General features: G+C 38.0%; 4 protein-coding genes across 14 annotated transcripts in view; 2 read left to right on the top strand and 2 right to left on the bottom strand.

Moving 5' to 3' along the window:
• The window catches only part of LOC121878317, an 11,341-nt gene extending 4,095 nt beyond the window's left edge, over positions 1 to 7,246 (bottom strand). The window contains exons 1-2 of one of the 2 annotated variants that reach the window (XM_042384431.1): positions 7,148 to 7,246; positions 1,420 to 1,753 (exon numbers count right to left, since the gene is read on the bottom strand). The gene's annotated coding sequence lies outside the window, so the exon portion shown is untranslated. The remainder of the gene's footprint in view (positions 1 to 1,419; positions 1,754 to 7,147) is intronic. The other variant, XM_042384432.1, reaches the window with a different exon arrangement.
• A 5,162-nt stretch (positions 7,247 to 12,408) lies between these two features.
• Positions 12,409 to 22,957, top strand: LOC121878316 (DNA damage-regulated autophagy modulator protein 2-like). Its single transcript, XM_042384430.1, has 7 exons — positions 12,409 to 12,495; positions 16,650 to 16,762; positions 17,195 to 17,316; positions 19,518 to 19,744; positions 20,126 to 20,264; positions 21,117 to 21,268; positions 22,414 to 22,957. Exons 2-7 carry the CDS (start codon positions 16,692 to 16,694, stop codon positions 22,525 to 22,527), a joined length of 825 nt encoding a protein of 274 aa, XP_042240364.1. The 5' UTR covers positions 12,409 to 12,495; positions 16,650 to 16,691; the 3' UTR covers positions 22,528 to 22,957.
• Positions 22,958 to 46,034: 23,077 nt separating this feature from the next.
• On the bottom strand, positions 46,035 to 86,861 carry LOC121878398. Its single transcript, XM_042384610.1, has 12 exons — positions 86,765 to 86,861; positions 69,904 to 70,128; positions 68,922 to 69,353; positions 68,010 to 68,468; positions 67,227 to 67,406; positions 66,114 to 66,291; positions 60,051 to 60,196; positions 59,235 to 59,500; positions 56,998 to 57,122; positions 50,572 to 50,759; positions 50,124 to 50,291; positions 46,035 to 49,425 (listed from the first exon to the last, which is right to left on the bottom strand). The coding sequence occupies exons 2-12, from the start codon at positions 70,126 to 70,128 to the stop codon at positions 49,255 to 49,257; spliced, it is 2,538 nt and encodes an 845-aa protein (XP_042240544.1). The 5' UTR covers positions 86,765 to 86,861; the 3' UTR covers positions 46,035 to 49,254.
• A 3,061-nt stretch (positions 86,862 to 89,922) lies between these two features.
• On the top strand, positions 89,923 to 141,525 carry LOC121878482 (mastermind-like domain-containing protein 1). Of its 10 annotated transcripts, none has more exons than XM_042384735.1 (7): positions 89,933 to 89,984; positions 94,883 to 94,977; positions 95,677 to 95,792; positions 100,253 to 100,589; positions 109,077 to 110,101; positions 126,895 to 127,841; positions 135,847 to 141,525. In XM_042384735.1, exons 4-7 carry the CDS (start codon positions 100,282 to 100,284, stop codon positions 136,102 to 136,104), a joined length of 2,538 nt encoding a protein of 845 aa, XP_042240669.1. In that variant the 5' UTR covers positions 89,933 to 89,984; positions 94,883 to 94,977; positions 95,677 to 95,792; positions 100,253 to 100,281; the 3' UTR covers positions 136,105 to 141,525. The 10 variants fall into 10 exon arrangements, with proteins under 10 accessions (XP_042240667.1, XP_042240668.1, XP_042240670.1 ...); XM_042384738.1 differs by having other exon boundaries at positions 94,883 to 95,792; positions 126,895 to 127,503; positions 127,750 to 127,841; XM_042384737.1 differs by having other exon boundaries at positions 89,940 to 89,984; positions 94,883 to 95,792; positions 126,895 to 127,503; positions 127,675 to 127,841.
• Positions 141,526 to 144,179: the final 2,654 nt, after the last annotated feature.

Below are 144,179 nucleotides of genomic sequence, written 5' to 3'. Positions count from 1 at the left end.
ACCTCAACATGTTTTCGCTTGCACTGACCGGGCAACCAGCTTTAGTATCAGTCCGCCAATACATTAATCGGTTCTAGGGCTTAAATTCCTTACTATTTTAGTAAATATCAAGAAGTTTATACTATTCAATAATTTTAAAGTTTAATATTAAATTTTTTAGTCATTTTAACAATTATTGAACATAATTGAAGGTAAAGTGACTAGTTTAATGTGCGGCATCCAGCCTCTTAACACAGCAAACAGGCATTAGTCTCTCTCTGTTTTCACTGGAGGTAACATCTTGCTTGAGACTTTCTTCAACTAAACGCTATTTTTCTGTGTTTCCAAGCAAATTATTGGTCATTTTGAAATATATTTTACATATTGACAATATATAATGCAGTGCAGTGTTGATTTAAAGAAAATAATCTTGAAATACACCAAGAGAACTAAAATTTTATGGGTGAAATGGTGCCATGGGGTGACTTCTCTTCCACCCCAATGCCTTCTCTTCTTCCTTCTCCTCCACCCCCATTCTAATTCCCATCATCATCACCATCATCCAGGAGCCTTCTACATACACACCTCAAAGTAAGTGAACTTTTCTACTATTTTTGTTGAATTTAGGAAATTTTCGGAGAGCTGGAACCAATTACCCAAAAACCCATTGAAACAATGGTTTCGGTTAACGAACGACCTTCTGGAACGGATTGAGTTCGTTAACCGAGGGGTCACTGTGTGTGTGTGTGTGTGTATATATATATATATATATATATATATATATATATATATATATATATATATATATATATACACACACTGAATGTGCAAGTAAATCACTGTAGGTGCGCTTGATCCAGGTATATGCTGATAACCACAAAGAAACAAGAAAACACGAAGTTCCCAAGCACTTTCGTGTAATTCACATCTTTGGGGGTGAGTACAGACTAAGGAGTAATACTTGACAAGGCTAATATATACAGTAGAGGAGAGTGAGATCAAGTCCCTAGGGGACAGCAGGTGTCCACAATGTTCCGGCCATAAGGCAGTGACCCTTACTAATCTTCTTAATCCGGAACATTTATTTATTTATTTTTCTTAAACTACAGTAAGGAGTTCAGCAACAATGTCAAAATTGACAACCCAAAACAGTCAGGTAGAAACAACATAAAAATAGGCTGCCCTGGTTGGGATTTGAAAGTTCAAGAATATCAGTATGTAATGCAAAGAGATGAATAATTGTAATGACAAAGTTGTTCAGCAAGAATACTGTATAGTATATTACATACAGTATACATAACAATTTATCAGGTCACACAGATCTGGTTATATAGAACAAAATATATCTACTCAAGACAATGAATCATATTATAATAACCCCTATGTCATATATATGATATACTGTATTAGGAAAACTTCATTCCTAAATGACAAACATACCAAGCTTATTCAGTTGTTGCACCGTTAAGCAGACACCAGCACATCATTGGTGAGTAAGCTATTGTCTGAAGACTGACACATGAGGCTGTTTGGTGAGGGCTGGTGGTGGATGGGTAAGGTACGACCAAGTTAAGAAGTGAATTTCCTGTACACCCTGCACTTTTCTCCAACTGATCAACCATAGATGTAATGTTTCAGTTCATGATGTTAAGTGCTAGACATACAGTATTCCAGTCATTATCATTTCCTTGCATATTCACTCCTCTTCAGGGACTATACATCCTGTAACTTCTGGATAAAAAGGCATTGTTGTAAGCTCTTCAAAAACAAGTTCCTGTAAAAGAGAAATGTAACAAAAATTAAGTACAATACTGTGCGGTATTTAAAATTTAACCCTCCCCACCCACCCACCCCCCTAAAGGGGGGGGGGAAGAATGAATTAATGTTTCTCAGAAATTAATTTGCCTTTTAATCTACAAGTAGAGTACTGTAGAGTATGGACTAAAACCTTAGAATTATGAAATTTTTCATTAAACATGATGTTCATTTACAAACCATGTAAAACTTGTCAATTTATATAAGAAGATAAATTGAGACTATTACAGGTTTAATTTCCATTTAGAAACTTGATACTTCTTACATCTGTAATCCAGGCTAAAGAACCACTAAAGGCTTGAAGTAAGATATTTTATAACCTAGACTATCCTTGAGAAAGACACAAGTGACCTGTAAGATCCATACCAATAAAACTTCCTCCAGCTGAGCCTGCCTTTGTCAGACAGCTTGAAATATTTAGTAACATGATACTTTCTGTGTGAATAAAGCCTTTCCCTCAAAGCAGCCTCCTTATCCAACTGAATCAGGGTGAAAGAAATTATTTCATTTGATCTAGTGGCTATCTCAAGTATCAGTATGACTTTATAAAGTATTACTGTACTGTATTGGGTTGAAAATACAGTACTAAACATATGCATTTTAAACTATAGTATAGTAAGTTTACCCTACAGTACAACCTTTTCAGTTCTACCTGATTTACAATCCCCATAAATACATGCTCAGTGAAGATAGCTTTGTTTATTTACCTCTGCAGTCAGCTAAGTATGCGCGTATACCATTGCTCAGTGGCTCAGTGAAGTATAACACGAGCACAGTAAATTTAAAATATTTAAAAATGCCACCTCTCATTTTTTCTTAGGATTTTCGAAGATTTCTGATAACTGATCTTTGAATTTATGAAGTGTAACCTGTAATTTAAAATAATAAACTTCAACCCAAGGTTGTGTTGGTTTGTATTACCAAATCCTACTCTCATCTATTTTTTGGATATTATCAGTACAAGGTACGTATTATAATTATAATAATACAGTGACCCCTCGTTTAACGAACACCTCGGTTAACGTAATTTCGATTAACGAACTGCCTTCCATAAGGATCTTCAATTCGGTTAACGAAAAAAAAATAAGTTAACGAAGTTCTTACGAACCGACCTCAACATGTTTTCGCTTGCACTGACCGGGCAACCAGCTTTAGTATCAGTCCGCCAATACATTAATCGGTTCTAGGGCTTAAATTCCTTACTATTTTAGTAAATATCAAGAAGTTTATACTATTCAATAATTTTAAAAGTTTAATATTCAATTTTTGTCATTTTAACAATTATTGAACATAATTGAAGGTAAAGTGACTAGTTTAATGCGTGACATCCAGCCTTTTAACACAGCAAACAGGAGTTAGTCTCTCTCTGTTTTCACTGGAGGTAACATCTTGCTTGAGACTCTCTTCAACTAAATGCTTTTTTTCTGTGTTTCCAAGCAAATTATTGGTCATTTTGAAATATATTTTACATATTGACAATATATAATGCAGTGCAGTGTTGATTTAAAGAAAATAATCTTGAATTACACCAAGAGAGCTAAAATTTTATGGGTGAAATGGCACCATGGGGTGACTTCTCTTCCACCCCAATGCCTTCTCTTCTTCCTTCTCCTCCACCCCATTCTAAATCCCATCATCATCATCATCATCATCAGGAGCCTTCTACATACACACCTCAAAGTAAGTGAACTTTTCTACCATTTTTGTTGAATTTAGGAAATTTTCGGTGAGCTGGAACCAATTACCCAAAAACCCATTGAAACAATGGTTTCGGTTAACGAACTTTTCGGTTAACGAACGACCTTCTGGAACGGATTGAGTTCGTTAACGGAGGGGTCACTGTAATAAATACTATTATTATTAATGTAAGAATAATTTATCATGATCATCTGTATAATTTTTTTTGTAAAGTTGCCATTGCTACTGTTGTTTCTTGAGAGTGAGCATGAAATGAAATACCTGTAGCGTTATTATTAATTTCTCTGAAATGTTGGCAGCCTTCTCTGCTGGCAGCAGCAGCATTATTTATGAGAAAAACTAGGGACAAAATCTGAATAATGGAAGTGCTATTCCTAGATCTAATTTGCATTTTCTTGATGTAAGAAATAAGTTTTTCTATAGATATCAGGGTTGGCCAATTTAAACCAATGGCTTAAAAAAATATATATACTGTATATAATAATCTACAGTAATCTACAGTATATCTTTTTTCTTTGTATTAATAATTTTTTGGTGGGGTTTTATTACTTACAGATGGTCTTAAAGATTTATAGTAGATTTGGAAAAGCGTATGATAGGGTGAACAGAAGAGCACTGTGGGAGGTAATACAACTGTATGGGGTCACAGGGTGGGAGGAAGGCTATCATTTGCAATAAAAACATTCTATGAGAACAGCAGGGCAACAGTATAAGTAAATGGAAAATAAAGTGAAATACAGTATTTGAAATAAATGTGGGTGTTAGACAGGGATTTGTTATGTCCCAATGGTTGTTCAATACATACACTCATGTTAACTATTACTGAATACACTGGTGAAAGTGGCTATCTCAAGGGTAATAAGCTTTCTTACAAGGCTGCAAACTTCTCATATCCTAATTATAAGGAGCCTAGTTGCCACTGTTCAGTACAGTAAAACTGGTGACTGCATTTTTTTTTATGGTTGGGCTCTTGAGCCTCAAATTCTAAGATGTTCAAATCATGTATTATATGGGTCCAGGAGAGCCAAGTCGCCACTCTATCTTTCCAACTGTACAGTACTCAAATTAATTCTTTAAAACTATCAACTGTAAAAGTAGAATAGTTTTTTCATGCATTAAGATGAATTTAAACTTGAGTGTTGGTGATTGATCAAAGCTTGTGTTTTGTTCAAATTTGGCCTTTTCACTGATTTTTTTAAGGTGGAAAAAGAATATACAGTAAATGATTGCTAGATCATCGTAAATGTAATGTTTATGATTTATAGCATAATAAAAAGTAATATAAAGAGTTACAAATACTTAAAACTTATTAAAACTAACATAATAGCATTAAAACTATTTTTTTTAAACATTGGTTTTTGTAAAAAAAAAAAGAAAAAAAAATTGGACAAACCCTGATAGATATTAATTGTTAGGTGTCTGGTTAACCTGATCATTGTCCTTAAATATATCTTAGCAAAACACACTTGAAAATTTCAGCAAAAGCTAACCATGATTAAGGTTGAAAGTAAAAGGTCCTCGTTACTAAATAATAATTCATTAATGAAGTGATCATAATACTGTACTGCACTCTCTTTAACAGTTCTGATATGTTCTTTATAAAATACAGGTTAATATTAGTTTTCCCCCATAATGTCATTTCTTTTTCTAACCCATATACTGTAGATATGTTCTATTTTTAAAAATGAATCAATTTTTAAGAATACTGTATTGATTTTTGTGAGTGCTTCATTTTCAGTAGATTTGCCCTGAAACACAGATCTACTTTCACTGTGTAAATGGTGGTTCAGCGGTCTGTTTACCGTGACGTCATGGTACCAGCCGTTATCTGCACTTGCGCAACACTGTGACTTAAGGTCGGGGCATGCGCATTGCGCAATAAAGACACATTATAAAATTTGGTATCAATCCAAGTCTCCTTCACACCCACCACTTTTTCAAAAGTAGCCATGCAACCTGAAACATTTTAAAGTGCTGTGCAAATAGTGGACACTTACTACAACCAAGAAGCTGCACTTGAAATATTCCAGAAGCACGGAGTGTTACCAAGAGCCAAACAGTGCCAAAAGTGTGGTATGCAGAGTTTTTACAGAAAAAAAAACACGCGCATTCGTGTGTACAAGAAATTCGGGGCACCACTGAGGGTCTGGCTTCCCCCTCACCCCCCCCCCCGGCAAGCCAATGGCCTAACCAGGTGGTTAGGTTAGGTTAGTTTTGGTCAGGTTAGGTTATTTTTGCTTAGGTTAGTTTTGGTTAGGTTAGTTTAGATTAGGCTAGGTTTGGTTAGGTTTTTTCCTTTGATATGAGAATTTTTTTTCCGATGTATTTTGTCGTGATTCAGTAAAATTTGACCTCCGTTTCTTGTGAAAATAGCCGGTTTTGGCGTTTTTAAATTTTCTAGAAAATTCTAAATAAAAAAAAACGGTTAATTCTTGCAAGAAACAAAGGTCACGTCTGGCTGAAACACACCAAAATGCACCAGAAAACAATTTCTCATATCAAAATGGGGGTATGGGGGTTAAGACTTACAATTACCCCCCCCCCACCAAAAAAAAAATTATAATAACTAAACTACAACGACTATACGGTATTCAATGAGCCAAGAGTAATCGCAGGTTTGGTTGATTTTATAAAGAATTCACAGCAAAATCGGGTCAATTTATAGTATCACACCGGTCTTTATTTCGATATTAAAAATATGTTTTTCCTATGTATTTTGAGGAGTTTTGAACGAATTTGATTTTCATTTAAACCAGAAATCACTTTTTTTTTTACTTGAGGATTAAACCACCCAAACAACCAAGAAAACCTAACCTAACCCGTTGTTCATGCTCTAGTCACTTAAAGAGCGAAGTCGGAGGCCTGGAGCGATGCGTGAGCAGGGAGTCAGACCACCTCTGCCATAAGTAAACAAATCCTGGCGACACTTATGCCTGAGCAAAAGTAATAAGAACATAAGAATGGAGGAAACTGCAGCAGGCCAATTGGCCCATACTGGGTAGTCCCATTTACACCCAACCCCTATTGCCCATATATCCATCCAACCTATGTTTGAAGCTATCCAGCGTATTCGAGTTAATAATGATGTTTGGTAACTTGGTCCATTCATCCAATACTCTATTTCCAAACCAGTGTTTACCTATTTCACGCCTAAATCAAAATTTGTCTAATTTAAAATCATTGTTACGAGTTCACTCCTGGTTGGATAGTTTGAGTACCTTTGTAATGTCCCCTTTGTTTAGCCCTGACTTCCATTTGTTTAGCTCGGTTATCCTTAATTTCCAGTGGAAATATCATAGAAGAAAAATGTCTTAGAATTGTGTAAACATTACGATACATATTTTTAATACGGAAATAAAGATTGGTGTGATACTATAAATTCACCCAAAATCGCATGTCAATATTTGATGGCCTTGTAGTGGACCGTATGGTACAGCCTATTCATGGCATAATAGTCACTGCCTAACATTGTATTAATATTTACATTAAGGTGGGTTAGGCTCTTGCAAATACAAGCGGCATTATTCTCACCCTCAGGGTGAAAAGCTTCTTTAAAGCCATATAATCTTTCAGGAACATCAAACATATTTACCAATACTGCCAGCATGTAGCACACCCCAACACATACTAATATAACATGTGACATTTGACCTACCTTTAAATTAAGTGTGAAGTGTCAAAACCAGTGTAGTAGTGTAAACACACAGCACCTAGCCTTGCTGTTTGTTACATGCCAAGACTAATCTAATGTTATTGCAGTTCGTTGGGGAAATGAATAACTGAAGGAAATTCTTCTCTGTACTTAAAATATTTGTTTTCAAATAAAAAGTTAAGATATATCCTAATTTGATAAGTTTATAAACAATTAGCAGAAGAAAGGCTGAAATAAAATATTTTGGCCAAATTAATCGCAATTCGGGGACCGACCACTTTTGCCATATTACGTCTTTGGCGGGCTGTTCAAAACATGTATGGGTTTCATTAATGCCTGTCTGAATTCCAGTGTATCTTATCACTTCGATTTAAAATTACTGTTCGCTCTGAATGCCGTTTTATGTGTGAATTTAGTACAGTCAAGTAAGTGACAGCGTTAAAATATATAGCTATAACTCAGTGTCCTGATAGGGCGCATCCCAAAGTGTCAGGAGCTGTGCAACAAGTTTGAGGAGCCCCTTAAAATTCCAGGAAAATGTCCCCAGCGACTGTAAAAAGGGCATATGTGAGTCTTATATGCAAATAGGGAGATTACCACTACACGAATACGTGTAGGTCGGTGTATTTTAGTGCATAAAGTACTAGAGACCATTATAAGAGATGATGATGGAGCATCTACTACAAAACAACATTGAAAGCAGTGCCAATATGATTTTATGCCTGGACGCTCCAGCTTGACGTAATTTCTTAAGGTGCTGGATATGTGGATACAGGTCCTGGAGCATGGTGGCAATATCGACAAAATATATTTAGGCTTTGCTAAGACTTTTGACAGCGTCCAGACATAAAACCATGTTGGCACTTCCACGGTTGTACCGTAGGTTATAAGGTACGAAAAGTTTGGTATTTGTTTCAAATATATTGACGTGATTTTGCCGTGGTACCATGATTTTATGTTTAACTATATTTTTATATATTTTTTTTCATAGCTCTCATTTTACTTTTAATATATTTACTTTTATCCTCTTCGCCTCTGATCGGATCGCTAGCCGCCCGGGCGATCGGCCACGTCTCTGTCACGCACTATTGGCAAATACTGGGCATGCACCAACAAATACAAAGTTAAGAAGAAAACCCGGAAATTCAAGGCGGGCGTGGTTTAGGTCAAACGATGAGCAGGACAGAAGGATGTATGCAAGAGCCAGGAACTAGGAAAAATCAGGGTGCAGAAGGACTGAAAAGGAGTTCCAGAGGCTGGTTGCAAGCGAGGTCGAGTCAAACCCAAAGGCGTTTTACCGCTATGCAAAGTCGAAATTTAAAACGCGAGTAGGAGTATCGGACCTGAGGCTTCAAGATGGTAATTATGCAGATTCTGACCAGGACAAAGCTGAGGCATTAAACAGCTTCTTTCTTCGGTGTTCACAAGAGAGGATGCGATTAATCTTCCTGTGTTTGAGGACAGACGGTTCGACACAGCACTGGCTCACATTGTGTTCACAGAAGATGTTATAAGAAATAAACTGTTAAAGCTAAAAGTTCACAAGAGTGCTGAGGGAGTTGTGCAACGAGCTTGCCGAGCCCCTGAAGATCCTGTTTTGTAAATGCCTGGATGAACAAAAGATCCCCAGTGATTGGAAAGAGGCTTATGTGAGTCCTATCTTCAAGAAGGGCGATCGTCACTCTACGGACAACTGTAGACCGGTGAGCCTGACCAGCATAATATGTAAAGTACTTGAGAGTATTATCAAAGATGCCGCGATGGAACATCTACTACGAAACAGCCTTGTAACGGATTGCCAACACGTTTTTTTGCCGAGGCGCTCCTGCTTAACACAATTGCTCTAGGTATTGGATGCTTAGACCCATATTCTGGGACGGGGTGGTAATATCGACAATATTTAGATAGATTTTTCCAAGGCTTTCGACAGTGTACCCCACGAAAGGCTGAAAATCAAACTGGATGGGTACGGAATTCGGGGAAATGTCCCAGCGTGGATAGAAGACTTTTTACATGACCGCAAGCAGTGTGTGATGATTAAGGGCACGAAATCATCATCCGTGACCGTACCTGTCACAAGCGGGGTACCACAGGGCAGTATTGGGCTCTCTGTTGTTTGTTTGTTACATAAATGACATGCCTGGCATTGTACACTCCTCCATACAAATGTTTGCCGATGACGCCAAGTTATTTCGGGAAATCAAGAACCGAGCGGACTGTGAAGGGCTGCAGAAGGACCTCTGTGGGCTCCAAGAATGGTCGAAGAAATGGCTGCTGAGATTCGATGTCACGAAGTGTAAGAGGATGCGCCTGGGGCGTACCAACGGTAAGGAGGCGTATGATATGTCCCAACGGGATGAAGACATTGCCCTATTTGAGAATGAATGTGAGAAGGACCTAGGTGTGTATTTTGACAATGAGTTGAAGTTCTCGGGCCATTGCGAGAAGAAGGTAAATCAGGCAAATAAATTATTGGGTATTATAAGAAGGTCGTTCAGATATCTAGACGGTCCGTCCCTCGTAACGATCTTCAAGAGTGAAGTGCTTCCCCATCTGGAGTACTGTCACCCCGTCTGGTCCCTGAGATATGCTAGGAACTGTCAATTGATTGAAAATGTTCAAAGGAGGGCCACCAGACTGGTGCCTGCACTGCGGCACCTCAGCTACCCCGAGAGATTGGAGCGCCTGAACTTGCCTCGCTTATACTACAGACGGGCAAGGGGTGATCTTTGAGGTGTATAAGCATCTCAAGGGGCACTACTCAGTCGAGTATCCATACTTGGACCTGGCGGGCGCTCGCCCCACAAGGGGTCACAGCTCAAGATTGAAGAAGCCGCAAGTTCAGAAAACTGTGAGGGCAAACTTTTTCGGAGTGAGAGTTGTGAACTCTTGGAACAATCTACCAGAAAGTGTTGTGACGGCGCCGAGTGTGAGCTCTTTCAAGACAAGATTTGACCAACACTGGAGCAGGTTCAGGTACATTCAGGAGCCGGTGCATGCCCAGTACTTGCCAACAGTGCGTAACAGAGACGTGGCCGATCGCCCAAGCGGCTAATGAGACGATCATTTGGTGAAAAGGATAAAAGAAAAGGAAAAGTAACAGAGACGTGACCGATCGCCCAAGCGGCTAAAGAGGCAATCAGTGGTGAAGAGGATAAAAATAAAAGTAAGTGAAACACAGTGTACTCATGGGAAGATATTGGAAGCATAATGTGTTATCTAATGGTAGACCCTGCTGCCATATGGCATCACAAAAATTGTGACCAAGTCTCAGGTTGCTGATCTGACTTTCTGCCTCATTTACGCACAATTGCAGGGTCTCAATTGTTTCACTAACTATTGACAACACAACATACATAGTATATTGTTTCTCACTTTTGATTTTTTTTCATTTTTGTATTTCTTTATGGTTCTTTATTATTTTTATTATTATTATTATTATTATTATTATTATTATTATTATTATTATTATTATTATTATTATTATTATTATTATTATTATTAAATTTTCGCCCCTCCAGGCCCTGATGTAGGTCAGTGACCTGTGCCCGGGTGGGCTAATGCCCATAAAGAAAAAAGATATGCAATGCTGCCAAGGTCATGGTATCTAATATACTGTAGGAATAGCCGTGTGTCTGTCTGTCTGTCTGTCTGTCTGTTCTGGGCAGCCGAAACGACACAATCGTTTTTCAACTAACTTGGTGAAAAAATCGCAAAAAATTCGTAGAGTCGAACAAACCTGGTCCCATGTCGATGGTTTCTTTAGGAAGGCATTAATTAATCATTTTATTTACGATGGAAAACGATACAAGTCTTCGGACTTGCGCACCCTAATTAACCATGCTAGTCTACGGACTTGGCGCACCCTCATTCGTTGTAGCTAGCCAAGCACGAGCATTCAAACTTTCACCGGGCACAAAGGGCCCACAATCGCTTGTCGTGATTATATAGATCGTCACACTTTGCATCAGAGCTGGACATTGAGCTAACACTTCCCAGATAGTGTGGTTGGCAGAAACACTTCAAATGCCACTGACTCATCTATAGAAGAATATTTGGTCAATTTATAGTTCAGGACATAATTCGATATTTTTGTTGTTGCCAATGATAAGTCAAAAAAACAAAACAAGATTTTCATCTATGACACTTTTGGCGCATTTTACCCATAACCGAGACATCGGAAGTTGATTATCATCAGAAAACTACAGTACTGTATTCTAGAAACATGCAAAGCTTTTATTTTATTTGTTGCCGCCAACCGGATCTCGTGAATTTTATTTGCAAACAATAGTTTTGACAATTCTAAAGCACTTTCTTCCATGACGTTTCCCTCGCAAACGACCTAGAACCGAGGTATAAAAATGCTGGGGGTCGGGGGAGGGAGCTGACGGTGAGGGAGGTTTGGTTTTTATCAACCCCTTATCTCAGTTATGGGTAAAATTAGAGAAAAAGTTATAGAGTATAAGCGTCTTGTTTTTATATGAACCTACCAATAAGTAATAATAATAATAATAATAATAATAATAATAATAATAATAATAATAATAATAATAATAATAATAATAATAAATGGCATCTATCGCCACCGACTAGATTTTTTTTTTAGTTTTCTGATTTTCAACTCCCAATATCTCGGTTATGGGTAAAATGCGCCAAAAGTGTCATAGATGAAAATCGTCTTGTTTTTGTCTGAACTAATCATTAGCAACAACAACAACTCCAGCCGACCCTCGGTAATTTGTTGTTTTCTTATAGCGAACTAAAGTTAGGTTAGTTTAGTAATTGTGCACATTTTTGTTAGTTAGTGGATGGTGTTAATGTGTATGACACACTCATAACACTTTCTGACAGGTTATCCTGTAGAGTTCACATCTCTCATTCTTTTTTTTCTTTTATCCTCTTTACCACTGATCCAAAAAGGTTTCCCCTTCAATTTGAGGCTGTGACCTCTAATTGGGCTTGCTCCAGGTATGAACACTCGACTCACTAAATGTCCTCTAAGGTGTGTAATAATTATTTTCCCTTGCTTTATTATCTAACATTGAAACGTAAAAAGTCAGGCATTCGCCTCATGCAGTATTCGTATTCATTGTATGTAAGGATAGAATGAGAAGAAACCAGGTTTATGTATTCTTATTACTGTACACACAACCCATCACATGAACAGAATAATGATCTGAAGTACAATATTTAGTGAGGAGGAGTTAACAATGAAAATAGTTTTCCCTCAAAACAAAATTCCCATTTTTTGTAAATATCTAAACAAGAGTCAGAAACAGCTGATCTAAAAGCAGTGCGGCTAAATTCTCCTTCATCAAAGAACATACGACGATGAAAGCTTATTATAACAGGTATGTGTTATGAAAATGCTCACATGTAAGAACCTGTGTTGACAGTGAAATGGTGGAACAGAGCATATTAAACAGATAAATATAGTAATAAAGGTAGGCAGACAATGCTTGCCTGATCACGCTGCGGCGAGTGACATTATCTGCAGCACATGTAGTCATTATATTTACTGACAACGGTTTACCTTACAAGCATGTTGTTAGTATTTGGCAGTTTCGTTGATGAGTGATTTTCTTTTGAACACAGCATATCAATAATGGTATAGAAAGACCACAGGTAAAGCATGGGACTGGAGGATGTGGATGCTCGAGTCTGGAATATAAAAGCAGAAATCCCCCAACAATTGAGTTTTGATTCCTTATAGATACTGTATTAATACACAGTAATATTATATTATTATTGTTCCGACCATCAAACAAAATTGGCAAACCTAACTTGACATTATTACTTTTGTCAAGTGTATTGAACATGACGAACATTAGCTTTTACTGTAATAGCTTTCTTGGGCAATATTCTTGCATGAATATTGACTGTCTCTTTACCTTATTTTGTAGATGTACTCCGTACATGGTCTATGTCTTGTACATACTGTTTCAGTGCGAGTTTGGTCATTTTATATTGGTGCACCGTTCTATCTAACCTAACCTAATCAGGGGTCCGACTAATTACCCAAATGTAGCCAAATATAGCCGGAATGAAGTCAAATAATGGTTCTAGATGAATAAATCGGACTGCCAATCACTTCTCGACTAGTATTTGGTGTCAGAAAGTCACAAAAAATTGGTAAACTTAATTTAATCTGAGTTAATAGATCAAGTGCATGTACCTAACCTAACCTAACCTAACCTAACCTAACACAACTCAGATTAAATTAAGTTTACCAATTTTTTTTTACTTTATGACACCAAATAATAATCGAGAAGTGATTCACAGCCTGAATTACGCTTGTACGACCATCATTTGACTTCATTGCGGCTACATTTAGGTAATTCCTCGCTCCGTCGGTACATGCACGCGATCTATTAACTCAGATTAAAGTAAGTTTTCCAATTTTTTGTGACTTCGTGACACCAAATACTAGTCGAGAAGTGATTGGCAGTCCGATTTGCATCTAGAACCATTATTTGACTTCATTCCGGCTATATTTGGCTACATTTGGGTACATTTGGGTAATTAGTCGGACCGCTAATCTGGGGGGCTCCGCCCTCCTAGACCCCCTGATTATTTTTTTTTATTTTTTTTTACGGGAATTAGCCCACCCGGGCACAGGTCAAACGACCCACAATGGGCCCTGGGGGGGGGAGGGCGAAAAAAAGAACAGAAACAAATTGAAAATAGAGAAGAAAAGGGTTATACTGTGTTAATCCACACAGTTTAGGTTTGGTTGGTTTTTGGTGATTTTCTCTGGTTTTTTTTAGACATATTTCTAATACCCAAAGAAAGAACGGTGCACTACTATAAATTGACCGTGAGTTTGTATGATGGTTGTCCTGAATAAAATTTAGTGGTAAAAATCATGTTCAGTAGTGCATACAGTCATGACAATTGGACTCATTCCAAAGGGCTCTAATCACTTGATTAGAATCCATTCCAAGAAGGGATTTCCTCTTCCCATTTCCATGAATTTACTTTTGTGAAGTGGCAAATTGACCTTTGGCTATGAGCCTTTGGTGTTTCAGTGAATGAAAACACATCAAACCTGAACTTTGTCTGATTTTACGTGGAACAGACTTCTGAGTACTGTCAAACTTGAGTACAATACAGTACTGTTTATGACATTCTTTGATTCATTGCTATAGGCATTAGATTAAGCCCTTTTTGTAGGGATAATGAGAAAGATAATGTACGTACGTACGTACGTACTGTATATCGTTCCTTTCTAAACTAAAGCTTCTAACAAAACAAATGAAATATACGTATATCAAGGACATTTTACTGTGTGATAAAGTGTTGCTTAAATATACATTAAAACATTTTTAAATTAAATGTGATATTTTGGGGATTTGTATTCTTTATTGTTGCTGAAGTTTTTTGGGTTACTGGTACTGTACTGTACTATTTTTTTTTTTTTTTTTTTTTTTTTACAGGGATTAGCCCACCCAGGCACAGGTCACTGACCCACATCTGGGCCCGGGGGTCGAAAATGTAATAATAATAATAAGAATTCATAGTAAATAAAATTTATAATAAAAAGTAAAATAAAATATTAATGGTAATAATAATAACAACAACACTGATGATAATAATAATAACAAATACAAAAAAATACAAGAATGAAAAAAATCAAGAAACGCTATATGTATGTTGTGTTGTCATGTAAGAGAAACAATTGAGACCCTGCAATTGTGTGTAAATGAGGCAGAAAGACAGATCAGCGACCTAGGACTTGGTTACAATTTTCGTGATGCCATATGGCAGCAGGGTCTACCATTAGACAACACTATACAGTAAACCCTTGTCATTCGTGGGGGTTAGGTTCCAAGGAATGGCTTGAATAGGCAAAACCGTGAATAGTAACTTATACTACCTTAGTGCTATGGTGTCTGCATTTCTTAAGGCTATTTATGTAGGAGAGATTGAGGCACAGTCTTCTAAATCCCATGTTTATTTCTTTTATACAATTATTTGTACAATAATATATAACAAGTGCACTACTGTATACCTATACCAAACAACTGACCAGCCATGGCAGCACTCATCCCCTCTTTTAACTTGTCTAATAATAAAACTTTGTCAGGGTCATCACTGACTTCTGCCTTTTACATTTCACTTCACTAGCATCACTAGCACTAGGCAGTTTTTTAGGGTCAATTTTCACACAGAAATACTAAAGTTTTGAGAGTACAAGACAAGATTTTGCGAGAAAAGGCTCGCAAGCTATCCACCATAGTCACTATTTGCTTATCGCGAATTGTCAAAATTGCAAATCACAAACCCGTGAATGATAAGAGTCTACTGTTTGTTTGGGCATTGTGATGCTTGGAGATAGTGGCAGTTAGGGAGGGACTTTTGGCAGGAATGAAACATTATATTGTTTACAGTATATAGACCCATTTGGCCAGTGTGCTGAACTGTGTACAGGTGTACAGTATACCGTGCATTAAAAAAGTGGCCGCAAGTAACTGAACATGTATAAGTGAAAGTGTGCAAAAAAATATGACATAAATTGAGGGTTTATGAACTGTATTTTATTATACTTGTATTTTTTTATCCCCCACATGACCTTTCCAGCTTTGGGTGAAAATATCCACAGTTTGGTACAGTTTTTGTTGGGCCTCAGCACTTATTTTCTGAAAACCACAGGGAGATCTGGTAGGTTTCTCACCTTGTAAAGGGTGGTTGGAAAACTGAGGATTGTACCTCAAATCCAAGATGGCTATTGCCTAAATAGCTGAATGATGTACATACCCGTATTTGCTTGTGTGGCATGGTTTGTTAAATTTTTTGCTTTTAATGGTGGCTCTTTCTTCTAATCTCACTTTTTGATGTTGATACATAAAAGTGGAAAGTATTGAGGGAGATGCAAATTGGTCAGGTTAGTTTTCTAGCCACCAACTGACAAATTTGTAAAGGCTAGACTGTTGATCTAGAAAAAAAAAAATAGTTGCTCACACCACGTGATGAGCATGATCTACATTAATAATGTACAAATTGTAGATTGTGCTTGTATTGTTTAACTATCCATTATGGCATGTTTACTTGTACAGTATTGTATTTGTTCATCAAGTTTGCAAATCTTGACTGTAGAGATTGCAGAAATGCAAGGTTTTACTGCACTGTATTAACATTTCAGAAAAACTGTTTGTACTTGATTTTGATTACCCCAGAAAACTTTATATCTACTGAATGACATCTTATCATTACTGATAACACTGCATCAATTTATAGGTTATACTCTTCTGTACTAGGAGAGGTATGTGGTTCCATCTGTAGCATATCAAGAGATGGATTGAAAAGGCAGCAGCATGTAATGTATGTCTTGAGGACTGTTTAAATATCCCCTAACCTCTCTGTGCTGAGTGAAATTGTCTGGTGTTTGCCAAATAAAATATTAAAAGTGGCATTCCTGTAGTGAAGAGGTTAAATGTAATTAATTTGTTCGAGTCCCGATTAATGTGTTTTTATTGTTTCTTATCTTCTCTTTTCCCTTTAACAGTATTCATTGTTGAGACCTGATACCAGTGATTGCCTCTTCAAAATGGGATCTTCATACCTGTACCTCCTGCCTCTCACCATCTTCGTACTCTTCCCTGCTACCATCATCATCACGTATGTTTAAAAACTCTTGATAATGTACCACCTTATTTTAAAGCAGTGTAAAATATCAGACCAGACAGATATTAACAGTATGTCATTTTTATTTTCTTTGTTGCTAATACTGTACAGTATATTAGTTGCACATTTTTTTATTCTTATCATTACACTCATAAACAGTACAGTACTGTATTGCATTAGTAAATTACAGTATCCAATCTAAAGGTCATGTATTTCTGGATCTTTTTTGTATTAAAACAATGTAATGTCACAGCCTTTATATATGTATGTATTCCTTCTTTTTTAATTATATGCAGGTTTGACTCATACTGTTTCTTCAAAATGGTACTATCTTCCAAAATAACATAAGTAGCTTGAAGATTGTTAGTGATATAGCGAGTTTAATGATATTATTACAGTTAACCTAAATTTAACCATTTACAACAGGTACACCATATCAATTTTGCTGAAACATACTGAACCTGTGTTTCCATACATCAGTGACACAGGGACATATTCCCCTGAGAGCTGTATCTTCGGCCAAGCTCTTAACATAGGAGCTCTTGCTAGTAAGATATATGTTATATTATATGATTTTTAGATATAAGTTTGGGGAACATATTTTGTCACTAAAAGTACTGCTGTTCTGTGAAGTGAGTGAACCATTCATGATGACTTGGCAGAAATCAGCTTGAACAATACTGTACTGTAAGATCATTTTCACTTCTCAAATTAGATTTGGTTTGTTTGTCAGTCATACATAAATGGTTTATGTCCGTCTACATTACTGGATTATGGCACTTTAAGTATGCTTCTTTAATTTTGTACATTTTCACTATTTCTTTAATGTTCTGGCAAGGTTGATTATTTTCCTCAAAGCAGAGTACTGTAATAACTTTAAATCTCTCTGTGATTATTTTGAGGAAATTCGCAATAATTTCAACTCCAAACTAAATCTGAAATTTCCTAGGCAACTCAACTTAGAAATGCTTTATATTTCAACTAAGGGAAAGGTGTAGTGGGAGCGGCCTTGTTGAGAAAACTGAAAAATTCACAAATCCGGCAGGCTCTTGATCTCAACTGTGTTAGATTTCTTTTGTTTATACAGTACTGTAGGACCCTGACTATTGCAATAAAAAGCCATGAATTTTAACCCCATGGGCTTCTGGACCTTCCTCACCAAACCCTCAGTTGATCTCTGGTATGAGAGTTGAGTGTTGAACTAATGCAAATTTGGTTCTGAAATGAAAATACAGTAGTTAGATAAAGAGTCATTAATTGACAGACCTCTGCAAACTATATGACTCAATTATATTTCAAAGACAAAACCTGATAAGTTGCTATGATAAACAATTTCTAGTGTAAATGAAATAATTAATTTTCAATTACAGTGGTCCCTCAGTTAACGAGCACAATCCGTTCTAGAAGGTTGCTCGGTAACCGAAACCATTGTTTCAATGGCGTTTTGGGTAATTGGTTCCAGCTCACCGAAAATTGTCTAAATTCAACTAAAAAGGTAGAAAAGTACACTTACTTTGAGGTGTGTATGTAGAAGGCTCCTGGATGATGATGATGATGATGATGGGAATTAGAATGGGGGTGGAGGAGAAGGGAGAAGAGAAGGCATTGGGGTGGATGAGAAGTCACCCCATGGTGCCATTTCACCCATAAAATTTTAGTTCTCTTGGTGTAATTCAAGATTATTTTCTTTAAATTAACACTGCACTGCATTATATTTTGTCAATATGTAAAATATATTTAAAAATGACCAATAATTTGCTTGCAAACACAGAAAAAAAGCGTTTAGTTGAAGAGAGTCTCAAGCAAGATGTTACTTCCACTGAAAAGACAGAGAGACTGGCGCCTGTTTGGTGTGCTGCCAGGCTGGATGGCGCGCATGAAACTAGTTTCCTTACCTTCAGTTATGTTCAATAATTGTTAAAATTATTAAAAAATTGAATATTAAACTTTTAAGATTATTGAATAGTATAAACTTCTTGATATTTACTAAAATAGTAAGGAATTTAAGCCCTAAAACCGATTACTGTATTGGCGGACTAATACTACAGCTGGTGGACCGCCAAATGCAAGCGAAAACATGTTGAGGTCGGCCCGTAAAAAACTCGTTAATCGAGGGATTGCTCATTAACTGAAGTTAAAATCTTATGGAAGGTAACTCATTAACCGAAATCTCATTAACCGAGGCACTCGTTAACCGAGGGATCACTGTACCCTGGTATATTTCAGCAATTGTACTCCTTGTTAGTTACTGTATAGAGTAGACACAAGATAACAGATTGATTAATAAAAACAGTACAGTACATCATTATTTAAAGTTTGCATTATCTTATAGATTGGTTGAGTGTATCTCAGATAAGAACATTACCTTAGGTGCAGTAAGGAGATTGTTGGAAGGAAAATGGTTTCTTACTGGTCTTTTCCTCACATTATTGATTCTTAGGGTATATTTTTACACTAGTCCCACTGAGTGATTTATCATATATTCTCATGTTTCCCAGTTTCCTTCACATGTTTTTATTTCCCACCTCTCAATATTTTAATGGTTTCACCACTCATTAATCCTCCAGTGCAGTGTTTATGTCTGTTGTTGATTTAACCCTTACCTGATTTATATGCACATTTCTTATTTATTTTCAAGCTTGAGCATGTAATGGTTGCTTTACTCTTTGACAGAAGTTTTGAATATTACTGGATAGCCATTGGTATCATAGTGGCAATTTATTAATAACTCTTTAATTTTCTTTTCCAGTTCTTGTCACCATCTATGTTCGTTACCGACAAATAGCCGAACTCTACCATAACCATTCTTCATCTTCCAACATTGTGAGACTGAATCGAGTTGGTCTGTTTGTCGGTTCCTTTGCAGCTCTTGGTATTTCAATCGCTGCCAATTTTCAAGAAACTAATGTGCTCTTTGTTCATTTAACTGGAGCCCTAATGACTTTTGGCCTTGGAACTGCCTATCTGTGGGTGCAGGTAAGAATCATTGACCAAATTTTACAAGGCAGCACTAATGTAAATATGCTAGAATTTTATTGAATATTTGAAGTTTGAATTTGAGATAAAGCTGTATGTATGAGGTAAGAAAATTAAGTTATACTTAAAAAAAATATGTATATTACTTTGTTATCAGTAAATAAAGAATGATAACAAATACATTATGAATAATCATGCAATTAAGGCTAAAATGAATACCTTTCATGATGTTGTTTATCATGTGTATATTATTGTAAAGTTTAATAGTATTGTATGAAGTTTTCCAGTTAGGCTCTAAAACATTATTTTACAAATATTGTACAGTATATACAGTATGTGATATTAAGTTTTATAATTTGTTATCTCCTCCTTTCCCCTTAGGCTGTGTGTTCGTATCAGACTCACCCTCTTGTCAACAGCCTGGCAATGGCCCATATACGCATGGCCTTGGCAGTGGTTGCGGTAGTGTTCTTTGTGATAGGTTGTGTGTGTGCCAGCATTGCCCTTGCACAATTTCAAGGTAAGTATTTGAAGGTTCATAACACCAGCTTCAGGTTTTAAGTCCCAAAGATAAGACTTATAAAATAATTTAGTTTTGTAGACCAGCTATGAAGTGCAAGTTGTTACTTGTAAATACCTGTACTGTACTATGATAGCAATTTATGTCAAGAAAATATTTGTATTTAGGATGAAAAATATAGTCGTACTCTTCCAGTCTATCTGTTTATTTTATGATATCAGTCAACTCATGTATTTAACAGATTTAGAAATTGAAGGATTAAGAAACAAAATCTTGCTCCATGGCTGAGAAGCGATCTGCAAAGGTCCAGTGGCAGAAAGACATTATTTAGACAGCCTATTCAATAAGTAAATCTGTATGAATGTAGAGCAAATCTCCATGAATCTGATAGCTATCATAGACCATTGTAGAATTCAGGTACAAGTTTCCATAATTACAAAACATATTATCTGATATTCATTGCTTTATTATGATGACTATGAGGCTTTGCAAGTGACTTCGTCAAAATAGGGATGAGATGGTAATACAGTATGTAAAGCAAGTGACTTGGAAGCACCGTCAAAGCAAGAAGTACACCCTTCATTGAATAGAAAGGTAGAGCATTGAACTGCTTTGATATGCTTCTTTGTAAAATATAACTCCTTTGCTCCTGTTGACAGTCATTGCACACCTGGGTACTGATAAGTTCTGATTGGAGTTGGTTAATGGTTGAATGACTCACTTTGTTAGGCACAAAAGATTTTGTATTTATTGTATAAATCTGTTATAATTCCTCTAGTTTTGTCACCTCTAGAACCCCCAAAATGGCATGTAGATGGATGATCAATATACTGTATATTCTGCATTTTACAGGTAAAGAGCCTACAAAATGGTACCCAGAAGATGGAGGCTGGGGCTTCCATGTGGCCAGCACTGTATCTGAGTGGGTTTGTGCTGCATCCTTTAACCTCTTCATGCTTACTCTAGTAGATGAATTCAAATGTATCTCTATGGACCCTCCTCAGGTGAGTAGGTTATACATTGTCAAAAACTGCTTCGTCCTGGTGCTATCACTTGTCTCAGTTTGCTGTACCAACTGAGCAGATCCCATTCTTCTTTCTGCCAGACACATCCACTTCTCATTATTTTTTATTTCTTGTTCTTTTTACTCCCTTTTCCCAACATATTACTCTCAAAATAAAATTTGTGTTGCTTTTAATTTACTCATTTCTCTTTAATCTTACCTCTTTTGATATGGTTTTCTCTCTCATTACATTTACCTTCTGTCTTTCCACTACCTTCTTGTTCATTTCATCTTATAGGGTTCTATTTGCTGCCATATCCACTCCCATATCTTAACCCTTTAGTGGGCACTCATAGAAATAATGGAGACAAAAAAACCCTCTTGGTACCTTATACTAGACCTTTTTCGAAGGTAATTTTGCTTGTATGTATTTTTTGAAATATTGCGTCTAAGTGTGTCAAAGTTAGTCGAATGAAATAGCCCTCCAAAGCCGTTTGCCTGGATTATGGGTGACCTTGTAAGTCACTATGGGTATACTTGGCCCATTATAGGTAGTAATTTATAAATTGTGGTACATTTTCTCAAAATATATCCTTTTCACCTTAAAATGTGTGATACTGTCTTTTTATAACTCAAACAAAAATTTCAGGATGATTGAGCCAGTAGTTTGAGATTTATGATGCTAAATATACGGAAAATTAAAAGAAAAATCCTGTACATAAGTTTACTAATACAGTCTCTCCTTGACTTACGACAGGGTTCCGTCCCGACGACCAGGTCGTAAGTCGAATTGGTTGTACAGTAAGTCGAAAAGGCGAAAATAATAAATACAAATTCTAAAATGGGTGTAATTGAGAACATGAAGATAATTTAACACAGGTTGCAGTTCTTTCAGATGCCTAGAGAACATGAAGATAATTTAAAACAGGTTGCAGTTCTTTCAGATGCTAAGAGAACATGAAGGTAATTTATCACATGTTGCTGCAGTTCTTTCAGATGCTTGCTCAGTGGGCAAGTGGAGACACAATTTATATGTGCCCAATGCAATGTTAGCTATTCATGATTGTCTCAGGCAAGCAGTATTTTGGTTCTGGATGTATATATTACTGTATACTGGGTATATATTTACAGTGTAAACTTTTGCAGGTACATGTATCTGTGGAGACACTAGCGCCGAATCAGTACAGTGGAATTGGGGAGGCAGATCAAACAAATGATGATGTACAAGTCATTCTCTCATCACAGTCATATATTACCTGAGGAAGACCCTCCCAGTCAGCTAGCTGTGTGCCTGCTGGCTGCTTTTCTGGGGGGTTAGGAAGTGAAGATACTTCTACAAGTCGTGAGTCTGATTTTGGGGAAGGTGGAAGTCGGCAGGAGATAAACGTCATCAAGTGGCCATGGAGTGGCTGCTTTAATTTTTCTTGTGAAGGAAGTGCATTATTAGATGATGAAAATGTTCCATGTTTAGAAGAATGTCCTGATACAGAAATAGGAGAGGATAAGACGTATGAAAATAGAAGAGTGTCAGATATTACCCTTTCGGGATCTGTTTATAATGATGATCTTGGTGGTAGTGGAATACTCTCTTGTATCAGACCTGTAAGTGCTGTTGGAACTTCAAATGATGTTTCTGGTGATTTTGATAAAGATAATTTGTTTAAAGCGATTAAAAAGCAGTCAAATAAGAGTTATAGTTCCTTTGAACCTTCTCCTCCTCTTGAGGAAATTATGGATGCAAATCAACCTGCTGTAGCATCTGCACAGTCCACAGACTCACCTGAGGAGCTGAAACCTTTGATCAGTAATCCTTATTCATCATGTGACGAAAGTAATGAAAATGAAAGAGTAAAGAACGAACTTGACTATGTTGTGCAAAAAGAAATATCATATAATAAAGTTTTGCCATTTCCGATCATTACCAAGACCTTAAGTTCTCATGATTACTCAGGTGCTGTAAACTCTTTGGTAGAATTTGATAGCCATACAAAGTCTCACTCAGTGTCATTAGGTTGTAGACAAGACACAAAGTTTAATGGTAGTATTTCTTCCACTTCTTCGACACCCACTGTAACAAGAGACACAATGATACTGTGTAATGACTTGGACAGTGCTTGTCAAGTAGTTCCATTATCCTTTAGCCCAAATCTTTATCCTGATATAGGCCCAGTGCCTCTTGTCAACTGCCAAGTGTCCGTCAACAACACTGTGCCTCCTGGGACTTATAATTCTTGCAATAGTAATTCTTTGTTGACACTGTTAAGTCAAGCCAAATGCCCCAATAGTCTCCCTGCTTCTTGGCCACGCAGACGTCCACAATCATTGCGTGTTGCTATCTGTTATTCTGATCCAGAAAGTTTGCAAGATACTGTAGAGAGTGTTCCTTTGAGTTCTGCTTGTCAGCAAGAAATACGCTTAAGTGATATGTCTCCTAAATACAAAGAAATTTGTTCTTCTACTTTTAATACAAGCCTCTTAACAAATGTCACATGTTCAAGCACTGAGGGGATTCAGGAAAAGCAAGATGGTTGTTGTGTAGAGCCTGTTTTGAATATTATCAAATTTGGGGAAAAAGATCTTGGAGGGAAGTCTTTAGAGAAAATGAAAGATGAAGAAAGGACACAAAACTTTGACAAACTTACCAAGTCAAACAGTGTAATTTTGACTGACAATTTAATTGAACATAAAAGTAGTGAAATGAATAACTCGGATATATTAAGCGAATCTTCAGTGATATCCAAATTCCCCCCAAATACGATACAAGAAACCAAAACACTCGCTCTTGTGGATACAGCTCGGTGTCATCCAGAGTTTGATAAGAGTCTCCTCAGGTCTCCCAGCAGTGACAAAGAAAATGATCCTGCATTGATTTCTGTGCGACCTAAAGTTCAGTCCTTAAACACTGCTCTTTCGCCTAGGAAGAAAAAAAATTCTCCCAAGAAAAAACACAGATCACCAAAAAAATATGCCAGTAAGTTATCTAGTATGAAAGAGGCTCAACCAACACAACAGAAATCTCTTCCACTAATAACACATGACAAGGAGAAACTTAAAATTGAAGAAAGCAATTTTAAGAGTATAGATGATGATGTATGGGCAGTAGACGACTTTCTTCCAGTACCTTCCCGGTCTCAGAGTCGATGCGTGTCTCAATTGCTACAAGATTGTAAGGTTTCCTCTACTAAAACTCCCAAGGCACCAGGATTAATATCAACAGGATTGGGAACTCCATCAACTAAAGCTCAGATAAATAAGCCAGTTACTACTCCCCAGTCTTTTGATGAAATGGATTCCAGCATGATTACAAGTACATTCTCAACTGACACAGGCTATGAAACAGAAACTACTACATCTGTGTATTCCACAACTAATGATGATTGTTCCACAACTGATGAAAAGAAGTTATCAAGAAAAATAATGTCACCACAGTCAGATAATCAGGACCTCACATCAGATATATGTAATCTTTCATCTAATAGCATACCATCTTGCCTTGCCACACCAGCAGATCCAGTATCAGAGCTTACTACACCTCAAACTTTGGCAGATGATACAACTGAATATTATAGTATCTGCTCTGAGTTGACAAACCTTATTAACGCATTGAATGATACTCCACTACAAAAGAATCCCGATGAAGATACACCAGATTATTTGAGCATATCATCAGAAATGCCTGGAGTACCTAGACTACCTGAAGACAGTCCATCAACAGATCTAGAAATGCAACAGCTACTCCCAGGGGATTTGCAAGGGTTTCTATCTTCAGAAAGTTGTGTAGAGTTACCAGATGCATCAAGTAACTTGGGTTCATCCTCTGTAGAGACACCTGCAAGTGCTGACCCTTCTACATTAGTTGAAACTCCTGCATGTCAAGATTCTCTCTCCATTCCTGATCCTGGGTCAGTTGAGCAGAGTCCTTCAGATGACTCCTCCATCTCTCCCACTAACACTCCATCTCAAGAACTGGTAGAAATAAAGTATGTGCAACTCTCACTCAGTATAGTGTTAGCTATTGTTCTTCATGCCATGCAGAGCATTTCTCAGTTTATGTTAGAAATCTTCCTTTCTTCAGATCAAGAGGACCACTGGGACTAATGTTTACTGTACTTTTTTGCAATTGATTTGCATTAAACTTGACATTAAACTTGTATTAGTGTCTTATATAGAGATAATCATTGTGACCCAAGAAGCTTCTAAAGATTCGGTTTGAAGAATTACCTGTCTTAGGACTTCAGATTACCACTGAATATGAGGAAGTAGAAAAGCAGAGGGAGTACCAAGGATGGGTATGTAGGCTGCTAATGCCAGGGTGAATGAGCTAAGTAGGTTGGACTACTTTTAGTGTTGCAGAAGGTAAAGGAAATTGTGAAGATTTTACTATAGAAGAGAAGTGTCTAGTGAAGGTGGTTATGTACAAAGGTCCTGTTTAGAAATTTAATTTGGATTTCACAAATTAGATTGTTGTGATGTAATGTTTGTATATACAGTACAGTATGGTTATTAGAGAGAAATATTCACAAGGTACATATACACTGAAAACAGTCTATGAAAAAAAATTATTTGCACAATCCTGACCACTGGTGAGCACTCAATAAATATTTATTTTTCAACACATCTGTGCCTCCAGCCTTTTTACTTTAGAGTTACTTGTAGGTAGATTAGAGGAGAACATATCTTGGTTTATCGCCCCATTATTAAGTATGTATGTTGAGGCTTTCTATTAATTAATTGTTTCTCAGACTTTTCCTTGAAATTTCTATATATTTTGTACACCATTCTTCCATACTATATCCTGTCATCATGGAGGTTTATATTTTCTCTTTCTTGATCCACCCCGGAAAGAAATGGGAGCAGAAGAAAAATAACACATAGGGCCTCCCATCAGAACTAGATTTATTCTCAGAAATATTACCAGTGACCCTTGCTTTACCAGTCAGGAGTTAATCTGTGAGCTCAGAGTCATTCCCACCACACTGCACACTAGCTGACTTTGTACTGTATCGTGCACTGGAGTGAAGGATATTTATACTCATCTTGGTCACAAAACCGTTCACTTAAAATAAATTTGAGCTTAAAGAACCCCAATAAATTTTACTGTAATAGCTTAATTTTATCCTTCAGAGTGCATTACAAAGCATTGTCATCAATGTACTGTATAGACTTTATGGAAAAAAAAATATAGATTACAGTATTATTTATTATACTCATTGAGAAGAATTTTTTTTTTTTTTTTTACCTTGGAGACGGTTTGAATGGAGAATGGTGGGAGATAGTTAGTTTGTAGAGTCACAAAAGTGTACAACTACTTAATTTTTTTTTTTTACTGTTTGTGTGATTGGCTGTGTTTGTGTATCACATGTGGAGGTGTATGGAACTGTTTTCATATTGGTCTATTTGCCATAATCCTTCAACCAGTCATAAATAATTTGGTTGGAAATGAAACTGTGAACCTTAAAGGATTAATGATTTATAATTTTAGGTGTAGATTTTCCCCCAGATAGTGTCAAACATCAGAAAAGTTATGTTATTACAGGCAATCCCTGGTCTATGAACTTAATGTGTTCCTGAAAATATGTTTGTAAACTAGGAAATAAATTCCATTTAAACAAGGGTATATATAATTAATTGGTCCCAGATGTAAGTGAAAACCACACCTTTAAAATAAAAATCTAATGAATATACTACAGTTATAAAAATTTTTATAATAAATTTATATTGTGAATACTGTAATACCTGTAATAATACAGTAAAATGAAATACATAAATTAGATAGTACATTAGAAATTAATTGATAAAATAACATTTTTGTTTTTCTGTAGTCAAGTGTTTGGTTTCTTGTATTTTCCCAACCATTGGCATTATGTTTGAAAAAGCTGTATTTTTATGAGTGGAACGAAAGTTTGAAAGGCCAAAAAACATGGTCATAAAGTATAATGTTTGTAACTTATATGCCAGTTGTTCAGAAACTGAGAATTGCCTGTACAGTACTCAAAACCTGCTTTAAAAATTATGTACCGGTACAGTAATTCATAAATATTGTACTTATCAAAATGAATGATGTAAGTTTGATATGTTTTATTAATTAGAAATGGCTCATGCAGCTTTTAGTTTAACTTATAAAATGGGAATCACCATAGACCAGGGATGACTTCAGATTATTTGAAGCTCTAGTATAATTATGGCCCAAATTGATGTTGCAAAATGGTTACAGTAATCCGTACCTTGGCTTTGCTATTTGTCAGAATATATGTTTTGGTGTTTCTCCTTTTTAGCTGTCAGTAAAGAAAGAGTTAAACATTAATGTTACTAATTTTCATCTAAAAAGTAATAAGATATACTAAATTCTTAAAGCAGTTCTTATTATTTGTGGTATGATAATCAGTTTGGAATGAATGGTATACAGGTTTTAGTATTTTATTGACGAAAATGTGGTCATAATTAAACATGGTAAAAAGGTAACAAGATTATTTATTGGGAATCTTTACCTTTAATTCCCTACCTCATCACCCTCTACAAGTGGTCTTGAAAAATTATACAGTATAGTATGAATACTCTTAAGATTTCCCTAGCTACATCTTGCTTGTTTCTGGTGTATAGTGTTTATAAGTCTAATGAGGGAGAAATGTAGTGTTTTTATTCTTAATTTTGTAAAGAAATGGAAAATCCCCCAAATAAAAAAATAAAAAGATCCTTATATCAGTGTGAGAACTTAAAGGTTATGTTTGTCATTATTATCGTAATTTTAAGCATCCTATTATTTATATTTAATATACAGTATGTCATTGTAAGATATGTAATTCAGTGATATATAATGCCAAAGAGTTTTTTAACAGAAATACAGTATTTTGTTGATGTCTGTTAAATGTTTTAATTTAGTAGGATAGATTCACCTGTTAAATACCAAAAGCATTTCCTTATGATAGCAATTTATTCATATGTTATATATACAGGTAAGAAGCTTCCCAGTGTAATACATATTTTTGGTAAGTGTTTGCTGCTGCTTGTATGATTTATTGATGTGCTGTAGTTGAACTCAGTGGATTTTATAAATTTGCATATTTTGTGTGAATATTTCAAGCTGGTTCATTGTGATAAAGACTAATGCCAAATTTGAATAGCTTAAGCTTTTCTGTAAGATAACTTTATGCTTATTATTAATTAAATGCCTGTGTTTAGTTTGTATTGTGTATATGAACAGTATGGTCAAGAAATGAAATAAAAGCTTATGGTATACTTTATGCAGCCTCATAGTTTTAACATTACTGTACTGTATATCATTAAATATTCAAAGTTCTTGCTATGTACCTCTTGGAATCATTGTTTTTGTTGCATAATGGGGTATAAACATTGGTGTGCACTTTTACAGGTTGTGGCACAGAAAAACAAATGTTCAGTATGCATTTTGATAATTTAATAATACTGCTAAAAACTGTTGGGCAAGACTTGAGTCATCCTGCTTATTGGAATATGTACCTTGTTCAAGAGGAGCACCAGAGTGAGATGCTAAGAACTAAGGTACAGTACGTACAGTCTGCACTTTACTGCTATATGTCTCCTTACAATTGTTCATAGCATAGCATTAATTGTTCTGTTCAATTTATCATTTAGGTAATGTCTTTCAGGATAGAATTTCTTGGAGTTGTAAATAACTTTACACTTAAGATTTTATACATACAGTACAGTATACAAACACTAGTTATTTTAAGAGGCAATTTATTCGATTTTGTATTTTGTGAAGTATTATTGAGTGGTACTTAAGGAAAATGCTTTATTTGGCTACAATTAAGAGTAAGAACAAATTGATGATTGCTGATGTTTTTAACCTGTAATACTGTACTACTTAGAGGTTTGTTTACACTCATGTTTCCATTTTCTTTATGATGCGTAATTGTTAACTATGTATTGTACAGTATATTTAATTTCCAGACATTTGAAAAATTTATTTTAGTCTTGCATGCAGTAGATTAGTCTACTTTTTTATTGTTCCTTGTTATACTGTACTATACTATAGTGCGAACTTCACACTTAGATTTCGTATTTAGCTTTTCTTAACTTTCCTTGGATTTATCTATAGTATTTAAGAATGTCAGTGTTCAGAGAATGTACTAATGACAATTTTTATATTATGTTTCTTATTTTCAGGTATACTGTACCTTACAGTAGTTAAAGCTTCTTTCCTTTTTGTGTAACAAAATTTTTTATGGATTTTTAATTCCAGTGACAGGTGTTTTATACTGTACTGTACATCATTTAAACTCACCTTATATTTCTTATCTACTTAAGTTCACCATTTGAACATACATAATTTTGTTTCCATGAAAGTAGCATCAATAGTTTCCTTATTTTCTGAGAAAAATACTTCACATAAAGCTAGTTGTAAGTGCTTAAATTTACTACAGTAATTTATTTATTTTTAACATTTGAAATGTTGTGGAAGGTTGAATAGGTAAATCAAAAGACACTTCAGAATAAAAAAAAAAAAAAATTATTTATCAAATCACTGATTATGAAGATAGAAATCACTTGACATTTTCTTCCAGTGATAATTAAACATGATAAATTATTATTTGAATTCTGTGTACCTGTTGCTCTTCCTTAAAATTAAGAAAGAGATTTTATCCTGTTACACTCCAGTGTTTTGAGAAAATAAAACTGATATCTTTGTTGTTGTAAATACAGTACTGTAATTTGCATACCTAGCAAATACATATTGGTTTTCATATACATTTTATGAAGATTTTTAAGAGTTAACAAAGTTCCTGTAACTTGTACATAAACAAGGAATAAACACCATTAAACACCCAACTGTATTTGGCATAGTGGAGTAGACAAACAATGGGTGGACTAAGTAATACCAATTGAATATGTGTGAAGCAATCGTTGACCCATGTATTGCAGGGTAAAAAATGCATTCCTTATGTTTGTTATGTAGAGTCACACAAATAAATTCACAGAGATCCAACAAGTATAGGGTGGGGCAACCACTCTGTTAATATTGTAAAGGGAAGGTTAGACGAGGAGTGGTAAGGGGGGGGGGTAAGGGAGGCCTCATTTGAATGACCGGTATGAGTATATCTTGCATTTGGGAGTGAGGTTTTTGCACTGTTACCAGATCTTTTGCCCTACCCTATATATGTTGGGTGTCTGCAAACTTATTTGGCTGACTGTACAATCCACAGTTGTCATTGACCAATTGTAATTTTAGTGCAGTTAGTGTATGTAGTGGTTGCTCTGATAGTCATGGTAAGCTTTTTTTTGCCTTCTAGCATGAAGCATTATTATATCCTTGTTCTTGAGGTACATGGCATGATGCTATCCTTAAGTTGAAATAGCCCCAACAATTAAATGGAATTGGTTCATGTAACTTGGAATTCTAATAACTTTTATATACAGTACAGTATTAACTAAAGCATGTCCACAATTGCCTCCAGGACTATTTGAGAAGCCAGTTTACTAGGCTAATATGGAACCTGGAATTTGTTACGTTATTAATCTTAATAGGTTTATGTTATATTGACTATCCATTTTTTAAATATAGTACAGTACTGTATATGAAAAGTAAGAATCTGGAAATATATTTCATAAATATACATTTTCTTATTTTATTCAATGCCTCAATATTGGAGAGAATGTCATGAATCTAAAAGATATACAGTGGTCCCTCGGTTAACAAACGCCTCGGTTAATGAAATTTCGGTTAACGAATTACCTTCCATAAGAATATTCAACTCGGTTAACGAAAAAAATTTGGTTAATGAATTCCTTACGAATTCTTCTCAACATGTTTTCGCCTGCTCACCAGCTGTAGTATTAGTCCGCCAATACAGTAATCGGTTCTAGGGCTTAAATTCGTTACCATTTAAGTAAATATCAAGAAGGTTGTACTATTCAATAATTTTCCAAGTTTTATTTTAAATTTTTTAGTAATTTTAACACTTATTTAACATAATTGCAGTACAGGGAACTAGTTTTTGGTGTGCCCAACAGCCACTTCACTCACCCACCAAGGCCTCAGTTTGTATGTCAGTTCAGTGGAGGTATCATCTTGCTTGTGGGTCTCTTGAACACAGAGTATTTTTTATGTTTTTACAGTACAATTTTTTGTCATTCTGAAATTTATTTAACATGTTGACAATATATAGTGCAGTGTAGTGTTGATTTAAAGAAAATAATCTTGAATAACACCAAGTGAACTTAAAATTTTATGGGTGAAATGACGGCATGAAGCATGGGGTGATTTCTCTTCCACCCCCACTTCCTCCTCTTCTCCTTTCTCCTCCACCCCCACTTCTAATTCCCATCAGCATCATCATCAACCAGGAGCCTTCTACATACACACCTCAAAGTAAGTGTACTTTACTTCATTTTTTTTTTTTACTTTGTATGTAATTTTCAGTGAGCTGGAACCAATTACTGAAAATCCCATTGAAACAATGGATTCGGTTTACGAAATTTTCGGTTAATGAACAACCTTCTGGAACGAATTGTGTTCGTTAACCGAGGGACCACTGTACTGGGGTAATTTGAATTGTAAGAAATTATTAAAATTAGAATTTGAACATACAGTACTGTATATCATTATTTTCCAATCACTAGCATCTTAAGTGTATTGTTTGTTATTATTAATTCTTTTCTTTATGGGTTTTTGTATCCATCAACACTAACGCTTATGTAGTTAGACAGATGCACTTTGTTTCTTGATTATCTTTATTGTGAATTAAAATTCATTGGCTTTACTGTTTTGTTTTTCTTGTGTTGTATGATGGCAAGTTTCACCCCTTTGACTTGGTGCACACGTTCATCCTCATTCTCTTGGTGTATGTACAGTATTCCATTCTGTTCTTTAGGTGCACATGACTCATCCCTTTAATTTGGTGCAAGTGTTCTACCCCATGGACTTAGCTGAAGATTGAGAGTGATATACTATCACTCTCAATCTAACGTCGATCTAACAGTAATACAGTTTAGAATGTGTTAAGACGATCTGCTTTAAATCTGGGAAATCACTTTTGTCTTATAAGAGCAATTAGCTGTTTCTCCACTGTGTGTATCATCATAATTTGCATACACCATGTCATATCTTTGTAACTTGGTGCAAATTATTTACAGTATTTGCCTCCAATTAACAATGGTGGATCCAGTCCCCCATTTGACTGTACTGTACCTGACTTTTGCAATGATTACAAGCACTAAAACCACCTGGTAAATTTTTTATTAATAGACCAAAAGGCTTATTAAAAAAATGTACCCATGTGATATAATAGTGAAAGTTGTGAACTCCCATCATAAAAAATCCTGGCTCCAACCACGGTCAAGGTAAACTGGTTCCTTGCCCTACAAGATTACTTCATTGTATGGGAAATATTGACCATCAGAACTGTCAACAGAGGTAAACCTATCAGTAGACTTGCATTACAGGTGCACGGTATATTTTTTATTACCAACTATGCTGCATATCTGCAGTTATAGCTCACGGCTTTTTTTACTAGAGTGTGGCTGTTGAAGCTGTGAACTAGTGATATCTACTGTACCTGTCAAGGCATATTTCTTGCAAAATTTAGTTTTGATCTGGTATTTCACTAAAATTAATGTTTATGTGGTACAGTACAGTGTAAAGCATGTGTTTATTACTACAGAGCTATCCTGAGTTCTGCTGGTAAAGCTCTTTGGATATTGTAGTCATGATTTAAATAAGGCTTTAAAAGTTTATTTAAAGATTATTGGTTCAGGTACCTGTATATGGAAACATATATTTATCTGTATAGAGAATGCAGTTGGTAAATCAAGTCATCGTACTTTAGTTGAAATGAATGCTGAGGTAATCACATATTTTCTTGTTGTGATATGGATTGTTTCATTATTAGTTGAGAGGTTAGTTAGCCACTCTTGATAACAAGTGCAGTATTTGTATCCTCTTTTCTTATTCTTGTTATGTAGGTAAAATGAGTCAAACATACTGTATACAAATTCTAGATGTGCCACATATGTGTTTGTTATATATTAGGTACCTAAATAATGAATGATGATCTTGTTCCATAAGCAATAATTTTTTTTGTAGTACTGTATCAGTATGTAAATATAGTGTACAGTATGTATATATAGACTAATATTTGATGACTCAGGTAGCAGGACGATGCATTAATCTAGATTTCTCTTTTAATTTATAAACACCATCAACCATAATTGCTGAGACCTGAAGTTTTATATACTGTATGTCCTATTAATTTACTGTATGTATGTACAAAAGTTGAGATGATAAGTACAGTATTATCACTATTGGCCTTGGTCACTTGGAAAACTAAAGAGATGGAAGTGTTGGTCTCCCTTTGATATATTTTTCTTTATTCATTTTCACGTTGCTGCTCTGAGTGATGTGGCACTCATACTCATGCACTGTTTCATTCCTGAAATTTCCCTCTTCATTTCCATATTCAGTACTGTATTGTACAGTACAGGAACACAGTAACTACAATATAATCTCGGTTTACATGGATTTTTTATACGCGGTTGGTCATTTACGCGGCACCTGTCCAGACTCACCAATTATTAGTTACGCGGTACATTCCTGAATTTACGCGGGAAGCGGCGCGGACAAGCTGCGCGGACAAGCTGCGCGCTAGGTCGCTCTTACGTCACAGCTGACGTCAGATGACATTTTGGACTGCGATTGGACCACGCATCCTTACCACCCACGCATCCCCTCCGCCGCGAGCTGTGATTGGTCTATTTAACCTTGCTTGCCCAGTCAACAAAACATTACTGAGTTCTTCTCTCACCACAGCCAGCCCAAGTCAGTGATAGTGATAGTGAGGATATGGACTTTGAGGGGTTTGACAAAGAGGCCCTGCTAGCCTCTGTGGTGGATAGTGATACAGGTGATACAAGTGATACAAGTGATACAGGTGAGGGCCAATAATCTGCCCTCTGCCTCAGAACCAACCCCCCATCCCCGTGTGCCCAGCCATCTCTTCTACTAATATATAGTGTTAAAAAACCTGATATTATTGATATTTCTCTTAAATATTAATTGTGTGTGTATACCATCATAAAATTAAGATGTTATTTTTACTACAACGTATGTATTGTGTCGGAAAAAGGGTAGTCTGGCGGTCGGGCTAATCTCTATTTCAATTAATTCCATATGTTCTGTTATTTCGTTTACGCGTTTCACGTTATACGCGGACCTCCATGGGTTTAATTGACCTAGTAAAACGAGACTATACTGTACAGTAAAATATTATAATCACAGTAATACTATACACAGTACAGTACTGTACAGTATATGAAAATAATCACATAACATATTATAATTCAGTTATAAGACTATTCATATCTCTGTAGTTTTCTAATATGGTCTGAAACCTTTCCTTGAATATGTTGTATTGTTCATTTGCAAAATGATTGGTTTGTTATGATAATATCTTTGCATTGGGTTGGTAATTTCTTTTTTAGCAGTTGCTAATGTTCTTAACTAGTTTTGCTCTGCCAAATAATTGGGCCTTAATCATCTGGGATATGCTTTCTGTCCTTGTATAAATGAATAGAATTTCTTTAGCTTGATGCCCTCCAACAAGTGGCTGTATTAATGCTCAAGCTGTTTTGAGGAACAGTAGAGTAGGGTATCCTCAAAACTGGCTTTAATTAATCACATAATCACATGTAGGCATATAAAAATCTTCTAAGTTGAGGAGACAGTTCTGCTAGAACCCAATGTAGGGTCTTCAGTCACCAGGACAAATAAATGACTTTCCCAAAACCTTAAGTAGGCTCTCTGCAACCCTCATACAACAAATCCTGTGCCTCCCTTAATCACAAGCATAAATAAAATGTGGCTCAGGGTACTGCTTGATCGGTGCAACTGTGTGCACAAGCCCCATTGCTGAAGGCCAGTCCAGCTGCTTATGTGTTGACCTGATCGTGGAAGAGTCAGTTAGTTGTAAACAGACTTTATGAAGTGACGTAATATGACAAAATATCTATTTCACCTTAGTTATAACCCTAAAACTTTGGAAAGCCCTACAAACTCTCTGCAAAACATCACTAACATTTGGCACAACATAAGTAGCCAGCTTGGAGAGAGACTGGTTCTTAAATGGATTGACTTTGAAATCCAGATGGTGGCTGTAGCTGGTGTGATGTATGTTTGGTTAGATTGACACAGCTGACTTTATTGACTTGCTGCCTCTAGATGGCAACTTTACCAGTTTTGGTTCAGAGAAATGGGAATGGATGGTTTAATAACCATAAATGGTGATCTACATGTACAGTACTTAGTTTTAAATCCTTTACACTTTACAAATCTTCCTACTTAAATATATCACTAATTTTTATACAGGCACAGTAAATACAATTCACTTTCATACCAATTTAAGTGTAATTTTGTGGTGAATTACTACAATAATAGTGCATTTATCATCACCTAGTATGAATGTGATTACATACAAATAATATCACGAGTACATTACTATTCATATTTTGGTTTATTCAGTCACAAAAGTATTCAGTAAAAAGGCACAGCACAGTGCAGTACACTACAGTTAGGCTTGTCAGTAGCTTGAAGTTACAGTATACTGTACTACTGTATACTGTAATGAAATTTTGATTCTGAGATGGACAGCTACATATACAGTACTTGGCCATAGTTCCCTCCATTGGTGCTACAACCATTCTCATTGCTCTTATTTTCTCCCTCCACACCTGAGTGTATTTTACCACTTTTGGGTTAGATATTGTAGTGTTTTAAGTGCTAGTAGGCTTTTGGGATGCTCCATGATGCTTAAGACTTTAAAACGATAGTTTCATAGTAGCTATAGTTCAGCATCATATCTGTTAATGTTATTTGATGAAAGTAGCAGTTTGTTATTACTGTATATGTGTGCATTTTGCAGCTGATAGGCCATTAACAATGAAATTATTGTGACGCTGGACAGATATGAAAACAAATGCTAATTTTATAAAAATATGTAATTTTTTGTTGCACTTGCAGTACCAGGTAATTATGACCTTAGCTACACAAAATGGATTGCATATATGTCATAGAATTTTAAGTAACTGTAGAATCATTTCACAATGTGCTTTACTCTGTGTCATGAACAATTGTCATTTTCAGATATATTGTGATTCTCTACATACAAAAATTATGACCTGAAATTATTGTGACAGCAGACTCTGTACAGTATATGACTTTCATATACACCTGAAGGTAAGATTTGTTTCAGCATTATGGAGAGAATAAACCTTTGAAGGGCATGAGACAAATGTTCAAGGAATCCATCTGAAATTATTCATACTTTCATATTTTTCTAAATGTCTTCAAGATACGTATTTTGTTTTGCTTCCAAATACATATCTGTTTTCTTTCTTTACCCATGTCATACAATACTGATTTAGATACTACCTGTATACTGTATTGTATATTATCATAACAGGACTACAGCTTTGGCAGTACCTTAAACTTTTTTCAGCAGTGTACATTGTCTCTGAGGATGAATATTTGAGAAATGAAACCTGAAACAAAGATGAATAAAACATAATACTAATCCAACACAGGTACAGTTGTGTTAACAAAAAATGGGGGTAAAATATTCTAAATGGTCTTATTAAAGGCAAAAGATAGGATTAAAATATGCATTTTATTAAAAACTCTGATGAGAAAATCAAAATATGATTTGCTTCACCTTAATGCATTTAATTTACTATGGCAGCTTATGAACTGTCATTCCTTAAGTTTTGTATATACTAGTAGTCATTAGATTTATGAGTGTGCAGAAAATGAAGTACCCTGTACAGCATAGAAGGTTACTACTGTTTCAAATTTCATGTCACATTCAAGATTCTGAATAACTAGCCCTTAGACTGATATTACTAAGGCAGTGCATCATGTCACATGCCGCTCTGTGAGCTTAATCAAGAAAGAAGTTGATTTGATTAATTACTTTGCTTCTGGTTTTTGTCAACCATAAAGTAGATCTAGGTAGGCATCATATAAAGACTAGTTTTTTTACTGGGTTTACTTTTATGGGTCAATTGTACATCTTGATATACATAATACTTTACATGGGAACTCCAGTACGACATGTCAGTTTGTGAATAATTATTACTAAGCTGGGAGTAGTGGATCAACTTGTAAGTAATGTACATTTATTATCATTGGATTCTTCATTGTAACTTTATTCTTTACATTTCTTTTGTAAACTTTAATCATTTTCATACATAAACTACAGTTATTCTATCAATAAATAATTAATGTGTTAAAGACTACAGGACCACAGATAGTACAGGGTTGAGTTATCTTTATAAATATCAGAGAATTTACTTAAATTTTGCTGTTTCACTGTTTTAATGCTTAAAAGTATTTGATGTGGAAAAAATATTCATTTCATGGTTACATGGACCTGGGAAAAAAAAAGAAAAAGAAAAAAGTAAATATGATTCCAATATAATGGGTACAGTATTTTGTAGGAGTTTGTAAAGGTAAAATTACTGTATGTGTGTATGTTATGTTTTAAGACTTTGCTGTTTAAATATGCTAGAATTTTTCCAATATGTCCTATAGTTTATGCTCTATATCGTTCATTGGATCATGCAACACACAAAGTACATATTAAGTGCTCTTTGCTTAGAACTTTAACAACTTGTGATATTGGTAACTTAACTGTGAATTAGTAGCCAGTTAGTTTTTAAGTTGAAAAAGCATAAATGAACGTTATGGGAATAAAATTAATCTCCATGTTTGATGTACAGTATGTTGTGGCATTTCATACTGATGATTATTAAAGTATTGTACAGTCAAGCCTTTCATTTGCAATCTTCATGTTTCTGTGGGTAGTACCTCTTTAGTTCTTGTATTTTTCCACCTCCTAGTACCAGGTGGTCGGAAACAGAAGAAAATATTGTCCATAGATATTTTGGCTTCATTCTTTACCAGTATCATTCATTCAATGAATAGTGCTGTCACTGAATCAATTACTTGTAAATTAGCTTTTACAACTTATTCCAAATTGTATTTGAATTTTATTAATACAGGTACAGTACATGGTGTGTGTACATAAAGAGGCCTGGTATAAGTTGATCAAGAAGCCTGATACATCATTCTTTTATTAGTTACATAATTGTAAAAATTTCTTTTAATTTATCATCACATCAAGCTAATATTTAAAAAAAAAAAAGTTGGTGTTTGTCAATAATTACTTTAAATTGCATCGTTTATGGGTAAAAAAAATTTACTTACCGGTAATAGTGAAACTAGATAATATATCTACTTGATTTTATAAATCTAAGTGCTAATACATAAATGTTCTATTATTATTAGAAAGTAGAAATATCCATGATGCATTTTTACACTGTTTCACTTGCCTTTTGTATAAATTTCCAAATTGCTGACAGTTGAATTACTGTCTCTTGTGCATAATAAAAGGATCAGTGTAGTAACTCGGTTTTTCATTTTTGACTCATGTTAGTATCTTCTTTTTTTGTGCTGCATGGCATCATCCCTGGTGGGTGCCTGTCGCTAACCTACACTGACCTTATTTAGTCTTACTGATTTGATAAATATGTTTTTATTTTTCAGACATCAGATTAAAAAGAGTGATGAGTTGTGACATTATATATCCACAGCAAAATCACTTGTTCTAAAAAGAAATTGGGATGTTATGTTTCATAGTAAAGTCCTTGTACTATTAAGTAGGTCATATACAGTACAGTATACTTTGAAATCTCTGACTAAATTTACTCTTTCAATGCATTTTTTTTTCAGAAATAGTGACTGTTGTAACAAGATCACATTGAAGTTGTCACAGTCTATTTATTGCACAATGGATATGCAAGTACTGTACAGTATGTGTGTTCCTCCTGTCATGAAACTAGGCTCACTGGGAGATTGTTTATTGGTTTGTCTCCTTTGCAGCCATCAGTCATTGAGCCGTACATGTAAATTTTTCCTCTTTCCAAAGGATATCTAACATTGGAAATGATGGAAATACTAATGCAGGTAAGAGAAATGAAATATTTTGTGTAGTTTAGATGTATATAGACAGTTTAACTAAAGTGACAGTCTATGATTTTGGCCAGTCATTATACTGTATCTGTTATAACTTGTTTTAAAGTTTAATCCTAGAATTTTATAACTAATAATTTCATATACATCACATACTTATACAGAATTTGCTTATATTATTTATGTGTTCAGTATTCTGGACAAAGGCCATGGAATTTAGATCATCATCCACTTATGATGCAATGATTAGTACTGTACTGAATCGAGTGGGCTAGTTTTGCTACATCATATCTTCTGGGCTGTAAATTATACTCATTTTGATACAGTATATCCAATGTTTAGCTTATCATCATTTGAAGATTAGCACATTTGGAGATGTGACCACTTGTTCAGGTAGATAGTTCCATTTGACTACAATATGCAGAAAGAAGTTGTTATGATTCAGGTTTATTTTTTTTTGTCTTGATCAAAACTGTGGCATTTGTGTTGTGTTGTCTTAGACTTAGGCACACTACTTAATGATATATTCCTTGTCTCATCTTGAATATCATTACTTATAATTTTGAGTGCGAGCAGGTCGGGTCGTGTTGTGTGTCTGTAACAAAGCGTGTTCGGCATTCGGGCCTTCGTTGTTGAGCGGCAGAAATTGGACAGTGATTACATAAGAACCTCAAGATCGTCTTAGTTATGTGAAAGTGTAAATTGATGTAGGATTTTTAATGTTAGACGCAATTGTATTTTTGAAAACCCAATCTCCACCGAGTTGGAGGTACAGTCAAGGTCAAGAGGCCTACAACCACAAAATCATTGCCATATGACAAAGCTTTTATTAAATTTTTTTACGGAGTTGTGGTCACGGCTGTGATAAAGGCCAACCAGGGAGTGTAGTACTGTGCCTTTAGTTAAATCAGTTCATAGTGTCATCAGTGATTGCGGAAGAGGTTGTAAATAACTTAAAGTGAATACAAATTGGCAAGCAAGCTGGTAAGACACCACTGCCAGCAGAAACCAAGTTGCGTTTAGGTGCCACAGAGACTTTTAATTTTATTCTGTTTATGTGCTTTCTCAAGTATTGAAACTGTGCCTACAATACACCATTCACAGGGAGATACAGTGTACACAGTGATAGCACAAAGAGATATAATCGTTGATGAGAACTGGAAAAAAAAATTCAAGGAAATAATAGTTAAAAAAAATTAAAATAGATCAACAAGCTTGGCTATCCTAAAAGGCATTCTATTACTGCCCCAAGAAAGTTTTCTTTTCTTTTTCTGTGTTTCTAAAGGACTGAGTGGGCATATAAAATCCGTTATTCATAGCAAAATGCAGTGTACATAGAGATAGCACATACGGTAGATACCGGCAAATCGCCGAAGTGAACTGAAAAAAAGAAAAGAAAATCAGTAGGCAACTCTAAAGGCAACAGGAGAGGTTAAAACCAACAGAGGGCAGCTAAGTACTGTACTGTTTTTTTCTCTATTTTTAAATAGGTGTAGATCTATGCGCAATCTGCACCCCCCCCTTCCCACCCCCACAACAACAACAACAACCATGAAGGGTATGATATGTGATTACTGCAGGGGGGGCGACAGATATAGATGGTACAGGCCTGACCAATGCGGTGTTTAGGACGATGCAAGTTGCCGCAAAGCATGAAGGCTGTTGCTGGTATTGCCCTGACTGCATTGTCAAGGTGAAAGAGGCGATTGCAAGCCATAGGGGAACGACTTCCCTAAGGACGAAAATAGGTGAAGCTGAATCCTTGCTGGTTGCCAAACTAGAACAAGTTGGGAAAGAGATCCTTGCAAACACTGAGGAAGTAGCTGATAGAATGGAGGTGGTTGCTAAGAGGAGTTATGCTGAGGCCTTAGCAGGGCCACGGGAGGTGGCAGAGAGTACTGCAGGATCAGAACAGGTTCTACAGCAGCTAGGGACTCTGAAGAAGTGCGTCAAAGAAATGACAATTAGCGGACATACTGTTAGGGGAGAGGAGGAACAATGGGAACGTTTCCAGCTCAGGAACAATGTTATAGTTTTTGGAGTCCCTGAGAGCCAGGCGGAGGGAACTGACAGTAGGATAATACACGATAAGATGCAGTTTAAGAATATTTGTATAGAGGTTCTCAAGATGCCATCAACCCCTCAGGATGTGAGGAGGCTGGGACACAAGCAGGGGGATAAGCCTCACACCCTCAGAATCACACTCGTGAGTGAGGTGGAGAAATGGGAGGTTATTCGGCAGGCAAAAAGCTTAGCAAGGAGCGAAGCATTTCGGAGTGTATTCATTCACCCAAATCGCACAATAATGCAGAGGGAACAGCACAAGAAGCTCCTGCAGGGCTTGAAGCAGACGAGGGAGGAGTCAAGGAGGAACGGGGACAGGTGTACATGGGTTATATTCAGGGGAAGGGTAGTGGAAGCAGGTGTGCCGACACAGAGCCAGGGGGCAGCAGCACACCCTCCACCCGCTCTACTCACCACCCAGGAGGTGGCACCAGCTCCACCTACCAGCCGGGAGGAGGGTAACTACCGTGTAAACAATGACATTTCTAACCACACCCTGCAAAATAGTGTTGTACTCAGCAAATGCTGCAGCTTCTGAGAATGGAGGGGGGCCGGAGTTACTACTAAGAGCAAAGACGTTACCGAGAACAAATTCTGGCTTGAATGTCATGTACACTAATACTGACACGTTCCTTGATAAGAGAGAGGAGTTTGAAACACTACTGAAGGTACACCAACCCGATATTGTAGGAGTTGTAGAACTGTTGTACAAGAACAGGAGAATCGACCCAGAGGAATGTGAGTTCAGTATTGCTGGATATGACTCATTTACGAATCTTTCTCAAGAAACTTGCAAGAAGGGTGTGGTTATCTATGCTAGGCAAGACCTTAGAGCCAGCCAGGTGAGGGTACAGGGAGAGGATGTTTTTGAAGAGTCCAAGCGGTGTAAAATTAAATTAAAGGAAGGGGACTTACTTATTGTTGGGTGTATCTACAGATCCCCAAACTGTGGCCCACTAAATCAAAGGAACTTAAGAGCCTTAATAGACAATGCAGCAATGCTCAACCCTAGCCAACTTCTTATCATGGGGGATTTTAACTATGGCGACATCGACTGGAGAAACGAGTTCACCCCAAATGACTTGAATAACCCTGCTACTGTTTTTGTAGAAACTGAGAGATAATGTTCTGTTCCAACATGTTAGAGACCCGACACATTACAGAGGGGAGCAAACACCCAAGCCACTAGACCTCATCATAACAAACGAGGAGGGTATGGTGGCCAAACTGGAACGCCTTGCCCCAGTTGGCACCAGTCACCATATAGTGTTGTCATTCAGATTTAACTGTTACCTAGTTCAAGATAAGGCCAGGCCAAGGTGCAAATATTACAAGGGAATTTACAAAGGGATAAGGGAAGAGATGAGGGGTATCCACTGGAATGACTCAAGGCACAAGAACGCAGACACTACGCTGAATATCATAATTAATAAAGTGACTCATTTGATCGAAATACTATATATACCCAAGACGAAACCAAGTGCCTCTAGGAATACGAGGGGATCCCTACACATGAACCATGCGGCGTTCGACAAAGTTAAGAAGAAAACCCAGAAATTCATGACGTGGGTTGGGTCAAACAATGAGCAGGAAAGGAGGATGTATGCAAGATCCAGAAACCAAGCAAAGATAGAATGTAGAAGGGCTGAAAAGGAGGAGTTCCAGAGGCTGGTTGCAAGCGAGGTCAAGTGAAACCCAAAGGTATTTTACTGCTATGCAAAGTCGAAATTAAAAACGCGAGTAGGAGTATCAGACCTGAGGCTTGAAGATGGTAGTTACGCAGATTCTGACCAGGATAAAGCTGAGGCATTGAACAGCTTATTTTCCTCGGTGTTCACAAGAGAGGATGCGATTAACCTTCCTGTGTTTGTGGACAGACGGTTTGACACAGCACTGACCCACATTGTGTTCACAGAAGAGGGCATTAGAAATAAACTGTCAAAGCTAAAGGTCCATAAGAGTCCCGGCCCTGACATGGTGCATCCTAGAGTGCTAAGAGAGTTGTGCAACAAGCTTGCCGAGCCCCTGAAGATCCTGTTTTGTAAATGCCTGGATGAACAAAAGATCCCCAGTGATTGGAAAGTGGCTTATGTGAGTCCTATCTTCAAGACGGGCGATCGTCACTCCACAGACAACTATAGACCGGTGAGCCTGACCAGCATAACATGTAAAGTACTTGAGAGTATTATCAGACATGCCGCGATGGAACATCTACTACGAAACAACCTTGTAAAGGATTGCCAACACGGTTTTATGTCGGGGCGCTCCTGCTTAACGCAATTGCTCAAGGTATTGGATGTTTGGACCCATATTCTAGAATGGGGTGGTAATATCAACAATAGATACCTAGATTTTGCCAAGGGTTTCGACTGTACCCCACGAAAGGCTGAAAATCAAACTGGAAGGGTACGGAATTCGGGGAAATGTCCTAGCGTGGATAGAAGACTTTCTACATGACCGCAAGCAGTGTGTGGTGATTAATGGCACGAAATCATCATCTGTACCTGTCACAAGCGGGGTACCACAGGGCAGTGCATTGGGCCCACTGTTGTATGTTTGTTTCATAAATGAGATGCCTGACGTTGTACACTCCTTCATACAAATGTTTGCCGATGACGCCAAGTTATTTTGGGAAATCAAGAAAAAAGCGGACTGTGAAGAGCTGCAGAAGGATCTCTGTGAGCTCCAAGAATGGTTGAAGAAATGGCTGCTGAGATTCAATGTCACGAAGTGTAAGAGGATACACCTGGGGCATACCAACAGTAAGGAGGCGTATCATATGTCCCAACCGGATGGAGAAACTGCACTACAGTGGGGTATGCTATAACGAATCTAATTGGTTCTAGAACCTTGTTCGTTATAGCATTAGTTCGTTATAGGATTAATCCGTTCCAGGCCCCCAAATACAACCGCTTAACACTGAAAAATATAATATTAAATTGTAAAAATTGTAAAAAAGTGCATAAATATGCATCTAAACCCTTGAAATAAAGAATATCATTAATACTTGTAATACAGAAACAATAAATTAGTAAAAAAAAAAAAAAATTATAATGTTCGTTGTAGGAGTTTCGTTCGTTATAGCATTATCAATTTTATAGGTAAAACCGTTCGTTATAGGAATATTCGTAGTAGGATCCGTTCGTTATAGCATACCCCACTGTATTTGAGAAGAAGGAAAATCAGGCAAATAAATTATTGGGTCTTATAAGGAGGTCGTTCAGATATCTAGACGGTCCGTCCCTTGTAACAATCTTCAAGAGTGAAGTGCTTCCCCATGTGGAGCACTGTCACTCCGTCTGATCCCCGAGATATGCTAGGGACTGTCAATTGATTGAAAATGTTCAAAGGAGGGCCACCAGACTGGTGCCTGCACTTCGGCACCTCAGCTACCCTGAGAAATTGGAGCGCCTGAACCTGAAGCTGCCGGTAATACGACATACACCTCAAAGTAAGATAAAATACAGTATTCTATTTTTCATTTATTATTGTACAGTATATTGTACAGTACAGAACTGTATTTAGTTTATATTTAATGTTTTGTTAATTCTGTTACCGGTATACAGTACTTTGTATGTATACTTTTTCTGTGAGTTGGAACCAATTACCCAATATCCCATTGAAATAATTGATTCGGTTAACGAACGACTATGTGGAAAGAATTGTGTTCGTTACCCGAGGGACTACTGTATCTTCACTTCCATATATGATAATATGATGAAAGTGATCATTCCCCTTGAGAGATGCCACTTAGCAGTGCAGTCCAGTTTGACCAGAATCCATATACAGCTGCTCCCCGACTTACGACGGGGTTGGGGACCCAAATTCAGGTTGTAAGTCGAAATGGTCGTAAGTCGAAAATGCTTAAATAATACATAGAAAATCTAAAATGGGTGTCTCTTTTTCTTCTCAGCACCACAAAACTCTCACTTTTAAGTTTGCCAGCCATTTTAAAGTGAATTACAAACGAAAATTTTGTCAGTACACAGGTGCAATGACTGACGTTGGGACTCAAAAATACGTAATTTGACAAAATTTTGGTACGACTGAGGCGGCTGTATGTCCGGGTGGCCGTAAGTCGAGTAGGTCGTAAGTCGGGGAGTAGCTGTACATTAACCTAATTTTCAATTACGCGAGAAAGATATGAATCACTGGTATGTCAGTCTGGTAATATATACCTATGTTTGTGTGTCCAGATTTTTCAGTGATTTTGGGGCTCACCAGAACAGTTACTCATAAAGCCATATCATGTGTCATTGATTAGGCAATAATTCATCATATAACCAACAATATGATTCCTTTTTTATAAATTTCATAGTCATACGTGATGAATACAAAACCTGCAAGTCTCTAGTTATGGGCTAATCTCCAAGCTTCCCTTTTTATTACCCAAACCAAAGATGTACCATACTGTACTGTATTTGGGGGATGTAGTCATCATGCTGTATGTTACAGTACAGTACTTATAAAGTTTATATAAATGAGCACATAATTGTATCTTTCAGAGTACTGTAATTGAAAACAGTAATGAAATGTAACCTTGCATGATATTTCCAACTCTGGTAAGTGAATCAGTTTATTGCCTGTTCCATCAGTTAATACATATTGTCAATAAAGAACATGGAACCACAGACCTATAGATTTTTTTACTAGTTAGGAGAGAATGATTTAAATCTTTACAACAGGCATGAAATAAAAGTACTGGTATGCTGAAAATTTTTGATGTTCTTTTAATTATTTACAGATCTACAATAACATTAATTAACTTTTTTGCCAGATGGCTGTCAGGATTGAATACTTTAAAGCTTATTACAGGCGATATTTTAACTACACAGTAATAAATAATACAGCAAAATGAAAATCTGTATTAATATAATGACATCATAAAATAAAAACTATTAATGAAGTTTGACTTGAATACTAATGAAGGATGAAACAAAGAATTAGTGATAGTAGTAAGTTAAAATAATTTGGCTTAGTACAGTACAGTATATATATTTTCATGATGAAGTGAAATTTTTTGGTTGTCTTCTATTTTTTCACTGGTTAAAATGATAAGATTTACTGTTATTAATTATAAAAGTGACAATTAATATTGCCTAGTTTAAGTGTACAGTAAATGATAAGTTGAGAGATTAATTATAGTACATGACAAATCAATGGCCTTATGAAAAAGTTTCATTTCCCAAGACAAGTACAATGCGAGGCTAGCCGAATGTACAGTCTGTCTGATTATATCTAATATCACAGATAAAGAAGAAGACTGGAACATAAGCAGATGGAAGGAATCACCTAAGTCAAGAGATTTATAAGAGTTTACAGAACTTAGAAATTTATAATTTTGTTAAATCATGGACTTGATGGGGTGCTTCTGTTTTCATAGCATACATTAAAGTAGAGATTTATGTCCCAGATCCTTTGTAAATAGATATTAAAATTCACTTATTAATATTTCAGTCAGAAGGCAATATATACAGGTTGTTTACAAAGTCCTTTGATGTTCGTGTTTCCAGATTTGACTGAGGAAATTACACATTCAGAGCATTTTTATGAACTGTATTGTACTCTTACCATTTTCTGCACATAATTTTCACCAAGTTTGCTTATATTTCTCGTAAACATGCAGGCAGAATTGTAAAAACTCATCACGGATCGCCATGATGAGTTCTTTACAATCCTGCCTGCAAGTTTTAGTCTCAGCAAACATGGTAAGGAATATAGTTATATGAAGAAAATAATGGAGGACATACCAGCATTTTGGATGAGTAACTACCTCAAAGGATTCTGTAAATACTCACACATACATACACACATAAAATTACTTTTAAATGCCCTGTATTATTCAGGTAAAGGGTCTATAACTACTATCTTAAACAGTCCGTGAATAAAACTGATTGTAAGATACATGGATTCTTTTGTCTCATCAACAGTTATTGCAAGACTGAGTCAACCTATATAATTTTTATACACACAATGTAATGGTTTACAATAAACACACTATGTTAGAATGAGCCTGCCATGTAAACATGTTAAGATTAAAAAAAAAAATGGCGCTGCAGTTTCCCATAGTGACCCTCTCCATTACCCTAATCAGGTTGCTGTAACACTTGTCATATTAGCACTGCATTCACCAGGTCACTGCTGCATTCACCAGGTCACCACTGCATTCATTAACTCACCACTGCATTCACCAGGTCACCACTGCACTCAAAAGGTCACAAATGTTCATATAGCACTGTTTGTCATTGACGTCACACAGTTGTGGGCAGATCTTCTGGGCGACCCCATGGTAGCGGTGCAGAGGACAAACAAAGCACTGTTTACCTGTTACCCTCGATAATAATTTCAAATAATCACTGCTACAATTATTATCTTTCTCATTAAAAGACATAGAACAAACTACACTAAAACAAAACAGCTGTCAGCATTTGAACTATATGCAGTACAGTATTTCTACTGTGATGTTTTGTCCTCTGTCCAACATTGCTACCATACTGTTGCCATGTCATCTCAAATTTATTTTAAGTAACATTGGCAAATGACAAACTGTGCTATTAAGTCATCACTAACTATACTCAAGTGACCATCACTAAGTCACCATTATCCAGTCACTGCTCAATGTACAAGAAAACACCACACTTACTGGTTCATTATTACATGCATCAAGTCACTTTACCCCATATTAACAATTACTGTACTGATTAACTTACAGATCACCAATACCCCCATCTGGTCATCACTACTCTAAACACATTATAATACTGCTGCACCTTTAAGTCATATCATAAGAAGTCCTCACCAGGTCACCAAAACACACTATGTCATAAATAACCTAATCAGTCCCTCATCCTAACACCAGTGACCTCCTCAAGATCCTCCACACATTCATCAAATTACCACTGTCCTCATTAGGTAAACAATGACCTCACCAAGTTTGTACTCAAACTGGTGTACCACTCCACATCACCAGTCCAGATCATTAGTACAGTATTATTTTATATAATTACTACCTCAAAGAAATATGATGTAACATAAGGGTCACATCATGTAGTCCAACTTTGAAAAAATAAAAATATTAACATTACTGTACTGTACTTAGTTATTGTACAAGCAATAGTTGTCTGCCTTTGGAGTTCTAGATCACCTAAATTAATTTTCAGCCAAGTACTGTCCCGTACTATCACTTCATAAACCACAAACTTGGGTTCTGAAGTCACTGTACAATTTCTGATCAAACAGGTAAGGTGACAAGAACTTAAGGAAACAGGATGCTTTTCTCTTACTGAAGCACTTTTGTGGTGTCATCCTGGCCCAACATGCCATTCGTGGGGACTGAATGACTGTTCTTACATAGCGAGTCATTTATGGGGCTAAGTAGCAAAAGTACTGTACTGTACAATATTATCTCTTCATAAATCACTTAGGTGTGGGACTGAGTGACTGTTTTTTTTCATGAATTACTTATAAGGGTAACTTTTATCTCATGAATTATATATGGGGGCTGGAACAAAAGAGGTTCTTTCTTAGTCAGTGTGTAGTAAAGTGCTGGTGAAAGGTGCCAGAGTTCTACCGTAAAAACACGTCACTAATTAGCACCCTAGGAGCTGGAGTTGTACCAACATAAATTGGTGTTACACAGGCTACTGGATACCGAGGTCTACGAGTGCTGTAAAATATCTAATGTTCTGAAGAAACAAACCAAATATTAAGTCTATATGTTAAAGGGAGATAAACCCCAAGCCTACGAATCCCAAGGGAAATCTCTATTCAGGGTATCATATGTATACAGCATACAATATATTGTATTTAAAATCTCCCACTAACATTGTGGTAGAGAAATATCTTTTAGGAACATCATCACCGGAAAAGGCGACAGTTTATGGTTATTAATGGTAGAGGACTTGATTTACTTGTCAAAGTCATTATCAATCTCTCACCCTGGTGCTAGACGAGGGAATATTATAAGCATTATAGGAGTCCGGTTCAGTGTCGCAAATGTCATACCACTTCTGGTGGATGAAGAATGGCCCCACCACGCTGTTGTTCCGCAGCAGGTCATGAGCGTTGAAGGTCACCATCTCCCAGAACATATGACCCTGGGAGCATAAATAAAATTGATTAAAAACACTATAAATGAAGGTCAGGAACAAATAGTAGAACAATATGGATGAACGATGACATGAAAAGAATTGAAGTCTGGCAGAGTGAGACTGGTAAGGGATAGGAGGTGCCTATAACTGCTTAACCTACCAGTAATAGTTAAGCATATCAGAAGAAAGTGTATGCCTAGGCACCAGACTGGTGCCTGCACTTCGGCACCTCAGCTACCCTGAGAGATTAGCGCCTGAAATTGCCTAGCTTATACTACAGACGAGCATAGGTGGACCTAATTGAGGTGTATAAACATCTCAAAGGGCACTACTCAGTCGAATGCCCTTACCTGGATCTGGCGGACGCAGGGTCACAGCTCAAGATTGAAGAAGCCGCAAGCTTAGAAAACTGTGAGGGGTAACTTTTTCGGAGTGAGAGTTGTGAACTCTTGGAACAATTTGCCAGAGAGTGTTGTGACAGCACCGAGTGTGAGCTCTTTCAAGACCAGACTTGGTTAGCACTGGAGCAGGTTCATATGCATTTAGGAGCCAGTGCATGCCCAGTACTTGCCAACAGTGCATAACAAGAGATGTGACTGATCGCCCAAGCAGCTAACGAACCGATCAGCGGTGGAGAGGATAAAAGTAAAAGTCTAAGTCTAGTTAAAAGAAAATACAATAAAAAAAAGGATATGATACTGTACCTTAAGGAAGAAGAGTGTTTGATCAGTATAGGAGTAGTAGACAGCATCTAGGTCACGTGGGAGAGGTCGGAAGTCCTGGGTAGCAGATGGAAACTCTTCCCTGATTCGTCGCGGGTACCCAGGCAGGCAACATCCAGTAGACCCTTTGCTCACATCGTATCCGTAAACCTGGCAGTGATAAAATTAAGAAGAAACTACAGTATATTAATGAACTAAAAAAATACATTTTGGAAACATCAAATTATTGTACAGGTACAGGTATTAATAAATGTGGGAAGCTTTAAATTAACTTGGTATAAAACAATAAACTTCCTTATTTTTATAAGAAAACTTTGGTCCATGAATGAAAAAATTAAACCTGTTTAACAACGCAAAAATTATAAGGTTTAGTTCACTTAACCATCTAATGCAATAATTAAAAGAAAATAATCAGATTAATTTCATTAACCTTCTTGCCCTTGAAGAAGTAGAGGTTCTCATCCCTCTTGTCGAAGTAGACAGTGTCTATGTCACTGGGTATGGTGCGTCCGAGTGGCCGCTTGGATGTTGGTGGCCCATGGAAGTCCTGGGCAATGTGGCGAGGGTAGCCAGGGGCAACACGTCCAGACACAGGGTCGAAAACGTAATAGGAGTCACCTGTGTGAAATCCATTTTTATGCAATAAATACCTGCATTTTTTATTTTTTTTTTATTTAAGGTTTTACCTCGGCTCCAGTCCTGCACTCATCCAATTCTTTTATTTTTGTTTTATTAGATTATGGAAAAAAAAAATGTATGTGTAAAGGAGTTTTTGCTTTTGTCGTTCATGATATAGCTGTAATTTATAGATATATAACGTAACAATTCGTATTTGATGGGCAGTATAGCCTATAGACAGCGGCAAATGCAGCAATAATATATTACTGTAATTTCAGCGAGACACGCAAGAGTTTGGTCTCTCACATGTACGTTATACACATTGCTTGTTGGTAGTCAGGTTATCTGGAAGTGTACCCAGGAACCTTCTTGTCTGGGTGCCATTTTTAACACCCAAGCCACTAGACCTCATCATAACAAATGAGGAGGGTATGGTGGCCAAACTGGAAAACCTTGCCCCAGTTGGCACCAGTCACCATATAGTGTTTTCATTCATATTTAACTGTTACCTACTTCAAGATAAGGCCAGGCCAAGGTGCAAATATTACAGGGGAAATTACAACGGGATGAGGGAAGAGATGAGGGGTATCCACTGGCCTGACTCATTAAGGCACAAGAACGCAGACACTACGCTGAATATCATAACTAGTAAAGTACCCATTTGATCGATAAATACATACCCAAGACCAAACCCAGTGCCTCTAGGAATACGAGGGGATCCCTACACATGAACCATGTGGCGGTCGACAAAGTTAAGAAGAAAACACAGAAATTCAAGACGTGGGTTGGGTCAAATGATGAGCAGGACAGGTGGATGTATGCAAGAGCCAGAAACCAAGCAAAGATAGAATGTAGAAGGGCTGAAAAGGAGGAGTTCCAGAGGCTGGTTGCAAGCGAGGTCAAGTGAAACCCAAAGGTATTTTACTGCTATGCAAAGTCGAAATTAAAAACGCGAGTAGGAGTATCAGACCTGAGGCTTGAAGATGGTAGTTACGCAGATTCTGACCAGGATAAAGCTGTGGCATTGAACAGCTTATTTTCCTCGGTGTTCACAAGAGAGGATGCGATTAACCTTCCTGCATTTGAGGACAGATGGTTCGACACAGCACTGACCCACATTGTGTTCACAGAAGAGGGTATTAGAAATAAACTGTCAAAGCTAAAGGTCCATAAGAGTCCCGGCCCTGACATGGTGCATCCTAGAGTGCTAAAAGAGTTGAGCAACGAGCTTGCCGAGCCCCTGAAGATCCTGTTTTGTAAATACCTGGGTGAACGAAAGGTCCCCAGTGAATGGAAAGTGGCTTATGTGAGTCCTATCTTCAAGAAGGGCGATAGTCACTCCACAAACAACTATAGACCGGTGAGCCTGACCAGCATAATATGTAAAGTACCTGAGAGTATTATCAGAGATGCCGCGATGGAACATCTACTACGAAACAACCTTGTAAAGGATTGCCAACACGATTTTATGCCGGGGCACTCCTGCTTAACACAATTACTCAAGGTATTGGATATTTGGACCCATATTCTGGAACGGGGTGGTAATATCAACAATATATACCCAGATGTTTGGACCCATATTCTGGAACGGGGTGGTAATATCAACAATATATACCCAGATTTTGCCAAGGCTTTCGACAGTGTACCCCACAAAAGGTTGAAAATCAAACTGGAAGGGTATGGAATTCGGGGAAATGTCCTAGCGTGGGTAGAAGACTTTCTACATAACTGCAAGCAGTGTGTGGTGATTAATGGCACAAAATCATCATCCGTTCATGTCACAAGCAGGGTACCACAGGGCAGTGTATTGGGCCCACTGTTGTTTGCTTGTTTCATAAATGACATGCCTGATGTTGTTCACTCCTCCATACAAATGTTTGCCGATGACGCCAAGGTATTTTGGGAAATCAAGAACCAAGCGGACTGTGAAGAGCTGCAGAAGGACCTCTGTGGGCTCCAAGAATGATTGAAGAAATGGGTGCTGAGATTCGATGTCACGAAGTGTAAGTGCATGCATCTGGGGCATACCAACGGTATGGAGGCGTATCATATGTCCAACGGGATGAAGAAACTGCACTATTTGAGACTTAATGTGAAAAGGACCTAGGTGTGTATGTTGACAATGAGCTGAAGTTCTCGGGCCATTGCGAGAAGAAGGTAAACAGGCAAATAAATTATTGGGTCTTATAAGAAGGTCGTTCGGATATCCAGACGGTCCGTCCCTCGTAATGATCTTCAAGAGTGAAGTGCTTCCCCATCTGGAGTATTGTCACCCCTACTGGTCCCCGAGATATGCTAGGGACTGTCAGTTGGTTGAAAATGTTCAAAGGAGGGCCACCAGACTGGTGCCTGCACTTCAGCACCTGAGCTACCCTGAGAGATTGGAGCGCCTGAACTTGCCTAGCTTATACTACAGACGGGCAAGGGGCGACCTAATTGAGGTGTATTAGCATCTCAAGGGGCACTACTCAGTCGAGTGTCCTTACTTGGAGCTGGTGGACGCTCTCCCCACAAGGGGTCACAGCTCAAGATTGAAGAAGCCGCAGGTGCAGAAAACTGTGAGGGCAAACTTTTTCGGAATGAGAGTTGTGAGCTCTTGGAATAATCTACAAGACTTGACCAACACTGGAGCAGGTTCAGGTACATTCAGGAGTCGGTGCATGCCCAGTACTTGCCAACAGTGCGTAACAGCGACGTGATCAATCGCCCAAGCGGCTAACGAGCCGATCAGTGGTGAAGATAAAAGTATAAGTGTCACTATCCATGAAAAGTTAAGCTCATGTAAACAGTTATACATTATGGTGTCACAGGAAGGTTGAGCATCTATTTATGTATAAAAATAGCTAGGACCGAACTAAATTGCAGTTCTTCCACCTGTTTTGGGGTATTATTGAGGTAAGGAATTATCTTTTATAGACTTTCTAAAGTTGTCGGTTAACCCTGGTCCACATTACTGCATTACCATTGAATTTTAAAGATTGCTTGAGAAAACAGAAGAAAACATGGGATTTGATCTAAGGATTATACTATATCATGAAGAATCATATCCTAGATTGAGAAGACTTGACCAACACTGGAGCGGGTTCAGGTACATTCAGGAGCCGGTGCATGCCCAGTATTTGCCAACAGTGCGTGACAGAGACGTGACCGATCGCCCGGGCGGCTAGCGAGCCGACCTTTTGGTGAAGAATATAAAGGAAAAGAGACGTGACCGATCGCCCAAGCGGCTAACAAGCCGATCAGTGGCGAAGAGGATAAAAATAAAAGTAAAAAAGTATATGCTGTTCACAACACGTGCGGAGATCTAGCTGAAATATCGTATGAAAATTTCTCGGGCTTTGAGAAATTAAGGAAGACGAGCCTGATTCAGTACCACTTCTTGCTGGCATTATTTTACTCTTAGACAACACGGGCATTATTTTTACTGGTATTTTTGCATTAGTGCACACAACTTTTCTTCCCCAAATCTATTATCATTTTCGAAAAGACGTCTAATTTTATGATAATTTTATTCTCTTACACTACCGTTGCAAACGTATAATAACGGAGATAGCGCATCCCAAATCTTTCTCTATTTTCTTCCATTAATCTTCTGCCATTATCGCCTACCCGACCTCCCACTGCACGTTTTTTTGAAAAACAAAAAAACGAACAAGCTATTAATTTTTTGGGATCTTCTGGTGTTCTCCCGACCTCAGTAAAGTGTCCTAAATGTAATAAGGAGTGTAAATATTGGCAAGACCAATCAGCGTCAGCAACCTGTACTAATCTCAGAATCCAACGACGTACTAGAACCAGGCCAATAAGGTAAGAAATAAGTGATTCCATGACATGGTGAAAGTTAGGTTAGGTCATGTTAGGTTAGGTTTATATGCCTGTTTTTTCTAGTGTTTTTTTGTGTATTTTGTATTCGCTTGGCCATAATTTTTGTCGGAAAACGCCCCACCCAAAACCCCCAATAACTAAAAAAACCAGGCAATTTCCGACGGAAATCAAGGTCAAAACCAACAAAACACAAATTATTTTACTTAGGACAACACGGGCATTATTTTTCTTTCGGACAACACAGGTATTATCTTACTTTCGGACAACACTGGAATCTTAGGAATTTTTATCTTTGCTATCAATAGCTTCAACAATTCTAAGACACCTTTCTTCTACAACGTTCCTTCGCAAACGACCGGGGGTGAGGGGGTAAGGAGGTTAGGTTTGGTCATTTGCGAGGGAAAAGTCACAGAAGCAAAATATCTAAGAATTGTCTACTCTATTGATTGCAAAGATAAAATTCCTCAGATTCCCGTGTTGTCCGAAAGTAAAAAATCACCTTGCTTCTTTTACCATAAGTGGAAGAAGATCTGACATTTACTTTTATCCTCTTCGCCACTGATCGGCTCGTTAGCCGCTTGGGCGGTCGGTCACGTCTCTTGTCAAGCTTGTGAGTGGGGGTCTGGGTTTATGAGAGTGTAGCTGCGCCCTAAGCTGTAGTTTGTAGATGGCCAACTCAGGAAGGGGTTTTCCTCATGGGAGGTGGGGAGAAAGGGCGTCATTAGGGGGAGGGGGGCACTCGCCCCCCAAAAAACCTGGCTTGACCCCCCCCCCCAAGACCTGGCTTACCCTTCCCAAGGGCTGTCTTGCTCTCCAAGGAAAATTTTTATTATATTCATTTTTCATAAAGACGAATTTGGATTTGTTGAGAACATCTTAATGGTATTTTTACTATGCATAATTAAACAAAATGATAAATATTCATCTATTTTCATCGTTCCTATTGCCTGTCATTTATACACTGAATAGCAGCAAGGAAGTAAGTCATATTGCTAACAGCCACGCGGTCCACACTGGGCAGATGTAAATTGAAAATATAAAACGTGTTGCACAGCACACCCGGCGGCACCACGGTAGCAGGATTTTGACCCCTACTCTTTGCATGTAATGGTGTCCCCCCCCGCCCCCCAGCAAAATCTGAAATGACGCCCCTGGAGGGGAGGGGGAGCATCGTCCCGGAGCCTCCTTTTGTACACATCTCTTGCCTGATCCGACCAGCAGCAGCCTTCGTCGAAAATGCATGCAAAAACTCCCTATCTTCGCAAATCAGGACGAATTATGAAAAAGTAAGTATATAATAAATAATTAAGTTGTAATGGAAAATATAAATTGTTTTTAAAACATATGTCAATTTCAGGCGTAAAGTTTTGAGGAGACTAAAATATAACGCTATGGCAAATAAAGCTGTTGTCTCACTTGTCCCTCTACAAATTCCCAGAAGGGGAGGACAAGGGGAAAGCTGGCACTAAGTAGTGAGGCAACAAAAACTGCTACGTTCAGGCCGTGAGGGTAAGTGATCTCGACACTTGTTTTTCCTGCCTGTCACAACCAATTGTCGGGATTTGCAGTCCAAAGCGAGAGCATGGCATTTATTTTTACGTTTTTCGGAGGTTGGCCACGTGAATACCCTTATAATGAGTATGTCCAAGCACCTTAAGGTGCAGCTGTGTATGTGTATCACGAAAGAGTTAAAGCCAGCGCGAACTAAACCCACCACAAATACGTTTGGCCCGTCATGTCAGAAAGAAATACGGCCGACACAACAGTTGCAGCGCCTGCTAGGACGTATGCATCAACTACTTAGTTAGCACTACACTTGTATTGCTTCCTAATGTTAAATATGATCATAATATTGTTAAACTGAGACGAGTATTTATAATATTATTTTCAAAGCAAACTTACACGCGTATGTGTGTTCAGGGTGCGAGTGTGTAACCAGAGTCCCTTTGTATATCTAACCGCGGGAGTGGTCGTCCTCTGGTTGTTTGTTATCCTTTTATCAATCAGTTTTCAGTAATTTCCGTTAATTTTTTGCCCATGATTCATTACACACTTGTATTAAATTATTTGCTATTGGAACCCCATGACCATTGCTTTCTTGCTTCCCCAGGAGGTGATGTATGTGTGTGTGTGTGTGTGGGAACGGTGGTAAACTGGTAAATGAGGTTTGCAGGAAGAGTAAACAAGCTGGGGTACCAGGACCTCCCTTTCTTACTACTTCTGCTCCTACTACAGTATTTGTATTACCGTTATTACTGCTATTATTACTCCCATCACCATTATTATTCATCCATGTTACATAGCTGGTCCTGATAAGCTTACAGTATTATAATGCAATATTTGTTTTTTTTATAATATCGCTCTTTGTCACTTAACAGGTATATCGCGACCCCTCACACGGACTGTCACCTACCTATGAAGAAGAGGTGGACATCCTTAGTGCGTGTCCAGACATGGGCGTAGCCGTCCAGGTTGTCGGGAAGGCCCTGCCACTCTGGCTGGATGTACAGTGGGTCCCCAAACCTTGTGCGGTTGTACCTGTAGTATAGTTGTTGTTATTATTGTAGAAGTAGTAATATAATCAGAGGCATCGGTCTTAGGAAAGGGGGTAACATTGTTGTTCACCTCCATTTGCTGCTGTTTTCATGTGAGAACTCCTGTGCACTTAAAAAAAATTTAGATTTTTTTTTACAATCATAATCTAAATATGAAGAACATTGTTGAAGTGTCGAGCGTAGAACGAGATGCCAAGGCCACTATTAAAATCCGCTCCCGAGTCCTGACACAGTAGAGTACTGTATAAATTCCGATTTTCGCCTGTTTTTCTCTGATTTTATTGTACTTTGATCACAGCTTTTGTTACTTTGTGCACCAATACATAGGGCATTGTGTGTTTAAGACGAAATAAAAGTGATTGAAAAGCAAGGATGGCTCATCATACACCGTCACACGGTCCATGCTCTTGTTCTTGTTTGTGTACAACTATATTTTTGAGCGGGAAAAACCTTTGAACTCAGGAATATTGGAATCGGTCGATGGCTTACGCACATAAATAGTTAATAGTTTTCATTTTATGTTACAGAATTCTTATACTTTTCCCCTACAAAAATTAGGAAACTACGAAAGTGAATGAATAACAGGAAGTTTACAGCCCAGAGGGAGGCTAAAGTTAGAAAGCTTCACCACTCACCAAAACTCACTGTTTAACAATAACCATGAACGTCTACTATAATGGGGAAGGAAATATATTCCTCCCACTGATGAATGACAATCGATACCCATGGTAGTAGGAGTAGTAGAAATAACAGTAGAAATAATAGTATTTGCAGTAGTAATAATGGTGGTAGCACTGACAGCAGCAGCAGTAGCAGCAGCACCTTTGAATTGAATTGAATTGAATTGAAACAGTTTATTTAGCCAGAAAAGCACAGATACAAAGTGGATAATAATAACAATATTAACATGGCTGAGCCAGTTGAGAACCTGAGCTCTCCTGTAGGCACCTGATATATACTATATACATTTATCTTGAGGAAGTGTTATGTAACATTTAGTATCATCTGGAATAGTACAATAGCATGGTGGTAAAAAGAACATCTCATTATGTTACCACGGTTATCACTTCAATATTTATTTATTTTATTTATTTATTATTTTTCATTTTTTATTTGTATTATAAGTATATATATAAATTACAGTGGAATTGAAACATATAAATATAATGGGGAAGCAGTACAACATGGGTTGTACAGTATTAAGGTTGAGCAAGAGGACAGAGCTGTCAGGATTATGTCTAATTGGCAAATATATTTATTTCAATGGTAATTTCTTATCTATTTACATGATAATTTCCGATAAAACGGTTTTGATGGTACAATAAAAGCAGGTACTGTGAATATAGTAGGTATTACAAAAAATATTAATACATAGACAATAGATATTTTTTAAGAGATGATTTAAAGGAAAAGAGCATAGTCTTTGCTCGGATGGGTGGGGTTAAGTTGTTCCACACCTTCACACCATGATATTTTATGGAGGTCTGGGACTGAGAGGAGCGCATGGGGGATGGTCTTAGTAGCTCTTGGTGCCTTAAGTTGTATCCCTTGGGCTAATGTTGTGTTGTATATATGTATATTGGGTTTATATATATTCTGTATTTGACTGTTTATATTTTTATCAGTTAATGCCCTGTGTATATGTGTATGCTGTGTTTATATAATCGCAAGGAAGTGGGCAGCGTGAGAATGCGTCTTGTGCGTGCATACGGGTGTTATGTTTGCTCATGTTGGTGTTATTAGATACTTCCGGCACCAGCATTAGGCGTCTGCATCTATTTTGTTAATGTGTATTAATGTGTGTGTGTTATATGTTTGTTGTTCTTGTTCATTATGTATTTATGTGTTTCGTATATCATAAGTTTATATATATATATATATATATATATATATATATATATATATATATATATATATATATATATATATATATATATATATATTGATTGGGAGGGAGGTGTATGAGGTATAATGGTTAGTGTATGTCATGTACTGTATGGTATTGACATTGTACGCCCGTCCATTCGTCCGTCCATCCATCCAGCCATCCATCCAGCCATCCATTCACCACCACATCTTCCTACACACCACCCACCTGTTCTCATACATCCAGTAGTGGTCCTTCCTGAAGAAGAAGGTGTTATAGGTGAGGGAGCCATCTGGACGCCACCTGAGCAGGTCGAAGGCGGTGTCAAAGGCCCCCATGCAGGCGCCGTGAACCTGTTGCACCAACTTGCGGTCCTCCCAGCCCAGCTCGAGACCTCGATTGGGAAGGACTTTTTCGTACACGGGATACATGATGGAGTAGTTTCTCACCACATGCTCCAGCCCCAGCACGTGCCCGATCTCGTGTACAGCCACCTGGTGCAGAGAGAGAGAGAGAGAGAGAGAGAGAGAGAGAGAGAGAGAGAGAGAGAGAGACCGTAGGATTAGCATATTATTATCGTATTATTGTATTTATTATATCCTGTTGCCGGGTATGTTTTTGAGGGGTAGTTCATAGCCTATGTCCGTGACTCGATTACACTTTTAGGTGAGGGTCGTACTCGTACCCCGAGGGGCCAGTATGGGGTGTTGACTGCACTCCTGCATATGACTCCCTGTACTTTATCCCCCGCCCCTACATTTTTTCTTTGAGCCAAATCTAAAAGTTAACACCGAGTTGCACACCCCTAGGGTCCCCTTAGCATACATGCATAGTTTCAGGTCTTTAGGTTTCATGGTCTTGTAGCTACAGCGTTGAGTGATTGACACACACACACACACACACACTCATTTTAATGTAGTTTATTCTTATTATTGTCTTATTATTATTATTATTATTATTATTATTATTATTATTATTATTATTATTATTATTATTATTATTATTATTATTATAACAGTAAGTAGTAAGGGGAAGCTGGGTCACCTTGATGAGATTGGTTCCGAGGTCAGAGTCGAGGGTGAAGTGTTCGTCGTCGTCCATGTGGATTTGGGTGTCTTGTTTTGGCCTCAGGGTGTGGCCCAGCTCTCCTCCCAGTCCGTCGAACTCCGTCACGCAACCCAGGTGACTCCCTGTAAAGGGGGGGGGGGAGGTGGTGTTAGTGCTTGGGTAGAGAGAGAGAGAGAGAGGTTCCATCTTCCTCATATACCCATAAAAAATATTCGTAACATCCCAAATGGGTCATCAATGTTCTACTCTTATTTATGAATTTTAGCTCGTGGTTCATGTTGTTTGTCTTCTCGCCGCTGAAGGGATAGTGACAGTTTTAAAATCAGTTGTGAACAAGTAGAAATTTTGAGATACAAAGCTTGGTTATGAAAAAAAATGCTTATGTTTCAAGTAGCTGACAGTTGACGAAGATTAGTAAGTTATTAAAATTGTCTCCACATTTAACCAATCGATTGAACGCGTTGGTTTTGTTGTCTGGCGGTCGTTTACGACTTTAGGTCACCCACCAGACTTCAAAACTCTCGGCGTAATACTAGTGTTTGTCTCCTTATCTGGCTCAACCAGAGTTGTTATTCGAACGTCAACACTGAGCAGCAACATCATTGGAACATCGGAGAAAAGATATATACCTCAGCATCCCTGGAGAAGAAATTGGCATCATGTCATTAGTACTACTGAGGAAGCTGCTGATCCACAAGACCGGTAAACAGCGAAGAGACTCGACAATGCAAGTTTTCTTCTAATATAGGCCGATTCCTTCAAAACTATTATATTTTTTGAATAGCTGTTGAACTGGTGTAGTGTGTATTTTGAGAGCGAGGAAGGGGAGAAGATAAGAAGAGGGAAGGAGAGGTGTTATCACCAATTATCGACTGTCTGAGGGTGTTTACGGAGAGAAATCTTACCCCTCCCTCCCTCCCTTCCTCCTTTTCTTAATCTATTTAGGTGGGCTAATGATCTGGGGGGATAGTAACCTAATGGGATAGTAACCTGATGGGATGGTAACCAGATGGGAAAGTGGACCTGATGGGATAGTAACCTGATGGAAAAGTGGACCTGATGGGATAGTAACCCGATGGGATAGTAACCTAATCGGATGGTTGCCTGATGGGATAGTAACCTAATGGGATGGTTGCCTGATGGGATAGTACCTGATGGGATAGTAACCTGATGGGAAAGTGGGACTAATGCGATAGTAACCTGATGGGAAAGTGGACCTGGTGGGAAAGTGGACCTGATGGGAAAGTGGACCTAATGGGATAGTGATTGATAAGGCAGCTACGTGACGTTCAGAAGGGACTAATTTATCACTTGGTGTTGGCCGCCCTCTCCCTCCCTCCCTATCATCCATCATGGCGGGCGACCCATTCCGCTAGCAGCCGTCATCTCTCGTGTTCCATTTCTTCGTCCTTTCTCTGTCTTTATTAGTCTTTTTTATATATTTTTCTTCATGCTTGCTTCAATAAACTCTATTAACTCAATCTATTCTAATTCTTTTTCTTATCTATCTTCCTCTCTCTCTCTCTCTCTCTCTCTCTCTCTCTCTCTCTCTCTCTCTCTCTCTCTTCTTTAATATATTTTTTGCATCGTATTTCTTCTGACCTTTTTGTTTTACGCGCCATCTATGTCAACATTATGTCGGTTTATTTTATGCTAATAACACTTGGACATACTTAGGGAGAGAGAGAGAGAGAGAGAGAATTGAAAATGCATGGAGTTTATTCGAAATAGGTGAATGCTGTCTTGGGACTTTATACTGGGAGTGAATTACATGTTAGCAGAAGGAAGTAAACTTAATACTCAAGGAATATAGATGGACTGATAGCTGATCACCTGAAGCTTAGGCACCCCAGCTTATTTCACGTGATGACTTACCAAAACCTACCTAAACGTAACTTAACGTAAGGTAACGTAACCAAACATAACGCTAACGTAACGTAACGTAACCTAACCTGACCTAACATTATCAAGTATAGCATTAGGGTGTTTAATTACCAGGTTAAATAAGCAGGTATCTAATCTTTAACTGAACCCTGAGTATTGTAACGGGAATCGTTAAGCCTACATTATTTACGGGTAAGAAGCCTAGATTCTGGATGCAAAGAAATGGACAAATTAGAAACGACAGAAATAGGATGAAGAAAATAATGACGACAGAAAGATGTGAAAGCGAAATCAATGGAGGGGCCAGGGAGCTGAACAAGGTGTGCTCATGGGCTTACTGAGAGAACGGGAAGTAGAATATTGCTAAAACGAGTATAAGTCGGAAGTGGACAGTAAGAAGGAGAAGGTAAGATAAAAAAAATAAGATGGAGGGAAAGGTGAAGTACACGTTAGGAAAAGGATGGACACTGTCATGGGTTGCATTAGGCTTACCCACGCAACCAACTCCAAAGTTTATTTTACCAGAGATAAGACGCCCGGCGAGGCATAACTGGGACATGTATTTTTCAATTAGTGTATGTTAGCCAGCCTTTAGGGGGGTGGGCAGTGGAACAGTGTTGTACTGTTCATCGCTTCACACCCAAAAACCTCATTTTAAGTAGTATCCCCTGAGCCATGGGTTAGTTAAGACGTCGTCTCCATCCTCTCCCTCCTGAAAGGGGGCGGGACACCACACCACACAGAGTCCACCGCCACTCCGTCCTGTGAACAGTCGTCGACACGAGACTAAGTGTGTTAACCTAGGCTGTTATCCCCGTGGAAATATCACGTGTGGAAGCCTGGTTGCGACAAAAGCAATCCAGGCTGGTCTATTGCACCTAATGGTTAATTCAAGTCACGCTTACCAGTTCTCGTTGCCGCGACAACCGTCTATAGTGACTGTCAGTGACGCGAGACTATGTGTGGTAACCCAAGAGTACTTTTTGTTGTTATGGCCGTGGAAAGAAGTTCTTGTGATGAAGCCTGGTTGTAACAAAAGCAATCCAGGCTGGCAGTAAATGCATCACTTGAAGAATTAAGGCTCTGTTAAGTCATACCCACAGTAGAGTAATCACATGTGTCCCCAAGTTGGAAATTCCCTGTTTTAGAAGATTAACTTTATTACAGAGTGAACGTGAGTGAATCATATATCCATGCAAATTGTAAATCATTGTATGGAAGCTTGACAAATAAATGTAAGTGCAATTATCTGCCCGTATCTGTGATCCTATCTTATTATTACTAAAGTTAATGACTGATTGGTAATGACAAAGTATAACCATAATCTCCTGTAAGTAATCAGTGTGAAGGTATCGAACTCTACGGTAAGAAATAAGAAATACGACATATTATTATCTTTATATAATATAATCCACTCTTATACCACCGACTCACCCAAAACCATGACAGACACCTAGTGATTTTCAGGGAGGGGGAGCATGTGCTGATGGTGCTGATGGGTGATTGTGACGTGAACGACGGGGGTAAACTAAATTTGGGCCTCGTGTTGTGGAAGTGGAGAAACATGGTGGAATAAAATTTACAGCAGTAAAAATGGGTGAATGAATGACAAAGAACGAAGAGAAATATGCTCACGTTTCTGGTGGTGGGTAAGGAGAGAGGAGGAGAGCATCAACTGGAGGTGAATTGCAACCATCCTGGCACTTTATGAATAAAAGGTCAAATGAGCAACTCCTGTTTTTGAAATTGAGTGTTATAGTTGTGCTTATTTTTTTACGCCGACGAGGGTTGTGTCTGGGACTTTTTGGTGCATGATTATTTGTCTGGATGTAAAGGGGATAAGAAATAAACGACTTGGGGTGTAGGTTAATCGTGGCTGCGTGACTGCGTCTGTACAACAGTAAATGATGTGGGTGGTCTGGCAGCGGTGTATATAATCAAGAAGAACGACATTAGTAAAAAGGCAGATCAGCTGAGTGTCGCATAACCACGGAAAACAACAGAAGGGGTTGGTCAGCTGGCTGCGATGTTCAGTCAGGAGACGCGACAACCATGAAAAAGGCCGGCCGGCTGACAGCGGTGTGAACCCAAGTGACAACAATAAAAGATGTGGATCGGCTAGCAGCTGTGCACGACAGAAAGAACAAACGACTACGTCAAGGAAACTGATCACGTTGTATAGGTTGTAGGAGGGAAAACTAAAACAAGTACACTGGAAGCGACGTATAAGGAAGTACGACAACTGCGGCACGTGCTGCTGGACGCTGAGGTGGTTCACAAGGCGTGAGGGAGGACGACAAGTCGACAAATGACTGTCAGCTGATTCATCTAACCTTGTGGGCACCCAGTTCATTTTTCTTGCTTCAGTAATATCTCTTAGCTCTGGCTAAATTGCTGTCAACCAGGACAGAGAGAAGAATGGATGCTGCGGGACAATATATTATATATATATATATAATATATATATATATATATATATATATATATATATATATATATATATATATATATATATATATATATATATATATATATATATATATATAACTTGTGGTTGAATAAGTGCGGCAAGGTACTTTAATATCAATCGCGATCCATATTAAAATGAATAGACTATGTAGTTATATCTTATATTATAGTTAGGTTCGATATATTCTTGGTTATCGATTCCTATCTTTTGTTATAAAATGTCAAGTTTTCCGAGTGGAGGATGGGCAAGTAGTGGCGGGGAGAAGCGACGGGGGCTGGTTGGCCAGTGGTGCACGATAAATTAGAAAATGGCACTTAAAACGTCCAGATAACTGACAGTTGACGGTAAGAGTCTATGTACCCAGTCCTCTGCTTCCCACCACCTCCTCTTGTCTCCTTTCTCTCGTACACTGACAAGCATGCAATTTAAGATGACAATTACAAGTCACCCAGAGCTAAATAAGCATAGTGTATCAAGTTCCAGCTCGTAATTTCTGAGCGGCAGCAATGCGCAATTTGTGTAAGGTGGTCTGCATCCTATTACAGTCAGGATGATGCATTGCACTTGGATAAACCAAATGGGTTGTAATCTTGTCGCTTGGGCATAATTTAAATGGTAGCCAAGCCGCCTTAGAAGCAATACTTAGTGGTTGATAACACAAGCTGGTGGTGACGCCGTTATCTCGACAACACCTTAACCCTCGTTAGTCTTCTCCGATTTTATTACGTCTCTTCCTTGTAGATGAAAATAAATTCTTTATAAACAGCGATGAGTTATAAAGTGAGTTTAATAAAAGCTTGAACTCTGTTTACCTATATTTCAAGCAAGAGGCATTTGAGTGCTTCATGTCTTATCATAAACCCTAGCGTGGTGGCAGAGATAAACACAAATGGCTTTCACCGGTCAGCGATTTTAACTGAGCAAGGTTGTGCAGTGCAGGAAGTCCCACTCATCATGACCCTGCTAACCTGGCGTCCTGGTTTTGACTTCATATTTACATATCCACCAGACCAGCGATAAAGGGCAATGTGTATACATGTATATCTGCACATAAGAGCCTCGATGCCATGTGTCAACATTTAATCATAGCCATAAACCTTTCCCGAACACAACATTGGATACTAATTTTATGGAGTTAATCCTTTTAAGTCTTCGTATTACATTTTTCCCGTAGTAAAGAAATATGAGAAAGTATCTGTTGAACCGTAACAAGCAAAGGTGTGTGACAATGCACAAACACAAATATCAAAGTTGAAGGTTTCTTTACTGGGTCATATTAGTGCAGCCTCGTCCGCACGCTGATCCATCACTCATTACCAACCTTCCTTCGTCAGCGACCGTATACACAGAGGTCGTAGGAAGGCCACATCCCCCTCCGCCCAGAAGCACGCAAGGACGTCAGGCAAGGCAACTGCGTTTCTCTGAATAACGTCATACATGTACAAGGTATACAGGGGGCCAGATATACCAAAGTTTTCATGGAATATAACGATCGCTGTATGAAAACCAGACTTATTACACGTTCTCACACACGACCTGACACATTCACTCAAGAAACTGAACTTAAAACACGTCGTTAAATATTTTCGTATTCACACAATATCTCGCGTTCATACTCGAGCCAACATACTCCCCTTCGGTTTCATTCACTCTCGGTCTTTTTATAGTAGAAAACATCGACTTACTTTTGCCGAAGCCAATGCTGATGTTAACGGCCTCACTGGAGGAGATCTTGTCCTCGAGGAAGACTGGTGGGATGACCTCCGACCACATCTTAAAGGCGAGCGCCAGCGATGCCCTCTGAGCTCCTACCCCCAGCTGAGAGCTATACCCAGACGTTACCAGGCGCCAGGTAATGAGGTCCTGTAGGTGCGACAGGTTGGGATACAGTTATTTGGGAGGTAAAGAGACCTTTACACAAGTCAGATATTGTTCCGGGCTTAAATGGGTGTTGGACTACCTGGGGGAATGTAGAGTTAATCACATATAGACTAAATATATATCATCCTGTCTTATCTGTTTCACTGTATTTAATCTCTTTCTTAATCATAAATCTCTCTATTTTATTTTCTATGATTCTATTAATTTACTTGTGTCTCACTCTTCCTCACGAATTAGAACCAAATTTGGTGTGGTAACCTAGGGCTGAGTCAGTGAAATTTGGGTATTGGCCGCCACAGAATTACAGGCTGTTGACAAAACCTTAACATACGCGTAAACTACTATAAAAATCATCCTGCGCTGTGACGTAACCACATACCAAGTCCCTGTAGTAAAATGACTTTACCACTCTGCAAGGCCTCATATTACTCGCTCAATATATTTTACTTCTGTTGCAAAGGAATAAGAAGAAATATTTCCGTTTTGTTTTTTCTTCAGAATCTGTCGAGTTGATTGTGTTACACCCGCGAGGAAGCCGGTTGAGAGTGACTATCTTAACTAATGTTTGCCCTTTATAATAAGATGTTAAACTCAGCCATTGGTGTTGATTAGTCTATATATGGTACGTGTGGTTCAGCAGTTATGTGAAGTACGAACTTGGTTGATTTTTTTGTGGGGATTTGACACTTGATGATCGCAACAGTAATAATCAAGATATCAGTTTATGTATCAGGTTTATTAGTGATTTGAAGTCACGAAATATGCGAGAGTTCGCCAAATAAATAGTGGAAATAAGAATAAAAAAGAGAAAAGAATTTTGACAATTGTTCGTGCGTCAATGCTGGAATAACTAAAAGTGAGAAAAGGGGGGAAAGGAAAGAAGAAGGCAAAGATGTCAATCATCCGACAAGCCTTACCATATTAAATGGTTTTCCTAAGTGAGAATTGATGGATCTCTTGCCTCGTGTGTGACCCTGCGCTTGGCCAGTTGTGTTGGTCAAGGTTTGTGTAAGGGCAGCAAAACGGACGTCCTCCTCCCCGGAGTGTATTCTGTCCATCAGGTCCTCCACCCACCTCCGCCGTCGTCTCAAGGCTTCCTGTGGGTGACACACCAAGACTATGTTACTATAGGGCGCCTTCTGCTATATAACTGCTGTTCGTGTGAGGCGTCATGCTATTGCTCCCACTAAGATTCTTGGTATTGTCTGGAGTGTGGCAACTTTTATAAATTGTTTTGAGCCATGCTTTTGTCCTCGGAAGTGTGTTTTGCAGTTTATAAACCTGGAACCTCATGACGTGCACACAGTATTTTCCCTTCTTCTTAAGTCACTGTCGTTGTGTCTTCAGCATTTCGACGAATTAAGAAAAATCATCACTGAACGCGCTGACATTGACTTAGACTAGAGAGAAAAAATATATTGTGTGCTCGTCAGGTGTTTGTTGATATGTAAACTGCACATTAAACACACGTCTCACGAAAAAAAAAAATTCAGGACAATATTCTGTGGTTGTGAGTTTAAACTGGGACATTAATCTACTTCTCGTTAAGAGTACTGTAGTGCCTTAGGATGGTCGTGGCTGCTGTTAGTGGTGTCTAACTTGTTATTCTTAATGCTACTGCGACAACACTTAGTACTACTACTGTTAGTGTGTTTAATGTTATGCGATTATCATTACTATTAATTATATTGTTTACGTACCGAGGGGTGAGGCTCTCCCTCCACATGTTGCTCTACTGGAGGATGGCGGGATCTAGTCGCTTCCCTCAGCTCCTCTGCCACTGCTCTCATCCGTTCCTGGTCTGACATAGTCTCCTTTGAGCTTTTTTCTGTGCCTGCTGAGATTCTCCCAGCTTTAGATGGCACATTAGGACCTCTAGAATCACTGGAATCAGGGAAAGTGAGCTGGATTACGTCGTTGTGATCGGTATTTTGTGTTGGTTCCACGGTCGTTTTCTGTTTATAAATTTCCGGGTCGGTACTTCGGCGTGGTCGACTCTGATGCCTGGCAAACCGCGGATGATTTAGTACTGGGCTTGGCTCTTCTGTCAAGCTGTTGGGCTCATCCATGAGTGTGTCGGGGTTCCCACAGCGAGGGCTGGAGAGGAGCTCCATCGTGTCGTGGTCCAGCGTGCCCCCAGCACCCACGTGGTACAGTGCCTTGAAAGACAGTGGTGAGGGCTCAAGTACCAGCTGATGATAATATGTAGTGACTGTGTGTGCACTCAGCACACATGTTTGTGCACACAAAGTCACGTATTTAACCACTCGCTAACACATACAGTACAAATAAAAACTTGTCGAATTAAGGCTTAGTTGTACACAATGAATGAAGTCACCAATCAAAACCTACTGAATTATCGTGACCGCCACTCCCAATACTTGTTTTCCCAAGCCCTGACTCACGGGTCCTACCGCCCGGCCCTCACATTATAACAGTTGATTATTAGGGTGACATAATAAAGCCACTCATCAATTTCATGGTTATAAAATTGCAGTAAACTATAGAGGATCGCTGTTATAATGAACAGTATTATACTCCGCGACTTGCCTTTGCCAAATTTAAAATTTAGCTTTGTTGGTCTAAGGTATTGTAACTTTAGCATTATTTACCTGAAATTTATGTACTGCTTGTTGTATCTGTGCGTCAGAGCAGACGGAGAGATAGTGGAGTTGGTTGGTATCGGGGTCCCATACGGCTACTGAGGGGCCCTCTTCCCCCTTCAATTCCTTTTGGGAGGCACTTGTTCGGGAGCTCCAGAGAGGAGACAGCAAGTCTTGGCGCACTGAGGGAATCTGTAGGTCCTCCTGTGGCAGTGTCTCCCACCTGTGCATTCTCTCCATACTGTGGTCACCACTGGTGTGGTATTCCGTTTGTTGAGGTAAGTTTCTTGTGTGTGGCGCCACCAGTCTGAAATCCAGAGGATCGTATTGTGGGGTGTTGGGTGACTGTTGACGCCGATACAGTAGAAGACGGTGCAGGCGCACGTTGTCTTCACTGCCAGGGGGCACACAATCCAAGTAGCCATACTTCTCCAGCAGTTCCTGAAGAAGGAAATAATTATCATAAGGATTAACATCCTTTTTAAGGACTCTTAAAAAGAATCGAAACCTTTAGAATTTATCAAAATTATATATCATAAAATTTCATTTCTCAGACAGAGAAAAAACTGAAATGATTATAATGTATTTAAATATGCGTCATGGTGTGTTAGTCTCGAACAACATGATTGCCTTAGTGTAAAAGTTCTCTATGCGTAAACACCAAGAAAACGGTGATGGTTTTTATGAAAGACAAGTAGCGAAACATTGAATACACTGGAAGATAATTAATGCAGGAGGTGTAAACACGACGAGCCCAAGACGAAAGTTAAAGAACACCTAAGTCTTGTAGCTACACAAATTTGAAGCTCGAGAAAATATTGGCGAACTTGAGACGAAAATTAAACAAACATAAAAATATTCATTACAAACTAAAGAAAAGTTAGAAAACTCAATATAAAGTGTAGTTGATATAATACATTACTGCTCTTCACCAACTAAGGTCTCTGTATTCTAGATTAATAATTACATTAGTCGTCAAGTGTTTACTTACCTCAGCATGTATCACCTCCTCCTGGGTGCCGGAGCTGTGTTGTGACCCGTCTTGTGGCTGGGTGTCGTATAGTAAGGGCGTGTACTTCGGCAGAGTGTCGTGTGGTAACGTGTCTTGAGGCAGTAGTACATCTTGTGGGGTCGTGTGTTGTGGTGGCGGTGGGGGTTCCCTGGCGCGGCCCATCACACCCACCACACAGTACCACATCACCAGTCCGAGGCGCATCTGAATATAATTGTCACAAATAGTAATTAATAGCCAACTGTTTATCCAAGTCAGGATTGAGGATGATCCCACAGTATGTCGATCTATCCTTGTAACTACCCAACATTTCTACTCATCTAACCTGTCTGTGTTAATCATTCTATGTATCGGTCTTGTCTGTCTTTATAAAACAATCCTCGAAGTGAGATAATCTTTATGTATGTTTACCGTGCGTACACTATGATGAGGGGAGTCGGGAGGCAGCAGGAATAACGAACTGAGTCAGGAAATAAAGGGATAGTTAGGAGACGTTGGTAGGCAGCAAGACTGCAAGGGAAAATATAAGACTTCAAGGCTGTAAGATGCCGAGGGACAACAAGAACAAAGCGATAAATAAGACGGAAAGGGGCCCCCGCTCACCATTCAGACAGTAAGGGGCCCCCGTTCACCATTCAGACAGTAAGGGGCCCCCGCTCACCATTCAGACGGTAAGGAGCCCCCGCTCACCATTCAGATGGTAAGTGGCCCCCGCTCACCATTCAGACGGTAAGGGCCGCTCACCATTCAGACAGTAAGGGGCCCCGCTCACCATTCAGACGGTAAGGAGCCCCCGCTCACCATTCAGATGGTAAGGGGCCCCCCGCGCACCATTCAGACGGTAAGGGCCGCTCACCATTCTGACGGTAAGGGGCCCCGCTCACCAGTCACATCGAGTTGGAGCATCATATGTAAACAAGCCTCACATCTGTCAGTGTCTGCATCGTGTTTACGTTGTGGTGGTGTTGGTGGCGCTGTACACACACACACACACAACAAATGATAAGGGCCTTGTCATAATGTGTGTTAACTACGCCTCATTACATACCACAACAACAACTACCAACCTACTCATTAGCACACACACACCCAGTTGTCACTCTGTATATCATTAAACGTATGGATTTTTAACGGAGGTATTGTACATATGTATAGCTCGTCAGGAGAGGATATAAGCGAAAATCTGTCTGTCTGTCTGTCTCTCAGGGTACATATTTCACATCAATGGGTAGGATCTCTCAGACAAACACGTTACCTCGTCAACTAACGCACTCAAATCACAGCAGGACACACTAACACACTCAGATCACAGCAGTACACACTAACACACTCAGATCACGGCATAAGCTTATAAGTGTGCTAATGTTATCATGGCATCATTGTTGTTTCGAAAATCGGAACCTCATTGGTGTATTCTTTGATGACATAGGTTTGTTCATGACCAATAGCGATCGCAAAAGCATCAGTTGGGTAGATAATGCGTTGATGTAGATTCGTGCTTAACCAATGGTGATCGTGGAAATCTAGTAAATAATGCATCGGTGAGATTGGTATAGTGCTTCGCCAATAATCATCTTGAAAATAAGATGTTTGTAAATAATGTATCAATGACCTAGGCATACGGATTACCAATAGGCATCGTAAATATAAGATGTTTGTAAATAAAACGCGGGAATGGGAGAGGGGAGTGGATGGGGAGGAGACGAGAGGCGCGAGTGTACTTGAGAAAAGAAGTATATTGTAATTTATTGTTTCCTTTTGTTTTGAGTCAATAAAAATGAGTTTGTGGCATTTACGAAAAAATCGGGATTAATAATAATAATAATAATAATAATAATAATAATAATAATATGATTATTATTATTATTATTATTATTATTATTATTATTATTATTATTATTATAACCATCTAAGAAATTAGCTCTCACACACACACACACACACACACACACACACACACACACACACACACACACACACACACTGTCAGACAATTATAATTGACAAGTCTTATAAATACTCCGACAGAAGAATGGAGACAGACAGACAGACAGACAGACAGACAGACGAAAAAACTCAACAGACAATCCAGGAGAAACACAAAGAGACACACCTACAGTACAGCTAAGGATCATCTTGCGTTGGGGAGGGGTATGTCAGTAGGGTCAGTAGTGGTCTGAGTCAGCAACAATTTATCTTTCCAACCTGGTCAGTTCACCTGTTGGTCAGTTTGCTTGTTAGTCAGTTCACCTGTTGGGTCAGTTCACCTGTTGGTCACTTCACCTGTTGGTCAGTTCACCTGTTGGTCAGTTTACTTGTTAGTCAGTTCACCTGTTGGGTCAGTTCACCTGTTGGCCACTTCACCTGTTGGTCAGTTCACCTGTTGGTCAGTTTACTTGTTAGTCAGTTCACCTGTTGGGTCAGTTCACCTGTTGGGTCAGTTCACCTGTTGGTCACTTCACCTGTTGGTCAGTTCACCTGTTGGTCAGTTTACTTGTTAGTCAGTTCACTTGTTGGGTCAGTTCACCTGTTGGTCAGTTTACTTGTTAGTCAGTTCACCTGTTGGGTCAGTTCACCTGTTGGTCAGTTTACCTGTTAATCAGTTCATAGTTGCGTCAAATCAGTTCAGTAGTCAACTAAAGAGTCAGGTAACAGCTAAATTCCTTAATGTCTTCTAATTAAATGCACTTCAGGATTGACAGGAAAAGTCAGTTCATAATGTAGCCATTAAGGTCAGTTCGCCAGTTAAGTCACTTGCAAAACTCACCCTAAGTCATTCTATAACTTCTACGAGTCATTGTTTAATTTATTTAAAAAAATAATTTTTAAGCCAATAGGGTTTTAACTTTTGTCGTCAAGTTTTTCAATCAACTTGTAGGATTTTTTTTTTAGTATTGTAATGGGCGATTTTGTAAGTAATTTTATGAGTAACTTATGTAGTAAAGTTTTTATTGTCTTTGGAAGTTATTTTATATAGAACCTTGAAAGTCATTTTATGAAAGAGGCTTCTAATGCTGGTAGTTGCTAGGAAGATGCTAGCACCCCCCAAGTACTAGCTCCAGTGGACATTCAAAGCTAATAGCCACCTATTACTCGTAGATTTCTGTTCTAGTAGATTTATAGCGTTAGTCAAGAAACCACCTGTGCTAGTAGATTGCTAGCGTTAGAAAATCTGTACTAGTAATTTCCTAGTGTTAGAAGTGTCTTGTGTTAGTTGACCTGTCGTACGAGAAGACCTGTCGTACTAGGAGACCTGTAGTACTGGGAGACCTGTTGTTCATTTAAGTGACCCAAATTGGTTGTTATTTAAAGTATGTGAACCGGCAGCGTAAGATCAACCTACCCTACCTTGTGAGGGCAGTAGGGGACTTCAAGATGGACACACAGGGACGTCAGGCGAACACAGGAGAGCACGGGCGTTGGGTGATCACGGAACAGGGTCGACAGTCACTGTTCAAATTACCACAAACACACTGAAATTCCCTCCACCACTATTCACTACAAACACCACCACCGCAAGTCAGGCAAAACTACCTTAAATGAATACAAGAGCAGGCCTGAGTCTTGCTGAAGAAGAGGGCTGGCTCTTGCTGAAGTACAGGACAGGCTCTTGTTGAAAAAGAAGGCCAACTCTTACTGAAGAACAGGGTCGTCTCTTGCTGAAGATAAGGGCCGACTCTTGCTGAAGAAGAGGCTCAACTTTTGACGTAAAACAGGGCCGATTTGCTGAATGCAGAGGACCAGGGCCGAACCTCCACTGTCGCCAGCACCAACACTACCACCAAGGCAGACGCGGTTCACCTCGACTCTGCCCCACTTCAGTGAGGCACTTCTCTGGGCGAGCGCGAACACCTCACTGCACTTCACGGCACTTCACACGCACCTAGATGCTCCGCCGCCCTCGCCTCACCCATATTACCCATGGCACTCAGGGGGAAAGGGGGGTAAGGGGTATTTAGTGGGGGGCGGGGGCAGTGTAGAAGGCTCCACCCAATGCCCACCACAAACTCCGCCCCCTTCTGTTTAGTTATTAAAGGTACCGAGGGCATTTTTTCCAGTTTGCTGATATTTACTTAAAACAACACTTGTTTATATATATATAAAAAGAATATACAGTGTACAGAAGAGATAGTCGTAAAGAAGACAATTATCACAGGTAATTTTTGTGTACCTTCTCACTTTACAGTTTCATACATAATAACTCACGAACGCCTGTAATGAATGAATGTATTTCATGGCTTTCGACATTCTGAACGCTAAAAATACGTATTGCGATAAGAGGAAAACCTCGGGGGAGAGAGAGGAGGGAGGGAGGGAGGAAGAGACGGTGAGCAGGTTGGGATATAGGCATGGTAGGGTGTGCAGGTGGCCTGCTACGTCACCTGGGGGTGGGAGGGGGGTTCTGAGGAGGAGGTTTGTTTCTGGGGGGGTGAGGGGGGGAGGGTTTGTGTGGGGGAAGGGTTGTGTGTGTGGGGGAGGGTTGTGTGGGGGAAGGGTTGTGTTGGGGAGAGGTATGTGTGGGGGGAGATGTGTGTGGGGGGAGAGATGTGTGTGGGGGAGGGTTGTGAGGGGGGAGGGTTTGTGTGTGGGGAAGGGTCGTGTGTGTGTGGGGGAAGGGTTGTGTGTCTGGGGGAGGGAGAGATGGGGGGGGTTGTGTGTGTGGGGAGGGTTGTGAGGGGAGGATGTGTGGGGGAAGGGTTGTGTGTCGGGGGGGAGGGAGAGATGATTGGGGGAAGGGTTGTGTGTCGGGGGGGGAGAGATGTGAGTGGGGGAAGGGTTGTGTGTGTGTGGGGGAAGGGTTGTGTGTCTGGGGGGAGGAGAGATGTGAGTGGGGGGAAGGGTTGTGTGTGGGGAGGGTTGTGGGGGAAGAGATGTGTTTGGGGGGAGGTTGTGTGGGGAAGGATTGTGTGGGGGAGGGTTGTGAGGGGGAGGGTTGTGTGGGGTAAGGATTGCGTGGGGGGGAAGGATTGCGTGGGGGAGGGTTTTGTGCGGGTTAGTTCTGTGAGTGAGGGAAGGGTTTTTTGGGAGATTAGGTTAGGTTATACGTGGCTAAGTTTACAATCCTTGGTTAGGTTAGGTTAGGTTATAAGTGGCTAAGTTTACAAGCCTCGGTTAGACTCATAAACTAATTAGTTAAGTTCTATGTATGTCTGTCTCTCCATAACCCAATATTAATTTCTCTTGTACTCATCTTCTTTATATTTGAGAGTTTCACTGCCTAGACAATGAAGTGTACTCGAGCATGTTACCGAGTTTGTGGGAGAGAGAGAGAGAGAGAGAGAGAGAGAGAGAGAGAGAGAGAGAGAGAGAGAGAGAGAGTAAATCGTAGGTTTCGTCATTTGCAACAAGTCCACTGGAGATTTATCGCCAGGGTTCAAGAGGTAGGAAGAGACCTCACCCGTTTATTCTGGACATTAACTTGGTCTACTTGAACTGTGGCTCTGAGTGTGTAATTGGATCCTTTCTGACGCGTGCCCAGGCGCTCACACACACACACACACACACACACACACACACACACACACACACACTAAACATAGATACACATGAACACAGACAAGTAGACATAAACGCCAACTTGGGCTATCAAGAGCAGGCATAAAGATGACGAACATTCAGACATGATGACCTGAACTCACATTTTAGGTAAACTCGCGCGCGCAGACAAACACTATACATATATATATATATATATATATATATATATATATATATATATATATATATATATATATATATATATATATATATATATATATATATATATATATATATATATATATATATATATATAACAGGTCTCCATCTCAGCGGTGTCACTGATTCCCTTTCCTGGAGTTGTGACGTGAAAGTGGCCATGAAAACGTAATTGAATAAAATTTCATATTATTTTAGTAAGTAATTGAAGAATAACAGTGGACTGTATCGTATGGTGGTTGTATTGTTCGTATTAAAGTGTGATGTCTCAGTAGCATAAATTGACGACAACTTCATTACTAATACAAGTTTACTCTTCACATGGAAAACGCGTATTGTTAACTTTATATTGTGCACTGCAATTTTATTTAAGGGTTTTAAGGGATAATGGTGATTTGGGGGCATGTTTAGGTGCTGGGAAATTATATTGAACATAATATTAGCTCTTCAAATTATGTACAACAGGAAAAGTTAGTTGGCTGATGCAGAAGCAGTCGATAATTGTTGCATATAGAAACATATAGACAAAAGCAACAGGTAATTACAAATATAAGAAGCAGTATGCCAGTGCAGCAAGCAAGAGCAACAGCGGTGTGTGCTTGGCGGCGGCGGCCACAAGGGGTGACAGGGCCGTCATCTCTTAACGCCTGCAGCTGACTCTTGCGTCTCCAGGCCCCACACACCGCCGTCGCAGTTTTGGCGTTGACAAATTAAGACATTAATGTCGTGACACCTTGACCCCGACCTTTCGTCGACACACCACACACATTCGTAATCTGTTTAGTGATTAATCTCATTTTATATAACGTTCCTGTTTATGTTTGAGTTAGGAGCCAATTCGTGATTCCTGGCCGAAGCCTGTACAGTATATGTATGCCATCGATCTTCGGGAAGCTCATCTCTTATTACTCTTAGCCTTACTGTGCTGGTCTTTGGTGTCCGAGGAGCCCATTCATTATATATTGGTTTTCGTAGTGTCATCGGTCACAAAGAAGCTAATCCCTTGAATATTAGACTCAAAGTTGGAGTTAAAAGCCTATCCTTGGTTATGTTTGATGTTAATTACAGAGGTTTCAAAGTTTTTAATGATTGACCTTAACATTTGTTTTTTATTCTTGAGGTTTAAGTAGCAAACTTACCTAATTCTTCAACTATAGCATTCATGTCGGTTTATAAGAATGGGTCAGAAAGTTGGCGTCTCTTAGTATAAAAATAAGAAACCTTGATGTGGTTTTTGGTGTCGGCGTGTTTGTTGTTTGTGTCAAAGTTTAGGCGAGAAGCGTAATAGTGAATCTTATGTTGTTGGTCGAGAGTTGAAGGCTCAAGACTTACTCTAATTACTTGTGGAGTTGTCAAGGGGGAGTAAGAAAGACTAGACGTATTTGTTGTCTTACGCTTGCCGTCATCATCATCATTAATATTATAATCATGTAACTGTATCAGGCAATGAACGCCAACACTTGATATAGTTTGTTACTAAAGTGAGCGAAGCAAGTATGTATGTTGGGGGGCTAGTAACACCATCCACCCCTGTGAGAAAGTTAACGTCAAGGAATAATTTTAAATAATTTTATGAAGAAAGAGAACAGCTGACGGGGAAATGTATAAAAGTGTCATAATTAATACCTTCGGCTATATGTGTTGTCGCTACATATTGTGTCACAGGTTATAAGTCTTTGTATCATTTGTGGCTTTATCTGTATTTACCTGGCATTTAGTAGCGTCACTTTCAAATAATGTGGCTAAGCGCGTGACTCATTAATTAATTATCAGTAACGTATGTGATTCCCCCTCCACCTCCCCCTTTCCCCCTTCCCCTCTCCCCCACCATGTAGAGTTTGTCCTGCTGTCATCATGTGAGGTATTATTTTATATTTTTATCTCCGCTCCTGCAGTCATTCCTCACCTCATCAACCGCAACTTATCTCTCACAACGTCACTGGCGCAAGCAGCTGCACTCTACACAACACTCACAATGAGGGTAAAAACTCATATAAGCATGATGCATCTGTTGATATCATTGTCCCAAAATCTGCGCGTCATTATTATTGATTATTCTCACTATTTATGGAGAGAGAGAGAGAGAGAGAGAGAGAGAGAGAGAGAGAGAGAGAGAGAGAGTGTGTGTGTGTGTGTGTGTGTGTGTGTGTGTGTGTTAGCATAATCATTTAGTTTCAGTGATCATTTTACGAGAAACGAATCACACAGGCAAACTCGTAAACATTGTTGTGATGAAGTGATTTGAAGATTACAATTTCTGAGCATATTTAGACCTTATCTATTGTGTGGTTCTGTTGCCCTTTGTAAGAACTCGTAGCAATTAAGGTGTGTGTGCTAAGTAGTTTCCTTTAATTATGCCATCAAGGGATTTTTTCTCGTAGTTATGCCCCACCAAAAGTATTTTTCCGTAATGCCCCGGGCACCAACTGTTTTTCCATAATTATGCACCACCTTCAGTAATTTTCCATAATCATGCCCGCTAATGAATGTTGGTGGAGGCATACTGGATAGCACTGACATCTCGCACATTAAGAAAATAATTTGTAATCAACTTAATTTTTAGAAACTTTACTTAAAATTTATTGTGAATTAAGTCATATAATGCAAACGTCGATGTTGCTACGACATGATTTGAGTTTTATTTATTAATATTATTATTTTTGAGACCAATATCACTTCAGCTGCATGAAATAAAAAAAAAAAAAAATCCTACATTACATGCACACGAGATAAGGCTCTTCACGCAAATATTATGATTCTGCCGTCCTACATCAACACTATGCACGAGTCAGGGACACAGCCGGGGCAGCTCTTCAAAAAGCTTGGGCGACGTATTGTCCTTGTGACTCCACCTGTAACAATACATCAAACAGACTTAAACTGAAGTAGAAAAAACACTCCCCAAAATTAGCATAAAAATTACATTGGCTCTTCACCTTAACTACAGGTACTTGCATTCACTTTGCACCACTTGGGCACAATTAAACACATATCATGTTTGGGAGATTCTTTGGATAAATTCGTCTCTGGACCTGCTAAGGGAGGAATATACAGGTTAGGTGAAGATAATCCCCTTATAATATCCATACTCTTTCTGGACGATCTAATAAGTCATTCATCTTCTCTTACAAGGAAAAATCTATCATACGAAAGTTATTAAGAATCTACCACTCATCTGTGATTTCTCAAGACTGTTCCACTTGTGCTTCAGAGACACCGCCAGGTTCTGAAGCATGTCTTACTGGAGAAGGAATGTGTATATTTCAGTTATAGTAATGGTTTTGAAATTTCAATAACTAAGATTATAACGGTGGAGTAGACACGAGGAAGGGGTCATTTATATCACCTAAACGGGTTGTTTTCTCTCTACAGTATGTATCCTTTGCCATTGGTAAGTAAAAATACTTTTTCTGAAGGTGGGCAGGACGTTAGTTTAGTTATGAGCAGTGGCGTAGGTAGAAGGGGGTGGGGTTGGCTTGGGGGCGATCGCCTCGCACCAAACCTCAGAAAGGATTTTATCGTAAAAAAATTCCTGTCGGAAAATTTGATGTGTGAGTAAAAGGCCGACTGCATGTAATGATCCAGTTTATTATCCGTGCGAAGCTGGGTAGTAAAAAAGTCGCTAGGTCAGCACGATCTTACCACATGCTGTGATTGAGCTGTCCGTTTGTCTGTTTGTCATCTGTCAGACCATAAAATCTTCCTCCACTTCGCACGTTATTGGTAGTGATATGCTTAATCCTCCGCACTAGACAACAAAGATCATACTTTTTTAATATACCGTACTGTATAATTGTTGTAGCTACTGTATGTTATTTTCTTTCCTTCATCCTGATATACTGGGCAGTATGATATGAAATGTACCACATATTTTAGTTCATTGTTACACATAATGCATGAGTTTTCCCTTGAGAAGAGTTTTCTTTCATTTAGTGGTAGTGTATTTGTTATAGTTTTGTAGAACTGCAGGTGTATTACCATGTATGTGTCCCCCTCAATGTATTGTTTGTATTACCTAAAAAATTATGCTTGATGAGAAAGATTATTGATAAACAGTATCTTTAATACGGCCATTTATCAGAAATTTTCGATCTGTCCCCCACCACTACAACTTCCCCAGCATCATGTACTGTACTGTACACTAAGTCTGTGACCAAAACATCGCGTATTCCTCTCGACAACACCTGCATTTTTTTCCCTCACTTCACATTCAGCACTTACAAGGATCAACATCTTGAACGTCGAGTTTAATGCTTCATCCCGGCTCGTGAGTTTCAGAATATGTTCGAGCACTTTCCTAGAATGAAACGCAAGACTAATGAGTCACCGAGGAGATTCATGAGTCACTTCCAAACCACAAGATGAAAGAATGAATGATTATAGAAAAATAAGAAAGACAAAGACGAAAATTTAGAAGGTAGGCCTATAGAAGATGCATGGAGGAGGAAGAGGATGATAAGAAAGACAGACTGACAAAGATAAAGAACTAGAAAAAAAGGAGACGAAAACACAGAATAAAAATAACAACAATGACCATAATGAGGGAAAAAGATTATTAATGCTAAGAATAAGAAACTGAAGGATAAGATTTAAAGTTAGACATAAGTAAAGGAAGAATTTGATTCGATTGACCCAAGGATCATTTAGATAAACATTCCACGTCTCTTACAGGATTGACAACAGTTATGACCTACTGTACACTCACTCATAACACAGAATTGGGACCAAACTAGGAAGCGATTTTGGTCTTCATTTTTATACTCTATATGTTAATTTTTGTTTCCCTGGTCTCGTATAGTAACCCATAATGGCCCTAATAATATAAGCCATATAAGTTTTTTCTTCAATATTCAGAGCATTATTGTATTTTATATTCAGAGAGACTTATGACCGCGTGGGTGTATGAGTATAATACATGTTTTTGTAAGTGTTTGTGTTGGTGTATAACTTGGGTTTCTAGATATAAAGTATTTAATTAGGTTATTTGTTTTGGGGGAGAGGATATATGTCCATGTATGCTTCGGTGTGTGTGTGTGTGTGTGTGTGTGTGTGTGTGTGTGTGTGTGTGTGTGTGTGTGTGTGTGTTAGGTACTTTTGTGTATCATGTATGTGTGTGTACGTATATACAGAATATGTGCTAGACTGAGAGTGGAGACAGGGAGGTGGGGAGGGGGGGTGTAGGTGGTGCCAGCAGTAGAGTGGTTGAAGGTAAACAATGATAAGTGGTCAACCCACCTGGCCTGCCCCTCCTACCACCCCCCCACTCCTCCCTCACTATCTTCCACCAGGTGCACCATACCAACACCTTCTCCCATCCCACCTCCCCTCTCTCCTTCACCCTCTCTACACCCCCAGACAGCCAAGTTATCCCATACACCCTCTCCTGCTTCAGACGGCTTCCCCCCACCTAGGCGCCTGGCTATGATCATCCCCTTCTACCCCTCTCTCTCCCCCCCTCTGCTCCCTTCCCTCCCTCTACTTAGGTGTTACTACTTGTGTGGATATGAATCGTCTCAACCTGTATCATAATAAATAATAAGATTCATTGAGGTGGCCCTAGGAACTCTTGCTTCCCTCTACAGACCCTCCTTCCCCCCGTCTGAGGTGTGATGGAGGCTGTCCAGGTATTCTAAGTTTCTTGTTTACCTTCAGGCATCAGTTACAATTTAATAAGTTATTACCTCAACTGTGAATTTGTACGGCAGTGCTGTGAAAACTGAGTGAGACACCAGAGGGAATGTCATGAAAATTTGTCGTTTTAACATAAAAAAACAAGTAATGATAGAAAATGAAAAAAGATCGCCTGTTTAATGGTAGTTAAATACTGCATTAAACTTACTTTTTACACCGACGGCCGCGACAACACCGGGCTAAACCATAAACTTGCCTGCACTAGGGTAAAAACATGACCATCATTCATAGCAGGGTCCTAGGTGACGTAGTCGCTGGGTACAGTTTGTTTACTTAACATAAAATTATCGTTCATAACAGCAGCATGTCCAAGATGTTGCCTCAGCAAGACCCCAGCTGAGTGTCTCTCATCACACAGCTCTCGTGAAACCGCGACTTTTATTTCCTGAAGTGAATTTAGACGTAAACTTTTAGATTCATTTATCTCTTACATCTTCTCTGCATTGTTTGTGTTTAGTCTTCTTCTGTTTGAAAAGATATTTCTTAAATGTGCATAATGCGTGCGCAGTTAGTGAGAGGTGTTGATGATGGGTAAATCTGCAGTGGCAGTGACACACTACCGCCAGCTGTGGCCTCTGTTGACACCCTCCTCTCTCCAACACCATCCCACATCCAGACCCACACCCAGTCCTCCTGGGGAAAGGATGAGGAAGTATGCAGAGCAAGGCTAGAGGTAGGGCTAAGGTAGAAGGAATAGCGGTGGTAAAATGATAGGGTTAGGCTAAATACTACTACTACGACTAATAATAATACGTATATTAATAATTACAACCACATGCACTCATCATACAGTCAGTCTATCTTCCATTTTTGAATAGTTCCAAAGGGGGATTTTTCTAGGACTCGGCGTGTTTGTCCATGACAGTAATTGCCCCTTGTCATTTTTTTTTCTTTTTAAACATAAATAATCTGGGTGACCTCAAATAAGATTTTAATCTTGAAGGTAGTTTTCTTGAGAACATATGTTGCCTGGGAGCTTTATTTAATTATACTGTATACTCATTATGTATGTTTATTTATCTGTGTTGATATCTAGAAGCACATCTGTGGTATTCAATAATAGCCTGTCTTTATCAGATGCGTTAGTGACAGTATTTCTGATGTACTGTAACTTCTGTCTGTTGGTTCGTTACTGTGGTACCCGTTCGAAGTATTGTGATAATACAAACCCTCTGTTTAAAGATAATTATGATATATTCCAATGATCAGAGAACTGGACTGCTGGATGAGGGATAGAACATCGCTCTTGAACATTAAATTTATATGAAGTCATTATTAATTACGGCGTGAAGCGTTCAGCGGGGCGGCAATAAATGTGAGTTATGTAGAAGTGTTTATGAGGAAACTGAACATTTATTTGACATATTTTTTTAACTCTCCCATCAAAAAGAAATATAAGAGATATTAGTTATTGCCTTCATCACGTAAAGCTGCGATGATTTAGCCCTGTAATAAGACAAACTCCATTAAAGGCTCTTCTGTAAGACTTTTCCCTCCACCGAGCACCACTCGAAAGGTTTAAACAGCCCTCCGTTTATACAGCGAGGTTGGTCAAAAAGTTATAAGTGGTTAGGTGGGCTTGGTGACCATGATGGTGGGCCTGGTGTGGCTTGATGGCCGTGGTGGTGGGCCTGGTGTGGGTGGGCTTGGTAATTGAGGTGGTGTGCTTGGTGACCATGGTGGTGGGCTAGACTGGTGACAGGAGGGCGACCACTCACCCCCCACTGTCACCAGAGTGTCATGTCGGCCACACATGCCCGACCTCCGCTAACGCGCCCCCACCACACCTACTGCCGCATAAATATTCATTAGTTGTGGTAAAGTATGCATATCTTATCTCTCACTTGTAATACTTATATCGTGATAAAACCTAACCTAACCTACTGTGTCTTGTTGAATTAGAATATGATAACATTCACAAACCTACAATATTTTTAATATGTTTCTTTAAGGATATTAAAATATATTGGAATAAAATTTCGATTGATTATTGGAAAAAATAGTCAAAGTTATTGCATTTTGTTTTATAATTGTTTTAATTTTGAGAAAGTCATTGGTTGTATTTACTTCTTTGAAGGACGTGTGATCCTTGTGTCATGTCATTCACAACGGTGCTTCATGGCCATAACCCCGTCGTCTAAACTGTAAGAGTAAGATATTGATATGACAATGTCTCTTTTCGTCTCAGTATTCATTCTTTATTAAAGGGGAGTCGTACTAAACATTCTTAAGTGAAAAGAATTAGTGTTAAGTGATTGACATTGCTGTGTATAATTCTGGATTTTTTTTGAAGAACGATGAATCTCATGAACGACAGCGAGTTTGTTTATTTAAGTGACGTCACACCATATGTGGCTCAAGGCAAGGATCATATAAAGAATCCCCCCACCCCATGTGACCACCTGAAGGATCTTCCCCCACCTTGTTCCAACTGATAATTGCTTTCCCTCACTAGTTTTACAGTCCACGCAACTTAAGCCACACAGACTGGCGGCCTCGAAATTCCTGACCAGCAACTTCGCTAGGTGCATCCCTCCCCCACCCCACCTCCAGAAACAAACAAACCAGGCATTTAATCGGCGGTCAGCCAACCTAAGTCACATCCTTCAAATTTTCCTCGATCGTTTTCGATGCCACAGTGTCTGGACGATGATAATGTTGATGATAATAACATGGATAATGCTGTTTTATTTTTCCACTTCTGTATTTATTTATGGTTCAATTTATCCCCCCCCCCATGACCCGATGTGGGTCAGTGACCTGTGCTACAAACTGCCATGCAGTAGTTAATAGTTTGGTTAATTACAGAGGTAAACCTTTAATGAACTAATTCTAAGGTACTTGACTTTCTTTGGTTTGTCTGTCGTCTATCTAAAATATTAAACCACCCAATATACCAGACATGTGTGGAGACTGTTGGTAGCTTTGGTTTCGTCGTGGTCTGGGTTGTTCGTCCTGAGACAACACACACACGTCTTTCGTTTACTTTTACTTTTATCCTTTTCACCACTGATCGGCTTGTTAGCCGCTTGGGCGGTCGGTCACGTCTCTGTTACGCACTGTTGGCAAGTACTGGGCATGTACTGGCTCCTGAAAGTATCGGTACCTGCTCCAGTGTTGGTCAAGTCTGGTCTTGCATGAGCTCACACTCTTGTGCCGTCACAATGCTCTCTGGTAGATTGTCCCAAGAGTTCACACTCTCACTCCTAAAAAGTTTGCATCCGTATCTCTCCTGGAAAGTTCTTGCTACACTGAGATAATATGACTCTCACCATGCTGTCATGGTTTCATTATCCTGCTTTACAGACTATTAGCTAATCGGCTTCGTGTTTTGGAGGTGTCATGCCCTCTCTATCAGCTGTTGATTCGTCTGACAGGTCCCAACCCTAATTGGTAACGACCAAACCTGACCATTGGGATTGGAGCTTTGTAATAACAGTAAGTACTAATTCCAATGGATCCCAATTTTAATGGGCTCCAACCGTAATGGTCAGGACAGTAATGCCTGGGGGGCGAATAAGATTAAGGTCTTTATTGGGCAGAGAACCATTTGATCTTGAAATTTTCAGCGTTGACCCTTCCATTGCTTAGCATATAGTCTATAGTGATATAGTCTGTGTACATTAGGGATAACCTTTAAACATGTGCACATTTTTGTAGTTAGTGAATGGTGTTAATCTATATGATTGTGTCTCCCGAACAAAGATGTGTATGATTATTGTACACACTAAAATATATTGCAATGTAATTGTGTCATGTAACCCCATCTTAATAAATTCACATAAACTTGATGTATCAAGCTCATTATGTAATGTAGTAATAAATCTACTATAAGCTTGAAAATACACTAAAATATAAGCTACCAAAGCCGGCTGTGGGAATTAGCCATATCCCCTTGCTGAGTGTAGGACAAAATCTCCTTAGACAAAAAGTCCCGAGGACAAAATCCCTCTCGGATGAAAACCAAACCTAACTTTGAGAAACAAATAAAACGGGAGAATTTTGTCCTACTATGCACTTTAATTAAGGGGGTTTTGTCCAGGGGGCTTTTGACCCTACTTACCCCCCTTGGAAAAGGTTCAGCGGACGCCCATGAGCACCGCAGTGTGGGTAGCTTACCAGAATTACTTGTATATTATCAGGTATAAGCAGGTGGTGATATACTGAGGAGTGACTCTCCCTGTGGCAGTTTTATGGGACTGGAGCAATCGTGGCAATAATTCTGAAAGGTGTTTTGTGAGGTAAACCTTGCTAACAAAATCGCTGGATTAATATGAACAGCGATGTGAGGTGAAATAGGATTGTAGAAAACCTCGAATGGGATTATTCAGTCAAATGTACATAACTGATGGCCACCCCACTGTATAGAGGTCACAGCCCCAAGTCAAAGGAACTATCATATCAGTACAGAAATCTCCGAGTTAACTTCTTTAATTTACTTTTAGTTTATCATTTCACCACTTCTCAGTTTCCTAGCCGTTCTTTAGTTTAAGAGTAGTGAACTTATGGAATTACCTACCAGAGAATGTAGTGATTTCACCAAATGTGAGCTCCTTTATATCCTGACTTGATAAGGAATATATTCAGGTAGATTCAAGAGCTCATACATGCCCAGTACTTGCCAACTGTGTAGGACTTAGATCAGTTACCCTACATGAGCTTCTTATTGAAGATGTTACACTTAAGTCGAAACATACAACAATTTTACTACGTTTTATTAAATTACATGCATACATACATACATATATATACGTTAGTCGTCGTCAGACCTACTTACATGTCTTCACGGTTACAGGCATTCCCAGATGATGACAAAGAACAATATATCAGCTGTCACACTTCATTATATTCGAGTCTCTCCTCAAAAGGTTCTCTTACCTCTCTACGGCTACACAATATGTCACGTTTAGGAGTCAATTGACAAGATTATTTTTATCTGTGGAGTGTCACTTACTCTCCCAGGATTCTCTCTCTCCCACCCTCTGGCAGTATAACTGAATAAGTAGTACCTACCTTAATAAGTAGTACCTACCTTAATAAGTAGTACCTACATTAATAAGTAGTACCTACCTTAATAAGTAGTACCTACATTAATAAGTAGTACCTACCTTAATAAGTAGTACCTACCTTAATAAGTAGTACCTACCTTAATAAGTAGTACCTACCTTAATAAGTAGTACCTACCTTAATAAGTAGTACCTACATTAATAAGTAGTACCTACCTTAATAAGTAGTACCTACATTAATAAGTAGTACCTACCTTAATAAGTAGTACCTACCTTAATAAGTAGTACCTACATTAATAAGTAGTACCTACCTTAATAAGTAGTACCTACCTTAATAAGTAGTACCTACCGTAATAAGTCATATATACAGTACTTTCTGGAGGAGTACTTACTTTGGGAGGTGAAGGACATTACTACCTCGCTTACACTGAAGAGTTGAAACCTACCTTGAGGAGTGTGGGAGGACGAGGAGGGCCGTGAGGGAGGGTAAGCAGGGATGTGAGGCAGTCGGAGCACAGAGCAACACATCCTACCCCCAGCGGTGTCACGGCTACACTGTCACCCACCACCACCACCACTACAAGTACTAATGCCATCACCTGCATTATTGCTACTACTGCCACTACCTGCAGTATCATTACTACTGCCACCACTGCCGCCATCACCACTAGTACTTATGCCACCACTTGCATCATTACTACTATTGCCACCACCATCACCACTGGTACTAATGCCACTACCTTCATCGTTACATCGTTACTAATTCTACTGCCACTCCCGTACCACTGTTATTACACACACACACACACACACACACACACACACACACACACACACACACACACAAAATGGTTGCAGGTCAAAGGGGTCTTCAGTCATACTATAGGAACTAACCTAACCTACCCATTAAGACAGAGATCCATTAGAACTATGCTCCAGTCTCGGTGGTTTGATTGTCTCAACTATGAAGGTATTACAGCTATTAGTAATTCAATCAGACTCATTCAACTGACTGCTCACTTTATTTTGTGACATTCGGGTTTCCTTCTCCATACCTCTCAATTTCCCACATTTCCTTTACTCCTTTCTGAAAGAGAAAGTTTTCTGTTCTGTGACAATCCCGCGTTGCTAACCTCTCACCCGCCTGCCCTAATACTGTACCTACGTCACTTCATAATTACTGCAGCGTCTCGCTATGTTCATAACTGACATAATGTAAAAACAATCATGGTTCTTCAATTGACAAAACCCCTATACCTTACTGCTATTTAACTTTGGTGAGGGCAGCAAGTCTGTGCAGTTGGGTGTTGGGGGCCGCCCACTTAATTGTTTATTTATGTATTTTTTAATTTGACTTCTTTACGGGATATTTTGAGGTTATATGAACTGGGGATTAGGACATATTCTAAGGTCATTATTAAGTATTTCATCCCATTGGCAAATGATTCAAATGCTCAATCAGTCACAGTCCTCCTCTCCCCCCTCGTAACGAGGCCCTAGTTTGACAGGAAGTCACACACGCACAGAATAACGTCCAAGACTGAAGAGGGGCTAGTACAATGGGATAGATTTCCTTACAAAGCCAGTACATATTGGTATAGCTAAAAAGAATATACAAGAAAAGAAGAGGCGTTTAAAAACTCTTAATTATGTCTGGAGACCTGGACAAACTGTTTGTTGGTCATGAATGGCGCATTTTGGCGAAAGGTGAAGACTTAAAAAAATGGTGTCAAGACTGATAGTAATTTGAACGTTCTTGTTATCTAGGCATTATTAATGTGTTAGTGTTTGAAGTGCAAAGGGAGTGGAGGGAAATAAATCAAGATCTATAAAATTATATATCTAGTTGTATGATAAAAAGTTTCCTCTCCATTTCTTTGTTCAAGTTTTTACCAGTCGATCTATATGTAAGTCTCTTAATAGACGATAATTATCCATCGTGGAGTTGGGAAAACTCTGTTGTAATGCACCAAGTTCAGAACGCAACAGGAAAAAGAGCACAGAGAACATATGCAGCACAACGTTTCTCCAAAATACTGCTGGATGACCAGGAGAGTGAACGGTATTTTTTTACTAATTTGATCCTCGCTTATCTTTTGTTTATGGCGCCCTCTTACCGGCCATTGCAGTGTGCAAGTCGAGCATAGGAGCCTTTCGCAGGAGACCCTGCAACTCCTGCCACCAACGTTATCATAGTTGTTATCATTACCCAAGACTCGCAGTAGTGCATTTTTTTATCCAGAACAATTAAAGCAATACATCCTCATGGATACTCACCCACTAAACACTATGTAAATAGACGTACTAATGCATGTGCAGGGTCTCAATTGTTTTTCTTACTTTTCACAATACAGCATACAATATCGTTTCTCACTTGATTTTTTTCCATTTTTGTATTTATTTATGGTTATTATTATTATTATTATTATTATTATTATTATTATTATTATTATTATTATTATTATTATTATTATTATTATTATTATTATTATTTGTTTTATTATTTTGATTTGTTTTGATTAGTTATTATTATTATTATTATTATTATTATTATTATTATTATTATTATTATTATTATTATTATTATTATTATTATTATTATTATTATATTTTGGCCCCCAGGCCCTGATGTGGGTCAGTGACCTGTGCCCGGGTGGGCTAATCCCTGTATAAAAACAACAAAAAAACAAGAGATATCGAATCGACATCCTCATTCAACTTTTCATATCTCCCACCCCTTTGCCTTCCTTCTGCACCTCATTATCTTCCTTCACCCTTTCCCCTCTTCCACCGTCTCCCTCCGCCGCCGCTCCCCTTCCTCTGCGGCTTCCTTTCTTCCCACATTCCCATTTGGACCATTTCTTCCCCTACCCTCTCCTATCCCTTCAAGATTAAGGAAACAAATACATTATGGAATAAATTGTTTTACAAATCTTACATTTTATCATAATCTATATCATAGATAATGCTCCATTATTTACTAATTATTGTAATGATTTGTTACCTCGTTTGTTTTGCATTGTGGAGTAAATCGATTTAAAAATTTACTTGGTGTACGTCCTACACTGTTTTAAGGATTCATTAATTTCAAATGATATATATATATACCGCAAAAAACTCGTTTTTGAATATTTATTCACTCTGAATAATCTAACTTTGTTTAATTATATTTTACATCTCAATTTTGTGCTTAGATTGACGAACAGTGTATGTTAACTGACTGCATTGTGCCAACTAAATCGTCTAATAAACTTTTGTTCTCAAATCACATCATAAACTATGCCTCGTTGATTTTTTTATGTTTAAAAACAAGTTCGATGAGACATTCAATTTTATTTTTTTTAAATTTTCTTGTGTACTGTGTGCCAGGATTCCACAGAGTTGAATGAGCCGATCATTGCCCGTTGCGGCTCCCTGGAGATGTCACAAGGACATTAGAAATATAAGAAGAATGAGAGAAAAATGCTACTCATGATCTTAACGTTTCATACTTCACGACGACTACAGTAAATGTATCAACGTTCTTAAGCGCAATCCTGGCTGTAATCTGATAGTGTTTTGTTTTAATACACCTGTCCGACAGTCCCTGGCTGCTTAAGTTTCGTACCTTATATCGTAAACACCGAATGGGAGTAGTTTCTTCCATCTTTTTCTGATATTTAGAAGGTAAGAAATGCCCCCCATGTATAAACTTAAGACTTTGAACTCTGCAAGAAGTTGATTAAGTAAAGGTGATTGGGAAATTAAGGTCGTAGGGGCGCTAAAATAAGGGAAGTGTCTGGGAGAATACGCATGTACGCACACACCGTCGGCCAGTGTTGCCGCTGGTCGGAATTGCAAATGTTGGTGATTGAATTGATTAAAATACTCAACGGTTTTTCATATATGTACTCGTTATATTTACGACGTAATTGGTCTTCTAAAGACTGTAGGCAATACCTTACACTAAACAATGGATGTTTAATAATGTTTGGATTTGCTATATCATTTCCAGTCGAGTCTAAACCTAAAATAACGGATGGTTTATCCAGGGGTACCAACTATTATATAATAACCAAAATGACAATGGTGCTAATCATCTTGTAGCACCTTGTTATGATTTATATTAAATGTTTACTAACTTTTCACCATGATTTATTTTCCTTTGGATGAAGTTTTTACCACAGTAGACGTATGAGCACCTGGAGGAAATGTTTAGGATAATCCTGTAACTATTTTTCGGTATTATTTTAGTTTCGGTTATCCAGGGAAACGGTTAGGTTACAATAGGTTAGGCTAGGTTAGGTTAGTTTGGATAATTAAATACAGGGATGACCGAAACTAAAATCTTACCTATTTTTCTGCAGTATTTATGGGAAGAATTTGTTATAGTTGCAAAAAACACCTCTTCTCTTATTTTGATTGTACAGTACTTTTTTAAATTTCAGAAATATGGGTTCATATTTAAAATGACTTCCACAGACATGACAAAATTTGCTTTCTTTGGAGTTTTTCTAATATTTTGAAATTTATTATTTCGCCACTTAATAGCTTACTAGCCATTTGGACGGTTTGTCTTCTTTATTACTTAGTTATGAACTCTATTGTCCAGGGTTTTAATTCATAAATCAAAATTTTTTAGGGGAACAAAGAAAAAATATGATCTACATTACTTGGGAAAATGGAAATGATAAGTGTGTCATGGGTTCCATGCTTTTGCTACAGGTACTTCAGTTAATTCAGAATATTAGTAATTAAACTATGATATTAGCCAAATTAAATGGTAATAGTGGAGCAGATGGTTAACACCAGGAGTTATTCGATTTCGTTCACTTTACCTCATGTGTTTTGGATGATAGTACAGTAATTAATAAAAAATAAACAACAATGCACAGAACCAAATTAAACCTGACCTAACCAACCTACCTACAATCATCCGTATAGCTGTACAGTACAGTACAGGGTTAATGTTCAGACATTGGCTGTCCTCAGGTTTCAATTTTCTATATTACAGTCACAAATACTATGAAAACCAAACATAAAACTTCAATATCAATTCTATTGCAAATCATTGTAAATGGAGTACAGGGTATTTCACAAATTTCTTGGCGTAAATTTCTGTATCCGCCATGTTGCCCGAGTCATTTCGTTCCTCTCCACTTTTCTCATCCTCTCCTCCTCTTTGCGACATGACAACCAATGATCTTCGTGTCATGTGACTTGGCTGGCCAATCATTTTGAAGCAGCCATTTGGAAGGCTGAAATAGACATTTTTAAGGATCCTGATGGCGTGCGAAAAGTTCTCTCTCCCTTATCTAACTGTTATTCAGCGAGTTTATCAGAACAATAGTGAAGCAATCCAAATATTACAGATCATGGTGTCCTACCATCATCAAGACTGTGTCCTACTTGTGGAAATTGTTTAATGTATTTTTAAGAAAAGACAGAAATTCTTTTGCCTGTCCATAAGCATACCAGATTGCCCAGCTGTATCCTCCACCACAGTAGCAGGTAAGCTCCAAAAAATGCTTAGGTTAGGTTAAGTGAGGTTAGGTTAGGATTTTGGTGTTTTATGGTGTGTTTTACTCAAAACTTACAGCCATTTTGGTGCAAATTAGCATTTTCTGTTACAAAGGAAATATTTATTTTTTATTTTTCATAAACCTCTAATTTGTGTAAGAAATGAAGGTCAGATTTGAGTAAAGCACACTATAATACACCAAAAATCATATTTTTGTATAAAAATCTGAGGGCAGCCAATGGACGAATATTTACCCAGTACAGTATGGACAGGTATTTCTTGTTTAACTATGGGGTTGCGTTCCTGAAAAACCAAACGTTAAGCAAAATTATCAAACAAAGGATAACAGCAAAGCATGGAAGGTGAACAATAGGTACAAACTGCCGGGTGGAAAACACTGAGTACAGTACTGTACTTCCTAATAATAATGATAATAATAAATGAGTTTGTTATTAAAATTTTCGAAGTTAGACAATTGATTTATTAATACCAAACTTCTATAATAACTACTGTATGTGATTTAGAGTTAAATGATTTAGTGAGCAAAAGGTGTGCCTAATTTGAGCAAATTTCAATTTGCATCCGTCTATAAAAATTGCTTTGACAAACAATAAAATTCATAAATGGCATATCGTAAAATACAATAGCACATATTTTATGTACAGTACAAAAATTAGCTCCTTCCACATTCAAGTCATCCTCTGGGCAGTCACCCAGCTGATTCTGAGGTGTGTGCTGTGACATCACATTGGGGGAGGGTGGTGAGTTGGTGAAGAAGTTACAGCCCAGTGTCTCCACACATACATTCACTTCACACACATACACACCCATGCTCTTAATTTTTCTTATTTTATAGTTTTACATTATATTTTCTTTTATTTCTAAGCACCCTGTACCCAGTTTTTCCCTCAAATGAGTCAAGTTATTGCTCAACCAAATTTTGACCTAATGCTGAGTGAGAAAGGGTGTAAAATTTATTTTGTGGCCTGACCAAAATAATCTTAAGTGAAAAAATGCTAAACACAGGATAACTGTATAATAATGATGGGAGGAAACAAATACCACAATTTAATTTTGATTGAGCTCTACATACAGGTTACATATGAGCCACCATTAAAAGTACAGTACTGTACTGTATCCCAGTTGCATGTGTGTGCTTTGTGCCCTTTGGTAAATTGAAATAAACAATCTGAGAATAATATCATATTTTAGGAGAAATGGAGCTGTGAACATTTTGTTGTAGTTACTGTATTGAGTTAACCTGCTTAGATCCTGCTGAGATGGAATTTTTTTCTTCATATTCACTGAAGGGTGAAGTGTTCAGTTAATGGTGTCTGGTACTTGTTGCTGTAGCTAAGATGCAACGTAGCATTACAGTAAACCCTTGCTATTTGCGGGAGTTAGGTTCCAAGGAGTGGTGCAAATTGGCAAAACCGCGAATAGCAACTTATATTACCTTAGTGCACTACTATATGCCTATACTGTGTATGAGAAACTTAAGTCACCAATAACTACTTACCTTCATATGTGGAAGTTTGGAGCTTGATGAAGTGTACATGTAGTGTACAGTTGGATGAAATCTGGTTACTGAAGCATAGAAAGATTATCAGGATCACTGTTGGAAGAGGGTGATGCAGTGGTGGTTGTGGAGAAGCGGGTGGTGGAGAGGCGCATAGTGGGGAAGCGGGTGGTGGAGAGGCACATGGTGGGGAAGCGGGTGGTGGAGAGGCGCATGGCGGGGAAGCGGGTGGCGGGGAGGTGGGTGGTGGAGCGGCAGCAGCTGACTGAGTAGGTGAGGGAGATGAATCAGCTGGGCTAATGGCTGGTTCTTTCTTGAAAAACATCGTGATTGGTAGTTGTTTCCTCTTGGCTTTGAGGTCTTTAAACATTTCCTGGTGGGGAACCAATGCCTGGTTGATTTCTAAGAAGAGATCTTACGGCTCCATTCCATGGAAAGGTTGTGGTTAACAGTGAAATCAATTACCACCTTCACAGGTCGAAATTGTTCACCCAAATTGTTCAAGCCCCAACCTTCTTGTTGGGGCCATTTCACACAGAAACACTAAAGTTTTGAATACAACACAAGAGATGCTGTGATGCAGGCAATGATTGAGCACAAACAAAGGGAGAGGAGATGCTGCGAGTGCATTGGGGTGACTTGTTGCAATGCGGGAGAGGCTCACAAGTTAGCCACCATCAGCTTACCGCGGATAGTCGAAATTGCGAATCTCAAACCTGCGAATAGCATGGGTTTACTGTATAATATTTTTCAGTGAAAATTGAATACTGTATTGCCAATTTTTTCCTCCCACTACAAATAATATGAATCTTCGTGATTTGCAAGAAATACTGAACAGTACAATACTGTGCTTTTTCTCTTATAAGCTCATGGCCCAAATGTTTTCCTAGTGAATTAGCTCCTTCCTTAGACACATTGTTTTAGACTCTTATTCAGAATAATGGTACAGTTGGTTGTTCAAGCTGCCATTTTAAGGACAGATCTCTATACTCTACCCATACTATTCTGAAGGCTAATCTTATTAGATGAATATTTCTTTGGCAGACATTAAGTTATTGAAGATGTGTAAGTGCTTCCTGTGAAGTGTAGGTAGTTTGTGGAATTTACTGAACTGTTTTTGTGATCACATATTTCACTGGGGGAGATTTATTTGTCTATCAATGTCAATACAGTATATGATAATGCAGAACTCTATACTGTACTGTATATGTAGGATATTTTTTCAGCTCCCTGTAAAGATGCCTGTTTTTTTTTTTGTTTTTTTTTCTGTGGAAAATTTAAAGGTCCACACACATCATTTACAGCAAAGTGTTATGTGAAGACATTATTGTTTATTTTCTTAGCTGTAACTCGAAGTTCCTCATTTTCATCTGTGTTTGTGGCCAGACAAGTTCTCTATAATAACTGTATAACTGTATGCTACTAATACAAGTTCCTCAAGTTTTCTAAAAATTGAAAATTCTGCAGTTCTTCACAGAAAGCTATTAAGATGCTTTTTGTATTTAATGTTTGAAATATGGAGTTTACATTTTCATCTGTTACCAGTGTCAAACAAGGTCTCTTCAGTGCAACATGTGCCATTAATATTTAATGAGAGTTCTGCTAGTTCTGCCTACTACCAAGTGCTCTTTCTCTTGCAAGTAAGTCTACTTATATTATACGTACAGTACTCTGTGACAAAGAAAAATTATTTCAAGTTACAGCAGGTCATGTTAACCCAGGCTCATTGAGATTGAACATTACCCAACTCACTCCAAATCAATCTATTTACCTTATTTGAACCTAACCAAATTTTAGTGAAAAATTTTCTCCCTTTTTTTTTCTTAAAAACTTTTTGCACCTATTATTACTCTATATGGGAAATTAGTAGACAACTATTGCCTCATAGGTCTATTGAGACCCTCAAGCACCGAAAAAACAATCACCACCAACAATGATGATCCTCCTCCAGTTTGAAATGGTTATCTGGGTTCTCTTCCAGTAAATGTGACTCTTGATTTAAAACATCCTACCACCTGATTCATAATCTTCCTCTAGGCCTTCTTCCTCCTAGATTTCTTAGGTAATGTACTGTACTACTTTAATATATTTGTTATTGACATGGAAGACTTTAACCACCTATTTTAGCCTTGACGTTCTTACACATCTATACAGTATTGCCATCTACAGTATTGACTTTCTTGTTATAAATTGGGTCTGCATAATCTTTTTAGGATGTTAATTTTATACCACAACTTGTTTAACTTCTAAAGTGTCACTCACACTTCCATGTATCTGCTGCATATGTTAACTCTGGCAAAATCATGACTTCATACAGCATGACATTGGTTTCTTGATAGGAGCCTTGCCCTAAGCAGATTATTGAGTGCTACTGCAGCTCAACTATTGTGGCTGCACTGATTCAAGTATCCACTACAAGGCTGATGTCATTATTGGGAGATGTAATTGATCCAAGGTAATTAAAAGCTATCCCCTATTCAATGTCCATGTTTGTAATGTGTTCTGTGCCTTCACTAAGAATTAATATTGCTATTGGCATGTAAGACCTTGGTTTTGTTTATGTTGACCTGGGATCCTGTTCTTTTTACTTTGTACTGTACTTGGGATTCCTGCACTTATACCTACCATATTTGTTGTAAAAAGATTAACATCATTAGCATAAGTAACCATGTTGATGCACATCTCCCTGATGGTAATGCCTCCCTGGTCTTCTGTTGTCAGTATGACAACTAACCAAGGGCAAAATACAACTGAGTGGGTAATATGAGGTACCTTGTCATATGCCATTTGTGATATAAACAGCCTGCCCTTGATTACCATTAATTTTGAAAACTACTGAACTGGCTTTGTATATGTATTTAATCTTCCTAATTGATTTAAAAGGAATGCCAAACTGTATTAGGATATTCCATAGGCCTTCCTTGATGTATGCTGTCATATGCTTGCTTTTAGTAAACAAAGCTGTGGTGACTTTACTGTAAATTCCCATTTTTCTCTCTAGCTAATTTAGCTGTAAGTAAAGATCTGTTCCAGTCTTGCTCTTCCTGTTGTAAAGTTTTAAATTATTTCATTAATTACCTTAATTTCAACACTAGCACCTTTGTCAAGATCTTGTACATTGTCAGCAAAAGTTATAAATCTTAACAGAAGCAGCAATCTTTACCACCCATCTTGACGGGAGTCACAGTAATTGCCTTGCTTTATTCAATGATTTTTTGCACATTATTATTTACAACCAAGAGTAGTTCAGATGATTTATTTTCTAGTCTTTCCACTCTACAGTTAAACAGCTCAGCTGGCAAAATGTCCCTGCCTGGTACTTTATTTTTCTTGAAAACCTTTTTTAACCATAGTACTGTACTGCACTCCTAGTCTTGTCAACCATAATAATGAGTACTGTATATGTTTGTAGTATGTTACTTTATGGTTTTATTAATACAATGCCATGGATAAACTAAAGTTTTATTGATAAGTTTTTTGTTAGACTTTTGGTACTTATTTGCATATATACAAATTATAACTGTGACCACTTCTCCCAGATGGTTTTGGTAGCCTAGTATGGAAGTAAAATACTGCATTGTACAGTACTGTATAGTATTCAAATATACCGGTATATTTCATATAGGTTCAGTATATGAAGTTAAGTTCTCATTATCCTTTCTTTAAACTTAGGTTCACTAACAAGTGAACCCCAAATTTACAATTTTCTTCATTTACATTTTTTTCAATAAACTTGGGTTACCAAACTCCCAGTGGTCTGTTGGTAAAATTTCATCACCCAAAATACAGCACAGTATGCTGATTACTAACTTATTCATTTTTGACTCTTTTGAGGTGTAGAGGTTTAGGCTATTTGCACAATTAACATCATTCACCAATTAGGATTTATTTTAATGCTGCATGGATCAGTGTGTTTATCTTTTATCTCTGGCATGCTTGAAGCAGCTGACTTCTGAAATACTGCACTAACAATTGCTAAACTAACTTTTTGCACCTTCCATTTCATGTTTTTATAATTGTACTTTATTGGATGCACTCATTGTGCAATGCAAACTTGAAAATGAATGGACATACAGTATATTCTACATTGGTTCAGTTCCTGTAACCTATAATTATGCTATATTTGCAAAAGTATGAACAATCACTGACATTCTAGTATGGTGTTGGTTTCAGGTAACTCATGTATAGTCAACAAGTCTCCAGGGTTTAAAACCCAGGTTCCTAGGACCTGGAACTTGTGACAAGTCTAAGGATAGATTGAAATTCGAAAATCAGATACTGTACTTGACAGTTTACCTTAGGTGCATGGCATTAGAGGTGCTGCTTCATCCTTGGCTTTTATGTGTAAAATGTCCCTTAAGTCTACATAGAACAGGAGGGGGTGGATATTGGGTAAAACCTTCTTTGGCTGATACTTCAACAAAGATACTGATGACATGGATTGTGTGGCAATTATAATGCAACATTTATTGTCATGTGGTAGTGTGACTCAGAGGAAGGTGTCATTCTGTATGAATAATAGCTGGTTGAGGTGTGACTGAGCCAAATTAAGAAAATCAAGAATAATTTTTGCTTACCGGTATGTGGTGGTGAAACCTCCCAACCTTCTCCCTCCAGGGAAACTGCTTTGCCAGTTGTCTCCTTTTGTGAAAATAGGTACGGTGGTAAGATTCGTTTAATTTTCTTTCTTTTTTCAGACCCAATCAAAATTTTTAGGACTTGGGAAAATTTATTTATAACTTTGTAGACTTGCTGACTATACATAAGTTGACAAATCCTTGCTAGGTTAGACAATATGAGTTTTAGGTCTTTCTCAATTTTTATTGTTTAATAGATCTGGATCTGGTTGAGATTGATATTTTTTTTTGTCTTGAAAGCCGCTTGGTGAAGTAAAATGGTCTAATTCTGTCATTTATGTACTGTACAGTACTTATTTTTAACAACTTAGTCAGGACTGATTACTGTATCTTTTATGATATGGATGATTACATGACAGATCTTGCAAGAAATATGTAACATTCTATCGCCCCTTCTTCACTTTCTCTTTAACTTAGTGTGTGGTATTTTCTGTACCCAAAACCACAAGATCTGAAATTTTAGCTCAATCAGAATCATAGTTTAAAAGTTACAAGGCCCCAATATTCAGACCCTAATTAAACTAGGAGAATAATTCAAAGTATGTACTGTACTGTATGTCTGAAATGTGTTTTGACAGAAAATATGAAATTATCTATAAAAATAGCAAAATTTTAAAAGTAAAAAGTTATGAAAATTTTTATTTTCAAAGGTTCTGATTCTCATCCTTGGAAAATTTTATTGTGTATCAGAATGAACTTTAACTTAATCTAAATCAGTAAAATTGAGAAAGAGTTGAGTATTTGGTCATAAGATAGATATTCTTTTCCTACAGTTAAATTTTGCAAATACAATACTGTACGTACCCCGGTAGAAAAAGCAAATTTCAAAATTTCTTTAGTATCTTCATTAGCAGATGTTTAATACTGTACAATATAAAAACATCTTTTAGCTGCTTTTACTAATGTTTTATATACCAATATGTAGATACTGTAGGATACAGCTTTAGTATATACAGGGTATATATATACAGCCTCTCCTCGACTTACGACGGGGTTCTGTCCAGACGACCAGGTCGTATGTCGAATTGGTCATAAGTCGAAAAGGCGAAAATAATACATAAAAATTCTAAAATGGGTGTCCCTTTTTCTTCTCAGCACCACGAGAACTCTCACTTTTACGCTTGCCAGCCATTTTAAAGGGAATTAAATTTTTTTTTTGTCAGTACACAGCGGGATCACTAACTTGGGACTCGAAAATATGTAATGTGAAAAATATTTTTTTACGACCATGGCCGTCGTATGTCCAGGTTGTCGTAAGTCGAGGAGAGACCGTGTGTGTGTGTGTGTGTGTGTGTATATATATATATATATATATATATATATATATATATATATATATATATATATATATATATATATATATATATATATATATATATATATATATATATATATATATATATATATATATATATATATATACCAAAATGTGGTCAAATTATGTATTTTTGAGTCCCAAAGTCAGTACACGGACAAAATTTTCATCTGTAATTCACTTTAAAATGGCTGGCAAGCTTAAAAGTGAGTGTTTTGTGGTGCTGAAAAGAAAAAGAGACCCAAATTTTCGATTTTCTATGTGCTATTTAAGCATTTCCGACACGACCATTTTGACTTACGACCTGGATGTCGGTCCCTAACCCTGTCGTAAGTTGGGGAGTACCTGTGTGTGCATATATATATATATCACCATATTACAATGTGATACTTTAAACTGTACAAACTTATTGAAATTACAAGCCATTAACAGTACGTATACAATACGTACAGTACAGGGGGTCCCCGGGTTATGAACAGGTTCCATTCCCAAGGACGTTCTTATGTCAGATTTGCACGTAAGTCAGAAGACATGCTATGTGCATACCGTACTTACAGAACAATGTCTAAATTCCTACTATATCACCGCCTAAGTCCTTATACAGTATACATCTAAAATCACTTAATTTAAGACAAAGAAGAAATAGAATGTCAAAATACAGTAAATTAAAGTAAAAATAAGTCATCAGGTAAATAAAATACTGTACTGTATATTTCAAGTTTAACTCCGCTCATATCGGTGGGCATTCATAAGTCGGGGACCCCCTGTATTACCAATAGATTATTTGATTGAATGGTAGATACACAGTTTTTTCCATTTGGTTAAATAAGGATTAGCTGAAATAGATTAATTCAAGCTATTAGTGCTGTAGTCTGTGTATTATACTGTTACTGGCTTGTTTCATACTTGTGTAATGTTACTGGTTTGTAGACGAATTTCATAACTAATTTCTCACCTTTCCAGCTACTGACAACTACAGTACTAAGAAGAAAATGGCATCAGAATATAGAGACTGTACCCAACGTTGTTGTGATCCTTTCAAAACTCACAGGAAAATTGTTCTTAGCAGTTTGAGGCCCCTTCCAAGACTGTTTGTAGAAACTAGTGATCCCATATATAATTTCACACAATCATCAAAAATCTGCACAAACTGTTTGAAAAAAATCAATAAGTGTGATGAACCTCATAAATTATTTAGAAAAGTGGAAAGTTCTGGAAGTGACTCTTCTTATACATCTAACTCTTCACCAATGTGGAGACATTCACTCAAGTGGCCTGATAAAAATAAAGAAATCCAAAGGTGAGAATTTATTTATATACAGGGCCTACTGTATGTCTTCCACAAGCCAGTAACAGTACTCATGTCTTCCACAAGTCATTAACAGTACACATGTATAACACACAAGACATTAACAGTACACATGTATGACACAAGACATTAACAGTACACATGTATGACACAAGACATTAACAGTACACATGTATGACACAAGCCATTAACAGTACACATGTATAACACACAAGCCATTAACAGTACACATGTATGACACAAGCCATTAACAGTACACATGTATGACACAAGCCATTAACAGTACACATGTATAACACACAAGCCATTAACAGTACACATGTATGACACAAGCCATTAACAGTACACATGTATGACACACAAGCCATTAACAGTACACATGTATGACACACAAGCCATTAACAATACACATGTATGACACACAAGCCATTAACAGTACACATGTATGACACACAAGCCGTGAACAGTACTGTACACAGACGAATAGTAACTTGATTTAAGCTGCTTCAGCTAACAAGTTGAATCTTGTTTAACCAAAAGGAAACATTATTTGTAGCTACCTGTGCTACTGAATCAAGCAGTCTACTGGTAATACATGTGCAGTACTGTTAATGGCTTGTAATTTCAGAAATATACTGTATATAAAATATCACCCAAACTATTCCCATTAACATTTTAATAAATTAATAATGTATATTACATGATATAGAGACAATATTGCAGATGCTAAACCTACATCCTATCTATATATTGGTACATAACATATTAATATAATCATCTTAATGATATTTTTAGATTGTAAGAGATTATTAACTTATGAAAATATTAAAGAACTTCCGAAATAAATTTTGTCTTTGTAATGCAGTACCGTAGCTACCGTACAGGTATTAACAAAATTCAACTGAAAAAAAAAAAATAAAATAAAATGAGTAAATACAAAATTTTTATGCAATTTAATGATTTAAATAAAGCTGAAGTTCTTTCTAATGTGAAGATTTTTTTTTCTAAAGCAAGGAGCGGAACCCTTCTGAAAAATTTAATTAGTCTGCTAGCTTTACTAGAGTCTGAGATACTGTATTACACCTTGAGATATAGTAGCATACATCATCCCTCAATAATTAGAGGGTTTTTAACTTTTGAACTATGGCTCTGATTGAGCTAAACTTTCAGATCTTGTGCTTTTTGGTATAAACAATGTCACACACCAAGTTGCAAAGAATTCGAAGAGGGTGTGGTGGCAAGTACTGCATGAACTGTCCTGGCATGTATCATGGTGGTAGAAGTAAGTGGTGGTGAAGCTGGATATAATCAGAGGTCTATTTTAAAAAATTCTTATCATCAAAATTTTTTAACTATGGGTGAAGTAGTGGTCAAGAAAATTGCAGGATAATGACCTTGCAGTTCCTTTCTTTTGGCAATGATATTTCATTGATGGTCTAGTGTAGGACATGCCAAAGCCAAAAAGCATTTGCACAAAAGAGAGATCTCTTATCACACACTTGACTTGGTATCCACAGAAGGTTAGGTTAATTGAGTACTTTACAACCCAAAAACATACCACACCTGTGAGTATTTCCAAAATGAATTATAGTACAGTATGTTAAATTTTGAATACTGTATTGGATTAGAAGCTAACACACAGAAAAGTTAAAATGAATATCATATTTAGGTTGAAACTCAGTTGTATTGGTTTAATAGGTGCCGACAAATATGCAAGCTAATGGTTTGTACTGTGTTGAGAATACTGATTCCACTGTATACAGTATGTCAATGTAGCCCTCATTGTTGTCATACATTTTTGCTTCATATTCATGTACAGTACTGTAGTTGGCAACTGATTCATTTAAGTGATAGTCATATGAGTATTCAAATTCTTTATTAAAAGTTTTGAGGCAGTTGTCCCTTTGAAGGTATGACAAAGGCAATTACAGTGGTCCCTCGGTTAACGAGCGCCTCGGTTAACGAGATTTCGGTTAACGATTTACCTTCCATAAGATTCTTAACTTGGGTTAACGAGCAATCCCTCGATTAACGAGTTTTTTACGAGCCGACTTCAACATGTTTTCGCTTGCATTTGGCGGTCCACCAGCTGTAGTATTAGTCCGTCAATACAGTAATCGGTTTTAGGGCTTAAATTCCTTACTATTTTAGTAAATATCAAGAAGTTTATACTATTCAATAATTTTAAAAGTTTAATATTAACTTTTTTAGTCATTTTAACAATTATTGAACATAATTGAAGGTAAAGAAACTAGTTTCTGGCGTGCCATCCAGCCTGTTAACACACCAGATAGGCGTTAGTCTCTCTCTGTTTTCAGTGGAGGTAACATCTTGCTTGAGACTCTCTTCAACTAAACGCTTTTTTTCTGTGTTTCCAAGCAAATTATTGGTCATTTTGAAATATATTTTACATATTGACAATATATAATGCAGTGCAGTGTTGACTTAAAGAAAATAATCTTGAAATACACCAAAAGAACTAAAATTTTATGGGTGAAATGGTGCCATAGGGTGACTTCTCTTCCACCCCATTGCCTTCTCTTCTTCCTTCTCCCTCACCCCCATTCTAATTCCCATCATCATCATCATCATCATCATCATCATCATCATCATCATCATCATCCAGGAGCCTTCTACATACACACCTCAAAGTAAGTGTACTATTCTACCTTTTTTTGTTGAATTTAGGCAATTTTCGGTGAGCTGGAACCAATCACCCAAAAACCCATTGAAACAATGGTTTCGGTTAACGAGTTTTTTGGTTAACGAGCAACCTGCTGGATCGAATTGTGCTCGTTAACCGAGGGACCACTGTAGAATGAATTGTTCTGGGAAAAGACTATTCTCCATCATACTGCACTGTGTAACTATGAGCTTTAAAGGCACTTTGTTAAGGTACAAGAAATATACACATTAAATGAAATATAGTAGAATATGCTATACTGTATATATACTGGTTTGTTAACATTGTGTTGATTTCTTGTGCAACATCAGTCATATGTGTTTTGGAATTAATGATCATGTGCCAAAGTGATTCACTTAGGTAGGATTTTAATAAAATTGTTTAGCAAATGCTTTAAGTATTAGGTAATTTGTAAACCAAAATACAGGTACCCTCGCTATACAAATGTTTTCTCTATGAACATTCGCTTATACAAATATTCTATTCTTACACTCTTTCTAACTACTGTGTATGAAAGCTATTCTTGCTTATACGAATGATAGTCCCTTAAGATAATCTACCAAATTTAAATGTTATATTTTTTTTAATGTGTTAAGTACTAAATTACAGCATTGTATAGTACAGTACAGGGGGTCCCAGGCTAAAGAATGGGGTTAAACTTGAAATTTACAGCACAGTATTTTATTTACCTGATGACTTATTTTTTACTTTCTTTTACTTTTTTTGTCATTTTATTTCTTCTTTTATCTTAAATTAAGTGATTTTAGATAAATATATATTAGGACTTAGGCTATGATATAGTGGGGTTTTAAACATTGTTCTGTAAATACGGTATGCACATAGCATGTGTTCCGTCTTACATACACTTCCGACTTAGAACGTTCTCGGGAACGGGACCTGTTCGTAACTGGACCACCTAGTTCTGTATTTTACAGCATATAAGATCCACTGCCACATAAGACGCTCAGCCATGTAAGATGCTCACCCACCATTTTGGCATGGAGTTTTTAGGAAAAGAACTTTTGTGTGTATATTCATCCTGTAGTCATAGTTTTCTTAAAATAATATATACAGTACCATTAAATGTGAGGAATAAATAAAAATAATACCAATATATAAGTTACAGCAAAAAATACTGTATTGCCAAACAAGGTAAATAAAAGCCAAATGAAAGTTTATCACAATCGCCATTTGCATATACAGTACTGTACTCCCTGCTTTACCATAGCAACGGAGACCAGCAGGGATTCTACCTCTGCCGATTCCCAAGCAACACTCCCCCCTCCCCCCCACATGCCGCGCCCTCCTCCCACTCCCCCACTGAGCCAGCTAACTCGTGTGCAAAGAAATGTATATTCCCTTTATGTGTTTGCCCTTAGGACAATTATGGCTTTTACTTTTTTCACAATATGTATGTAGGGTGATGTGTGCATGTAACTGAGTAGAAATAAATGAAGAAAGTTACATAGACTGGAAAATACGAATTGAAAAACAACCGTAACACCTCACAACTTGGCCTAGTAGCCTGGTGATTACAGTGACGAGTCTAAACTGGCTACAATGCCGCCAGCGATGTTAACAGATGCAAATGTAAAAAGAAAGTTATCTGTAAATTTTCATTTGTATCAGGTACAGTATTTGTAGATTTAAAAATAAATGTTGCAAGTATGGTATTAATCGATTGTAATACTTGTAAGAGCTCAGAAATGGTTACTGCTTAGCTGCTTCTGAAGAGTTGGGTGTAACAATAATAATCCGCTCCAGCAGGTTGCTCGTTAACCAAAAAACTCGTTAACCGAAACCATTGTTTCAAAGGGTTTTTGGGTAATTGGTTCCAGCTCACCGAAAATTGCCTAAATTCAATAAAAAAGGTAGAAAAGTACACTTACTTTGAAGTGTGTATGTAGAAGGCTCCTGGATGATGATGATGATGATGGTGGGAATTAGAATGGGGGTGGAGGAGAAGGGAGAAGAGAAGGCATTGGGGTGGAAGGGAAGTCACCCCATGGAGCAATTTCACCCATAAAATTTTAGTTCTCTTGGTGTAATTCAAGATTATTTTCTTTAAATCAACACTGCACTGCATTATATATTGTCAATATGTAAAATAAATTTCAAAATTACCAATAATTTGCTTGGAAACACAGAAAAAAAGCATTTAGTTGAAGAGAGTCTCAAGCAAGATGTTACCTCCACTGAAAAGAGAGAGAGACTTAACGCCTGTTTGGTGTGTTAACAGGCTGGATGGCACGCCAGAAACTAGTTTCTTTACCTTCAATTATGTTCAATCATTGTTAAAATGACTAAAAAAGTTCATTTTAAACTTTTAAAATTATTGAATAGTATAAACTTCTTGATATTTACTAAAATAGTAAGGAATTTAAGCTCTAAAACCGATTACTGTATTGGCGGACTAATACTACAGCTGGTGGACCGCCAAATGCAAGCGAAAACATGTTGAGGTCGGCTCGTAAAAACCCGTTAATCGAGAGATTGCTCGTTAACCGAAGTTAAGAATTTAATGGAAGGTAAATCGTTAACCGAATTCTCGTTAACCGAGGCGCTTGTTAACTGAGGGATCACTGTAATTAACTGTTTATTGAAAGAGCATGGCAGCCGGAAGGCTGAAAATATACAGTTGCCCAATTGGGGAATAAGTCTCTTGGTTGTCAAATAATATACTGTACAAGTATAATAACTAGGTGGTGAGAACTTCATACTACAGGGCATTTCAACATAGTGACAGTACAAAAAGGTAATATTGACTGGGAGTGAATACGCTGGTTGATTACAAATTATTGATAATTTTTACAATGGTTGGGACTGGGCTGTTCTTATAGCGATCAGTACATGCTCATATGGGCTGCATGTGGTTGTGGTGTTGAACAGCAATTCGCGGACAAGGGATCTCGGGTGGTAGTTGGAGCCGGTGTCTAGGATGGCGCTTCTTGATATGTGGAGTAGGAAGGGGAGAGAATAATCTTGCATGTCTGCCTTACGGAAGTTAATCGTCTCAGGTTATCATCATCAGTACAGTACAGTACTGTAGTTATAAATCAAGTTTTCATGTTTACAAAAATTATTTTCTTAATGAATTAAAAATAATAATAATGTGTTTTAGTAAGTAATAATATATTTATAATTCTGGAGTTGGGTTAGGTAGGATTTAGCCTACTGGAGACAGCAACTGGGGAATTCATTAGCTTATGGGAGACCGCAACTTTAAATATAGGATGCAGGCTGATTTTTAGCCATTTTTCAGACAAAAAGTGCGCCTTATATGCCATAAAATACGGTAATAGGATACAGAAATACAGTACCGGTAAGGTACTGTATTAAATTACAGTGGTTAGGTATTAATTTATAGTACTGTAGTTAGGAAAGTATATTTGTTTGTTTGTGAACCAATTTAATTTTTTTTTTAAATATAATACAAGTACCTGTACTGTATTGGGGTTTTCTTGTCATTGGGTAACTGAACCCTAGTTTTCCCGATGTTATGTTATTCAGTATTTTTTTTTACGGCGATTAGCCCACCTGGGCACAGGTAATGACCCACATCGGGGGGGGGGCAAAAATATAATAATAAATAATAATTATAATAATAATATAATAATAATATATCTATTTTTTTATTTTTATTATTACAACAATTAATAAAATTAATAGCAAATTAATAGGAAAAAAAAAAAAAATAATAACCATAAATAAATACAAAATCGAAAAATTAAATCAAGACTGAGAAATTATATGCATTATATATGTTGTGTTGTCCAAGTAAGAGAAACAATTGAGACCCTGCAATTGTGTGTAAATGAGGCAGAAAGACAGATCAGTAACCTGGGACTTGGTCACAATTTTCGTGATGTCATATGGCAGCAGGGTCTACCATTAGACAATACATTATGCTTCCAATATCTTCACAGGCGGTAGTACCTCCCTGTTTGGTAGCTGCCTATCTACCTACTACCTGTATATGATTATTCACTTAATAAATGGTTTTCAAAGAACCTAACCCATTCGAATAGTGAGGGATACCTGTATGTACAGTATAGTATTACTGACAGTACAGTACGCCCGGATAATTTGCAAATTTTTATTTCGCTGTCCTCTGTTATTCGCGGATGACACCCTGGATGTACCCATAAATGTCTGCGGGTAGTTTTTTAAGTTACCGGCATTTTCGCAGCTGGGACAGGGCACCATTCATTCTAGAGACAATAATTTCCTTTACCTGTATTGTATTGTACATATATATGTGTGTGTGTGTGTGTGTGTGGGCACACATACACACACAAAACACTTACAAATAAATAATAATGGGAAAATCATCTAACAAATAATCAGAAACAAATGTACTATTAAAAATGTTGAGTCTACCCCCATGTCTACTCCGTTCTTTATTAATAACAAAGCATGTAGTAGACTTGAGGGTAGACTCAAAATTTTTAATACAGTGATCCCTCGGTTAATGAACGCCTCGGTTAACGAAATTTCGGTTAACGAATTACCTTCCATAAGATTCTTCACTTCGGTTAACGAAAAAATTTCGGTTAACGAATTCCTTACGAATTTTTCCCAACATGTTTTCGCCTGCATTTGGCTGCTCACCAGCTGTAGTATTAGTCCGCCAATACAGTAATTGGTTTTAGGGCTTAAATTCCTAACCATTTTAGTAAATATCAAGAAGGTTGTGCTATTCAATAATTTTAAAAGTTTTATATTAAATTTGTTAGTCATTTTAACAATTATTGTAACATAATTGAAGTACAGGAAACTAGTTTTTTGCGCGCTAAACAGCCACTGAACACACCAAGCTTGGCGTCAGTTTGCTTATCGGTTCAGAGGAAGGAACATCCTGTTTGAGACTCTTCAACATAAACGCTTTTTTTCTGTGTTTCCAGTCAAATTATTGGTCATTTTGAAATATGTTTGTGTTGATTTAAAGAAAATAATCTTGAATTACACCAAGTGAACTAAAATTTTATGGGTGAAATGGCACCATGGGGTGACTTCTCTTCCACCCCAATGCCTTCTCTTCTCCCTTCTCTTCCACCTCCATTCTAATTCCCATCTTCATCATCATCCAGGAGTCTTCATCATACACACCTCAAAGTATGTGTACTTTTCTACCTTTTTTGTTGAATTTAGGCAATTTTCGGTGAGCTGGAACCAATTACCCAAAAACCCATTGAAACAATGGTTTCGGTTGACGTGTTTTTCGTTTAATGAGCAGCCTTCTAGAACGAATTGTGCTCGTTAACCAAGGGACCACTGTACTACATTTGTTTCTGATTATTTGTGAGAGGATTTTGTGTGTGTGTTTGTGTGTGTCTACACACACACACACACACACACACACACACACACACACACACACATACACACATAGATACAGTATATACAATACAGGTAAAAGAAATAATTGTCCGAAGGGCAAACACATAAGGGAATGTACATATCTTTGTACACAAGTAAAAATGTACCCCCACCTGGTCAGCAAATGTTATTCACGGATTTGGCGATTCGCAGCCATTTTCAGAACCTAACCCCTGCGAATTTGAAGGGCCGACTGTATCACCAGGTACTAATATTTTAAATTTTTTTATAGTTTGTCTACAAAAGTATTATTCATTTTAAAGTATTATTGTAATGGTATGACACTTACTGAATTTTGCTGCAAGTAATGAAAGAGAATTTATGGTACTTTCTATGTATGGAAATTTTTTTTATTGATTTTTATTCAAACACTTTCTGATGAAATTAATATACAGTAATTAATTTTTCACTTTCAGGAGAGATGACTGTGATTTCCCTCTGAAAATGTATACCGGAGCTGAGACCAGTAAAGAAACACAACACATTTCTCCACATATAGCAGCTCACAAGTCTTTTGCGGCACCTACAACCATTGCATCTACTCTGCCCCCTCTACCCCCTCTACCCTCTGTGGCAGTTCCTGGGTCAGGACCCCAGGACTTTGCACACCTGTCTACTACACATAAGAGTGGGTTGAGTGCTCACATCCCTACTTACAGAGTGGGCATACATGATGCACCTTTTCTGTTGTCTCGTCATGGCCACTCCAGCCACTCCCACTTCTCCAAAAATACCCCACAAGATTTATCTGCTCACTCTACAGCTGGAGCAGAAAAGGCAATTCCCATGGAGTTGACACCCCATACCTCATCTCACTACAAACCCTTGCCTCACATTCAAACAGTTGTGAGTCAAGGTGTGAACAATAGTCCAGTTGGGACACTCATGTCAGCATACCAGGCTGACAGATTATCCCCATATTACCGTGTTCCAGATTCACTCATAAACCTCCAGGGTCCGTCTGCTGTATTGGTCTCTTCTTTTGGGGGAGAAGTTGGAGTTTCAACACCCCACTCCATCTCTCAGACCACTTCCCTAGTACATGCACAGTCCACCATGTCGGCACAAAACTCCGCTACTAACCTGACGACCATGCCAGGTGTGTCTTTGGCAGCGTCTGTATCTTTACCAGGTGGTATGAGCCCAGCTGTTAATACAACAGTGTCACAGAGTTCCTTACTACCAACCGACTGTGTTGCGACTCCTACTGTGTCATCTGCTTGTGCAGTATCTCAGGCAGAGGTTAAGAAAAAGAGAAATGAGCATTTGGAACAATTGAAAATGTCTACTGGGCAGGGAGGTGATGGATCCCAACAGACAGTTGGGCCTCACAGAGACCTAGTGCGTCAAGCACTCCAGGCAGTTGTCACACATCCTCAACACAAAACTGGTAATGACCAAGAAGTAATTGAATACAACTACACTGCTGGTGATATTGCAGGTAATTTTAGCATACCAGCCATCTTATACCTCTGCATTAAAACCAGTACCAGCAGTGAGTTTGTGTGGCTCCCCAGTAATTGTTTTCCCTACATATCTAAACTTTGCCATAGATTGGTTTTGTATCAAGTGTGGTATTAGCAGTTATCATACCCCTTATTAAGATAGTTTTTCTCAGCACATAATCAACATCTGTCTTTTCATGTGATATGTAGTTTACAATTCTTAGGGCAGGAAAGCACATGAAAAATACTCCATAAATACGTAATATCGTTGTCGTTGATTCATAGTCTCACTCCAGTGTTGAATGTGTATTAACATTAGTTCTCTACTTGAAAGCTATTTAATTCTCTTCCAATTATAGTATAATGAATGAAGCAGTTTAGAAATAGAATATAAACAAAGGATAATGTGACTAAAGTATATAAAGGAAGAATAATCAGGAGGCAGGAGCAGAAAGACAAAAAGATTAAGCAAAAGGTTGATAGAGATTATTGGATAGGACTATAATGTGTATACCGACAAAGAGTAAGCATCATTGAGAAAATAGTAGTGCTCATTTATATTTTTGTGGGTTAAAAAATCACATTTTGTTCATCTCTGACTGACCATCCCTTTCTTCATTATCTTTAGCTCAGCTGGTCAAGAATCAGCACAAGCTATAATCATGGTCTTCCATCTGTGCATGCAGTTGTGTTTCTCATTTTCTCAGAAACTCCTGGGTATATTTATAGCCTGACATTGGCTCCAGGGAGACTCATGTATTCTATACCCCAAGTTGACTGGGTTATAACCCAGGTGAATTGGCATCATTTATGGCTGGCACAGTGCTAATTAAATAATATATGATCCTTTCCCATTGCAACCATTGCTGTAGAAGGGAGATCAAGAAAACAAAGGTTAATTTAATGAAGAAATAAGGGCAGACATATAGACATACACAACTTCTTCATTGTTACCATTGGCTGTCTTGGATTTGCAGCAACATTTATCAGTCCAGCCAACTCTCTGGTTGAAGACAGACATCAGCCTCACTGCTCCGTGGCTATAATCTGAGCTAAGTGCATTCATTACCTTTGTAAATTACAGCACTTAGGGGAGTATTATATTTATGCCACACAGTTCTATACATTAATTGTATCATAACAAATCTAGACATTTGTTTTGGGTTGAAAAAGTTGCTTCAGGGTTGTTAATAATCCAGTTGACTATTCATCTGATGGCAGTTTGAGATGTTGGGTGTACATCCACACTGTGTCAAAGGAAAGGCCCAATTTTATGGCATATGTTGCTATGGCTATCCTTGGAGGATAGATTTAAAAAAAAGATACTGTACTGAAGTTAAGGGTTGAAGTGCTCTTTTTTTAATGTTAGTTGGGATGTACAGTATAGTACGGTACCAATTTTCTTTGGAGTGACATGCATGGATATGGTATTCACTCTATGGTGATTGTTGCATACTTTTCTATGAGTCTCAGTGAAGTGTAGGAAAACCTTTTAGGGGATTCCTTGTTTGTTTGAATGGGTTTGGATATTTTTTAATAAGAACAACATTATCTTAATTGGTTTTTGGTAGACTTCAACTTGCTAAAAACTTGACTTTGTATATTAAATTAGATGGGCAAGTACTTTAACTATTAGTTTGAACTTGCACCATATGGCTGAGTTGTGCCCTTCAACAGGTGTGTAACCATATGTTCTATAACACTAAGGCCCTATGCCATGCTAGTACCATGAAGGTTAGGGTTAGTCTTGTCTGTATTCTATCCAACCATCAAACTTGTTTGTTTTCTTCTGGATAGGGGAAACTTTTAAAGGAACATTTCTCATGTAATATTAAACCTTATTAATTAATTCAGCGTAATATACCTCGATACTTTCACAACGTAAGGAAATCTTCACCAATATCAAACGGCAATTAAAGATTTTTTTGGATTCCTTGGCCCAGTGTGCAGTTGGCTGACAAGTAATGATTTTAATTGGCCATATTAAAACTGGTATATGTTTTTTCTTTTGGGATATTTGCCTGATTAATAATCCTTCCCTTTGAGGCCAGCTGCCAATATTGTTAGGCAGTTTATGATAAATTGTACAATTCGTAGACTTAAGACATTAGCTGTTGAAATGCATCAGCTGTGTAGATACAGCTCTTGCTTCCCACCACTGAGTGGGGCACTCCCAATTGACCCAGCTGCAGAATAGTTGCCTAACAATATAGTTAGGATGTGATTTGTTTTTTAGTATTTGCTTGATGTTCAGATATGTGGCCTAGGGTTTATTGTCCTTGTGACCATTTTAAATCCACGGTTTTATTGTTGACATGAATTTTGATGAATGAGTACAGTGGTCCCTCGGTTAACGAGCACAATCCGTTCTAGAAGGTTGCTCGTTAACCGAAAAACTCGTTAACCGAAACCATTGTTTCAAAGGGTTTTTGGATAATTGGTTCCAGCTCACCGAAAATTGCCTAAATTCAACAAAAAAGGTAGAAAAGTACACTTACTTTGAGGTGTGTATGTAGAAGGCTCCTGGATGATGATGATGATGATGGGAATTAGAATGGGGGTGGAGGAGAAGGGAGAAGAGAAGGCATTGGGGTAGAAGAGAAGTCACCCCATGGTGCCATTTCACCCATAAAATTTTAGTTCTCTTGGTGTAATTCAAGATTATTTTCTTTAAATCAACACTGCACTGCATTATATATTGTCAATATGTAAAATAAATTTCAAAATGACCAATAATTTGCTTGCAAACACAGAAAAAAAGCGTTTAGTTGAAGAGAGTCTCAAGCAAGACTGACGCCTGTATGCTGTGTTGGCAGGTTGGATGGCGTGCCACAAACTATGTTAAAAAATTGTTAAAATTACTAAAAAATTTAATATTAAACTTTTAAAATGATTGAATAGTATAAACTTCTTGATATTTACTAAAAGGGTAAGGAATTTAAGCCCTAGAACCGATTACTGTATTGGCGGACTAATACTACAGCTGGTGGACCTCCAAATGCAAGCTAAAACATGTGGAGGTTGGCTCGTAAGAAACTCGTTAATCGAGGAGTTGCTCGTTAACCGAAGTTAAAAATCTTATGGAAGGTAACTCGTTAACCGAAATCTCATTAACCGAGGCGCTCGTTAACCGAGGGACCACTGTAGATAATTTGTCTACATCAAGGCCTCACTTGGGAACTTTACCCCAAATAATATGTAGTCTGTTAATATTTGCTGAACATTTACTTTGTGGAGAAAAATTTCCATAGCTAATCAATATTATAATGAGAAATTAAGTGGGGAAGGGTCTTTCAGAAGTGTTGGATGCTCCATGCTTCTGACATTTCTACATTGGTGGAGAATGATAAAATCAGCATACTTCAATATTCATCAAACCTGCACTCAATCATTATCATTACAGCATTTAGTAATCACATCATAATTATGTGATTGTACATAGGTTCAGTGTTGTTTTATTTGCTAAGCATTAAAGACTCCAGAAGCTTCTACCAGTATTGAACTGGGTTACAAAAGGTCTTATGTGATAATTTACTTATATAGTTTTAACCCCAGCTACATATTTAGGTATACTACTGTACTCTAGGATCCAGTTGTATATATGTATTCAATTCTTAGATAAAAATCATAGTTATTGTTTGGACAGAGATCTAATTGGGGATTGTCAAAATGTGGTATGGACACATTGAGAATATTGAAAGTGAAATACTGTACCTATAGGTAAAAAGTGTCTTTTACGGTATATTAGAGGTAGAGGGGAAGACGAAGATGGACGTACGTACAGTATTGCTTAAATTGAGGAGGATGGATGTCTAGGAAACAAAAGGTTGTGTGATTGATGGAAGTGCATAATGAGTGAATTGGTTTAAGGTGAGTGAAGAGAGAGAGAGCAAGTTTTTGCTCTGATGCCGACTACTCTCAGCATAGTGGAAAAAGGATGTTAAGAATTAAAAAAAATAATAATAGATTATAATTCAGAAGTAAAAATAGATTTCAGAATCAATTAAGTAATCATGATGGTTCAGTGTTACCAGTTATTGATGAGTTGCATTGAATCTTCTCCATGGTACATAATTAATGAAAAAGTGACATGTAGTTTCCTGCATAAATCTTTATTAGGAGATATACTGGAGTTGATGAGAACGTTTAATGATTTGTGGGCGTTTGGAGTATCTAAGGCACGTTTCTTGGTACATGATCCTTCCTATCACCCTTTGTGCTGTATTGGCAGTCTTAGGTCTTGTCTTAAATCCCAAACCACCCTTAAAGAATGGACTGAGTTTAAAAAAATATCCCAATTTATACTTGGGGAGGGATGAAGACTTGACCTGGACCTTCCCACCTCCCTTATAAGAACCTTTGCCAGGAGCAAAGAATGAATTGACTGCATCAACTTCAGTTAAATTTATTCAACCTGCATTGGTTCAGTTGACTGATACTATCATCATTACACACACACACACACACACACACACACACACACACACACACACACACAAAAAGTTTCATGGTAACATGGGCATCATGCATTGGAGTGAATGACAGTCTCATGGGTCACATCATTATCCCTCCCAAGGCATAAAATGAGAGTTCACGATCGTAGTTCATTCTTTTAGTTTAGATTTTATATTCAATATTGCCACTACAACAGCCAGCTTGGATATTTTGAGTGCTGAGATTAAAGTTCTGATATACTTTTCTTGTCATGCTACAACTCGAAGATATTTCATTGAGTTATACTGAAATTATGTTTTTGCACTTGCTTAGATGCTGTGAACATCTTATTACATAATGAGAGAGATTAGTGTTCTCTGATTATGTATTCTAGCTCCTAATTTGAAAACTATCTGAATGCTATGGAAGCCTAATTAAGTCATAAATTTCCCCCAAATTTGGTACAGTATTTGCATTCAGTTGGATGTATCAAGTAGTTCATATATACCAATTAGGCATTCCGACTCCTGATAAGCTAGATTTTTAACTCTGTAAAGCAGGCTGTGCACATTATGTGGAACACTTATTTGTCCTGGGCAAGTGACTTAAAATTTACAAGTCTGGATATTGGGATATTTTTGTCATTGGACAAACAAACCTTATTTTTCCCATTTGTTTTTGTATTTGAGATGCAAAAATTCACTTAAGAACGTTTATAAACCTAACCATTCGTTTATCAAGGGATACCTGTACATCCTTTACAAGAGTTTAGTTAGAGTTAATATATTTGTAAATTACAGTACAGGAAACTCCCTCTAATCTGGACTCGCTTAATCTGGATCCCTTGCAAATGGGGCTGGGGTTCAGCAGCAGATACAGGTATCTCTAACCCAGAAAAACTCAACCAAAATCCAGTTAGTAAGGGGGGTGGGGGTGGGTCGTTTAGGCGGGGACTTCCACTATGGTGGCACAGGATGGTAACTCATCAGCTACCTCTGAGGAAGCTTTAAAAGTGTCTTAAGAAATATGAATAGTGTACAGAACTTACAGTAAATGAAATTAGCAGTGAAAACATAACCTCTGCTCCACCTTTGGTGGCGTACATTGTGAGCATCGTACAGTCACCTCCAGCCTCAACCGCCTCATCATCTCAAGACTCAGCTGCCTCATGATAAGTTAATAATTGATAAGTACATTACTTTATTATTAACATGTACTATGTGTTTCTATTTTTTCATCAACAGACATATTATAGTGCAGTAATAATGTATACAGTGCCAGAAGAAACACTTTTCTAATTTGTATGATTCTTTTAGTATTCTCCCATTATATCAGTGAAAATATTTATGGCTAGCGAAACGTTTATAAATATTTATCCATGGCATCTGTTCTAATTGTGTTAAAAAAATGAATTGATACCATAATGATCCTGAATAATTTTTTTACAAGACTGTTTAAAAAAAGATTCATAAACAAAAATATTTATACACAATATATAAAGAAAGGAAGTCAATTCTTTAATAAAAAAGCGTAAGAAATGTATATATCAGAGATTATAAAATCAGTTCTAATTTAGTTAGAAACACCATTTATTTAAATATACCTGTACAGTATACAGGTCTATTAAAAAATCTATAGGATAGGGCCATCAAATGAAGGTATTTTTGGGGCACAAGGCTTGAATGGAGTTGAGTGTGACGGCTGATCCAGCACACGCAGCTGCCAAACATATGAGGGCGCCCAGCAACACCAGCTGATGGGTGACTCACTGAATGCAGCTGTATACTGAGAGTCAACACCAAGCTCCTGAGAGCTTATGAGAATCAGAGGAGAAAATAAATTTTTTCCACAGATGTTAAAGCCTTAAGTGGCTACAAAAAGGTTCATATGGCATATAAGAACCGTTAGGGTGTTAAGTCTAGGTAAAAATTACAGTAAGTTCGGTGTTCTTAGGTCGCTTAAGTTGGAAATCGCCTATCCTCTGGAATTTTCCCCCTTGAAAAATAGACAATGCAGACCCCCGCCCAATCTGGAATTTCGGCCAAACCAGACAGGCCTCCACCCCAATTAGTCCAGGTTATAGGAAGTTAACAGTATTGTACCTGTACATATTGGTTATTAATGCTGCAGTAAAAAAGACAAGTAACTGAGACACTTCCAGATGCTACTGCCCAGCTGTGATGCTTCATTTCAGGACATTTTAAAGATAGAAAATATACCATGATGCACTAATGAACACTTCACAGCACTTATATCACTTGTAAAAGCAGTAATGTATAGATATTCATGTTTCAGTAATTACTCTATAATAACACATAGGAAAAAAAGAGAGAATATAAGACTGTTATGTACACTGAGCTGATAGATTACTCCCTGATTTGATTAATGGAGCAGAAAATACTGTATGTTCACAGCATCCTTAGTGATGTTGCAGCTTTATTTAACCAAAAACTCCCAACTCAATTTTGGAATCTGTTGTTGGCCAGTAAAAGGGTGAGGTTTGACCAAAAGGCTGTAAACATTAATGGTTCAACATAAAATTTTCTGGAGACTGCAAATGCTGTTTGTGTTTTATCTTGTGAACGTTGCTCAATTCCCCACTTTGTTTGTTTTCCATGTTCTCCATGATTGCTTTTGCAACTGTCTTGGATTTGATACATTTAGGTTAGAACTGGCATCCAGGCTCTTGGATTGGTTGGGTTTTCTCAGTCATTCATTCCCTTGGAGTGTATTTTATGAAATTAAAACAAGGAAATGCAGAGAGTTTTAAACTGATTTCATAATTTAACATCCATCCAGGGAATTCTAAAACACAAGTTAAATGTGTTTGAACTGTTATTTACTTTATTTGAGGGTTGTGATCTTTTCTCCAGCTTGTCTCTTAAATGATTTTTATTGTTGGTGTATTTCTACATCTTTGTGGTGTGGCTGCAGATGAACCACCACCATATGGAGGATTCTTTTTTCTCTTGGTGGTAGGGATGATGGAAGATGATACACAGACAGCTGATGATCATCTGGATTCACAGTCTTGCTGGTAGTGAGTATGGGTGGGTGGTGTCTTCATCATGAGAGAATTTTGTTCCTCCACAATCCTATTAGAAACTAAATATTGAGATGAATATGGGACATATATTCCTTTTGGAATGCTACCAATTTTGAATTGTAATACTATAGGAGTGGTGAAATTGGTTAGTGGAGGCCATGGGAGTATTGCGAATTATTATAAATTCAGTGGTGAAATATCCATCAGTCTTACTGCAAGACCATCTTGCTACAGTTGTGAAAGGGTTAAACAGTGGATGTCGATGAGATATGTTATTTACACTAGCTTAGATGTTTAGAAGTGCCTATTAAATAGGCAATTTGGTCTTTAATTTGCTGAATATTTAAACATTTATGGAGCATTAGAAAGCAGTTGATTTTTGTGTATGAGATTCAGTCATTATTAAATATTCTGGGCTCCTTACTAAATTTCTAAAATTTTTGGAAGCCTTAACAAGACTAGATTTCAGTGTAGCTTGATATACTGTACAGTATACACTTAAGTATGTACTGTACCTTGAACAGCTTACTGGCTGTGTTAGACTAATGAGATGCCTACTGGGCAAATGATAATTTTGGAACAGACTTTATAAGTCCAATGTTTTTAACAAATTTAAACCATCATCAGTAAGAATAATGAATTTTATTACATTGCTGAGCTTTGTTCACTTGATCATTTTAGCTCTAGATAAATAGTTTGCCAAGTTTTGCATCATCCATCACTCAATCAGTGTTCCTGACAAAGTCTTCTTTAGAGAGTTCACACAACATAACCACTGACCATTTCTTGGTCGCCTTTGCTTCATAATAAGTTAAATTCATCCTTAAATTACTTAAGTTCAATCACTCTTGAAGCCATATTAAGCTAGATGTTAATAAAACTTTAATATCATGTTTCCCTCCTGTGGCTCACTTAATTTATTGGTTTACTCACTTCCCACTCACAGCATGGCTGCTCTGGTAGCCAACTTGGGTTTAATGGTATCAATTATAAAGTTTGGCAAAGTTTTAGTTTTAATGTTGCATTTAAAAGATTTACTTAGATTTGCTATGATACCTTGAACAGCTTATTCATAATACATAATGGTAATTTTAATGACTGGTCGTTTTACATTCTGATTGGTTGACATTGCTTATATGATAAATTCTAGAATTCAAGTTCAGTTTTGGTTGAATATTGTGTGATAACTGCTTTGCACGATTTTATGATAGAGCCAGTGCATGAACATGTAGTGAGGTTGCTAAAATCTGATTAGTCAGCATTGTTTTTTGGGTTAATATTATTAAATCTTGTTTGATTTTGATTAAATATCTTTTGATGAAAATGCCTGTGTTGAAACTCGGCATGGGGCATGAGTTTGATGATGGAGCTGCTACACCAATACAGTATGTAATAGGTTATTGATTTCATATTGTTTGAGTGTTTCATCTCAGGTATTTCATGTTCCTGCTTTGGTCACTATTTAAGCAGAGCAATAAAGGTCCTTGTAGGCCTTTTGGTGAAACTAGAAAATGACTTTTATTTTCTTATTCATTGTTTTTATTTATCTTGTTGTCAATTATTTCACATAACTTTCCTAAAGAAATATTTGCTTTGTCTCCTAGACTGTCTTCTTTGTACAGTACTGTATTTGCATAATAGGTGAGTGGCAGGCACTATGTTAAATAATTGATTTAGAAATTGGGATTAATTTGTCCACTTTACGTGAAGATGCAAAACTCATAATTTGTAAGTGCATTTTCTCTAGTTTTCAGATCTATCTGATATACTTGCAACAAATGGCAGCATCAAAGTGACATTTATTTTAAAAGCAGAAAATTTCATTGTTTATCCATAAAATAGGTCAACTTTTTCTGTCATGTGCATTATATTTATTCCTGATAGTCACAAATAAGTTTTAGAATTTATGGAAATACGAAGCTTGAAAATAAGGTCAACACTAAACCTTTGGTCTAGATCTAAGAGACCTGGCATAAGTGGTTTGGACTAATCATATGATCAGTCTACTTTCCTTACTGCAGCTTTTGCCCTGACAGGGAGGGTATAAGCAAAGATTTCTCTTTGTGGGAGACTTAGGGGAGAATTGATATGTAAAGTCACACCAGCTAGTGTGTACCTTGACATCCTGTTTGGATCAGCGATGATGGTTTTTCAGTCATTGATCTCTATTTATTTCCAGTTGACATCCACAGTAACTCATGGGCTCTGACTTAAAATGGGATTTCAGGATCAATAGTTTATTTATTGCCAGTCACCCTTCACTGGGTGGCTCAATTACATGAAGCCAGCTAGAAACAGGAGGCTGTGATACTAAATGCTCTACTTTTAACTTCCCAATACCATACATTTTGTCAGTTGCAGTAAGAGAGGTAGACTGATCATAGAATGTTCCACCTACTGATATCAGGTCTTCTCTGCCAAGACTAAAGGTTTTCGTGAAGGGTGGCTTGCTATATATATATGTAGTGCTGTACAGTATATGACCATTTTAAGGTAATTTATAAGTTTTTAAGCTGCATTGTGCACAGGAGGAAATTATTTTGTAGGCACTCCTTTTAATTTACACAAAGTATTATCCACAGAATTATACTTTAACAAACCATTTATTTGGTGATTTATATATTTTTTTAATAATCGTGATCATTAATTTATTCATCGATATATATTTTCATAGCAGATAAAGTAGGAAAGAGGTACGTTTTGTAAAGTCAACAAACTTTTTTTTACAATGTGGTAAAACACTTGCTTACCCTGAAATTCATAACTACAGTACAGTACAGTACTGTATTGTATATTATACCTTATTACTGTATTCATCTAAAGCATAAAAGAGAATGGATAATCTCACTGCCACAAATGTCAAAATGGCAGACAGCTACACAAGTCAGTGCATGGTGGTTTACACAACTTGCTACACAAAAGTTCTCCACAGTGCAAGAGCAGGTAAGATCTGCAGTTGTTTGCCCTTTGAAGTAGGTGGGGGAGTTCTAATTCATCTTTTTTTGCCAACCGTTTTCCGGTGGACACACTTAAGACAGACTGAGGTATATATTGTATCCAAATTTTGTAAACTGCATTGCTCTTTTCTCACATGATCCTGATTTGGAACAATTAGTGTATAATGTCTGCCAGCAATGGCATAATTTAATGAATAATCATCTCCAGGCCCATAAAAAGTGGTCAGAAAAGCTACAGCAATATCGAATGAGGGCTGGGAGATTATAAGTTGTGTATCTGCACAATATTTAACTTATTTGGCCCCTAGTAGGGCAGGCTCGCAGGGCCACCTTCACCCCCAGCTGCAATCTCCTGGGAGTTATAGGCTAGCTTGAACAGTTCAGTGTCACTTACAGGATAAGAGTATTTTATTTGCTTTTATGAAGTTTACAAGTGTACAGTAACAACCAATTGCTGAATGCCTGTCTGCTATGCAGTAGTAATTCAGTTCATATTAATTACAAGTAATGGGTTTTACTCCCAGCAGCCCAGAGGCTGTTTTTGATTTTTGAATGCTTCCTTTTGAGAACTTCTCTTTCGTCAATTAGAGCTTTACATTACTGGTGAGCCTGGTGAGGTTACTCTATGCTTTAATGTTTTGTTTGTTTGGTGTAAAGGGGAGGTTGTGTAAGCTGTGTGCTCAGTACTCACTCCAGTCTGGGTTTGTTTTAAAACCTTGATTTTGCTTTATTTCCATCCAGGTTCAGATATCTTGGATTGTTCCCTCTTAAAGGTTACATGGGGTTTACTTTACTGAAACCCTTTTCATATGGGCTCTGGTTTGTGGTGAGACTCCCTACCTTCTTCCTATGTTGAGATGGAAATTGATATTCCTTTATTTTAATTCATATGTATAAGAATTGTTTCATCCATAGATTGTGGTTTTTGTCCCTATTGAGGTTTAAATGGGAACTTAGGGGAATTGCATTTTTCTGTTTCCTTCCTTTTGCTTTGAAGTCTCTTATGTCAACAAAGAGTCATTTTCTCCCCACATAGAGCTAAGACTTTAGAGTAGAGGTTACCAGTTTGAGAATATATTTGGGGTAATCCTGTTTCCTATCTATGATACTTCCTCATAGTCATTTCCACCAGCTATAGCACATTCACATACATGACCTATTGGGTAATAACCTCCCAAGGTAAGTTGCATATTGTAGCATTAAATCTATGATGCTGAAAACTGAGGCAAATTCCTAGACATTAGTAACTGGGGCTAATTTATTTTTATGTTTACCTGTCATAAATAACTTCCCATGGGGGGTCTATAGAAACTGCAGTCATCAAATAAAATATAGTGCAATGAGTCATGTCACATCAGCATGTCTGCACTAAGCCTGTCATCTGACAGCTATTTCAGCATAGATGACTACAGTATATCTTGAGAATTGCTAGTTAGATTAGTGTTAGCTTTTCCAAGAATGTTTGGGATTAGTAATTTATTCTTCATTGTACTAGCTAAATTTACTCATAGTCAGTGTGGAGCTTCCCTGAATAATTGTCATAACTGATCAGCACAACATATGGCAAGCATCAAGGGCATCAGATGCTTGATGAAAATTCTACAGGGCTCACTTGCCCCATTCTTACCGTACTAGTTCTCTGGTTAGTTAGACGATGGTCACACTGATATCCAGTCTAATGCTGCACCGTGGACTTGCAAGGGCCATTTATTTGTGCCTTACCCGAAAACTTAGAAAGTGAGATGCATGTAATTTTAGCGATTTATGCACATAGTTCCACTACATCTTTCCATTATTTAGCTGGCATCAGATAAGAGAGTTGCTTAGGAAGGGTGTTGTTTCTAAGTGAGGATTAATACTGAAATCCCATTTTATTGAGCCCAGACTAAGTACTGTACATTACTCTGCTACCCTCCTTCCTTGTAATGGGTAATGTTGAAATTGGCTGGAATCAATTGTTATTCCTGAGAAAGCCATCTATAACTGAGCCCTCAGTTGAAAAATGCATTGCTCACAAACTAATTTGACAACATAACTCATTACCATCTACCTTAAATGATGACTTACTTCAAAAGATCCCTCTCAGGAACGTGGTCGTGATGGTTGAGTGTAGCTACTAAATGAATTTGGCCTACAATAGTTTCAGATGTCTAGAGGTTTGCCTGGATTTTCAATCTTACAGGTTTAATGCTAAAATATACAAGTTACTTTGGGTTTTAGGATCAATCTTCCATTTCTCACCTTTCCCTTTTGTTGAACTTTGGTTTTCTTTGACATGTCACTTATTGATATGACCAGTGATATGCAGATTGGATTTTATATTTTTTATCTTTGATAGAGAAAGTTGATATTAAACATCTCCATTTTTTTTACCATTATTAACTTCAGCAAACAAAGATTTTTGTTTATCTCTGGTTCTGTGCAACCCATTGTGATGACAACATTAGATTTTTTTAAGCTATATCAAAAGGATTGGTCATGTTAACCCTCAAATGATGAACCAAGGTTCACACTTGTTCCTTATCCTGTTTTAAGCATGCAGCTTATACCGTTTCTGTTTTTAACTTTATTTTATGTTCTTGTCATTTCTTTCTGTTTCTACATTTATATTATTTCTGTAGAAAGCTTATTATTTATAGTAATTATAGGTTATATGATATTTTTTTCAGCAAATATTTACATATAATATTATAAGCAAATAACTTAAAAGATTGCTTAATTAAAACAACTTATTAGTGACAGCAATATTGTCATTTAAGTTTCCTCAGTAATTGCCAAACTTAATTTTAAGAATTTGTATTTTATGCGTGCTTCTTGAAAAATACTGGTACTGCAGTGGAATATGAAAATTTGAGGTTGGGTTAATCTTTGGGTTGATTCTCATAGTGATGCTGCCATAAGTCAACAGTACACCAGGTCTTGCTTAAATCTAGACAAAATTAGCTTTAAATTGAACTGTCTTTAGTATTGTTTAGTATGGGCCCATTAAATCATTATCAGTGGGCACCCTTACCATTCACCTATAATGACAATATTTCTCATCACCTTTACAATTTGTATTTATTTATTTTGTATTGTTTTTGTTTCATGTGTGTCTGCACAGTATTTTTATGGGTTACTATTGATAGTTATTTCCTTCACATAAGTTGAATTTGTTATACAGGCTGTAGTATGCCTTATTCTCTGGAAGTTATATATGGTATAACCTCAGAAATCCAAAAATGTTGGGTCCCAGAACATGCTGGATTAATGAATTTTCCAATTTTCTGGATACGGTCACTCCCCTCCCCCCTATTGACCCCCCTCTCCCTATCCATGAAACTATGCCGAGATAAATCATGATTCACTTTAGTAGTGCACAGTTATTACGTAAGCAGAATTTACAAAAGAAAATCATGTACAGTACTGTATAATACTGCTATTCCTATGTTTATGGACTTTTCAGTACATTATCCAGAATTTCTTGTTTACGAAAAGGACAAATCAGTGACCAACTTGGTATATAGGATACACAAGCAATTCTCACGTTTACGAAATCCCATGCTGGTACAGAGCATACAGCTGCACCAGAGGTTATGTAAAATACACACACTAATATCTTTCCCTCTCGCACATTTTATTAGATATATAATGTATTTTATAAAATATTGCTGTATTTGCCAGCATACAAATCAGCCTGGTGCGTAAGTCAACCCCAACTCTTCATCTTAAAGATTCATGTTTAGGACTATACTTGCACTAAAAGTTAACCCCTCAAACACTGAACACTAACTGACTCAAGGCTCACCACCTAAGCACTATTATACAGTAGTAATAAATAACCTGCAAGATGATAACATGGGGTGCAGCATAGTGATATAAGCTGATCATGAGGTAACTTGAGTCAGGTCACTTACAGAAACTTTACCTGACTCAGGTCTGGCCCCAGGGAACTCTCCCTCTCCTCAAGACCAGTTAAAGGTGACTGTGATGTCCTTTAACCTCTTTAAAAGGTTCCTCCAAGTCTGCCACACCCTGTCACACAGCTAGGCTCCCCAAGCTAAAAGAATGAAATATGAAAGTGGCACCAAGTTAAAAGTTGTAGCATGGGTTCAAACTGTGAATATATACTGTACATACTTTGTAACCTATGGCATCAATAGACTGTAAAAACTGAAACAAGATTCAAATTGGCAACCACTTATACTTAAGATTTTTCGTCTTCATCAACTTTGATGTCTTTTGCCTCAGAATTTGTCTGGAATTTAAGGTTCACATTTTGTACTCAGTAGATAAGATGACTCTTAGTTTTGGGGATATATTTGTATCTATACTGTACATAAACAGTATCTTAATATCCTGTGGTTTGTATTGAATACAGTAATTTATAAAATATATAAATAACTTAAAGAAAATGTGCTGGATAGAAAAATATTAATGTTTGTACTTCACATAATCTCTGCTGCAGCTGTATGCTACGTGTCTAAGATGAAAAAAATCCAGTTACCAGTAATGTATAGCTTTGTATTTAAAGAAGAATTTACTTGTTTTTAGGTTAGGGGAAGTGTTGGTACATCTGCCCAAAATGCATCCCTAAATTTACCTTTTGAATTTCTGAAATAGGAAAATCCTTTTCGATTTATAAAATTTTGGTATCCAAAAGATTTTTTTAGGAGTGAATCCTTTTCATATGCAGTACAGTTTCGAGAAATATCTGTATTGGTTGTTACTCACAGACAACAAATCCACTTGCCAGGACAATGTAGAATGAATGTAAACATAATTACTGTGGCATGGTGATTTATTTTTTATTTTAAGGAATACAGTACAGCAAGGAATTCTACTAAACAGCTGTGCACCACTGGAATAGAAATTTACAATTACTGTATAGTACTATACTGAAACCCTGCATGTTTGGGCTAATTCCTCCTGCTGAGGCAGCCTGCATAAGTAAAACATATCTTTGTATTAAACTAAATTGTAAAAATTTGATTCAGTCTTTCCATTTAACAAATTTATTATAGTTTGAACAATAAGTGATCATTATTTTAAGCACACCTTGAGTTTTATATACTGTAAAATGAAATTGACATTTCATATGAGCTACTCATGATCATTAACAATAAACAAACCTTTTGAAAGATGATTAGAGAAGCACTAAGTTGATAGAATGTGTACACTTGCACAGAGTACTGTATACAGTATGTCGTAGCAACATTTGCCTGTTTAATTCTGAACCGAATACTGTATTGTCCAGCCAGTGGATACCTTCTTCCTGTGTATATGTAGGTAAGTAAGAAGATCGATGGTTCCTACTAAAAAAATACTGTGTATATGACAGAATTCTAAACTTATGAGGAGTAAATGTACAGTACATTTTTATGCTTGAAATGTGTCTTCAGTTTTAAATATTAGTTCTTTTGTATGTAACAGGTCCACAAAATCACACAATAAGCACAGCAATGTATGAGGTGACCCGCATCTTATGGGTTATTCGCACCAAAATTTGAAAGCCGAGAAAACCGCATTTAAAGTTTTTCCAACTTCAAACATGCATAACTTCGTTCTTTTTTTGGATACAGCATTCATTTTTATGCATTTTAAAGCTAAAGGAATGTACTTTCGGATGATAGGTAGTGCGCCATGAAGTAATGTATTGGGTTGTTGCAATATTGACTTGAAGCAACAAAACTCCCACCCGCTTAGGGCTTTTTTTACTTTAATAGATATCAGAGTGTAGATCCCGCCACAACAAAAGAGAACTGAGGGAGAGGGAGAGAGGGATTCCACCTCATTGGCTGTAGGGGTCCTTGACGTAGATAGCAGACGCTCACTGTCATTGACCAAGACAGGGGAGGAAGTTGCAGGCCGGCAGCTGTGATTGGCCACCTGCTCCTCTCACTGACGGGATGAGAGCACTTGACGACACAAAACCCAAGCCCATACTTTCCTGTCTGCCACAAATCGATGTTCTACCCTATTTTCAAAGGGCTTTCAACCTTATTTACAGTGTAGTAAGGAGATCTTATAAACTACCATCGTATAGAGCTAGACCGAAAATATAGTAGTGCTTTCCAACAAAAAACAGGTTTCGCCCGGGGTGGTCTGAACGAACCTTACGATGCGGGGCACCTAATATTATGAACTCACCTAATGACTACACAGCATACAGTACATTAAGAGTGGGGGCAGCAGGGTATTCAAAGTAGTTCACTGTATTGTACTGTATTTTTTTTCTTTCTTTTTTTTACCATTTTCTGAATGTACCTGTGCCAGCTTTCTGAGACTCCCTGATAAATGATTTCTGAGGTTCTACTGTATCATTACGTAAAACAATTTGTATTTATTTATTTTACCAAATTTGCCTCCTCAGAACTGCTGATGATGAACATTCAGGTAAATGCATCACTCCAGGCAATGAACAAAAATACTGTTCCACCAGAGCCGGGAACTGGGCAAGTGCTTCTTCTTCAACCAGCAGCTGTTGATGACACAAACTGCCTGCAGCCACAACTAACCTCCCCAAAGCAGCGCCGTCGCTCCAGGCTGACGGACGAGGCTCAAGTTGAACGCCGAATTAGAATTGCTTTGCGTATGAGGGAAAAACGAGCAGAAGAGTCGGAGGAGCAGAAGAGGTTACGCAGGATCAGAGAAGCAGAGCGTATGCGGCATAAAAGAGCAACCGAAGATGATATTCAGAAAATAAGAAGACGACAGGATGCAGCAGTGCGTGCAAGAAACCGTCGTGCTTCCATGTCTCCAGAAGAACGAGTAATTGATAGGCAGAAAGCAGCAGACCGTATGAGATTAAGACGTGCCACAGAGAGTGATGACCAAAAGGTTATACGTCGCTTAAAGGCAGCAGAGCGAATGAGGAAAAGAAGAGCTAGTGAAACTCCAGAACAGCGTTCATTACGGCGGCAAAATATTGCTCTTAGAATGAAAGCGCGACGAAGGAGAAAAGATGAAGAAAGTTTAAATGGTGAGGAGTCTGAAATGTTGACTCGTAGTTTAAGTTCTAGATTAATTAAAAATGAAATTTTTGGGAACAATGTAGTGCATCATGAGAATTCAGATGGTGCAAATGTGAACATGAATCAGGCATCACACATTTCCACCCCTCAGCTTGTTACACCAACATCTCATATTCTAGTGCCATCGAGTCTAGGTATGGGTGGAAGTATTGCACTGCTACATGTAGATCCATCTATACCTTCTCTGTCATTAGGACATGGACCATCTGGGATTTCTACTGTTGATATGACCCAGTTGACTCACCCTTTGCCGCTACATAAGAATATTCCTTCAACACAAGAGCAGGTATGTTTTATTTTCAAGGTTATTATTGTTTTGAATAATTGTATGAATTTTATATACAGTATTGTGTATACAGTAATCATACCAAAGGCTTTTAAATTTATATTTGTTAAGAATTTTAATATCCTCATTAAAGGTCTGCCTATCATTTTGAGAAACTGATTTCTCTAAGACATTTATGATATTTCATATTATTAAAAGAGTGAGTGGATAAACTGTATTGTTCTATATTGCTGTATATACTCGAGTTTTATGATAAAATTTTTATGCAAAAAGTGTGGGGTTGAACTATACGTATATGCATAGTATTTTTGAGGGATTGAAATTCATGCATTTTTGTGAGTCATTTGCGGTGAACGATAGCTACCCAGTACACGTTTGTGGTAGGCTAACTTTACCAGTAAGCTCCTTTATCCTGGGCTTGCAAAAATAAATAAAAAAATGATTATGATAAGGTCAAAACATAAAGGGAATAAACATTTCTTCCTGTGCTTGAATTAACACGCTGAGTGGGGAGGGGGGGGAGGCAGCGTCGCGGTGCTGTTAAGGTGAGCGTCGAGGCTAAATGGCTAGCATTCTTGAGACTGTGATGCAGTGAGTACACTAATTTGTATCTTTTTCCTTTTTTATGCATTCATTATTACTATCTCTATGCTTTTATTATATTGCTGTTTATATGCCTACAATTTAAATTTTGATGTTACACTGTACTGTACAGTTAAAGCTACTTTTAGGGGGTGATTCTAACAAAATTTATAAATGTGAGTTGGTAACACTGTTCATAGCTTCAGCTGTTGTGGAGATGTTCAAGGTCAAGATGCATTGGCGAGACTGCTGTCTTGCTACAAACTATGTTTAGGCTTATGCTTGGTATTTCTCAAAAGCTGTGTTGAATTATACATGAGGTACAGCATACCCTTACAATTTGCAGCTTTTAATTATTCGAGAATGACACCCTGGATATACCCAAGAATGTCTATAGGTAGTTTTAAAGTACACGGCATTTTTACGGCAGGGAAGGGGAACCCGCGAGTTTTATGTCGTCCCACAAGATGTCTCTCTTATCCCAGGTGGCTGGGTCAAGTGCGCTCACTCCGCCTCAGTGACAGTCCAGTTCAAACACTTATCTGGTTCGCGCATGTACTACTCTGCTCTCTTAACAACTGTGCTCCTTGTGGTTGTGATGGCTCCCAAATGCCCTCAACCAATTTCATCCAGCTGCAGGAAGGTGCCAAAACAACTTAAGAGAGAAAAGGTCATGTATTTCTCCCATACGTATGCCTGGCAGTGGGAGCGGGTAAGGGGAGTGAGTGACGACTAGTTAGCGTGTCGTTTGCACTGGATTTACTGTTATTATTAGTGTTTAATAGCAATTGATCATGGCATTGTAGCTAGGTTAGCTCATCATTGTAACCATCAGGCTACTGGGCCAAGCTGTGAGGTGTTATGATTTTTTCAACTTGTATTTTCGGGTAGATATACGTAATTTTCTTCATTTATTTTTACTCAGTTACATGCACACACAATCCTACATACATATTGTGAAAAAAGTACAGTATTGCACCACAATTACCGACATCCTTCATGTTGGGTTGCCTAGATAGCCATGAAAGAAATTTTGTAAGTTTGATCTACGAATCAACCCTGTTGGCACTCAGATGCCATTTGTTCTAGAGACAGTAATTTTTACGTGGAAGAAATTGCTGTATGGCAATCCAACCAAATCAGATTTAATAACAAAGTATGGAGTTGACTTGAGGTTAGACTCGCACATTTTTTACTACATTTCGATACATTTCGTTGTCTTGTTTCTGATTATTTGTGAGATGATTTTCCCATTATTATTTGTGTGTGTGTGTGCATGTGTGTGTGCGTGATAATAATTAACAGTTTATTGAAAGAGCATGGCAGCCGGAAGGCTGAAAATATACATTTGCATAATTTGGGAATGTGTCTCTTGATTGACAAAGACGTAATGTACAAGAAACATAAGTGATACAAATATGATATACAGTGGTCCCTCGGTTAACGAGCACAATTCGTTCCAGAAGGTTGCTCGTTAACCGAAACCATTGTTTCAATGGGTTTTTGGGTAATTGGTTCCAGCTCACCGAAAATTGCCTAAAGTCAACAAAAAAGGTAGTAAAGTACACTTACTTTGAGGTGTGTGTGTAGAAGGCTCATGGATGATGATGCTGATGTGAATTTGAAATGGGAGGTGCAGGAGGAGAAGGGAGAAGAGAAGGAAGTGGAGGTGGAGGAGAAGCATTTTACTGCTTCTTGGAAGGTGAGTCACCTTCCATGAAAATGTCAGGAACCTCTGGACTGACAGATTCTCCACTAGGAACATCCTCTCTCCTTCTTGAAGTGGAAGGCTGAGGGCTAGCATCTTGTTCCCGCTGCCTTTTACTGAAGAAACTAAATTTTTGTCTGTGGGGCATCTCTACTCATCAACTGATGTTTAAAGAAGTAGACCACTGTGTCCTCAACATGACACAAAGCTAGTTCAGATTTTTCCACATCTGGGTGCCTTGAAGTCAGTTTCCTGAACATCTTTCAACTCTGAAGTTGACATATGGTCATCACTTTCCGTTTCCTCCTCACCACTGTCAGCTTCAAACATCTCATCCAGTTGCTGCAAGTCATCAGGAGTAAGTTCCTGCTCATGAGACATCACAAGCTCTTCCACATCATCCTCCTCTACTTCAAGGCCCAATGACTGACCAATGGACACAATCTCCTGGTGCAACTTTGTTTCATCTTGAAATCCCTCAAAATCATGGACTACTGATGGCCACAGTGCTTTCCATGAAGAATTGAGGGATCTAGTGGAGACTTCTTGCCATGAGGGCACAATCAATTTTACAGCCTCCAGGATGTTAAACTGTGTCTTCCAGAACTGTGCCAGTGTTAGTTCAGGATCAGTGGAAGTTGCCTGATGACACCCCCTAAACATTTTCTTCATGTACAACTTCTTGAAGTTGCTGATCACATTCTGGTCCATTGGCTGTATGATTGATGTAGTGTTGGGAGGCAAAAACAACAGTTTGACAAAGTCAAATTGAGACTCCAAAGTTCTGGCAAGTTGAGGGTCATGACCAGGGGCATTATCCATAAGGAGAAGAGCCTTTAAAGGGAGTTTATTGGTGGTTAGGTAGCTCTTCACAGAAGGGCAAAACACCTCAACAGCCCATTCATTAAAGAGCTGTCTGGTCACCCATGCCTTACGGTTGGATTTACAATAAACTCCAAGTCGTCCTCTTACCACTTTTTGTTGCTTGAACACCCTGGGGTTCTCAGAGTGGGAGACAAGCATAGGCTTCAGTCAGAAATCCCCTGAAGCATTGGCACCAAGCAATAGAGTGAGACGGTCTTTAATGTGTTTATGACCAGGTAAAGAGGCTTCATCTCTGGTGATGAATGTTCTTTTGGGCATCTTTTTCCAGAACAGCCCAGTTTCGTCCACATTGAACACTTGCTGTGGAAGATAAGTTTCAGTATCCATCAGTTCTTTAAATTCCACTAAAAACTTTGCTGCCCCTTCCTTATCAGCACTGGCAGCCTCACCATCCCTAACTACTCTAAATATGTCACTTCTTTTCTTAAATTTTTCGAACCAGCTCTTGCTGGCCCTAAAATCTTCAAAGTCTGTGCCTGAAGAACCAGGTTGATCTACCTTTAAATGTTTGTACATTTCCCTGGCTCTTTCACAAATAAATTCAGTAGAAACTGAATAACCTTTCATCTGTTTTTCCCTTATCCAGATGAGAAGTAACCTCTCTGTTTCTGTTATTAGGGATCTACCTTTGAACACACTGGTAGATTTGTCTCTCACTTTCACTTCCTTGAATTTGTCTTTCTGTGCAAGAATTGTCGACACAGTTGATGTCGACATGCCATATTCTTTGCTTAGCACATTTGTTCTAATGCCTTCTTCATGTTTTCTAATTATTTCCTGCTTAACCTGAATTGAAATCGCTTTACTAGATTTCTTGGGACCCATGCTGGATTAAAAAACAATCTCAACACGTGATATTTTAAGTTTAATTGCTGTAAATAAAGATTATTTTCTTTAAATTAACACTGCGCTATATATCATCAATATGTAAAATAAATTTCAAAATAACAAATAATTTGACTGAAAACACAGAAAAAAGCTTTTATGTTGAAGAGAGTCTGAAGCAAGATGTTACCTCCACTGAAAAGACACAGAGACTGACGTCTGTTTGGTGTGTTGACAGGCTGTTTGGCGTGCTAAAAACTAGTTTCCTGTACTTAAATTATGTTCAATAATTGTTAAAATTACTAAAAAATTTAATATAAAATTTTTAAAATGATTGAATAGTACAACCTTCTTGATATTTACTAAAATGGTAAGGAATTTAAGTCCTAGAACCGATTACTGTATTGGCGGACTAATACAACAGCTAGTGTGCAAGCGAAAACATGTTGGGGGCCGCTCGTAAGGAATTCGTTAATTGAGGGAATGCTCGTTAATCGAAGTTAAGAATCTTATGGAAGGTAATTCGTAAACCGAAATCTCGTTAACCGAGGCGCTCGTTAACCGAGGGATCACTGTATAATAACTGGTTGGGGAGAAGGTCATACTACAGGGCATTTCAACATAGTAGTGACAGTGCAAAAAGGTAATATTGATTGGGAGTGAATACACTGGTTGGTTACAAGTTATTGATAATTTTTACAATGGTTGGGACTGGGCTGTTCTTATAGCGATCAGTACGTGCTCGTATGGGCTGGATGCAGTTGTGGTGTTAAACAGCAATTCGCGGACGAGGGTTCTCGGGTGGTAGTAGGAGTCGGTGTCGAGGATGGTGCAGAAGCTTCTCACCAAATTTGCAGATGAGGTTGTGGTGATGGTCCGAGAGAGCCGAGAGGGTCATTGTGTTGAGCGCTTCTTGATGTGTGGAGTAAGAAGGGGAGAGAATAATCTTGTGTGCCCTCTTTTGCACTATTTCTAGGTGTTTACGTTGTGTGGCATTTAGGGAGGAAGACAAGGCAGGGAGGGCATAGGTGAGCTTGGGAAGTATGAATGTTGAGTAAACACTGAGGAGCTCGGGTGCAAGAACTACGATGTACTTGAGTCGGTGGAAGGGGTGAAGACGGACACAGGAGGATTTCACAACTTCACTGACGTGTGTTTTCCAATTTAGTTTGTTATCTATAGTGACGCTTAGGAGCTTAGGGGTGTTGGGGGCCTAAAGTAATGGAAGGGGGTGGGACAACGTCGGACGACAGGTTGATGTGCATAACCATGGTCTTGGTATGGTTGATGGTGACGTGGTTGTTGGTGGCCCAATTTTGGAGACTGTTCAATAAATCCTGGAGGGCGGTGTAGTCGGGAGCCGAGTTGTTGACACTGATCCCAATGGTGGAGTCGTCGACATATTTCCAGCGAGCAGGGGTTTCTCATAGGGCATCATTGATAAGCATAAGGAAGCGTACGGCTTGGCGTCGGTCACTGAGGAAGTCTGTAAGCCATGATATAAGACTTCTTTGAAACTTGAGGTCAATAGCTTTGTTGATTAAATTGTGGTCGACTTGGTCAAATGCTTTGGTAAAGTCAATGAAGGCGACAGCCACAGACTTTTTTGTTTTTCCAGATGGCGGTATATGTAGTCAAGAAAGCTGACAAGACAGTGAGTGGTGGAGGAAGTTTTCATATTGCCAAATTTCTGAGGATCTATGGTGCCTGCAATATCAGCATAAGCCCAGTCAAACACGAAACTTTCACAGATTAAGCTGGGTATTGGGGTGATTGCAATGGGTCGTAGCTCATATAAGGATTGTGGTCTGGTTGACTTGGGCACTGGTGACACATATGAGATCTTCCAGTCACCTGGGCATCTTGCTTGGCTGAGGGAAGCATTGATGATAGAGCAGAGGGATTTAGCTAGTTCCGAGGAGAACTCCTTGTAGAGTTTCATTGGTAAGTCAATGGGGGTGGTAGAGTGCTTTAACTTCAGTTTGTCCAGACGTTTTGCTATTTCAAATTCTTTACTAAGTCAGTGGGAAAGGGGGCTGGTAGGTAAGCAGGGAGACTGGTTGTGTCAAGCCAGGGGAGCGTCTGACAAATTGTTGCGAAATGGTTGTTTGATTGCTCAACTGCGTCAACATTAGTGAGATGGCTAAGGAAGGGAAGGGGTTGTGTCTTATTGTTTAGTCCACAGAGTATTTTAAGCTTACCATACCACTGACTGTTGTTGGTCTGCTTCAAGTGTTGCAACTTGGTTGGGTAGTGGGATTTCTTTGCGGTGAGTATTTCGGGGATGACTTGGTTGCGAAGGGACCTGTAGTGGTTGTGGTCATTGAGGTAAAAGGCGCTGTCTCTCTGTTGCATAAGTCTTTTGATCCACAGTGTGATCCAGGGCAAGTTAGCTGGGTGTGATCTGACGGACTTCTCTGGGAAGAAGTGGGGGTAAGCTTCCGTGGTGGTGTTGGTATAATTTATCCATTTGGTGTCCATGTCATCCATACTAAGTACTTCAGTCCGGGGATGGTGAACTATTCACTGCCCGAAGAGATGCACTCCAGACTCAGTAATCGGCCTGTAGGTCTTGATGTAGAGCCTCTGTACTTGGCTGGTAGTGGCAGCTGGAGACCAGAGCACTGATAGGTGTGTGCTACACCCGATAGGAAGCATTGGTTGAGGTGGTTGGTATTGGTCCATGTGTAATAATAATAATAATAATTAACGGTTTATTGAAAAATTTCAGCAGCCTGAAGGCTGAAAATATACATTGGACAAAAATGACTTATTGCATACAAAGACATGGGGTGGGTGGGTCGTTTAACGAAAGCTTTCATTACTGAAAGGAGAAGGAACAATGATTGAACATAAAAATTATTATAGTTTACAGTTGATGGCCCGGGCCTGGGCTGGTCATGGAGACACCAGGTGGTGTGGTGTTCACATGGTGTAGTAACTCGTCCTCGGGTGTTGATATGAAGGACCTAACATGGTCATGGAGACACCAGGTGGTGTGGAGTTCACATAGTATAGTAGGGTAACTCATCCTCGGGTGTTGAAATGAAGGACTTCACATGGTCATGGAGACAGTGGGTGGTGTGGTGTTCACGTGGTGCAGTAACTCGTCCTCGGGTGTTGATATGAAGGACCTCACGTGGTCATGGGGACACCGGGTGGTGTGGGGTGGTGTCACAGTACCTCGCCCTGCTGGGTAGTGTTATGTTATCTCGTAGTCAGGTGCATAGCTGGCCGGCCCTCTGTTGTTCCCATGGTGGACTGATTAGCACCTCCTGGTCAGAAGACGGCGGTCAGTTCCCAGGGGTGCTTATCCCACTGGTGGGTCACGGCTCTCACTGGTACTGTCTAGTGCTGAATTCACTGGCTTAAACACTGTTCATCACTGTTCAACACTGATCCCACTTCTTTCCGAAACGAAATTGTCACTTTTGATTATGTTGATATCCCGGTGGTGAGGATGGATCGGGGAGAGGGACTTGGGGAATGGGCCGAACATTGTCCAAGGGGGGCCGCTGCTCAGCAGGAGCAGCGCCTGAATAGGTCTCGACCCTACGATGGTCAAGGATGTAGTGTGTGTGTGAGCAAAAATAATTGTCCTCATGGCAAACGCATAAAGGGAATATACATTTCTTTGCACACGAGTAAAAATGTACCCCCTCCCCCCACTCTTTCCCCGGAATGTACTGTACAGTACAGTATATGAAAAAATCAGGGGTTGGATTATACAGGACATATGTTTTTATACGAGTATATACAGCAACCAGATTTTTTCCGTTGGTATGTATGGTCAAAAAACGATTCAGTATTTGGGAATTCTGAAATAAGTTTATGATCTCATTTTTTTATGTATTTCTAACTAATATTTTCAATGTTTAGAAATATGAATTTGCTGGTCTGATATGAAAGAAGTTATATTTACTAGTTATCTTAGTATATTAATATCAAAGTTTTTCATTGAAGATATATTCTCTGTAAATATGATGTCTTGTTTCCAAATTTCAGAATATGTCGCATCCCTTGTCTCTTCATAAACATCCGCTGGTGAGCCAGATCTCTCCAGCCACCCCGACATCAGTGTCCACATCACTCGCTACATTGAGTACCAGTTCACACAGTCATCTTCAGCCTGTTTCACTTCACAAAGCACCAAATTACCATAATTTGCCACAACTCCTTCATTATCACCAGCACCACACAAGTTCCCATCAACACCAGCATAACCCCCAGCAACACTTGCAACAGCGGCATCATCAGCAGTAGATAATCATCTGTAAATCTAAGGTATTCATAGGTCTTTGTGACAAAGGCACTGATAAGTTCAAGCAAGTCGAGGCACTAATAGGTTTTTTGTAAATTTAAGGTATTGACAGGTTTCTGGCAAATCTAAGGCAATGATAGGACTCTTGCATATTTAAGGCACTAATAAAGTACAGTACTTGTGAACCTGAAACATCAACAGTTCACTTGGGACCGAGGCATTGGCAAGTTACCCAATAATCTGAGCTGTTACACTAAGGCATTTTTTAGATGCACGTTGTCTTAATGATCGAATTAATAATTAAATAAAATTTGTAAATTAGAAAATGCACTCAGTTATTGTTGATAAGACCTTGGAAATATTTGCTACAAACTGAAATTCCCCTTGAAGGTGCTGAAAGCCTACCTGTTCCACAATATTTAGTTTGAAGCTCATTAAGGTCAGTAGAAAGATAGGTAAATGGATAGATTATAAGGTTTCTTGTGTATCAGGCCCTCGGAGTCAGAGGCATAAAAAAGTCTCTTCATACATATACAGTGCAGTACAGTACAGTACAGTACAGTACAGTACTCCTGTGTTGCTGAAGTGGTTATAGTATGGAATGAATATGTTAGAGAAACACAGTTTTATGATGGAAATTTAAACCTAACCAATATCTTAAACAACTTCTTTAGTCTACTTTGCTCTCTCTCCTCATACACCTTTCCTTACTGTCTATCACTTTTCGGCTCAGTTCCCAAGTATACTTTGTTTTCCTTGGCACTGAAAAGTCTCTACTGACAGATGATACAGGTTGGAAACATGGCTTTTCAGCATGCACACCTAATAATAATAATACTGATATTAGTTCGTGTTTTATTTATCAGAGATGCCAGTTCTGTTCAAGAGAAAAAGTCCATATGTGTTCAGTGTACAAAATCATTTAATAGATGGACTGCAAGGGCACATTACAATATTGTACCAGCAACAATTATTTAAAAATGCATTATCATTAGAGCTTAAAATCTTCATTTATCAACAGGATCAAATGTTGATTTTTGAAAGTCTGTACCCAGTCCAGATGCTGCGTGGAGATAGGCAATCAGTCGTACAATTGAAATGCTGTGTTGGAAAAAGATTTAACAGCAAAGAATAGTTGGGCTCTCAGCCAACAATCTTAGTTGACAAAAGAGTGACAAAATATTTTGACTCGCAAATCTTATGGACTGGAAAGGTCATTGTGCACAATATGAATTAAGTTCTAGTTTTAATAGAAATCCAGTGCAATTTTATGAGCAATGGAGTGGTGTGAGCTCTTGGTAGAAGTAATTTAATTATCCAAGCTTAATCATTTTATTCAGGGCAGAGAGGCCCTTCTTCAATTGACACTTTGCAAGCTAACTCACAAATAATTACATGACACTTGAGTACAGTATCAGGAAACCAAAATGCTTGGGACCAAGCCTTGCACCTTCTAAATCCAGTGAACCAAAATCAGCAACCATATTGCTCCAGAGAAAGATTGTATCAGTTTAAACAGTCAACTTCAGTTTTCTCCTTATCGTCCAAATGTGTATGTTAGACAAAAGAGGTACAAATTTGTCCTTTATCCTCATTCTTCATTGGCTCATAGGTCTTTATATCATCCACATAAAAGGGACAATTAAAATTATGTCCCCTCAATAAAGAGACAAAGCTGCAAGTATAAATGATAATTTTTTTTGATCTCTTGGACCCAAAATTTATCTCAGTGTTACTCCAAACTACCAAGAGGCAGCTTTAGTTACCAATCCTCTAACTACAACATATTGGAAATGATCTGATAGATATGTCTGAAGTATAGAAAGAGTGGAATCAAATGCCAAAAGTTGAGTCATCAAGCAATACTTAATCAGATTAACAGTATTAAAAGGAGCTAAGAGTATATGGGAATGAACCTTGTAGTGTAGTATCACATAAGGAGGCTGTCCAATCAGCAAGTGAATAATCCCAGAATAGTAGCAATGCCAGTCTGCAACTGGATGGGCCTTTGCTGCTCTCTTTGAGGAGGCAGGGGTTCCTGAAGCCATTGCCATATTCAGATGATTTCACTCATTGATTGAATAGCTGGGCATACTTATTTTTTCACAACTCTTCATTTATGCATCATCATAATGACTGAACAATAGTAGAAGAGCTAACTGTAGCTAATAATCATCTTCAGCCATCTTGCCAAAATCCTCAACTACCTTCAACCCTGTTTTAACAATTGGTTAATACACAGGGTGTCTGCTGGCCTGGAAAACCTGGAAAAGGCAGGGAATTTATTTGGGGCTGGAAAACCTGGAAAAGCCTGGGAATATTACGAATAAACCTGCAATTTGATGTGAATTCAGTTCAACTTCAAAATATTGTTATTTTGGCAGCAATCTTATCATAAATTAATGGTGTACAGTTGTAGAAATGTGTTCCTACACCCTCTGTGGTAACCCGTGTCTCCAAACGGCCAACCTATATGACCTATAGAAAACCCATCCACCAATCACGTCCATCGTTACACGACCAATACCCATTCATTCATAAACAGTGATACTACTACTGCAATGTTGCCATTTGGAGGCACAGGTTATCACAGGGTGTGGAGGAACATATTTCTGCAACTGAACTATATACTGTGCAGTAATAGGTAAGTAATTAAACTTTTCAGAACAATTGTTTGTGTACCTATCATATTTCATGTTAGCGATGAAATTACCAAATATTACAGGTTATACCTACTAATTCTGCAATGAATATTGTCAGAGATGAATTATTCTTATAATTAAGTGATTTTATTTAAATGGATTATTCCACATATTAATTATGAGTCATATATAGGTGGATCAGGAGTGTGATTTTTGGGTTTTTGCCAGATTTCCAGCTTTTTTGGACCGTCCAGGTTGACCCACGTGAATCACACAAATTCGAAGAAAAAATATGGATGGGTGGGGGGTGTCAAGGTCTTTGCTGATGTTCATCACTAGGCTTGGGGTGGGTCGCAAATGGGTCTTCAATTTCTTGAATAATATCATTTATGTCATCTTTAAATTTTCCAATAGTATACGTATACATATTATTGAAAACATCTAATTTTGTTATTCTGTCTTCATAAATACCAATTTAACGTACCTGTAATTTTTCAAATTTGCACCTGGAAAACCTCCATACTAATATAAACCATATATATTTTCATATTTCAATCATCATCTCCCCACCAGTTTCTCACAGAAACTCTGGTTTCCCCAGGTAATAACCTTCATCCAACTTAAGTTATAACTATATTCATCTCTGTCTTTTTCCATTAAGAGGGAGGCACATCTATTCTGATGTCTCCTGCTTCCATCAGCCAAACCCTTAGGCCACCCCTTCCCCCCAAATATGATATGCTCTAGCTTAAACTTTCACTCCCCAAAATAACGAATCTTTATCTATTGCATTTACATGGTTCCCCAACTATGCTGATCCTGGACTCATGACTTCTTAACTGCTTGTGTATGGGGTCCCCTCTGAGCTGAATAAAATCATCTGGTGTTAGCTAAATATTGTAGAATATTTGAAGTGGTGTCCCCGAAGTGAAGGGTTAATCTCTGAAATTGAAAGCATTGTGTCCTCCAGTCTCTCTACTGAAGTTACTTTCTTGGTGATTTTAGTGTATGGAATACTTGCTGGCTCACCTACACTTGAACATACAGACAAACCAATGCAGAAGTCTTTAAATGAAGAATGACCTCGCCCAGCTAGTTCGTAACCCAGCATGAATCACTGACCACCCTGGAAACAAAATGATCTCTTCTTCACAAGTGTTCTCCTGATCACTTGTCTTATTTTTGCACACACACTATTTGGCACTATGGTAGAGCTGACTGGGATAGTTTAAGGGAATTTTAACTACAATTTACTTGCAACTTTTAGCATGGATCCATGCAAAATATTGTCTTGCATATTCTGTCAGGTAGTGTACCACCCTTAGAAATTATAGACATCCTAATCTTCTTCATTAAGCCCTTCACTACGTTTAATGTTTATTTGGTTAATGCCAGACGATTTCATTCAGCACAGAGACCTCTGAACACAAGGCAACAGCTTGTGGAAGTTGTCAGTGTCATCAAGTGTAGTTAGTAGTCATTTGTTTGCACTCAGCAAAGGATTCCATGGTATCCACCTTTGGATCAAAGCATACTAGCTCTAGAACAACTATAATTTGGGCAGTTATTGGGGCTACAAAGGTTTAGATGAGCAGGTTTAGCTTGAATGTGAGCCAGCTCCACTTCATGCCAGGTTTGTGCTCTTTACGTGCTATTCATGTGTGGTCAGTGTGTTCTTCAGGCAGCAATCAGTCACTGATTTTCCTCATTGAATTTTATTGCATGTTTGCATCGTTCATTCTAGAGTTAGCTCTGGTCATATTACTTGAAAACTAATCCCCAGATTATACAGTTGATAAATATGAAATGATGGATAAATTTAGGCTGTACATGGGCTGACAAGGTATGGGGTCATCAGCACTTACTTAACGATGCCCAAAACATTTAGGACAGGACATCTACTCCCCATCTTAAAAAAAAAAAATGCCTTTATTATCTGGTCCTTTCAAAAAAATTCAGTCACACGTTTTCATCTAATACTGTTCCCCAAAAGTTGTGATCTGTCCTCTTCTCTATTTATTGTCACATACCTTTCACTTTGATCAACTCCAAAGTCATGGAATTTTATCATAAACCAACTACTATATGAATACAGTACTGTAGAACACCAACTCCTTTCTGGCACCCAGTTTGGTGTTTGTTCCAGCCATTCCACTGGCATGTCTGCCTTCACTAGGAGCATTGCTCACAATCTAAAGCTATTCTCCTCATTAATAATGTGTTCCTTACCTAGTCTGCATCTCCCCTCATGCCAGATGATCCATATTTTCACTGTCTTATATAATTCTATTTCCATGATCAGTGTACCAGTGAAATCCAATCCATTATCCACCCACCTTTCAACCCCAGTTGCATCATGTCATTTCTTATACAGGTATTTCCAAATTAAATATCCATGGTGTACTTGGCAAGAATAATTAGAAAATAAGTGGCTTTGCTGTTAATGAAACCCCTGCTTCACAAGGGTGAAAAGCTAATGGACCTTAAATATTCAGTGACAACCCTGGTCACTCCCAGAGGTCTTTTATGGAAGTATACCTGTATTGAAGGATAGTATGTGTTGGGTGAATGTCAGGCATGTGTTGAGTAGAGGAATTAAAGTGTTAAGAATAGTTTTTGTCAGTTGTATTGTCCTTTAAAGGACACTATGTCATGTGTATCTCCCCTAGTCCATCATAGTGGTAAAGAAAGAAATAAAAAAGAAGTTAAAGTGTTGTGAACCTGTGCAAAGGGGGTATGAAGATGTATGAAAGAAAGTTAACTTAATTAGAGATAGAGAAAATCATAAGTAAGATTAAGAAAAAAAGTGAGGGAGTATGTCCCATGAAAGTTCTGCTGATAGAATATGTGCCATGATTCTTATGTGTGTGAAGATTCTATATGAGGCATTCAGGTTTTATTACTGGGTAATGACTTCTTAAGTCCCTAGACAGGGTCCCAATGACTGCCAGGATTAATTTGTTAACGTATTTGAATATACAGTACTGTTCACCTCTCTCTTTCCCTTCTGCCACTAGCCTCATTGCAAGGAGGGCTGAAAACTTCATTAGAGCTAGCTCTGGGGGTCTTAAAACTGTCACCAGTTACTGTTAATTTGTTCAGTACAATAATAGGTACTTTTCTGGATCATCTTTATGGACAGTTAATCCTTTCTGAACATATATTATGCAAATTATGAAAGTCTAATTCATATGTGGTCATACTTTTTTAGCTAGGTTTACTGTTGATGATTCAGGGAGGATGCCAGACCTTTTTACAGAGAAAGCTTGTATTTAGTGGAAAGTAAAAATCGTGGATGAAAGCTAGGAATTCAGGGACTTTTTAGTGAAATTTTTCTTTTGCAAGTACAGTACATGTAGTGGAAGAATACCGGTAGGCTATATGACATAAGGTGCTTTAAAGTGCAATTATTTTACAGTAGATGCATACATCTTACCTGGGCTGAGAATTTTATTCCTCAGTGATATTTAAGGCAAAAATTGTTTTCCAGGTTTCCCAAACCCTTTTTATGACCTTTGGTTCCTCTTTGTTTTTCAAAATCATGGGTTACCAAGTTGATGAGACATTTTGCTTGTTTTGTAAACAAGCAAAATGTCCCATCAACTTGGTAACCCATGATTTTGAAAAACAAAGAGGATTTCACAATTTTTCATAGTGGATCTCTTAATCTATTCCCATGAGAACTTTGCACTTTCTTGCTTTAAGATCTAAGAATTTCTGGGCTTTGAGTGCTCTAGTAGATGTACTTTGCTGTATAGGGATAAGGTGTTGCTGTCTAAAGAGGTGCTAGTGTTGGTTGGATTATTTCTTGGGGTGTAATCTCTGGGTAGCTGATAATTCTTAACTCCCAGTATTTAACTTATCTTTTCATTGGGAAAATCTATTTGATAACTTGATGACCAGAGAGAAATAGCAATCTTTGGCTGACATAGGCAAATGTATTGCAACTGACCACATAGTGAGGCTGCCCTTACTGGATCCAACTCCAAGGAATTTGGTAGTGGAACAGACTGGTGGTTGTTTCATGTCTTAACCTCTTTGCCACGTTGATGTAATTGGTCCATCATGGGAGGCCTAGAGTGGCAGGTTTGCTGTATCAGTCTTGGCACTTCCTCACTGTCTCTTATATGCTACAGGGAGCAATATTAGTGCCACCCACTCTAGGACCAGCCAAGGACGTCATGGCTTCCTGTGGGCTCAACCATTGTTCCACTGCAGTCTCCTATTTTCCTCAGAAGTGGAAGGATTTTTTATGTGGTGTCTTACATTCTTGCAGTAAAAATGGCAGAATCATGGGATGTTGGTGGTGATTCAAGTGGTGAAGAATATATCCCCAACCAGGAAGACCTTGACAATGACTCTTTGTCAGGGGATAACATAGAAAGTGAGGAATGTGGCGACTTAGAGGAACATGAAGTTGGAGTACATCCATGGAGGGAATAAATTATCATCAGGTGGTGGTGTTTTCCAGGCAATGAGTCACATGTATCAACATTATCAGGTAAAGTAAATGTATACTTTTATGTATGTATTGTAGTATACAGTACACATAATACAGTATACAAGTAGCTACTGAACATGTACATGTACAGTATATTTACATTATGTTATGCATTCTAACATACTGTAATATAATGATTTGTATGTACTGTATTACATGATAATGGTTCAAATATATGAATACATAAGACATTATAAAAAACATAAATACATGTCTTGAATATAGCCTCCAAGCATGTGATGGGTAAAAAATTTAATTACTGATAAATCTTTTGAACTATTACATGATGGGTCATGCGTGATGAAATATGATGGGTGGCTGAGACCATGGTGTAGCTACTGTAATTTACAGCTTTGATATTTTTTTGTCGACTCTGCAATGAATGGGTATCTAGTTGCATAGTTATGGAAGTTATACAGAAAAGTGGCAATGCCTCTACCTTTTTGTTTTGGAGGTTAGGTTCTTAGTATGTTATTTCTATATTAATCGCTACAGCCAGTTGGGCTTATGGGTCAACTTTAACCTTGGTATGTTTTTCTCACCTGATTTTGCCCAAAGCTTCTTGCTATTTCTTTCTGGCTTTCACCTACAAGTTGAGTAGAAGACTTTCTTCCATCATCCTCATAGTTTCTTATTTGGATTGTCTAAGGCAACTTATGGTAGTTTCCCATGTCTAACCAGAGGTGGAGGTGAATAGTGCTAGTTTGATGATTAATCACAAAGGGATATTTATATATTTATTTATTTTATTATAATTATATTTTTAATTTTTATTGTATTTTAATTTTTTTGTAATGGTATCCTTTTGGGATTCTACCTCCTTTGGTTTTTAATTCCTACTATTTTTGACTGGTCAGTATGTTATGTGCACATCATGTTCCTCAGGGGAGATTCAGAATTAACTCTGACAGTACATGTCTGTCTTTTCTGGGAA

Source organism: Homarus americanus, unplaced genomic scaffold (assembly GCF_018991925.1).
Source record: "Homarus americanus isolate GMGI-L3 unplaced genomic scaffold, GMGI_Hamer_2.0 scaffold41027, whole genome shotgun sequence".
Lineage (NCBI taxonomy): Eukaryota > Metazoa > Arthropoda > Malacostraca > Decapoda > Nephropidae > Homarus > Homarus americanus.
This window is presented reverse-complemented; position numbering and strand designations above follow the sequence as displayed.

Bases quoted from the DNA above. Each gene is read 5' to 3' on its own strand.
- LOC121878316 (XM_042384430.1), top strand. From the start codon at position 16,692: ATGGGATCTTCATACCTGTACCTCCTGCCTCTCACCATCTTCGTACTC. The intron at 17,317-19,517 runs GTAAGATATATG...TTTCTTTTCCAG, and splicing joins TAACATAGGAGCTCTTGCTA to TTCTTGTCACCATCTATGTT. The intron at 20,265-21,116 runs GTAAGTATTTGA...TGCATTTTACAG, and splicing joins TGCCCTTGCACAATTTCAAG to GTAAAGAGCCTACAAAATGG.
- LOC121878398 (XM_042384610.1), bottom strand. From the start codon at position 70,128: ATGCGCCTCGGACTGGTGATGTGGTACTGTGTGGTGGGTGTGATGGGC. The intron at 57,123-59,234 runs GTGGGTGGTGTG...ACTATACTACAG, and splicing joins TACTGGATGTATGAGAACAG to GTACAACCGCACAAGGTTTG. The intron at 50,760-56,997 runs GTAGGTGACAGT...GATTTCACACAG, and splicing joins TGTCCACCTCTTCTTCATAG to GTGACTCCTATTACGTTTTC.
- LOC121878482 (XM_042384733.1), top strand. From the start codon at position 100,282: ATGGCATCAGAATATAGAGACTGTACCCAACGTTGTTGTGATCCTTTC. The intron at 100,590-109,076 runs GTGAGAATTTAT...TTTCACTTTCAG, and splicing joins AAAAATAAAGAAATCCAAAG to GAGAGATGACTGTGATTTCC. The intron at 110,102-126,894 runs GTAATTTTAGCA...TTGCCTCCTCAG, and splicing joins CACTGCTGGTGATATTGCAG to AACTGCTGATGATGAACATT.